Here is a 132771-nt window from a genome sequence, read left to right on the forward strand (position 1 = left end):
GAAATAATCTACCTGAAAATAATAAACCCATCAACCGGAATCTAATACCTTCTGAAACTCAAAAGAAACGATATTTCATTAGTCACGTTACCAGTTAAGACCAACAGTAAGCTGTTGCTTTATACCACCAACACAGTAAGTGTTTATGCAGGCGTCATATATAGGTATCGGTGATTTATAATTGTGATTCAACCGTTGGTGGGTTATACTGCCTCAATATACTTCATGACTGGATAACCCACGCTTCCTGATCGAAAGCTGACGCAAAGTTTCCAAGACATTCAGCACTTTTCATAGTTGATAAATTTATTATCTCAAGTTTAAGTATCAACGTATATATGCAGAGGTGGGCAGTCGGTACTTTGAAAGCGCCGTCGGTAACTGTGCCGGTACTTGGCAACCAATGTACCGACGGTTCCGGTCTTCGGTACTAATTTAAAAAATGGGTTCGGTACTTTTGTGTGAAAAAAATGCTGCTGCAAATGCAATGCTTGCCGCTATTATGCCTTCGGTCAAGGTTACTCCAGGTCAAAATATATGCGTCGTTAATCGCTTGCAATTTTACTTGACATTTCTAGATCAAAAAAGATCAACGGAAGCCAAAAATAGTATTAAGGATTAATTAACATGTATTTTTGAAAATACTTGTTAAAATATTTTGAAATTATCACGTGAAAAGTACTTAGCACCGGGATCGACTGAAATTTTTTGAAAAAAGTAATTTGGTACTTCTTTTCAAAAGTACCGACGGTACCGGTATCGATACTAGCAAGTATCACGGTACTGACCACCTATGAACGTATGTATATTTGTCGAGTACAACGATTGTTTTTCTGATCGCCTTTATCAGGTGTTCGCAACCAGTGGGTCAAGGAGCATTTTGAGATGGGTTAGATTGTTATATGTATTCTCAAACCATACGTCACTATTTCCAAAAATCTTATCTGTTCTTTTATTTCAGATGTTACATTTCGGAATTTTTAATTTTGTTTTAGAGATATTTAGAGTGTATTTTAATGTGTTACTGTTAAACGAATTTCGATCTCATGTTAAGTACTTTCCAGAGTTATCAACAGAATACTACAAACACCATATACATTGAAGTAAAATTTTATTAAGGGTTTTTAGCAGTAGCGACATTTCCAAATTTTTGCGTAAAGCTTATAATGAACACAACTTATACAAGTAATACTGAGAAAATTGAAAGAAAACAAATCAGATGAATTCAGTTTCAAAGTCATTCATAGTCGAAATAAAGATAAGTGCAAACTAAACAAAGACACAATCAAAACCTTTTAAAACGAATAGAGGTATTGTGCAATTTGACGCACATAATATATAGCATATATGATCTTGCAATTATTTGTACAAAACTTAAACATTTGTGACTAAGCAAGTTTACATACTGGTTCCCAGGTGGGCATGACATGCAGGACAAGAATGGCTAGTGATGTAATTGCTATCCATGACAAAAGGAATCCAAAAGCAGAGTTCGCAGCCACACAGACAAAGCAAAATGCAGCATATCCAGGCATCGGCTTTCAGGCTTCTGGCAACCTCGGTAGTTATCAGTCTTTGGCACGACAAACAAGTCAGCGAAGCTGGTGCTTTACCAAAAGTTACTGCGCTGGTTTGGACAATTGTGCGCTGAACAGCAACTGGCGGTGGTTGGTTGATGATAACATTAGTTGGCACACCCGGAGTTGATACTGGTCCAGGCTGGTGGACTAATGCACTAGGCATTGCTTGTGAAAGTTGGTGACCGCTGTTTACCTCGGTATACGGAGGTGGTGCAGTCGGTTGCATGCCATAAGAATACGGTGGCGGAGGAGGTTGGTGTTGTGTGAAGTTTGTATTAGGTTGCATGGTTTCAAGTTTTTCTCAGTAGTATATACGGTAAATCTCAACTCAACAAAATATAGTTCAACTATAGATCTCTATAATAAGACAATAATACACTTAATCAAACATTTGTCGTCCGTTTTCCTGCTAATTGGTAAACGTCAGCCAGCAAAATAGGTTTCTACAATTAACATATTTCACTCGATTGCTTGTAAACTTGCAATAAAATAGCCAATGAATAAAAAAGCAGCCTGCAGTAAATGCCCTAAACTCTGTTAACCAACCTATGCTGACATGCAGCTATAGGCCAACTTATTCGTCGAAATACACTGAATGTTTCGCTTTTTACTTTAATGTTTAAGATTGTGCGGGAATTGATGCCACTACTATTGCGCATTGACTAATGAACGAATTTGTAAAGTTCAAATGAACACCAAAGTTAAACTTTATTACAATATTCTATAATTTTTCACTCCCAGGCCCTATACCCTAATTTTGGCCTAATACGTTGTTTGAAAAGAATGACTATTTAACCGAAATTAGGTCACGCAACCTGTTGTTAAACATAGACGGCTAGGTTTCAATTGAAGTTGGATTAGAAGAGCCTTGTTCGAATGGTTTTGCCACAGTCCGCGTGGTATCTTTTAGTAGCAGTAACTAGTTACCTGCTTATGCTCCAGTTAGTGTTTCCATTGACAATTGCTTTTTGTAAGTTTAAAGCAAATCAATAGAATGTTATTTTACCATTAAAAATAGTCAGTTTTGTCAAAACGTTTGATAGCAATAAATAAACTTTGCTTATTATAAGTTCAAACTGAAGGACTCGGCTCGACCGCTAAGAGGTTTCTGCGTGGATGGGCCCTTTTTCATCAACAACATAAAAATCATAAAATATTTATAGAAAAGAAACGCAAATATCACCCATTACGTACTGCCAAAAACAAAAGTACTAGTTCTTGCTCAAAGAAACCAATCAAGGTAACCTCACAGATACATTATACATGTATATATTAACGAAGTGACGCCTTACACTCAAACTAGAAGCCTTAAACTAAACTAGAAGTCAGTACCAAGAATTTAATCTTGTCAATCCTTGAGCGATGTGCGACTGTGCGTGTCAGCGCAAAAACGCAAGTAATGAAGCATGGGCGCAAAATGCCTAAAAGCTTTCAAACATCGGGGCCTTATAAATGGATGGCAGTTACACACATTTGTTATAAATACAAGTGAAAATAGTGCGCTTACATTACTTTTTGGCAGTACACGAGGAGAGTATTTTGTATAGGCTATCATCCCTATACGCAAATATAGATAGCCCATCGTAATTTTAATCATACACAAAGCGATGACTTCAAAGATTTGTTGTTGCTCTTTAACTCCTGATGTCTTACATAAATATAAATATATACATGTATATAACCTAATATTCCAGTTAAAACAAGTATATACTCCCTCTATAACACAAAAGTAGTGTCGAGAGTTAATCAATACGGTAACAACAGTTTTAAAATCAGCTCTTTGGAAACCCTTAATGAAAAAGCGGAACCGACAAGTTGTTCTGTACAACTAATTCGTTGGTCACGTTATTGCACATGCCAGTGTTGGTATCGGCTAAATACGAATGTATAGACCGAGGCTACTGAATATAAAAACCTTAGAGTGAAGTGATATGTTGCAAAGCATACTCATTATTATCTATTACTGTCTTTTCGACAAACAACATATGCTGTAGTACATAACGGATTGCTGGCTTCAGTGCATAGCAAATTTACACTATATTTTTCAGCACAAGTAATCCGATCTAAATAGAGTAACAACTGTCTCACAATGCAGCTCTATATTCTGTCAGTCAAACTGAAAACGACTTCGACGGACCTCAGTCCACCTTCGAGTGTAAATGCATAATGGTAGGCTAATGGTTATTTCGCCGAACCCCAAATAATCGTGAAGCCTCTACTTGTTAGCAAATCCCTAGCTCTGCGTGGCGGTAGGCTATACTAACTCCGCTCAAGTTTGACAGCAAACTGTGAATTCAAATACATTCAAAATAAATATGTTCAAGTTATATTCAAATATTCAAATTATATTCAAAATAAACTTAAATTCAAACCTAGTATTGGTTATATGCGACGTCGTTTCTTATTCTATTCATTATTCCTACATTAAATTGTTTAGGTCACGTATAATTATACGGTTTATCATTTTATTGCTTTTCGCTGATGATGGTGATGATGTTTGACAAAAAGTTTAAAGCATGGGTTTCAGCAAAGTTCACAAAGTAAAATTTTTATCTTCGGGTCAAATGAAGTAAAGTATGGAAACGCTTTGGTACGACATGAAGCGCTGGATTTGTTTTCCTCGAAATGTTCGTCCAGTTCGCATTATATTTCGTGATGTTGAAATTTTCCTTTAAACTAATGCATGGTTGCAAACCAGCTTCGTGTAGCCCTGTGAATTTCCATGTTTTGGTATACGCATGGAGAGGAAAGCATGAGACAACGTGTATAAATTTCCCTTGATCTTTGTTGAATGGACAAACGTGCTTTCCATTATTTTTGTAACACTTTTATTTAGTTTGTAGGCCGTAAAGCGGATGTGACAAGACTTATTTAGAGTTTACATTAGACCTTCACTTGACAAAATAACTTTTGACTGACACGTTGCACTACTCTGACATCATCTAAAATTGCATACAACCAATTTTATCATGTGCTGTCATGTGCTACAACAGTGCTTTCGGGCTATAAATAATGACTGTGTTATAGTTTACATCAATTTATTTACAATTTCTAAAAAGCAGCAAACCTTCCTTGAAACAAAAAAGCACAAACCTGTGCTACGCGTATTTAAAAGTTGCTTGCAATACTTCAAGAACAGAAGTTATTGTAAAGTTTAGAGATTTCTTGTTTCGTTATAACTTTTTTGAAAAAGTCGGCTTGAAAAATTCTAGAACAGTTGCACTGTCTATAAATAGGCAAACGAGATATTCAAACAGCAATTATTTCAATAAGCACTGTTGCGTTAAGAAAGATTTAATATTTAGAAGATTTGCAGATGCAGTTGTTTTAAATCTGTATTTTTGTTGATTGAGATCATTCCGTTTGTATATATAAGTGCTGTTTTCGACAAACGTTTTCTCAACTTTAATATGACTAACAGTGCCAGATTTTTAAGACGGAGAAGAAAAAAATTGCAACCGCAATTAGACATTCCAATGCAGGATTTAAATATCAATGACAAAGAGAAAGTTATAACGGAAAAAACTATAGATAAAGAATTCGGTTTGAGTCTGACGAAATCTTCAACGGAATCAACCAGACTAGAAGATATAAAAGACAAATCGCTTGAAATCAGGTGTCCTGCCTGTTTCAAAACTGACAAAACGAACGTGGTTCCAGTCATAAAGGACGAAGCTTACGTCTGGGCTTTTGCGCTTGCGATTCATGGTGGCATCTTCTTCTGGATCCCGTTGGTTTTAAAGCGCATGAGAACGTATCAGCATCATTGTGGAAATTGCAAACACCATATCTGGACTTACGACCCAAACCCATGAATTGGTGCAAGGTGTAACAATACATGTTTAAAATGTAGTGTTATGTATAGGCCAACAGAGTTTATTACGTCGGGAAATACCGAAAGTTACCACTTTTCGTGATTATTTTTATTTTACAACGTTGACTGTTTAAAAAAAGTAAATAAGCTGTACTCGTTATTGTATTTATTTTTAAGCCACTTTGCCGTATTTTTCTTTTAAATAATATTAATGTATGCAATTTGAAATCTTCATGCAGTTTGTGTCTAATAGGCCTATATATATTGCATTTGTCACATCGTTTTATTGCGGTATTGCTCGTTTATAACTGTAGACTACCAGAACTATAGCGCAACTTATAGCTTTGAAGTTGATATCCCAGTGTCAGTTTGAATTACTTTCTGTTGCTAATTCCGGGCTTAATAACATTGTTATAAACTAAAAGTTTTCTAAGTCTGCAAAAAAAGCAAGTTATGCTTATATCTTTTGAAGTGTGGTCCTGCATGCGGCCGCAGTGCCATGGGTCGTAAAAAATTCCGCACTCAACCAATTAAAATAGTTTTTACACACTGAAAACAGCGTATATATATTATATTCAGGATAAATTGTATATGTAACTATTATTATTGTATATAACTGTCATAGAGTAATTTAAGTTTATTGATATTTTTAAAAGCGTTATAATTTTGTTTATGTTTTTTGTATAAAGCTCTTTGAAATACAATAATATTTATTTGCCTTTAAAATTTCATTTGCTATACGCATTTGCCATTTTTGATAAACTGTTATTAAGTATATAGGCATGAAAACTCTTGAAACTCTGTCTTTCTTACCTTATCTTTACGTTGTTGTGTAAACTGTTTTTATATGAATTATCCCTTTCAAAAAATGCTTTTTCTTTATTGCGGTGTGAAATAGTTATTCAAATCATCATGTAAATACACGACTGAGATCATGTCAAGAAACTTCCGAGTAAACTAAGTAGGCTATAACTAGGCTGATGGGTCAAAAATGTAACTAATAATTAGTTGTTACTATACTGTCTAGTTACATAGTTGTTATTAGTAAAGACCGCAAGTTTATAGTCAGTGCTTTTTTGCTTCCAGAAGCGAGAGTTTTCGATGTCATAGAGGTGTTAATTATTTATTAAATTAGACATTCACATTTTTATTCATTTAGCCAGCAGCACGTGATACGTGCTGTAATGACGCCAGCTCCAATGTAAACTGAGGCCAGTTCCATTCATTGTTATTTTGATTCGATTGTTCATCCTGTCAAAGTCGCAAAATCAGCAAACTTCAATAAGCCTGAAAAAAGTTATATTCGTCGCACTGGGTAGTAGGGCAAGTAGGTTTTTCGTTATCGAAGCATCTAAAGATATGTCGCCATGCCATAAGCCTCACTTTTATCTTCTCAAAAAGTATAGAAACGTGCCTTTTGGTTTATTTCGTTTGCAAATCACGCCTACTGTATGAGTACATTTTAAAATTTATTAAGCTGACTTGAAAGAATTTTGGCTTGTACTGATTGACAACTATGACATGACGTGCCTACACTTGGTAGCATGCGGTAAAGAATTTCACTTCTGGCTGCAATAAAGTAATGAGGTGGTCCGATAAAGGATTTTCTTGCCGCTTTCACAACCCGCAGAATTTGCAACCGAGTATATAAATTTGCTGAAGGCTTAAACGGAATCGACCGGCGCCAGTATACATAATAATTCATTAAGCAGAAACCAGGCCATCATACAGGCATCGAGAGTTAGATGATGCAGAAGGTGGCGTGGGAAATAAAATTACGAAGTCTAGAAAGGCTCTCTTGTTGCATTCTTGTTTCACGTTTTGTTCACCAAACGGGTCGCACTGATGCCTAAGTTCTTGATATGATCTAACTATTTTAACAGGTAGCAGTGAAACCTATAACCGGTAGCAGTGAGACCTGTAACAGGTAGCAAAGCCCAACAAGTTGGATGCCTGCAAGGATGAAGTATTTCTCCAATGGTAAGGTATGCAGACATCCAGATACCGTACGTAATGAAAAGTAACCGTTTACGACAACATTTAAACTAATATTTTTTCCACTTCTCACCTATTCTATGGTCATGAAATGTGGATAATAACCATAGGTGGGCAGTACCGTACCATAGGTGGGCAGTACCGAATTACTTACCGCGGCACTTTTTCAGTCACGTTACTAGCTTGCCTCATAAGCAAAACAACTAAAGCTGAACTAAGCTGTTGTACCATGGTGGGCATTACATCACCTTTGCATGGATTCCAGATTAGGGTCTTAAATTTTGATATAATCTTAATTTAATGTCAACATGACAAGGGATGAATCAACCGACCACCGTCACACTCGCTTGTACATGTTGTACAAAAAAACATGTTTATACACCGATTAACGATCAAAGGATATGAACCATTTTATTTTTTCAGAATTGCGGTTGGGACGAAAAAATCAAGTAAATTGTTACTAGTATGTTTTCAAAATGTAATAGTATGGCCATAAACAAGATACGTATATGTGAAAGCTTACACAAATTCATAAAGCACTATTTACACTGGTTTGTAACATTGCATTACGTGAATCCAAAACTCCAACAACACGAAATGTTGGACGATAACTTCGACAACTAAAAAGATCTCCATTGCTTTAAGCATATTAAAGTGTTTTTAAACCAGATTTGGTTTTGCCTTGGGCACAAAACTCGATTTCAATCCAGATTAATTCTCGCGTTTGCAAATTTATGCTTTAAAAAATATGTAGCATGACGACATTTATAGCGACATGGGAACATCTCGAAATACTACTTTTAAAGTTTAACTTGCGTTATACAAAATTTACACTTCTTTTCAAAAATTTGCAATGGAAGCAAAAATATTCACATCACAAAAGATATAAGTGCTTGTAACGCATTATAAAGTACATAACGTCAACAAACATCACGCCACTATAACTTTAACTTTAATAGTATAAGAAACGTAAAGTGTTTATTTGTAATTTATTGCGACAATAAATACAAATCACTTTACTTAAGGATTTTGCATTAAGTTCCTCAAGAATCTCTGATACGTATAACAGCCATGCTTCGGTATACAATATGATGGTTTGACTTAATGTGACTGTCGCATGAAAATAGAAATAGACAAAATATAAAATTGATTACAGGAAGACGAACACATTGCCACTTTTCTTGTAATACCCATTGCAACCGGTAAAGTATTTTAATTAAACTTCGATCAACAAATTTCCCAGACCCATTGACAACAATGAATTGAAAATAACATTTCTTTAAGCGTTGTATATACCGAGAGTGGCGTTGCATGCTGGGCATCGGTGTGTGGTTTCGTAACTACTATCCATGACGCAAGGGATCCAGAAGCATAAAATACCCCCGATCAAACAGAGAAGAGTTGCAAGAAGAATCGCTGATGATTTCAGGTTTGACTCGGTTTTTGTTTGTACTGTTTGGTGGCAATAGCCGCACATTACTTGCATTGAATGTGGCCCAAACATCACAGGGTGCTGGACATAAATTTGTTGCTGGACGGCCACCGGTTGCTGGACGGTCACCGGTTGCTGGGCGTTTGCTTGAGGTGGTAAACCTTGTTGAGGAGGAAGCCCTTGATGAGGCACCGGCATCATCCCTGGTCCAGCTGGTGGAAGTCCACTCTTCTCAGGAGGTGGTTGAGTTATTCCCTGAACTTGAGCATAAGATGGTGGTGTGCCGGTATCCATGCTTAGCAAGTATAATGTGGTAATATAATGAAGTTATACACTAAAGAATCAAAGCTTAAATCTATATGTGAAAAATACAAGGGGACTTACACATTAGATTTACCAACATAATCCAGCACACCATATCCCATCGGGTCCCTATCTTAATCCTGAAATTGAAATAATCTAAACTTTGCAATAAGATTCCTAACGATAACACAGCCCAACAAAAAAAATTTTTTTTTGAGGTGCCAGCGATGTTTCAACGGATTTAGGGTAATTTGAGGTCGCTGATTCCGAATTTGGCATTGGTTTTGCTGAATTGGTTCTAGTTTTCGAGATATGGTTATTTTCTTTATTTCAGCATTTTTCACTATTTCTGGCATTAGTGACAGTGTTTTAGCTATCACGTCATCGTTTGTGTTTAGGTTGAAACCTCATAATAGACTCAATTGTGATTCTCATTAAATAGACCTGCCTTATTTGTCGATATACTGATAAAAATGCGTTAATTTCTCATGATTTCTTGAAATATTTAATGCACTGAAGGAAAGAATCGCTGACCTTGATCAAGTTTGCTTCTTTCGAGTTGCAGGTGTATAAAACGTTACTCTTCTTAAAACTAGTTAGTAAGGCGACCGGTTGAGCACTGCAAAAGCATTCCCTTACCTGCGTTTACATCAGTACCAGATTTGCAAGAAACAGATATTGAGGAAAAGCATGAAATGAAACATTTACGAAGAAAGCTCTTTCACTCCCGAACAGTTCACACAAAAGGAGCTTAATGATCTTATCAGAGACTTTAACTTATCAAAAGAAGCATCTGAGGTTTTAGCTTCCAGACTGAAGGAAAAGAATTGTCTAAAGGCGGATGCATAGATAACAGCTTACCGGACTGGAGAAGAGGAACTCTTTCCCTTCTTCAGTCAAGATGCAGACCTTGAATATTGAAATGATATAACTGGACTTCTCCTCAAAATGAAAGTCCTAGACTACGAACAAGAAGACTGGCGATTGTTTATAGACAGCTCTAGCAGAAGTTTAAAATGCATTCTGTTGCATAATGGCAACTGCTATTCATCTCTGCCAATTGCTCATTCAACAAAACTGAAAGAAGAGTATGAAAATGTGAAATTAGTTTTACGGAAGATCTGCTATGCCGAGCACCAGTGGTCAATTTGTGTTGACTTAAAGATGGTGAACTTTTTGCTTGGACAGCAAAGTGGATACACTAAGTATCCCTGCTTTATGTGCTTGTGGGACAGCAGGGCAAAGACCCAGCACAGGGTAAAAAAGGCATGGCTCACAAGAGAAAATCTAGAACTAGGCAAAGCAAATGTGATTAAAGAACCTTTGTTTCAAAGAAAGAAGATCATTTTACCACCTCTCTATGTCAGGCTGGGGCTCATGAAACAATTTGTAAAGGCTTTATATAAAGATGGTGATTGTTTTAAATATTTTTGTAGATGTTTTCCAAAACTGACAACCAAAAATTTGAAAGCAGGCATTTTTGATGGGCCTCAAATTCGCAAATTAATCAATGACTCAAATTTGGAACGCATGAACAATGTGGAATTCCAAGCTTGGTCTTGTTTTGTGTCTTTGGTGAAGAACTTTTTTGGAAACCACAAGGCAGAAAACTATGCAGAGCTGGTAGAAAATATGCTCGAGACCTACCAACAGGTAGGGGCAAATATGAGCATTTAAGTGCACTATCTCCACAGCCATTTGGAAAAATTTCCTGACAAATTGGGTGATTTTTCTGAAGAACAAGGGGAGAGATTTCATCAGGACATAAAGGTGATGGAAGAATGATACCAGGGCAGATGGGAGAAAAACTTGATGGCAGACTAATGTTGGTGTTTTCAGCACGATTGTACTGACGTCCGCCATAAAAGAAAGTCATACAAAAAGCGATTCACCATCAATTATATATAAAAACAGACTTATTACACACTGATTGATTTAGCATTGTGATATTTATGCATTTGACTATATCACTGACTATTGTCCAAGTGTATTACAGTTGGCTGAGACCTGAAACCTAGTATTGCGTTATGTGTGACATGAGTGGAATTTCCGAAAGTGAAAAATCTAAATATCTCAAAAACTAGAGCCAATTGAGAAAAATGATTGTCATTTTCGAAATCAGCGACCCCAAATTAGTATTTAATCAGTAAATAAAAAATATAGTTGCAATATATAGTTAAATTTAATAAAGTACAGTAATAGTTAAATGTGAAATGTGGTATTTACCGATACAACTTCACTAATAACCTCTCAACTAATAAAAGTGAACTTACGAAACTAGTTGTTGAAACCTGAAAGTTCCAGACTCTAAATTGCACCGAATTGAACTGTTACGTATGTAGTAAACCTATACTCTCGTCACTTGCTGGTATTGATTCCGATCATCTATTGCAGTGTTCTTTAACTTCTCCCTCAGATGCACTCTTCGAAAATTTTTGAAGAACCATGCATGTAGTACTCTCTCGCGTAGGCTCCGTACCCGTTTAATTTGCATCTTATGTATAAGTAAGCAAAAGCTCCAAATTCTAAATTTAAGTTTATAAGAAGATTATTTGTTACGAAGATCAAAACATATCAATCGGTCAGGAAGGGACAAAAAAGTACAGACATAACCTATACTAAAAAAGTACAAACAAACATATTTGGAAGAGTTTTCTGCACAGCACCAACTCTCTGAAACAACCACTATCAACATGAAGAGTTGGAGAATGAAAGATGAAGACAAAATAGAAACTACCAAAACACCTTTTGTGCTGCGACACGTTGAAAAAGCCTTGCAGTGTTACAAATCTCACAACTTTAAACAAGCGAGTAAGACAACATGTTGCCGAAAGAAAATGCACCAGTCAGAAAAAAAACTCTTGTGGAGCCTTCAGGCTGGTCAGAACGCAGTGTTAACTTTAGCAATTTTTTTGAAAAACTGCAAACCTTTCTGCTAAAAAAACATAATCCTCTGAAATGTAAATTTGCACGGTCTTCAAACTGCTATGCTTGGCGTACTGGGAAATTCGCTTTTCTCTGCTGTCGTGATGTATATAGTTTTCGAGGCTTAGAACTATCAAGCCATACGTCAGGATTTTCCCTGACATGTCAGGGAATTTCGTGTTCAAATCTGCGTCAGGGAGAAATTCTAAAATGAGCTTAAAAGTCCGGAATTTTTTTAAATTGTCTTTTAGTCCAAGTCCAACTTTTTCTAGATTGCCACCTTTTTCCAACTTTTTCTAGGTCGCAAACATTCTCAGCTGGTCAAAACTTGTCTGCTTCAAATCTGTCTGCAACTCGTTTATGACGTAAGTTGTTTACTACCTTTTAAGATGAACAGCATTATGGTTTGGCTTATTCTAGTCGTTGAAGTCGTTTATGGAATGTTGCATCAGTGACGTAGAATTTACTGCACTGCCAGCACATAAGAAAAGGTGCAGGTATTTTCAAAAGTCAAAAAACGTTGAATGTCACTCAGAATTACCAAGGGTTGCCCAGGTTTTCTTTACTGTGGCGCCATACAATGCAAATGTTGAGCGGGTGTTTTCACTGATATAGAGTCAGTGGACAAAAGAAAGAAATAAGATGACCATGGAAACAATGAAAGGAATTTTAACACTTCAGTACAACTTCAAAAGCATGTCTTGTGGGGACTTTTATGTGTTTTTTAAGTCCAACAAGAGCTTGTTGGAAAAAATCAGATCTTCGGAAAAGAACGATTGGTATGAGGGAGAGCAGAGTATTGTTCATAACCTGCTATACGTTCATTACCTTGAGCGTATTTTGTAAAAATTCTGTGCTAATTTTCGTTTTCATAAATGTTACTGTTTAAAAGAAAACTTGCATTCGTGTATTGCAGTGCAACATTTCTTTGCTGTTTTTGTATTGTTTCGTGTTTATCACAAAAAAGCAATGGCGGAAATGTACTTTAGTAATATTCTAAAGTTAGTCAATGCAACTGAGGTAAATTTGTCAGGGATTACGCATTATTAAATATAGTAACCCTATTCTACAGTAGAACATGTAAAAAGCTAGAAAATGTGTGGTAAAAGGCACAGAATGGCAAAGAAAACATGGAAACAATACCTCGGACACGGTTCAACATTTTACTTCCTTTTATTCCTAAAAATTTTTTAAAACTTTGTTTGCATACATACTTATTATACAATATTTAATCTTGTAGGTTTAAGAACGTTCATTCGATTAATTCATTTTATGCTTCAAAAGTTGTTTATACTAATCATAACAACTAAGCTTAAAATTAAAGTTGACAAGGCTATACATTACTCTTTGCAACATTGTACGTTCCAATGTGGCACTTGCAATTCGGGCAATAATGCCGGTATTCCTTAAAGCTGTCTATTACGAAAGGTATGAAACAAGAAATAATTCCACAAAAGAAACACAGAAGAAAAGACAGAAGGTAAACTTCATCTTTGAAAACAGGAAGAACTTTGGTACTCACAAGCTGTAAACACTTGCGATATCTTGCTTGGCATGGCTTCGAGGTTAAGTAGCCAGGTGCTTGACAAAGCCTAATTTCCTGACTGATTGAGGTATGGGATAAATGGGACGATCTGCTGGACAATCCATGGACAGAAAGACTCGATTCACTTGAAGAAAACTTTGTAGTTTCAATATCAGTTTGGATCAATCACAGTTTGATCGCCAACCATTGGCAACGAGTGACCCAACACCGTTTCATTTCCATGTGCCTCGTTCAGTACGTTGTAGGTCGTTGCTGATTTACGCCTCGAAAGCTTGGAACCCATTAGAATTGAGCCGGAATTTGTAGCTTTAAGTTAAGTTTGTACACATAAATAAAACCCATCCGATCAACATTTACAAAGCATAGATTATTCTTAAACTCATTTCCTTTAAGTTATCGATTACCTTTTGGAGTTAACAGTTCTTTAAAACACAGAGGAAATGATGTTTCGTCCGTTCTTTTACCAACAACCACCTCCCCACAGTTTCTATAAGCTATTCACAAACAACAGCATTTATATGCATCCATGATTTGTTATTACCATGAGCGGAGGCCAAACCGAAGTTAAAATTTACCCTTGGTACTCTTAACAATTATAATATAATGCTAGTTTAGTAAACATGTCCTGTGTCATCGTTACCTAGAAGCAATGATGAAAACAAGTCTTTATGGTCGTGAGAAAAGTCAAGTCAAGTGTCACTAACAGCGAAAGTCTAAATCAGGTAGAGTCATTTTAATTATATTCCCAAGTCAAGTCGAGTCAGTAAGGCTTATCAAGTCAAGTCTGGAATACACTAGTTAACGTGTATCCCAATTATTTTATTATATTGCAATTGACTCTTCAGAACAATTAGAAGGTTGCGAATTCTATCGAGATATTTCTTAGACTTCTGTCGAATATATTATAATATTAAATACCGAGAACCCGATTAATTTCACTTTTAATACTCTTCATTATTACTTCAAACAAACTCAAAAAAATACAACAATATTACTGTTCATAAAAAGGATTTTAAGAAACTATTAGCAATCAAAGCGCATCACTCTACAGTTCACGATCACTTAAGGAAGTTGTTAACAGAGCTATTACAATATATCTCTTCTCATTCATCAAACTTTCAAAACTCTAAACTGGATACTGAAAAACTCAATACTGAAATCATAGCATGCCACGGTAAACATATACACAGAAGGAGATAATAAAAGAAACAGAATTCCATCTCGGGGCGCAATGCGCTTATTAAAACAGGAAATGATTTCGACATTTGGGCTCGAGGATTTATAATTTAAGTTTCGATTCTAATGAAAATTAACTGGTGAAGGGAATGACTTCAGCCAACATTGTCTATATTTGGAACGCCAGTGCGGTTATTAATCTTGCAGAAGACGTACCGGGCGAATAAGCTGTTGATCACGCGAGGGCTATTTCGCATTTGGCGAGTTCATAATGCAATGCAGATCACGTTTTCTGACAATTAATAGAGTTATCTCAGTACAATGAGTTTCAAAGTGTAAGATACATAACACGTTTGCAGAACAGATTGTCAAATAACTATTCTTTGATTAATTATCTCGTGAACTGAGAAGAACGTATGGTAATGTATGACGTTTTGCAAAAATAGCGCGGTAAATAGCAGATACATATTTATAACATAACAACTTGAAAACAATGGAAACGGCGTCTTCCAAGTTCAAGTCTAAGTCTTACACACATGCCAAGTCACTACTTACGAGTTATTTTTCACTTTAGGTCGAAAATAAACGGCTTTCTAAATACCCGCAACATAAATACTGTATAGGAATCTAATATTTTTGAAGCTGAATCTAATATTTTTTTTAAATCTGAATTTATCCTTTTCTGACGGTTTTCCACATACAATAGAAGGTAGCCTGTTGCATAGTGATTTTTGGATCAATTCTTTCACAAATATAAAAACCGATTCTATCAAATTTTGAAATAATTTGTTTTGTGACTCAAGCCATCAAGCCAACTGAAGTTTCCACGTTAACAGGAGTCAAGTCAAGTCTATTAAGCAAGAAAACCCAAATAAATTACAAAAACTTGACCCAAGTCTTGTCATCTCTACCTAAAAGTGAAATAATCTACCTGAAAATAATAAACCCATCAACCGGAATCTAATACCTTCTGAAACTCAAAAGAAACGATATTTCATTAGTCACGTTACCAGTTAAGACCAACAGTAAGCTGTTGCTTTATACCACCAACACAATAAGTGTTTATGCAAGCGTAATTTTTAAGTATCGATGATTTTTAATTGTGATTCAACCGTTGGTGGGTTATGCTGCCTCAACATACTACACGACTGGATAACCCACGCTTCTTGATGGAAAGCTAACGCAAAGTATTCAAAACATTCAGCACTTTTCATAGTTGATAAAATTATTATCTCAAGTTTAAGTATCAACGTATGCAGAGGTGAACAGTCGGTACTTTGAAAGCGCCGACGGTAACGGTACCGGTACTTGGATACCAAAGTACCGACGGTTCCGGTTTTCGGTACTTTGCCGGTACTCGATACCGGTACTTTTTGTGTAAAAAATGCTGTTGCAAATGCAATGTTTGCCGCTATTATGCCCCCAGTAAAGGTTACTCCAGGTCAAAACATATGCGACGTTAATCACTTGCAATTTTACTTGACATTTCTAGATTAAAAACGATCAACGGATGCCAAAAATAGTTATAGTAAATAGTATAAATTTGCGGAAGTTTTAAACGAAATAAAATTACGAAGTCTAGCAAGGATTTCTTGTTGCTTCTTGTTTCAATTTTTGTTCACCAAACGGGTCGCACTGATGCCTAAGCTCTTGATATGATCTAACAGTTAGCAGTGAGACCGCAACAACTGACTATTTTGAGCAAGTGTTTTTCTTGTTTATTTTTAGAGATAAAAGGTTTAAAATGAAGCGGGTTGAATGGCTCCGTTGTTCGGCGAACGAGATCATATCGCGGCAAAGCCCAACAAGTTGTATGCATACAAGGATGAAGTGTTTGTCCAATGGTAAGGTATGCAGACATCCAGATACCGTACGTAAGGAAAAGTAACCGTTAACGACAACTAATATTTTTGCAACTTCTCACCTATTCTACGTATGGTCATGGAATTTGGATAATAACCATAGGTGGGCAGTACCGAATTGCTTACCGCGGTACTTTTTCAGTCACGTTACTAGCTTGCCTCATAAGCAAAACAACTAAAGCTGAACTAAGCTAAACTAAGCTGTTGTACCATGGTGGGCAATACATCACCTTTGCATGGATTCCAGGTTAGGGTCTTAAATTTTCATATGATCTTAAGCTAATGTCAATATGACAAGGGATGAATCAACCGACCACCGTCACACTCGCTTGTACATGTTGTACAAAAAAACATGTTTATATACCGATTAACGATCAAAGGATATGAACCATTTTATTTTTTCAGAAGTGCGGTTGGGACGAAAAAATCAAGTAAATTGTTACTAGTATGTTTTCAAAATGTAATAGTATGGTCATAAACAAGACACGCATATGTGAAAGCTTACAGAAAATCATAAAGCACTATTTACATTGGTTTGTAACATTGCATTACGTGAATCCAAAACTTTAACAACACGAAATGACGATAACTTCGAGAAACAAAAAGATCTCCATTGCTTTAAGCATATTAAAGTGTTTTTAAACCAGATTTGGTTTTGCCTTGGTCACAAAACTCGATTTCAATCCAAATTAAGTCTCGCGTTTGCAAATTCATGCTTTAAAAAATATGTAGCATGACGATCTTTATAGCGACATGGGAACCTCTCGAAAAACTACTTTTAAAGTTTAACTTGCGTTATACAAAATTTGCACTTCTTTTCAAAAATTTGCAATGGAAGCAAAAGTAGTCACATCACAAAAGATATAAGTGCTTGTAACGCATTATACAGTACATAACGTCAACAAACATCACGCCACTATAACATTTTTACTTTAATAGTATAAGAAACGTAAAGTGTTTATTTGTAATTTATTGCGACAGTAAATATGAATTACTTTACTTAAGAATTTTGCATTAAGTATCTCAAGAATCTCTGATAAGTATATCAGCCATGCTTCGGTATACAATATAATGGTTTGACTTAATGCAACGGCCACATGAAAATAGAAATAGACAAAATATAAAACTGATTATAGGAAGACGAACACATTGCCACTTTTCTTGTAATACCCATTGCAACCGGTGAAATATTTTAATTAAACTTCGATCAACAAATTTCCCAGACCCATTGACAACAATGAATTGAAAATAACATTTCTTTAAGCGTTGTATACACCGAGAGTGGCGTTGCATGCTGGGCATCGGTGTGTGGTTTCGTAACTACTATCCATGACGCAAGGGATCCAGAAGCATAGAATACCCCCGACCAAGCAGAGAAGAGTTGCAAAAAGAATCGCTGATGATTTCAGGTTTGACTCGGTTGTTGTTTGTACTGTTTGGTGGCAATAGCCGCACATTACCTGCATTGAATGTGGCCCAAACATCACAGGGTGCTGGACAAAAATTTGTTGCTGGACGGCCATCTGTTGCTGGGCGTATGCTTGAGGTGGGAAACCTTGCTGAGGTGGAGGAGGCGCTTGATGAGGCACCGGCATCATCCCTGGCCCAGCTGGTGGAAGTCCACTCTTCTCAGGAGGTGGTTGAGTTGTTCCCTGAACTTGAACATAAGATGGCGGTGGGCCGGTATCCATGCTTAGCAATTATAATGTGGTAATATAATGAAGTTATACGCTAAAGAATCAAAGCTTAAATCTATATGTGAAAAATACAAGGGGACTTACACATTAGATTTACCAACATAATCCAGCACACCATATCCCATCGGGTCCCTAACTTAATCCTTAAGTTGAAATAATCTAAACTTTTCAATAAGATTCCTAACGATAACCTTTGCTAATTTCAATGGTTTTACTTAATATTATTGCCGAAACTTTCAAAGTTACCCAAAAATATTGGAATTACAAGTAGGGTTTTTCGTTATCGAAGCATCTAAACATATGTCGCCATGCCATAAGCCTCACTTTTTTCTTCTCAAAAATGTGGAAACGTGCTTTTTGGTTTATTTCGTTTGCAAATCACGCCTACTGTATGAGTACATTTTAAAATTTATTAAGCTGACTTGAAAGAATTTTGGCTTGTACTGATTGATAACTATGACGTGACGTGCCTACACTTGGTAGCATGTGGTAAAGAAATTCACTTCTGGGTGCAATAAAGTAATGGGGTGGTCCGATAAAGGATTTTCTCACCGCTTTCACAACCCGCAGAATTTGCAACCGAGTATATAAATTTGCGGAAGGCTTAAACAGAATCGACCGGTGCCAGTATACATAATAACCGATTAAGCAGAAACCAGGCCATCATACAGGCATCGAGAGTTAGATGATGCAGAAGGTGGCGTCCGAAGTAAAATTACGAAATCTAGAAAGGCTCTCTTGTTGCTTCTTGTTTCACTTTTTGTTCACCAAACGGTTCGCACTGATGCCTAAGTTCTTGATGAGATCTAACAGTTAGCAGTGAGACTGCAACAACTGACTATTTTGAGCAAGTGTTTTTTTGTTTGTTTTTAGAGACAAAAGACTTAAAACGGAGCGGGTTGAATGGCTCCATTGTTCGGCGAACGAGATCATATCGCGGCAAAGCCCAACAAGTTGTATGCATACAAGGATGAAGTGTTTGTCCAATGGTAAGGTATGCAGACATCCAGATACCGTACGTAAGGAAAAGTAACCGTTAAGGACAACTAATATTTTTGCAACTTCTCACCTATTCTACGTATGGTCATGAAATGTGGATAATAAACATAGGTGGGCAGTACCGAATTACTTACCGCGGTACTTTTTCAGTCACGTTACTAGCTTGCCTCATAAGCAAAACAACTAAAGCTGAACTAAGCTAAACTTAGCTGTTGTACCATGGTGGGCAATACATCACCTTTGCATGGATTCCAGGTTAGGGTCTTAAATTTTCATATGATCTTAAGCTAATGTCAATATGACAAGGGATGAATCAACCGACCACCGTCACACTCGCTTGTACATGTTGTACAAAAAAACATGTTTATACACCGATTAACGATCAAAGGATATGAACCATTTTATTTTTTCAGAAGTGCGGTTGGGACGAAAAAATCAAGTAAATTGTTACTAGTATGTTTTCAAAATGTAATAGTATGGCCATAAACAAGACACGCATATGTGAAAGCTTACAGAAAATCATAAAACACTATTTACATTGGTTTGTAACATTGCATTACGTGAATCCAAAACTTTAACAACACGAAATGACGATAACTTCGAGAAACAAAAAGATCTCCATTGCTTTAAGCATATTAAAGTGTTTTTAAACCAGATTTAGTTTTGCCTTGGGCAGAAAACTCGATTTCAATCCAGATTAATTCTCGCGTTTTGCAAATTCACGCTTTAAAAAATATGTAGCATGACGATAATTATAACGACATGGGAACATCTCGAAATACTACTTTTAAAGTTTAACTTGCGTTATACAAAATTCGCACTTCTTTTCAAAAATTTGCAATGGAAGCAAAAATATTCACATCACAAAAGATATAAGTGCTTGTAACGCATTATACAGTACATAACGTCAACAAACATCACGCCACTATAAGTTTAACTTTAATAGTATAAGAAACGTAAAGTGTTTATTTGAATTTTTTTGCGACAATAAATACAAATCACTTTACTTAAGGATTTTGCATTAAGTTCCTCAAGAATCTCTGATAAGTATAACAGGCATGCTTCGGTATACAATATAATGGTTTGACTTAATGCAACGGCCGCATGAATATAGAAATAGACAAAATATAAAACTGATTACAGATTACAGGAAGACGAACACATTGCCACTTTTCTTGTAATACCCATTGCAACCGGTGAAATATTTTAATTAAACTTCGATCAACAAATTTCCCAGACCCTTTGACAACAATGAATTGAAAATAACATTTCTTTAAGCGTTGTATATACCGAGAGTGGCCTTGCATGCTGGGCATCGGTGTGTGGTTTCGTAACTACTATCCATGACGCAAGGGATCCAACAGCATAGAATACCCCCGACCAAGCAGAGAAGAGTTGCAAGAAGAATCGCTGATGATTTCAGGTTTGACTCGGTTGTTGTTTGTACTGTTTGGTGGCAATAACCGCACATTACCTGCATTGAATGTGGCCCAAACATCACAGGCTGCTGGACATAAATTTGTTGCTGGACAGCCACCGGTTGCTGGACGGCCACCGGTTGCTGGACGGCTACCGGTTGCTGAGCGTATGCTTGAGGTGGTAAACCTTGTTGAGGAGGAAGCCCTTGATGAGGCACCGGCATCATCCCTGGCCCAGCTGGTGGAAGTCCACTCTTCTCAGGAGGTGGTTGAGTTGTTCCCTGAACTTGAGCATAAGATGGTGGTGGGCCGGTATCCATGCTTAGCAATTATAATGTGGTAAAATAATGAAGTTATACGCTAAAGAATCAAAGCTTAAATCTATATGTCTAAAATACAAGAGGACTTAAATATTAGATTTACAAACGTAACCCACCACACCACACACACCATATCCCATCAGATCCCTATATTAATCTTTAAGTTGAAATAATCTAAACTTTTCAATAAGATTCCTAACGATAACCTTTGCTAATTTCAATAGTTTTATTTAATATTATTGCCCAAACTCTCCAAGTTATCTAAAAATATTGCAATTAATTACAAATTTTAATTTATGCATATCTATCTTCTGTGTAGTGAGATAACTTGTACGTATTTTACCCGTTTCCATTTTAACAATGTAGGATAGGTATTACCTCATGAACATAGCTACGTCGTAGATACTCTTCTCAGCATGTAAAATAACAAAGCGCGAAATAAATTGATGTTTTTAAAAAGCTTTTTTTTAGATTGTTCAGAACTCCTTTTATTTTTTTCTTAAATCTTTACACCTAAGATTAGAACCAAATTCTTCATAGTGAGAGGCAACCGCCAATAAAAAATAAAAAAAATAAAAATTATAGTTGTAATAGGTAAATTTAATAAAGTACAGTATGATAGTTAAATAAAAAGCTGTTATAGTAGCCCTAAGTATCCCGTGAAAAGGATTTTTCGATGATAGATAGTGATAAAGCAGTTGTTGCCAGAAATGTATCAAAAATCTGCTGCTTATGATAACAAAGTTGACGGCGAGTATGACGTCACGAAGCAAAAACCAACATGCTTGATGGTTGCCTTTTAGATGAGGTATATGGTAGTGAGATGAAGAACAACTTCGCAAAAAAGCAAGTAAATTCAGTTGATAACTTCGTTTTTATTTGTTGCAACTTATTTTTGGCAAAAATTGCCTAACTACAAAAATTTATTGAGTTTTTTTTATATATCGTTACAGAAAGCCTTTCTTTAATATACGGTCAACTTGTTTCTGCGCTTTCCCATTCATTTTAATGAAATAAATGTTGGATCAGTATAAGAGTTTGTTATGTAATGGGGCGATTTTTATATTTAACCTGGTAACAGTTTTATGCACACTTATCACTCGGTAATGAATACACTGTGACAAAAAAACATGGTGAAAAATTATTTTTCTAAAGTTTGCCGTTAACAGAACTTTTTCTGAAAGAAACTAAAGTTTGTGTATAGGCAAGCTTTGCGGCGAACTGTTAGGGAACCACTGCCTTATCTAATGCTCACCAATACCAGCAGGGTTGCCATACCGTCCTTATTTCTAGGATTTGTCCTTATTTTAAAGGTCCGTGTCTTAGAAAATATGTTTGTCCTTTTTTTCGAAGAAATGTCCTTATTTTCACATGCGTCCTTATTTTCATCTTATTTTTAGGGCAGAGGTTCGTATTTTGGGCATTTTGACACCTTTATTATACCATTTTGTACCAAAGAGATACCAAAATTAAGAACATGCAGATAGTGTCTTTTTTAAGAACATTGGTTGCTTTCTCCTATTGTGCACTGTTTAAGTTGGTATTCGTCTTTCGTTTCCTAGTTGTCCTTATTTTTGAGTTGAGACCGATGGCAACCCTGAATACCAGAAACAGGTACTGAAATATTATGACGTCATAGATTTTCCCAATCAAGTTAGTATACTTGTACAGAAATCAGAGTAGAGCGAAGTCAATTGTTGCCTTGGCTGCGCCTATTGCTTATAGATTCGCAGATCGTTTCTGCAAACTACATTTTCGCTATTTAATTTCAACCAAAAAATAATATATATAACTAACATATTTGACCAAAGAATACTCAGCTGCATTTTCATTTTTAATTCTTTTTATGGTAATTACAACTGATGCCAAACCTGTTTAAATACAACCAGCTGTTGTTCTCTTTGTATACCTAGCTTAGTTTAACCTGATCATAATTCTAAAAAGGTGGTTAGTATCAAAAGATTTATATTTCTGGATTAAATTTCAATCTATTACGTCTAGTTCATAAATACATATTATAAGAATAACCTATATGCGTTTTTCCTTATAGACTTAGTAGTTAGTACTACACGCCACAACAGTTTTCTGTGCGTGAGCCTGCTATATAATTTTCTTTCAGAGTACGCTTACAACGGCTTCTTGAAATTCTCAAAAAAGTTTTAGAAAATACCTTAAGGCGTTTTATGTAACGTTCTCTCAACGTACTTCAAGTGGCCTTCAGCATATCGATGTTAACAGCTATAGACCTATACCAAAGAATGACAGAATAGTTCATCAAAACCTATAATTTGATTAATTAAAAAGTTAGCGTATTTACTTCGACCTTCGTAATCAAGTACAACTGAGACCGAGTATTCTGCATTTGCAGAGAAAAACACTACACTTCCATGCAATTAATAGCAGAGAAACAAAAGCTTTCGCACAATCGCACTTAATATAATCGTTGTTGCATGATTGGGAACTGTAGCTTTCGTACATGATATCACAGAATCACATGATGATATCACAGAATCACATCATGATATCACAGTATCACATGATGATATCACAGTATCACAGTACGGATATTGCACATGATACGCCAAGTTGATAAACTTTCATGAGAAAATCATATAAATTTAGTGTATCCGACTGAGCAAAATTTACACGTAAAACAGTTGTTCTATTTTCAAACATAAAATACAGGTACAGTATTAAACCATTTTTCTACATGACACTTTATAGCTACCACGATATTACATCTATGGGCATATTATGTATTTTTCTTTTTTGATTTTTCAGAGGCAAGTATTTTTCATGCAGTAGGCATCTAACAGGGAAATTTTGTACGTGAAGTTGACTCAGCCGCAAAATAATCTACTTTCGCTACCATAAGTATGATGTCTCACTTCCGCATTCTTTAGTTCAACGCATCGACGTAGAACTGTTGTTCTGTTTTCGTGTATATGACCTGAAGTTGTATTCAGTACCGCATTTTTTCTTAACCTGTTTTTGTGCCGTTGAAAATGAACGTCGATGTGTGAAATATAGCTACAAGTAAGTCTCATTAAACCTTCGACAGTTTTTAACATTAAAACTTTTATAACGTTTAACGTTTCAGCTGTTTCTTGTGCATTAACACCTAATTAATTGTCATATGTTGATGAGCTGCATTATAAAAGCACGAAAAAACAATCGCCACAAAACAACTCAGTGGCTTTATTTGAATTACAATACTTGCAGTGAACTCATGTCAGAAATATTGATAGTACCCAAATACCAAAAATCGCTTCAAAAGACAATGCATAGTCCTGCTGCAGCGCAAAACTACATTTCAGCAATTTTCATACTAACTTTCTATTGTGCTGATGCTGGGCGCTGGTATGTTTATAGCTCACTTAACTTGCGCGCTTCAAAAACTTCCGAGTGAATTTGCCAAGTAGAATGTATTGCATGCATGGTTTCCTATTGTTTGTCCGAAGTATTGTTGTTAGCACGTTCTACTGCTCATGGAAAAACCAGCAACACACACGGTTTTATACTAAAAGCGTACAGGTGAAACGGACGCCAAACACACATACCAGCTTGTCGGAATGGGTTTTGAAGGTTTTGAAGGTTTTGAAGGTTTGTGCAACATTGGTATCTTCAAAGCCATTGAAACTATATATCTTGCTTGTGTTGGTAGCTTAAGACAGTTTTCTGGACTGTAACTTCCTCACGCAATAGCTATAAGTTTATTTCTGTCGCAGACTCCCAGTATTTGTTTTACGTTTTTGGCAGCCGCGATTCCATAAAACTGCGGTCAATTCAGAATTGGAAAACATGGACGATTGTACCTTGCAACAATATTTGCATATTTACAGTATCATTTTGCATTCAACTTAACAGGTTTCAGGGAAACGTTTTAGTACCAAAGCGTACAAACCTATGTATTTACCTATACATTCTATAAGCCTTCAGGTCTACAACAACAAAATTTTCGGAGCTAAGTTTGTTTACGTCTGCCCTTTCCGACTGGTGGACCGCGAAGCATGCCAAAATGTTCCGATCCAAAAAGCGAATATCGTAGAGCTATTGTGAATCTAGGGTTCTAGGGATTATTGTAAACGCATTTAAAAAAAATATTGTACTAAACTGAATTTGTTTGTATTTCGTGGTCAAAAAAACATTGCCGTAAGATTTAGTCATCGAACAAAAAAAAATGGTCAGTAAAAGTGGGCCGTGAGTTAAAAGTAGTTGGGAACCACTGGTTCACACGTATGGTTAATTAATCTGATTAACCAATTTTTATGACCATTTTCATATGTGGTGTCGAATTTTCGCTTACAAAATTATGTTTATTATATGACCAAACGTTATGTCAGTTATGACTAGGGCGATTATTTTTTGACCTAAAAAACGAAAGTTTTTGACCTAAAAATTGAAAATTTTGACAAATTTTGACATTAAAGAACTTTTTTTTGACAAATTTTGAGATATGAAGAGCTCAAGTAGTTAAATTATGCATTGTTGTACAAAAAGTTAAAATTTATTGTAGTAAATAAGGGCAAAAATGTGAACACAGACCTAGCCTATTCTGAAAAAGGAAATGAGCTAATTACAAATCACTGCCAAAAAAACTGCAACTAAGACACAACAAAAACTGTTCAATACATTTGTCTAAATTAAAGATACATGAAATTATTGAACTATATAAAGCAAAACCGAAGCAAGAGCTGATTCACAATAAGTAGACAATGGGCCATTTACAACAGTATAAAGTAGGCTAGAAGGTGTACAATGTAAAATGACAAGTTCACATACAGTGCAACCTCTAAGACACCACGAAAATGCACTTTGTAAACAATTTTGACTTGGTAAAAAATTTTGACTTTGTAAACAATTTTGACATTTTTTGACCTAACACTGTAAATTTGACAAATTTTTGACTTTTTTTGACAAGTCAAAAAATAATCGCCCTAGTTATGACCATAAACGTCAGTTATGACCATTTTGTAATTCTGTTCGATATTTATTTGTTTCCTCCATCCCTGAATCTGTACATCTCGCGCAGATCTTGTGTGTGTGTGCGTGCGCGTGTTTGTCTGCGGAACTTGTTAACCTTCATAGTCTATAAACGACAATTTCGACAAGATTGTAAAGTATATCCATAAAAGTGGAACTTCCATGATGAAATAGAATAGCTAGTGCTATATGATAGGCACATCAGAGTATACCATAACACCAGCAATTTCAGATTTTTGCTTTTCACCTTGATAAACCTACGTCATACTTCCTTGATAACACCCTATTTGGCAAAAAAAAAAAACAGTTCGACATTAGCCGGACATGTCCACTGTCTATACTCTATAGTCTATAGTCTGTGGACATTTCATCAAACTTAGGATGATACTTTAGTTTCATTGCTTCAGACGGCTTAGGCAGCTGCCATTATTTCACAAAGAAAAAATGTATGTCAGAAGCAATTTTTCATACGGTTTCAAAAACCTCTAGAGTCTAGACCTATCTTCTTATTGTGCAATTCTCAAATCAAATTTACTCTACAAACATTCCTCTACTCAACTGTTTATACTGTGTATCTCTTTCTTTCTACACTATAACCGTCAGTTTTTGACAAAAGTCTCCGTTAGCTACTTCCGTTATTATTTCTTCATTATTTATTTATTGCATATATTACGTTAAAGGTCTTTGAATTATCAAATTATTTGTAAATATTTACATATTTTACTTCATTATTCTATGGCGCAGATACATTACTGTATTTCAAGATTAATATACCAATAAAAATGGCGAGCAGCACATTATAGCAGTTATATAGGTTAGTTACATTCTAACGAATAACACCTATCAAGTAGCAGACATGGATTTTACTGGAACTTGGAATAAAAATGAATTCTTAAATCTATTTTCTTAGTCATGTGGTAAAACTAACTTTGCTTGATTTTTTGAAAGAAAATGCCGGCGTACATAAGCTCGTCTATATACGAAACAAAACATAGTTAAGTTAGAGACGAAGTACTTCAAGTACCAAGTAATTGCAAATAACACAACTAATGCAAAATATGCCTCATAGCTCATTCATCCCCATGAACTGACCATTCATTGGCTTCATCATTGACTTGCTAAAACAATTGACTACAGTTTCAGACTAAAATGATCTCTCTTCAGAATACAGTATAGCAGTACATGTAACGATTGCAAACGCAGTACAAATGTTACGTTGTTTTATGCTTGGTTTGACGTGCCTTTCTATTTTCTGCCTTCGGCCAGAAGCACTGATAAATGTGATTACGCCTTGCCCGTTGTCGAACGAGTGTCATTCTACCGATGCCTGTACTGCTGTGTAGACGTGCCTAGTTTTTACTGTTTTGAAATACAATCCTATAGTTAACTGCAGGTATTTTCGAACCAGCACTAGAAAAAGGCCGGTAACATTTGGCTAGCACGGCAGGACCTGCAGTTTCAAAACGTGTATAAAGAAGGTGATCTGGACCGAGTTTTATCCGCGATGAATTTTGTTTGCCCTCCTCTGAAGTTTGAACTTGGAGAAAGTTTTAGCTCGGTCTTATCCACGTTTGCAAGTTTCTGCGACAGTGTGGACGCAACAACAGCTGCTCGAAAACATGCTTTTATGCTGAGTTTACCGGAAGAGGTTAAGTTGGAAATGAAATGCAACGGTGCAGAGTTAGGCACCGTGAACTATGAAGAACAGAAGTCCAAAGCTGAGGAAGTTGCTTGTTGCTCACTTCGATGTAACAAGGTCAAACAACAGCTTATACAAAGAATCCAAGCATTAAGTGAAACGAATCGAAGTTACGTCAACGCTCTTGTCAATTTGGGAGCAATTACATACCCGAAACCGGAAGATGAAGGCACGAAGAATGACGTCTTGTATAACGATTTGATAGCTGAAAGCAGAAAGGCTGGTCACGTGCAACATGGAGGTACAGTGTCCAAAGTTTCTAGATGCTGTCAAAAAGCTATTAATGATGGAACCTGCGCATGTTCAACAACACACGTTTTTCGGGACTATATGCTTAAGACTTCTTCACATTACCCAATTACACGAGCTATAGTTCAGTATAGATTTATATCTCAAACTCTATTCTTAGGTTTAAAGTTGGACAATGGAATACAACGTTGACAACTTAAAGTTGTTTTAAAATTTTTCCTGTATGAAGTGGTTGAACACTGTAAATTGTTTTGTGCAGGCGTTACTGTAGGCTATATTTCATCATATGTTTTTGGATGTGATCATAGGCATAGTCAGGGGAGGGGGAAAAAAGGGACCATGCCCCAAATGTTTGTGTCTATAGGCTTTTACATCAAGTGGCTGTGCCTTAAAACAAACACTTTGTAGTTCCCTTGAACTCATGAAAATATTTGACCCACCCAAATATTTTTCTGGCTACGCCACTGATGGTTGTAATTCGTGTTTAAGTACTTTTTAACTTTTTTAAACCAGTCAGCGATACAAATATTTACATGATTACATCATATTTACACGTACTATCTCGATAAACAATGACATTTAATCGCTATAAACTAAACATAGTTCATTACCAAATCTCAATAACTAATACACAACCAAGCCTATGCATATAAAATAATACATTTCATTGCTTTTTCACAACTAATACACAAATCATTTAACGCATATAAATAAGGGAATAGAGGTTCTTTTAGAATATTAAACAGTAGTTAACATAATTATTCATCCAATATGTCTCTAAAATCTGACATACATTCTGGAAACAAACAAATCACAACTGGGCACGAATGGATTGGTTGCAAACTTGCAACGCATTCGAATGACCTCACAATACCACGATCGCGCAATAATCTCCCCTTTTGACCTGTCCAAAATACTTGTTTCAACCAGACAGGTTTGGACTTGCCTTGCATACATTTTGACGAGTTTTCCAGATACTTGGTATTGACATATTCGTAAACATAGGCAATTCGTAATTAACTCAAACAAATCACAACTGGATGCCAGCTTTCATTTATTCTTCTCTCACAACTGGATGCGAATGGGTTGGTTGCAATACATTCGAATGCTTTATTTCTAAAGTCCGGCTTATTTCAACCCAAGCTGTAATTCATAACCAGGTCATGTTAGCGTGTGCAAATACGAATATCGCGGTCTTACTCTAGGCTTTTTTCCATATGATTCCAATTGGCTATTCATACGGTTAATCATTCTGTATGCTTTACGCTGAAACGTAACTGATACATTCTTTCATTTCGTTTCTTGTATATCGAGTATCTACAAAACCCAAGATGTTTTTTCTCTTTTCTTACACCCTTCCTCTAGAAACCTACAACATGTTTACCGCGCGTTGGCGCTAAGGAACGAAAACTATGACGTCACTTGTACATTTTCAATTTTCTTGTACATCTACCTCGCGCGTGGTGGCGCTATGGAACGACCTGAACCTTAACGACCTAATTACCCGCGAGTGACCTAATTACTCGCGTAATGACCTAATTACCCGCGGGTATGGGATTCCTAGGGTGTCAAGACTATACTACTTGTGGTTTCAAAATATGGTGTATCCTGCGATCCGGAGAAAATCTCTGCGGTTTCCAATTGGCCTGCGCCCTCGTCGATAAAGGATGTAAGGCAGTTTTTGGCACTTGCATCATACTATCGCAAGTTTGTCAGAGATTTTTCCAAAATTGCAGCCCCACTGTACGATTTGACGAAGTCTCAAAAACAGTTTGGCTGGAATGGTAAATGTTTACACTCATTCAACTTGTTGAAAGATGCATTTGTAACAAGCCCAGTATTGAGATACCCGGACTTTACGCAGCAGTTCATCCTCGATACAGATGCTTCAAATTCTTCGCTTGGCTGTGTTTTGTCACAGATTGTAGATGGTAATGAGCACCCAGTTTCATACGCAAATAGGTCTCTATAAACGAAAGCAGAAAAAAATTATTCCACCACGAGGAAGGAACTCCTGGCAATTGTTTTTGGGGTGCAGAAATTTCGTTGTTATCTTTGCACACCTTTTCTTCTTCGCACGGACCACGCTTCGTTACGGTGGCTGTGAACAGCAAAAGAGATATACGGTCAATGTGCGCGCTGGTTTGAAATATTGGCTGATTTTGATTTTAAATTAATACATCGCTCTGGATTAAAGCACTCCAATGCAGATAACGCACTTAGTAGAAGGCCACAGAGCAGCAAAAGAAGTGATTCTAATAGCGTCGAATTTGAATCTTGACAAGTATCCGTTTGAAGTTGAAGAAAACTTTAAAACCGGTAAGACGTCGACGGAAAGTGTTTTAAGTATTGATCTTCGTCAGGGTTTTGGTTGGATTCCTGATCAAATTTCACAAGCTCAAAAGTCCGACGAACATCTTTTCGTAGTACTAGGTTGGATTAGAGCCGGCATAAGACCCCCTTTTAAGAAAATTAAAAAATTGAGCAGTGAGGTTCGACATTACTGGTCTTTGTTTGGAGAGTTTTTTTAGTACACCAGTGCTTGTAGGGGAAGGTGGTGTAAAGCGGAGCAACGGGGTAAAGTGGCACACCCCTCTTATTTTCTTAATAAAGTTTTTTAACCGCGCGGATACCACTAAGTTTAGTGAAGCATGACATAACGTGGTTGCACACGCCATTATTCGAGGTTACGTGGAAAAGAAGGCAAGAAAAGGCACGGAATTCGTTTTTTGTACTCTCTGATCTATTGAAAGGTATGTCTTGTAACTTAGATTTTATTTTACATGCATAAGGTAGAAGTTTGGTTGAATGGTAGAAAGGAGTTTTACTGTATCACGTACGCATTACATCGGTTCATTTCGCTTACTGACTAGCCAAAATTTGGCCAACAGTCAAAATAATAGTAACCAAGGGGTGGGGGTAAAGTGTACCAGTGGTTGCTCCATCGGATGTTACTGATATTCCTATTGATCCTGTTCCAACCAACACCGAATCTTACTCCGTTAATGTTAGTTCAACTAGCATTGACTTGTGTGATGGCAGAAATATTGGCTTAGATGCGGCTGGTCTTCTCGAGATGCCTGAATCGTTACCTGCACAGCCAATAGATGTAGCCCAACCGTCCTCTCCTGAAGATGCAAATTCCAGTTTCACAATTATAAGTCCTGTTGAAGTGCTTCCTATGCCGAAAGCAGCTCACACTCGCCAAAAGAGGAAGTCTAAGAGAGGTGCAACTGCTATTTTAACCGGTTCACCATACAAGAAGCAGTTGGCTGCAACGATTCGTAACCAATCCGCGGTATCTGGCAACAGCAGTAAAACAAGTTCATCGAAAAAGCGTTCTATGAAGAAAGCTAAGGTTTCCAGGTCATCAATGCAGCAGAAGGACACAGTCGATGAAAGTGATAACAACGTAGATGCAGAATGCTTTTACTGCAACGAATTGTATTCCAAATCATCCGAGAATGATGGGTGGATCCAGTGCTCCAAATGCATGCGATGGGCGCATGAAGCCTGCTCTGGGTGTAATGAAGAAGATGACAACTTTATTTGTGAATTATGTTTTTAAAAATTGATGGTGAACTGCGATTACTTTCATAACTACTTCGCTTATGATGACAATTTGTAAATAAATTGATTGTGATGTGGAACAAATTGCCTTGTTTACTCAAAACTTACGGTGGTCCACTTTACCCCACACATGTGGGGTAAAGTGGACTGCTATTGGAGGTGCTTTTAAATGAAAAAAATTTTATGTAAGAAAGCAAGCAATCAATAAAAGGGCACTTCAAAAATTAGCGAAATACCTTAGAGTTAACTCTCAAAACAAACAAGTCAAATGTTTTGGTGAAATCAGTGAATTGTAACGATTAAGCCTTAGGTGGTCCGCTTTATCCCACCCTCCCCTACACATTGGAAGAAAAACGCCTTCAGTTACTGGTTACTAAAGAAATGCGTCTGAGAGTCCTGAAAGAGTTACATGACGCATCACATGGAGGAGGACACATGGGTGTTGATAGAACAGCTGAAAGAGTTTGAAGACGATTTTACTGGACCCGCTGGAAAACGGATGTCCGTGAATATTGTGAGCGTTGCACACTCTGTGATTTACGTAAAGCTCCTTCTAGAACACCAAAGCGCCCTTGGTACCTTCCGATGAGTTGGAGCCGATGTAAAGAATAGAGATTGACGTCCTGGGAGGACTTCCTGTGACACATTCAGGAAACCGTTACATACTGGTAGCCACTGATATGTACACTAAATATATGCAGGCTTGATCAATGGCATCACAGACAGCCCAAGAAACAGCATTTGTTCTCTATCAAAACTGGATGACGATTCATGGTGTTCCGGAGCGTATTCACAGTGACCGAGGAAGAAACTTTCAGAGCCAGTTGTTTAAAGAACTTATTGATCTTCTCGGCTGCAAGAAATCAAGAACCACAGCATACCACTCTTCTGGAAACGGAGCGATTGAAAGGGCCAACAGAACAATCCTTTCCATCATGCAGAATTATCTCCAGCGCGATCCACTATCCTGGGATAAATCCCTCTCCTCAATTTGTGCGACCTATAACGCCAGTCGACACGAAGAGACAGGTGTTTCTCCACATTTTCTGCTGACAGGACGAGAATTGAGGTTACCAGCAGATTTGATGACTGGACAGCCTTCAAGTCATCTATCATCGTCGGCAATGTTCGATTTGCAAGATCGTTTACGGCTTGTCCACAAAGTCGTGAAAACAAGACTCGACCAACGTCGGAAATCCATGAAAACACGTTACGACAAGTCGGTATCGAGACAAGCGGAGTTTCAAGTAGGAGACAAGATCATGCTGCGAAACACTGTCATATCAAAAAATAAAAAGCGAAAGTTTCACCTCCTTTATACAGGCCCCTACGAAGTTGTTGAGACTTTTCCGCCCGTAAATTATCTCATTCGCAATCATGAACGGACGTTAAGAGTACATTTTAACAGGATAAAGTATGCAAAGAATACCATCTTACAGGGATGTCTTCCTATAGTCAAGCTAGTCGCCGAGAAGATGTCCCCCAGCAATTGGACATGCCCTTGACTGGAGCTTACTTTTTTAATAACCGATCAAGTGCAAATCGCCACGAGAGTACCAATTTTATAACGTTAGTAACTCCCGAAATAACGTTTGACTTCGCCGAAGTCCACGTCGCCCTATTCGTTACCCAGACGTCGAAACGTATAAATTTTTTATTTGTGTGATGCTTAATTTTATATTGTTGACTACTTTCCTATGATTTGCGTTTTATATACCACAGTTTCACATATACCAAGTATGATGGTATTTTATTTCGGATCCGCATAAATACCGTCTATTTTGGCTATAAATCTCACGTTTTTATACGTTTTGTAGTGTTATTGGCATGATGCTTGATTTGTAACCCACCTTTATTGTGTTTGTACTATTGCGTTGGTATAGTCATCATATATTTGAATTTCTTTAATAACAATTTATTTTAAATTTTGCTGTGGTTTGAAATGTAATGTTTGTGCTTACATTATCTGCATAGAAATGCTGTACCTTGATTTTCGTTTGTTTTATTGGTGTGATAATCATAATTTCTGTCACTAGTGCACCATTTTGCTGTGTTTAAAGAATCGTTTTTGAAAACCTTTTTTTTGTGGCCCACTATAGCATACGTAGTCGAAAAAGTTTCCTTCAAAATTCACAAATTCATCTGGGTAACAAAAGTAATGGCGGTTATATTGCAGTTTGTCGTTGTATTTACCATATTCTTAGCTTATAGCTAGTGCTGCTAATTGATGTTCAAGCAATGTCGAAGCGAAATTTACTGGAGGTAGAGGAGTGTTACGTTGTTTTATGCTTGGTTTGACGTGCCTTTCTATTTTCTGCCTTCGGCCAGAAGCACTGATAAATGTGATTACGCCTTGCCCGTTGTCGAACGAGTGTCATTCTATACCGATGCCTGTACTGCTGTGTAGACGTGCCTAGCTTTCAACGTTTTGAAATACAATCTTATAGTTAACTGCAGGTCTCTTCGAACCAGCACTAGAAAAAGGCCGGTAGTACATACGTGACAAAATTTGGCAAATTGTTGTAAGATATGTTTTATTCACGTCTCGTGTTTTATCTTTTAATTGCTTTGCCGTGTAAGTTTTATCTATATGCCTGCTTGCACCTCGCCATTATATAAGCGTTGTGTCATTTGCATACGAGTGGTTTCATTTTTAATTAGTTTGTGTTCGTGTTCTGCTGTGAAAAGAATAAAAGCATGAGAATTCTTCCTTGAAAGTTTAATTGCATGGTGTCGGGGCTTCCCGTTATTGTGGCATAAAACCTGACTTGAGTTGGGGAAAGTTTGTCCTATTACATATACTATAAAAAAGGGAGGAAACAATACCAACACATTACGTTAAAAATTGTTAAAATTATGCAATGGAATTAGCTGTAACGCAATACGTGGCCATAAAATGCAGGTAGAATGTAAGTTAGAAGAATATGATTATGTAATAGGATATAGACTTTTAAAAAGGCAGACTGGCAATTTTCAAAGCTATGTTTGTTAAAAGACGCATTGGACTGTATGAGCCGATCAAAACAAAACAGACAAACCACAGTTTTTGCAAATCCTATAATGTCGATGATGCTGAAGTAGTCTTAAAATGACAAATTATAATTATGCATTTTCTACAAATCACACGAAAGTCGTTTGTTACTGATCAAAACTGGAAAAAGAATATGACATCAAACTGTAAATTTTACAAAAAGTAAAATTTTTCACTCCACCGATAGAATAGAATAGAGAGTGTGTTGGGTATCAATACAGCGTTAGGGTAACGGTTTTATCAACATCTTACTGTACACTCGGAATTAGTATCACAATAGCATAGTAAGTGTCCAATAGAGTCAAAGCAAAAATAACACTACGACAGGGGTGACCAACCAGTCAAAGACTAAGAGCCTCACTTCTTAATGTGTTAACCGCAAAGAGCCACATCATACACATTAGCACACATGAATATCACCCCGTCTCTTCCTCACTCACATACACACCTTTGTTCAACTACGTTTGTTGTAAATGTTACACACCAACATGAAAATGACAGAAATTTACAAGTCATTTATACTGTCATTTATACTTTACAAGCTAAAAAACACAAATACAATATGAACGAAAGAGCCGCATAATACCGGGCAAAGAGCCGCATGCGGCTCGCGAGCCTCGGTCTGGCCAGGCCTGCACTACGACATATGTCGGAAACCGGCGGCTCTTTTATCTCTGTGCTCTGGCTCCCGTGAATCAGAGCCGACGAGCTCATTTAGGAAAACCTAATGTGAATAAATAATGTTGTTTTCCAGTCTAGTTGACGGTTGACTGCTGTTAAAATGGGAAATACAAGTCAGTTCTACTTTCTTTATTGATGTAACAAAAGAAACGTACTAAAGTTTTTACGTGTAACTGTAAAGTAATATAACAATTGCGGTTTAACGATTTGTGACGTACGGTGCATAGTTTGTGCATTGAAGCCCGCCATCGTCATTCAAACAAATAATATCAAGAATAATAACAAAGCAGATAACAATTTTTGAGCCACATTTACATTCTACAACCCTCGTAACAAGCAAAACACATATTGTTAGGTTAATATTTCTCCTGCTATAAAAAATTTAATTTCGTTTCTCAATTCTGGATTCAGCGCTTGTCGTAAAACTTCTATTACATTATGTTTGGACGAAAGCTTGTTTGATCAGCGTTCACGTCACATTAAACTTTACGAGTAAGTTGGAACTATAATTACAAACTTTGTCATATCCTGAGTCATGAATACAGTAAAATATTTTTGTAAAAAATGGTGTTGTTAACCTCATCTCCTAAATAAGTGGAAATAGTCAACAAGCTATGGGGTGTTATTTGTACAACACACTATATACACCCGTATTTCTCAACCAAGAAGTGCGCGGCGACAGTAAAAAACTTGACGTTGGCACGCGATCAGAAAAGGGTTGAGAACCACTAACATGGACAAAAATATTTATACCAGCAAATAGGAACTAATTACAGATTACTACGAACTAATTTCAGATTACTCCATTCCATCGCTTAGGCAACTGTTCGTAAACCAAATAAGGAACTATAGTCAGACCGAAATACATACATTGTGGTTAGACAAAACTAAAACGCAATTATAGTGCCAACGCAGGAAAGATACCATGCAGTTAAACTACAGAAAAATATTCGTGCAACATCGGTTGCCTGGCGAAGGTGTGATAAACACCTAATAATGTTGGAAGAGGTATTTAATAAGCCCAGCAATGAACGATAAAAATACTTTTACAGCTTCTTATGTACATAACACGTGACGCTATAGCTGCTATAGCACAATTCGTCGTAAAAAAACACCCGCATACCTAACAATATTATACAAAAAAATAATGAATCTTTTCAGATTATACAGGCTATACAGACACCATTTTTATGCCAATCATTCACGTTATTCTTCCAAGAGATTTCTTGCTTTAGTATCAGTTCATTAAAAGTCCTTTTGGAAAAGCAACATATAAAGGCCAATCAGTTCGTCACGCAGGTGCAGAAGAAGATTTTGCGCTTAAAGCTTAAGGTTAACAGCACCACTGAGTTCTAGTCAAAGTTGCCCGTGATTTGCATTGGTTTGCAGATGAATAGTAACAGTTTTTATTAATGTGGTGCAAGTAGTATAACAGACGGGTGGTGCCTGGCTCTCATCCGTATAGGTGTTTACACGTATGAAAAGTTTGTCCCATAAGACGCCAGTAAATTCCAGTATCGCTACTGTATCTCCATTAAACGCTGTTGTTGTAGGTTAAGATATTTTACAAAATAAATTTCTTGATTAGAAGCGTTAAAACTTGTTAGCAATATGGACCAGAAAGCCTCATCACCACCGGGCTATGAAGACAGTCAATTTTCTTCAGCTGTGCAAACGAACGTTGCGCCTTCGAATCTCCAGCCAACCGGATTTCAAGTTTCAGTCCAGCAGCCAGCTGTTGTTTATCAGCAGCAGGTCGTCGTTCAATCACCGATTTTGGGCAAAGATCCAGCACAATTGATATGTGCTTCGTGTCGCCAATCTGTTGTCACCAGAACGGAAACAAGTATTAAAGGGTCTGCTTGCGCTCTGTCATGTCTCTTGTGTTTTCTCGGAGGATTACTTTGTTTCTGGATTCCTTTAATTCTGGATAGCAGTTACGAAACCGTTCATATTTGCCCTGTGTGTAAAAATAGGTTGGGAATATATAATGCTTAATGCCAGCCTTTCTTGACAAATAACATTTTTATGTAAGAATGTGTACTATAATATTTTTGTCAATGCAAACCCTAAATGTAAATATCAAATCAATTGCAACATCTGTTGTTGATGGTATATTGGAAATGTTCAACGACTATAAATATGAGCAATAAAACGAAGAGAAACTAGTATCTCACGCCTGACCAGTTTCTATGTGTTTGATTATCGCTTATTTCGATGAGGAAAATGAGAAGGTTTTTAACACAACGCGATTTTTTCTAAAAAAAAGGATATCAATGTGTTTTAGCTGGTTATTGTGCGTTTTGTAGAATGGCTTCTTATAGCTTGGTTAATAGAAACTATGTGTTTTTTTTTTGCTTAACCCCTTCAAGGTAACCTGAGGTATCTCATAAGTCATGCCCCACCATTTCTATGCCTCACCCCATAATTTTTTGTTTCAATTGATTTATATATGAATTTAAGGCCAAGCGATCTCTTTTTCTCTTTCCTGACTTGTAAAGTTCCGTCTGGGGATGGTGGTGTCATCCCCGTAAAAATCTTTCAGGTGGCTTTATAGAGTCATTGGGGTATCTCGTACTCCAGTTTACCTACGGCGTTAGGTTCGAAAGTATGACCATTTGAATACATGAATATATTTCTTTTCTGCGTTTTCCTTACAAAATGTCTTAGCCCTGGTCTATTGTGATTGACCTATGAAATCGACATTTTAGTTACCAGTTGTTCGAGAGGAAACGTAAAAGTTTTTACATTTTTGATTATTGCAAAGCTTTTGTTCAAGAATGTGTTAAATATATATTTTTCAATCAAAAATCACTTTCTCTAAAACCAAGCCAGGTGCTATGCCGCAGTAACGGTGAAACGCGACATCTGCTAAGCTTTCAGGCTAAGATTCTTCATGCTTTTATTCTTTGGTAGCAGAACTCAAGCGCACACTAGTTGAAAATGAACCTCCTTGTATACAAATGACACAACACTTACATAACGGCGAGGTGCAGACAGGTCTATAGACAAAAGCAATTAAAAGATGAAATGTGCAACGCGTAAGTCGGTGAAGTCTTAACAATAAAAAGTTATATATCAAACAGTGTTGGTGTTGAATAAAACATACCTTACAATACTTTGCTAAATTTTGTCACAATTATGCCTACAGTACATATTTTTAAACGCAAAAAGTCTTCAACTAAGAAATACCAACACCTTATAAAATTACTTGAGCTATCAAGAAAAAGTGCTACTTGGACAGCGTAGTTGAAGAAAGTTAAGAAGCAGTTTGCTGAATAACGTCATTTAAAGCCGCAGCAAACCGTATACAACTAAGTTTGTTGAACCTGAACCCAGAACGGAATAATGGGTGCATCCTATAAAAACCCAAACCGCTAAAATAAAGTTTTGTAAAACCTGAACCGAAACTTAACTGATTATCAAATATGCTTTTATTGCAAATATATCCGATCTCGAAAGTGGCACGATTTAAAACGTTCTATTACTTAGTGGGAAAACCGACACTGATATTAGTTAGCTTATCACTTTCTTTAATAACTTTCTCCCTGTGTAACGCTCGCTGAGAAAAAATGGGATGCCATAAACTAACGGTTTTACCAAATCAAAGGCTTTAATATAAGCAATAAGAAACATAAATAATAGAATTTAGCGGAAAACGCAGGGCCATGAGAAGAAAGTTTAGCCAGGATGTTATACTCTGTGGTCCTGGGGGTACAGCCGCCATAAGACCGAGCAGCAAGATTACTGATCTCTTGAGAATGGCAAATAAAATAACATATAGCTTTCGTGAAAAGTTTAGTAACGTTTTTGTGAAGTGACATTTAAATACCTCATGATTTCAATAGGGCAATGATGATGATATATGGTGATGGTTGTGATGGTGGTAACTTAGAAGTTTTTGTAATGTACCCAGGGACCGAAAAATTATCTTGATGGCTTAAAATAATCTTTAACGACGTAAGGGCAGTTGGCACATATTTTGCAAACGAAGAAAACAAACAGGAATATATTGTATAACCTATTTGTAATCGTCAAAAAAATTAAAAAGAAAAAATGAAAGAAATTGTAATTACTATACTCTGCATTCTGCATATTTGGATTGATTCTGATGGGTGTCCGGTATTAACTATGAACCTAATGCTTACAAAAAGTTGTTAAACTTATATTGCACGCTTCTATAGCTTTGAAGCGCAAAGTTTGACCTCATATTTTATTTGTAAAATAATTATACTGTGGTGTTAGGTTATTTATTTCAGTCCTATAAAGTTGCCCATTTGTGTTTATTTTCGGCAGATATTATGCACATCATATTCGAAAAAGAATAAAAAGGGAACAAAATAACAGGATTGGCTAAAAACTTTTTGAAACCTTAGGTAAAATGTAAAGCATTGTTTATGATAAAATAAGTAATAAATTCGGAGAAACCGTCAACATGTATTAGAAACTGTATGATCAGGCTTAAGATAACCACTGTTCTCGTTTTATTGCCTAAATTTGTAGTCGATGAACATTTTCAATATACCATCAATAACAGAAGGTTTATAGCCAACAATTTGAAATTTGCATTTAGGGTTTTTAATTTACAATAACGTTACAATACCGAATGATCATCCTCATAACGTATACTCTATTTGACAAGAAAGGCTGGCACTAAGCATTATAAATTCCCAACGTGTTTTTACACACTGGGCAGATATGAACGGTTTCGTAACTGCTATCCAGAACAAAAGGAATCCAGAAACAAAGTAATCCTCCGACAAAACACAAGAGACATGACAGTGCGCAAGCAGACCCTTTAAGACTTGCATCCGTTATGGTAACGATGGACTGGTGACACGAAGAACATACCACTTGCGCCGGATCTTTGCCCAAAATCGGTGACTGCTGAACAACTACCTGCTGCTGATAAATAGCAGCTGGTTGATGGGTTGAAACAACAATAGGCTACTGGGATGCTTGGGCCCCGGCTGGCTGGGCATGCGAAAGTGCAACGTTGATTGGAACACTTAAAGAAACTCGGTTGCCTTCATAAGCCGGCAGGGATGGGGTTTCCTCCTCAACATTGTTCAACAACTTATATTCCATTGAAAATTTTACCTTGTAAAATATCTTGATTTTTGTCTGTACAACAAGATCGCATATAACTTAGTTAAATCAATTTATAAAATATTGTAAGGTATATTCACATTATATCTTACACCTTTAACGGCTAAAGGCGTGGCTAGTCAGCTGTTCTGGCTGCTCGCATCATGTACGAAAATTATTACTACCTATATACATTTACCTGCAAACCAATGTAAATCACTGGCAAGCTCAATGACGTTATAAAGCTATATAACTTTAAATTTCTAAAGCAAAAATTTTTTCTACGTTCATAACAGAATGATTTGCGTTTTTAATGTGCTGAGCTTTGCCACATGGATTTCCAGTAAAGTGTTACTATTAAAGGCGTTAATGCGCTACGAATAATAAACGAAAAAATTTTTACGAGTAAAACGATTTTACAGATTAGAGCGGAGTCACAAATTGTCAGGAAATGTAAGTGGTGAATAACGTCTGCGATACAAAGGCAAGCGATCTGCATATGTTCTGTAATACCTTAGCAATCCGTGGAAACAATAACATAAATTTAAGAAATAGTATGTAACTACTGTGGCTGTGGTATGACTATTGGAAAAAACATATATTAGGCGTAATGAAATGTAACAATTGTATGCAGACTGTTTTACAGTGCATATGGGTGCTATAGAACAAGGTGCTCAACGATACATGTTCGTTTTACTGCCAATTGATAGTATATTTTTTCATATATACTCAGCCTTTAAAACATCGTTGCAAATTGAAATAGTGCAACATATCAAACAATGCGACATGTCACAAATGTCATCAATTTCAGAAAATTAAATTTGATTTTATAATGTTGAACCAGTGTCGACACGACGGTATACGGAAGTGACGACATTATGTGGCTTGAAGGATTTCCACCCGGTTTCGATTTGTGACATCAAACGTTTAAAAAGGTTATTTGATGACGTAATTATAATTCGGGCAAAAAAGAGTTAATAAAGCGTACAATATATTAGCCAAAGAACTTACACTACTTTTTTCTTACACAAACAGGAAACAGTATCTTCCATTGAAGTAAAACGTGATATGTGTAGTTCGTATTGAAAACCGAGTATAGGCTACACTTATGCAAGAGTAGTAATATAGATATAAAATGGCAATTTATGATATTTAAAATTTTTGAAACATTGTATTGCAGTTTAAACCAGATAATAAATACTGGCCACATTGTAAACGATGCTGTATACAGTACAAATTATATGCTCTCATCATTGCAATAAATGCCGATAAATTTTGGTAACTATCTTACTTTTATATTCAGTTGAAATAAACGCGTTTTATATATCGTAAAATTCTCCCTTACTTCGGCGTCGACTGCACGTGCTGAACCTGTTTTACAAATTCGTTGGAGGAGACAAACGACAAATACAGTTAAAGCGCGCCTTTATACACTCAACCTTGCACAACTTCGAAACGATGCCTTGCCTTCGAATGGCTTAAGCTTACCTGTACTATATATACACTGTAAAAAATAACCTTAAAATTGCATACATTTTTATTTTATTTTACATAAAAACATATGTAGATGTTTGTGACAGATAATTATGTGTTTTTTTACTAACACACTTCAGAATTTACAAAACATTTTCTGTTTTTTGATTTTTTTTTATGTATAACCATAAAACATATATTTGTTTGCAATTTTATGGTAAACTTATGTAACAGTACACTAAGAATAAAAATTAGAATTGATAAAAAAAATACAGTATTTCAATAGAGTAAAGCAAATACAAATGTGGGCTCTATTTCTGTCATTAGGGCTGTAATACTAGGCTTATTGTTATTTATAAGATCGAAAACAAAACGATAATGAAAAAAATTTCTACCAAAACTACAACCACTTTTTGCAAATCCTTGACGTTCTTTTAAAAATTTCTTTAAGGTTAATTTGTATATTAACTTATTTATTCTATTTTTGTCCTGGAATGAAATATAACAAAAAGATATGTAATTCATATTTTGTATGTAACCCATAGACCTAAACGTACCATGAAATGCTTCCACAGGTTTATAGTCTTGGTTAAACTCTATAAAATTGTATAAACAACCATTTTTTGAATTAAATTAACGTTTAAAGTTAATTTTTGTTTCCCTTTTTCCAAATTATGATATTTCCAATTCTTCAGAAAAAAATGTTTAGATTTTTATGTTCTTTCTCTGAAAACTGCTGCTGCACGTGGCATGCGTCTATGAGTTCTGCTTTGGGTTTGGTCAGGTTTGATGCAAACTGCATTGTATCTAATAACAGAACTAGGCTAGGCTATATGAGGTTGTATACTTGTACCCAACTTAGGAATATACGAAGTTGTAAAACCATTAGGAGAACTTTGTTGCTCTAAATCTTGTAATTTGACTGACTATTTTCCACTGAATGCTTACAAGGTCAATAGATAAAGGTTTCTCATTTTAAAGCATGCGGTTATTTGAACATTTCACATCTGCTTCAGCACTACCAATTAGTGAATTATACACAACAGGTGTATATTTAAGGAGGCTTCAAACACCAAAAAATACCATGTAATATTTGTTTATTTTATTATACAGTGAATTTATTAAAAGACTAGTTACTAGAAAAATCCTGCATGGGACTCTCTGAAATTTTGCATGTCAATTTAGTATGCTTTGGACTACCATTTCGTAAAATGCAATCAAAAAACATGAATAAAACTTGTTTAACATAGGCGAAAAATCTAGAATTTTTGGCCTAAAATCGGCTACCTAATTTGTCCTACTTTCATGCCATTTTTTAGCCTAATTCTGCACGCAATCTGGGACATTGAAGCACGCCAACTGCTAGGCCAGACGTAAGAGTCTAACAAAATCAGAGAAATCTTTAATTTTAAGTGTTTGCTGCCTCCTTAGTGGTTTTGTTGTATATTGGAATTTTGGCATAGCCTACCATTTATTGTTTTATTTGCGAAACAAAACTCACTGTCATTAAGTTACTTTGAAAAGTTGACTAATATAAATGATTGATTGATGATAATATTTGTTTTCATTTTACGTTACGACTATTTTCATGATTAGTGTATGTACATTTTAGGTTATATGAGATATGATTAGGTTTTTTAAATTGTTTTACTGTAATATGGAATCACCTGCGGAAGACCTTAGTGGCAGTGAAAATGACAGATTCATTAGTGAAGCATTGCCAAATATTCATTTTATACATAAAAGCAAGTTACTGTCCACCGTTGCAAGTCTTGGTGTGGAAAGTTTAGCTGATCTTTCTTTTCTAAAAGAGGAAAACTTAAGCATACTTCAGCCAATCAAACGGCGCAAGCTATTGATCTACATTCATAGTAATGCGCATCTACGGAAAGTAATCAATGAAAATAAGCTTGACATTTACAAATTGAAAGAAGAGTGGCCTATACTTTTCGGAAAAGTTGGGATGATGGTACATTACAAGAGGCTTACCCAAGTTTCCTTAGATCAGTTTCAAATTATTTTTCAAAATCAACTGCAGCGATTGTTGCAGTTTATGCACTTTTGCACAACAGCTAAAAATGCAGATTTGAATAGAATTATCTTTGATGTCAATTTGGCAAAAGAAAAGGTTGATGCAGATACAGATGTAGATATAATTGGTGTAGTAATTATGCTCTGTAAGTACTTCCATGAAGATCCAAATAAATTTTGTTAAATGTGAGCACTACTGATGTCAATACAGATGTCTTATTTATGAAAATAATTTGAAAGTTATGGTATACTGATATGTTGATTCATCATCCAGTAGAAACATTTGATTGTATAAGACTCATAGTACACTAAAAATATTTTTCTTTGAAGGAAGATGAAGATGTGCCGTTGAACCCTTGCATTGTGGCACATGGTAATTAATTTGACTATTTTTGTGTGCTATCAGTTGTAGTGCATTACTGTACTGTACTTTGCCTTTTGTTAGGGCCAGATGTGTTAACCTCAAAAAGGTTTTACATTTTCGTGGACAAGAAGTGTGCTTTTGACTACATCAATTCTGCCCTTGAAGCTGTCACCTTACCATCTGCATGCTACTACGTGTTTAATGTAAGGTATCCTGAAGAACTAAGCGCAACTCTGGAATTACTGCAAAGGTTAGTTCACGAGTATCTGTACCTTGTCACCATTGTTATTGTAAGCAGTAGCGGATATTTGTTTGTTGTTTCTACTGTTTATTTAAAAAAATAGAATGCATTTTTGCTTGTTGACATCAAAGTATTTTTTGCTTTCAGAAATTTTGCTAATATTGACCCACTACATGGGAGAAAAACTAAGCATCATGGCCAAAAAGCACGGAAAAAAGGAATTAATGGCAAACTGATATCTTTCTACAACGCAATAAATAACTTCGAAGTACTTGTGTAACAATAGTTGTGACCAGACATTTCTGTCAAGTATTTCTGTTTTACCTGACCATTTTTCTTCGAGGACAATGTTGTTATTTGCATGTGATTTATACAGTTATAAAATTGATTAGTCTGATGTAAAGTAGTTTGAGCACATTTTGTTTCATCGAAATGTACATAACTATGTGTTTAAATGTGGTGCTGATGACTGCAACCCAAACTTCAGGAAGTATACTTCACTTGTGTCTTACTATAAAAGAAAGCATAAGACAAAACCATATCAAAGAACTTTTACTGAATCTGACATTTCTTGTGATTTGTATAAACGTGCACAGCCTGATTGTACTCTGAAATTTTTGAGTAACCAACTGTACAATATTGTAAAACATGTCAAGTGTCATATTTTCAATGGTGAACTATAATTAACTGTCCGTATCACCACTGTCGTGCAAAGTAAAATAAATAAAAGTAATTGTAAATAAAAGGCGGGTGATTGCTAGATTTACTTTTAATAAAGTAATGATTTTTGCATTAATACAGCTAATTATATGTAGAAAACATGTGTATAGGATTTGTAATAAACATACTATCATTAATATTTTAAGTCTTATGCGTTAATTTACATAACGCGTTGTTTTCGGAAAAAACAAATTGCTTTGTGTAAAAGCACTTTACATCTTTTGAATGTAAAGATACATAATTTTGTATGGCGACACTGCTGCCATACATTTAGATGTAAACAAGAAAAAAAATTTTTTACAGTGTATATGATGTTATAGTAGGCTACTGTTGCATTGAAATTTTTCACTGTCGAAATATGTTAAGGATTAACAGAAGAAAAGTGTAGCCTTCATGCCACAATGTCTCTTCCGCAGTGGCTATGTCGTGAAGAAACGTCTGTATGACCTTATCCATAAGTAAGCTAGGTGATCCCTGATTTAATTTTTTATTCTCCTTGGCATCCTGCTTGAGGTGCATAAACACTAACGATATTCCACACCTGCTGGGAAACCTTCATCTGAATCCAAATTTACCTGTATGTTTTCTATTTTACTTCCAAGATATTTTCTTTCAGTTCAAGGTCAAGCGCAACTCCAACTTCGTTTTCTTTCGCGTCAATTCTGTGGTAAAGTTTTATATCCGTCAACCAGCTTACGAACCTTTTCTCCTTTCCACCTTGTTTCTTGTACACAAAGCACGCTAATGTTTGTTCTCTTAAATATATCCACAACTTTCATACCTCTTCCAGTCGCCTACATTTAAAATAGCCATTGTGAGGAAATCTTCCTTTTTCTGACTCACTAATTTTGATGCCTTTCCTTTCAGTTTGGAAATATATCTTGAGACAGCACTAAGAACAGGGTCCACCTTTATGCGAAGAACGTCCTAGCTTCATTCGTATATTCATTTTTCTATATCTTTTTTGGTTTGGTTTTTGGCACAGGTTTTTACGGCCGGATGCTCTTGCTACAGCCAACTTTACTCTTTTACCCCGGCTTAGTACCGGCATTTTTCGTTTTCCATTCCGCATGAGCACTTAACCCTATCCAAACCGGGCTCGCGACTTTACTATTTTAACTAGGTGTGGCCGACCCCGCACACACATTTTCAATCGTTAATTACTCGAAAAGTATACGTCGTAAACTGATCGGATTTTTACAGGTTTGTAGCAAAATCATCTGGCTTCCTGTATACATCATAATTGTAATACTAAAGAAAGTGCATTTAGTGTAAATTAAGTATTTCTACAAGTGATACATTTCTAGAAATTTTTCTATGTTACGCCGCCTTCCCACTGTGCTTAATTGCCTGGAAAATCAGCTGACTGCGAGAAGAGAACACATCCATACCAAAAGAAAAAAGTCTGTTTGGCGGCGGGAACTCCATAAATATCATATTAAAGTCGCTAAATGTTTTTTGTTTTAGATTGTTTTCTGTAAACTGACTTAAATTAATCTTAAAATGCGGAAAGTGTTGAAATTTTTTGATTAGAATGTTTGATGTGAAAGACTGTCTTTGTAACTTAAACAACCCCTTATTGAAGTTATTGTAAAATGTAGGTTATCTTGCATATTAAAACATTGTTGTCATAACAACAGTGAATATGTAAATCAATTTATTTACAGACACTATGACTAACAATTTTTTAACTATACTTTAGAAAAATTAAAGCATAAAAATACTAGCATAAAATAGCTTTGCCTGATGGATTACGAAAAATTGTATGTCGAGCAAAATTAATGACATTAATTTGACATGAGCCTGTGTTAGCTAGGTGCTTCTATGTTTGTTATCCAAAAATATAAAGTTACAAAGATAGCTCGTCGCTAGATGAAGCATTCCGACATTAAGCCGCGTCTTATAATCCTATTCGGAAGACTGTGTACATCGTATAGATGTGAGTGAAAAAAGTCAATTACAAGAGCGTTTCAAGACTATGCCTGAAACGTTAGGTATATACAAATTCTTTTTTTTTATTATCAAATCGGCCGTCATTGTTCACTTCTCGAGCGCTGATTACTGAGCTAGACGTTGTGCTAGTTTCGATTGAGACACATATTTTTATTTATATTTTGGCATTTTGCTTTTACGGTATTTAGCACAACGCTTATATGTATGTACATTGTACAACGTATAAAATTTGAGAATCCGTCCGAAGTCGTCCTCGGATTATTATTACGTCCTCCAGGCATAAACTTTCGCTGTATCTGTTGCAAATGCTGCCCGGAGTGATGACGTCATTGCGGTCATTTTCAGCGTGGTACAAGCTGTCGTTGGGGAGGGTGGTGTTGGTGGTAATGAGGATCAAAGCAACATCCCCTAAGATGATCAAGGTGGTTAATGAACGAACACACTTGACACAGAAGTTATCGTCGCGTAAAACTGCACAATCAAGTGCAGTTGTACGCATACGCGCCCAACACACACATAGGCGATGTAACAGAGAAGAAGCAGATTCATAAAAACGTTTTTCACAGAGAATCTGTCAAGCTTGATGCAAAAACGTCCCTGCAATTGTATGAAATCAGATTGATAAACTCCTCTGTTAAGCTGGCAAATGAGCTACTCGATGTTTACCTTTTGGTTGTTTGCAGGTAAATCTCCATAAAATAGTAGATAATTCCCGTGTGATTATTATAATACTTCGATTACGACTACATAGTGTCACTTTTACAAAGTAGTGCAAACAAACAAGCTAACAAACCCATAATGGTATATAGATATTTAGGCGATAATTATAGACCATATATGCTTTAATTCGCTAGTGCCATCCCACTACCACACCCCTAAATACCCGCGTGAAATTTTCTGCTGCTGGTTACTTATTCAAAAAGTGAAATTGGTTAGTCTTTAAAAAAATGTTTGCAACAACGTCACATTTTCCAGGCCAATTTTATTTTTCCATGCTTTCAAATTTTTCAATCCTTTAAATACATCTGTAGGCTACATTAAATATAGGCCTATTGCCGAATTAGTCCTTCTCAGTTAAGAAAACAACGGAACTGTACTTCACTGCAAAGTTGTGATTATAACTTATTTGTGCAATTTTTCACTTGTCGCATTAAAAACCAATGCAACAAACAACTGACTGCGTAAGCAACAAAAAATGTTTTTTACTTTGAACTGACCCAATACAAGAATTCCTTAGCTTTCTGAAATGACGCCTTCACAGTTTCGTGTAAAAGACTTTTCAACAAAATATGAGTGTATGCAGCATATGCTTCTCCAAACCTTGACAGACGAATAAAAAAAGTGATTACAGTCGTCCAAAATGTTATGTTCTTATTAGCTATGGCTGTTTTTCGTAAAACCCACAGAAAAGCTTGCTTCTAAGTGTTTTGTTTTGTTGCAACGTTTAGGGTATTTTAACCGTTGTCTACAGGCCTACATTATTCGTATATTGATTTATTGTATACGAGTGTTTGAAACTGTGTAGGCTATCTTGCGAGAGTAGCGTGTACAATAGAAATGAACACTTTGTGCTGCAACGTTGTGCAATTATTTGTGTGAATACACATATCATGTACGTGCAGTTTTAGCGTTTTTTGACAACTGTATACTTTTTACAAGCTTTGTTAGAGTAGACTACTGATGTATTGTTGGTTTTGGAATATTTTAGAATGGACCTACTTTAGCAGTTTCTTTTGCTGTGATAACAGATGAGCAGCGAACAATAAATCAACTTGAAATTTCTTGTTCCTCTTGGATAAACTTACCAGCATGTATATGGAATTGAAGATTTACCAAAATGTCAAGTTTCTGAGTAGTACAAGAGGTTGGAGGGAAGAAAGAGTGTGAAAGATGACTCCAGGAGCGAGAGGTCTCTTCAACAAAACATTGAGCATGTGTGGCAGAAGGTGCGCAGGAGCAGAAGTTGCCGCCTGGCTGTTAGAATGATTTGGACATGAACAGTGCGACATTTTGGACGAACGTTACCGAAAAGTTACGGCAAAAAAATATCTGTGCAAAAATGGTTCAAAGTGATGTCAATCGCGTGGTCAACACAGGGTTCTTATTCTTACCACGGCAGAGGCAAATCATCAACCAGAATATTTACAAAGATATTTTATGGTGTTTAATGCGGTCAGTGAGTAAGAAAAGGCAAGAATTATGGGAAAAGGAGTCATGGATACTACATCACGACAACGCTCCAGCGCACAATGCAATGCATTGAACGTCAGGGAACTTCTTGCCAAAATAACATTGCAATCATGGAACAGATAATGAATTACCTTATAGTGAAACAACAGTAGTGAAAAGGATGGTTTGTTGGCTTTTTTTATTAGGTGCGACGAGGCACCTTGTTCTACTTGAACGAACCTCGTGTAATGAAAGTACTGTCTTTATTTAAACATTTGTCGCTTGACTCCGTCCGATTACCAGGGGTGCGTGCTTGTGCAGGTCACCCTAAAGCTCACAGGTGCATTTTCCATTTTAGAACTTTATTACAGCATTCAAGACAAAGTATGAAACTAGAATGGATAGAAAAGCGACTAAACAAACGTAGATGCAATAAAGCAGTACTTTTTTCTCCTTAAATGCGGAGGTGAGAGCGTCAACTTGCGACGAGGAGATTTCCTTCAGCTCCTAAAACCATTGTGGAACTTCACGTTTTTTATTTTCAAACATTCTTGCATAACAAAAGTGACGTCACAATTTAGTTTCCATTCCAAGGTTTGAGTGTTTTATGTTTAAATCGACTCAAGGTTCAAAACGTGTGCAGCGCAGAATAGTTAGCTAAAATCATCAAAGTCAGGTGTTAGATGCCAATTAGGGGTTTACCCAAATCAATGACCAAGATGAAAGAGTTATCAAGATCAATGGAATGCCTATGCATCAAGCTTCAGTCTGAAGCAGGTGTCACTGTGGCCTGGTACAGTAACGTTTAGCGTTTTTAGTAGTTACTACGCTAAACCTTTATGGTCCAAATCCGTTTGGCAACAATCCGTTTATCGCAAAGAGATTTATTTGGAACTAGTTATTACCTGGCATGGGTCCATATGAATCTTAGTTTCAATTTTCAAATATTTATGTAGACTATTTCGTCACAGAAATTTAAAAATCGAGTCACCTTCAATCATTTATATTTGCAAAGAGTTTCATCGGAAAGTTCGATTTTGATGGTAATGTAGGTACAAAAAGAGACAGTTTAGGTCTGAGGAATTAGTTTTACATTAATTTAGGATTTGTAAAAAATTGTCAAGTAGAAAATTGGCATTTCTGAAATTTACCGGGTTACTGCCGTCTTCAAAATTCAGTAATTATCTGCTGTTTATTGTAGCATTCTTGTTAACCAGCTTGTCATCTACCCAATTAGCATTTGTTGATTTTAGTATCCATCCGGTAGTCGTTTACCAATTTTGTATTTTCTTACTTCTGTGACCGATGGCAAAATGACTGACAGCAGATATATTTGGAGATGCTACTTCTAGTCTTATATGAATTATTATACCTGTTTTAGCCCTATTTCTTTAGAGTCAAGGATCATATAGGCTAATTTAAGTATTTTGTGATATATATTGGTGTACAATGTCTCAACTTATTTCTTAGCATGTTAACCAAATTAGTATATGAATCGAGTTGACTTGTTCAGACAAGTACATCAACTCCCTCTAGTTTTTTCAAATTTTGGGAACGAGAGAAAGCACTTGATGAAGCGAGTTAAACTCGTTTAAAGATGCTCTGTAAAAAGAGCTAATGATTTCTGTGTATAAATGAACCTTTACATGTGCATAAGCTATTGGTAACCAAAGATTGTTAAATCCACAAATGTATGCTAAAACACAGGTAGAAGACAAGAAGACCCATGAAGTTTTACAATTGAAAGGAAGACTTTCAATTCAACCCAAAAAGTACTAGTCAGATTGCATAAGGGGAACAGATGCCTGATATCACATGAAATACATGCTTGAGCTTTTGCAGACTTGGACTCTAAAGTAACTCTCTGACCTCCAGCAAGCATGAGAACATCATTTTATGATAAATACTTTATAAGGTTGCAGGTTGTAAGCACTTATTAAGTTTTTTGTTGTGGGGTGGATTTTTGTTAACCAAATCTGAAAGTTATTGCACATAGCTTTTTGCCAATTTGATAGTGGAGCCAACTTAAAGCACTGGGCTCTCAATAATGTGAAACATGTCGTGGTACTATTCGCACCCCAAAAAAGTGAGCCGCATCTGCACATTTAAAGTTCTTATTTCCTGTTAAATTTTACAGAATAAGAGATGGAAAGGACATTTGGCATGCAAGGTTATACATGAACCACAGGCTTAAATGTGACACAAAGCACAGTACCGTATATATCATTGATAATGCTCATTTATGACAATGCTTTTGACCATGCTAACCGTTTACATAGGGTGAATGGTTTATTCTAATGTAATCAAAAATGTTTGTGTGATAATTATTTTTGTTAGAATTTTGCATTATACTTTGTAATCAGTTACAGGAGAGATATGACCAGTAAATGCTCTACTATTGAGGCTGAAGGTTTTTGTGACAGTCTGACTCAAATCATAAATAAAGATGACATGGCAGAAATTATAAAGGTAAACATTTCAAAAATTAAGCAGAAGTCTGAGATATGCATAATTTCTCACCGAGTTATATTGAAAGGATGGCACCTCCTTTTTTTCAATTACTTGCAACAAAGTCTACAATATGCTGATTTGTAATTTTTAAGCAATTTGTGTGTGCAAACTAAAATTTTAGAAAAATGAGTCAACTTTGATATTTGAAGTTTACTGTTTATTTTGCACAGGGACAAAAATCAATGTTAAAGCACTTAGAGAAGACAAACCAAATGTTGCTTAACTGCAATAATATTGCCGAACAGCAGCAAGCCATTGTGTTTTCAAAATTTCAGCGACATACTGCTTTATTGAAAGACGTGAAGAAAGACTTGCAATCTGTGCACACAAGAATAAAGTACATCCGCATAAAATAAATTAATCCATGTGGATGAACTTTTTGCAAATATATTTTCAAGCATAAGCTGATATTTTTGTCATGTGAGGTCATTATTACTCTAAATTCTTGTATTTATTAATTAACAAAAAATATCTGTTTGAAGGAGGCTGAAGCTGGCATTGCAGACCAACAATCATGAGTGGTTGGTAATAGGAGAAAACAACGGAAGTAATCCCGGTGAAAACGTTGGACCAAGTACTAACGCACCATCTATAAATTAACCAAACTCATGTACTGATATAGAGATGAATGTGGAATAAGTTACTCAATGACTTCAACATTAAACTTGCAAGTTTGCAATCTCATGCTAAGAAGAACTATTAAATATTATTGTGCATGGAATGAAATCTTGAATGTCTGGGCCACGCTGTAAAAACTACAAAGCTATGAGAGTGATGCATGAGAACAATTTTGGATTTTATAGTGGTTTTTAATCTTCATGTTGTGTTACTTTGTTGTTGTTCAAAACGACCCTGTGCAATACCGCCATTATCTAATGTTTTTGTTTTCTATGTTTATGAATGCAGCTTGGGAAGTTACAACTTTAAAAATCAATTAACTCCGTATAGGTTAAGGCTCTGTATTTAGAAGTGGGCTGGGAGCCAAATCGTAATGGAAGATATGCATGACTGCGCACATCACGATGGTGGCGGTGTTGATGGAGTTTTTCAGAGTCTCAATGAAATGGACTTCAGCAGAGGACCCTGGACATCTGCTTCAAATGGAGATTATCCCTATATACAAAAATATCTTGATGAAGGCGGTGAACCAAATATCCGGGATTCAGCAGGATATACACCACTGGTTAGATTACGTACACATCACTGAAGCATTGTAATTAGAATTATACACTACATCCTTAAAAACTCGCTTCACAGACGAACAGGATTAAGCTTAATATTTGAAATTAAATTTGTGTGGGGAAAAATATCTTGTAAAGACATGTACCTAATACCTTAACAAGTTATACTCAGTAAAACCAAATATAGAAACTTTAAACCAGTTATTTATAACAGCATTCGAACTTGCTTCTAAGATAATTATTGTATGTTGACTTAATGATGTAAATGCTATATATGCACACGGGTGTATATCATCTGAGTGACATAATTATGACATAAATTATTCATTCGAGTGACATAATTAACCCTAACCCTAACCCATTACTGTAGTTTGAACAGTACTTACCAATGTGTCACTCAAATGAACTGTCACTCAGTTGATCAACTACCATGCACACAATACTAATAAAGTAACTGGCTTACTACACGTTGATCAGCATTATTCTGCAAGGAATGGCCATGAATACATTACAAAAGCTCTGATCACAAGTGGAGCCTTGGTCAATGTGCAGACAAGGGCTGGTAGAGCAACTCCACTGCACAGAGCATGTCAAAACAACTGTCCAGCAATAGTAAAGATACTACTTCGTCACAATGCAGATCCTTGCATTCAGGATGCAGATGGGAAAACTCCATTGCATAAAGTAATTGCTGATTAGAATGATTTTTTAATGTAAGTATTGTGAGGGCTTGTTAACTTAAAGGATCCCCTGTCTTCAATTTGAGCTATCCAAACTTGCTTAAATTGGTAAAAAATATCTATGAAAACGAGGCAGAGCACTGACGTTCTACTAATGCCATTTCACTAGATATATTCTAAAACAAAAGTAGTGGAGTGTTGAACATTTTGTTATGACGTGATAAACGATTTTTTTGGAATGATTTGGAAGTTAATAAACATTGTTCATATCCCTTGGCTGATAAAAATACACTGACCAAAATTTTGTATCAGATATTTAAGTTAAAAGGCTTTCACTGTACATGTGATTGATGTGAACTAAAAAGTATAATTTTGCCATATACTGATTTGTTCAGGCGGTTGAAAGCAGAAGCGCAAAGATTTGCAAAATGCTTATTGAAAACAATCCAAAGTGTGAAGAAATTCCAGATAATAAAGCAAAAATGCCTAAAAACTACATCAGCTTGTCAGAAGTGGACAGTGAAATATGTAAAATTCTAAAATGGAGGAAATCGTGACAATGTATCTATCTGTTAAACTTTATTGGTAGTGCAGTGTTAATATGGTTGCGACCATGCAGAACTGAGTACAATAAAAACTTTTGCAATAAAGCAGCAATCATTCACGGTAAAGTAAAATACATATAAAAGGGGATAACCATTAACCTGTATACATAGTAAAGTAAAATAGGTGCAATTCAAAGTAAATTTATGACAGATCACATAGCATTTGCACAAATTGTTTCTTGGGTGCCTTACCTTAGAGTTTTACCAAACTAATGATTATAAACATCACTGTTTGTAAATCTTTAAATAGTATATTATTAGCACATCCAAAAACTAACCACAATGCCATAGCGTTGACAAAGTACAAAAATACTGATGTAATTTGATTATGAACTATACATAAATTATTTGGCATTACATTTGCAATTAAATAACTTAAAAACGGGTGAAACTTATTTTATTGTGTGAATAAATGAATAGTGACGTTAACACACTAACACAAAATGGTTGTAACGATTGTGGTCGGTGATAAAGCATGTACCTTACTGAAACAATGTTGAGATGCCAAAAATATCAGCAAAACACTACGCGATAATCCAGAAATATAACACAACTGCATTATTTTGAGTATATATTAATAACATAAAACTTCTGCTTGCACAACCAGGTTGTGCTTCATTTAGCTGAAATTATGTCATGTGGTTGAATGTACGAGATACAGTAAGATTTTACAAAGCAAATTGCTATAAATTTACTCCACAAATTTCTTCTTCTACAACGTTAAATCACAATGATATCATTTGGTATTAGCAAGGTATAGTCAAAAAAGCATATTCGGCTTTGCAGCCGTGTTCGTGTATTTTGTTTAATGACGGTACATTTGTATACAGTAACATTGCAGTAAATGCATTAATAACCTTGTGTTGTATTATAGTTTTTGGATAAAATGATAATATAGATGAAGTTGGTAAGAAATTTTTTTATTCCGAAAAAAGATCACAAAACCTAATTGTCTAATTTTTATAGCAAGGTTTTCTTGAAAAATCTAGCCTGCTTCGCCCCAGTTCTACTTTTTTACACTTTCTAATTACTTAAATGTCTTAGAAACCACTAACTACAGTGATAAAACTCAAGTCTTTGCCTGGTATTACTTTATAAAAAGTATATTTCTTTGAAGCTGTAATGGATATGGCAAGACAAGAGCTTCAATGCTTATCAAGTCAAGAAGTATTTAACTTTTGCCTTTACTGCTTTCTTTCAGACCCTGCCGCCTTCTTTAGCCGTTTCTTTAACTCCATGGGAAACTTTTCATAACATTTTCTGCACACTGGTTTCATGTCAAATTCCACAAACTTGTTCCTGTTGAAATAAAAACAGCCATTAACAAAAACATCCAAGACACCATGGCATGTATGGTCAGCGTACCACCTACCACATGCATACTATATTTACATTTACTTACAGAAAGGTTTACATATAATACTTACTTCAAAGTAAGTTTGGTGTTGCAGCAAGTGCACTGAAAGTGATTTACACACCAAGATTTGTTCAGTGCTGATACAACTGCAAAATTGTAAATATTGTGCATGAGAACTGATCAAAAAGAAATGCTACAACTAAATCTTTGTGTGCTTCTCAGAAGTAACATATACTCGGCATATATATGTAGCTCTAAAATTACCATCTCCATCTATAACTTCATTGCAGTGATAGCAGACATCACCAAACAGTTGGTTATAGTGAGTTTCGCAATAGGCTAATCCATTTTTCTCGTAATGCTTTTGACCAAGGAAAGGTTTTTCACACTGGGCACAGACAAAATGTTCCACATGCCTGGCAGAAATTTAAAGATTTAACAAAATGAAGTATGAGTTCTTGATAACTTGTGTCAGAAGTATTACTGTACAATGCTCCACAGTTAACTATATTGTGAATCTGTAATGAATAATATCAAAAAACTATGTGGAGAAACTCACCTTACCGTAAATGACAAGTAAAATGACAAAAGCTTACCAATGCTTTCCCAATGCACTGACCACCCTCTCCTCAATCGGTCTCCTGCATGCGCCACATATTGGGATGCCTTGCTTGTCATGGCAGGGAAGGCAAAATAATTCTCCTCTCAGCTCTCTTGCATCCGCTGTTAATTCCTTGCTACAAAATAGAATGAAACAAGAATTGAAAATTGGGCATGTTCTGTATATCTTTGTTCAAAATTCTTGTCATTAAAGCATACCGACACCCAACACTACATAACACTTTTAATAATTTATAAGAAATGGACACTAGAGCAGCTTCAAAGATATTATCATTTCAGTTCAATAATGAATTTTATTTAATATGAATGTACTCACCCACAGTTATCACAATTGAAATGAAATGGATGGTAAGGGTCACCTTTAAATCGCAGTGGTTCTTCCTCTATGATTGTACTAATAAAATACGAAATGCTATCAGTAAACGCTTAAACGTGTTTTTACTTTCATCTAATGAACAAAGATGCTTTTAATAAACAGCAAACAAAATGTAAAAGTATTCTCATACTGGCATTTATTGCAGACGTATTTGCCGAGGCCAAGAGCTTTCTCTCTGTTATGACAGGGGCGACACAAACTACGACCAGCGTTTTTGACAAAACCAACGTCAGCCAGTGGCGTATTGCATATTTGGCAGGTGAAACAGTCTGGATGCCAATTATTGTTCATTGCCTTAATCACCCGCCCAATTATAAACTCCTCTGCGAAAGATAAAGAAATTGCTCACCAATTTAGGAAAAAAATATTATTTGCATAGCATTTCAATTTTTCTTGTATGTACCAGTACCACTACTAACCACCATCCAGCTATAAATGCAATTGCAGACATACCACATTTCCCACAGCAAGGAGCAAAGAGCATGTGGAAATCATGTTCACAGTACTTGACTCCTTCAAACTAACCACAAGAAACAAAACAACAGAACAATGTTAATCACGCTAACATTAGGGTGAGATATACGATAATTTTACATACATAAATGAATGAACTGAATTAAAGTATGGGTACCTATTTAGCATTTAAAATGGAAAGCTTGAAAGATGCATGCTATGTTGCATCATATATATTGAATAATATTCTTATTGTATAATATTCTTTCATAACTGCATTGTGCAATATGAATCAGAAGATTCGAACAAGCAGCCAACAAATACACACATGCCTCATAAAAGAGCCCTTCGGGAAACTTTTGGAAGCATTGCACACACACAAAACATTCTTCGTGGTATATTTCACCATTAGAATTGACCATTTGTTCATCGGAATTGAATCCACCCCGGCAACGAACGCAGACCGCCTGAGCAAGTTGACTCGTCATGCTGACACTGCAAAATAATAAACTCCTGTAAAGTCTAAAATACACTTTGTTGCAATTGTACAATCTATGATCCAGCGTTATTTTGCGCACGCTATTAATCAAGGTCATTAGGCTAAGTGGGTATTTGGTCAATTCAACCTAAGACGAGTAAACCCAAGACAACTCCACCAACGTATGAATATATCCAGGACAACTCGACCCACAGACTATTCAACTCACAGATATTGGTTGAGTTGACCTGGGCTTAGTTGTCCTGGGTAGAATCAACCTGGGACCGGCTAGGCGTACCAGTTTAACTAACTACATCTGTCTAAACCAGCGGTTCCCAAACTGTTCTAAAAATTTTGCCTGGCGGACCCTTGGCAATTATTTTGATATTTCGTAGCCCTATAAAAATCAAAGAATGGTATAGGAAAATTGCAAAAACCACACAAATGAAAGAAAAAGCAAAAATTATCAAATACGATAAGCGTTTAATGGGATGGGTACACTTGTTTTGCTACAAATAACTCATCAATGTTTGGTTTAGTTTTGGATAGCGCAACTCTCATGTCGTGTACTATATCCTCCCTCTGACACTGCTTTAAAGCTTTAAAGACTAATTCTCATTGCGGACCCTCTGAAACTTCTTTACGGACCCCAGTTTGGGAACCGCTGGTCTAAACAGATAAACATTCCTTCGCAGCGTTTAAATTATTTTAAATATAACAACTCAGAAAAAGATAGGAAAGTTTTCAGGCAGATGATGGCACTTACACACGGCAAGCGGTATTTGAAAATATTTGTGGAAGTAAGACAAACCTTTCTCCGTTAATCACAGCAGGCTTATCTAATTCCTTTCTGCGTCGAAACAGATTTGAATCGCTGAGCTCGAAACCACGCCAATGGGCGTTTCTGGACATGTTAATATCGACCGGTCTGATAAGATTACGCTTAATCGATCACTTAAATGTAGGCAAATGTTACGAATTCTTGTAAGCCTGTAAGTAACAACCTAAGCTAAAAGTACACTGCCTTTTCATCTTCTACTTATTATCAAGTGTTGACTGACAATTAGGGTTAAAAAAGGATGAAAAATGACCTACAACAGTAGAATAACAAGTGAAAGCCCAGCTTTGTCTGGGCACACCAACAGAACAAACTTGGCAACATTCAAGCGCTGAAGCAAGGCCTTTTAAAATCTGTAGACCTTGAAACGTGAAAACTTGGCATCAAACATCAACAACAGCGGGAAAAAGCTGAAACGCACCACTGAGCTGCTTGCGGCGGCGTTTGCCATATTTCAAACAATTCCTTGGAAAGTGTCTAATGCACGCGCGGAAAGACGACCTTCGCCATACAATTTATAAATAACCCACGTTGGTAGCTATATGTCTTCATATTTGTTAACTACAATGTCATGTATCGTTAATGCCATTTGTAAATAGAATTTCGTTTACTTCACTTTCGTAACGATAGTCGCAGGTAAACACGGTATTGTAGATTTCATGCTCACAAATATCGATACATTTGTGTCTTCGACACGAAGTGCCATTGTTGCCGAGTATTCGATCAGTTTTATAGTCAATACACGTCTGCAGTTGTCCTGACACGAGCTTACCAAGAAAAAATCAATCGAAAAAATTAAAAAGCCAGACGTACAAAAATTAAACAGACCTTTCACCATCTGCTAACATTAATAACCTGAAATAAACACGACCGCCTTACTTTCGTTGGGTTTTCGCCTTACTTCACTATGACTTTCAAAAGCGTAAGCAGCCGTGACTGGAAGCAGGCTGAAAAGACATTTGTTCCGGCACACTTTTTCTTCACAAAAGTGGAAGTAGTGAAAAGCTGGCTGACCTGTTGTGTGGTAATAAATAGCCCTGTGGCATGAAGAAAAGCAATCTGCGTGGCATTTTGACATGCCAAAGTAGCGTATGTTGACATAACGTAGCGCATTCATAGAAACGAAGGTAAACTCGAAATTCCACCGCCTTTCTGCCTAACGAAAATGTAGAAGCCTATACATGTTTAACAAAATTACGGTTACACCACCATATCATTCCTAGAAAAATCCAGCCAACAACCAAAAATTATGTAAGACCGCAAGCTAAAAATAGTATTTTATACTCTTTGATCGGTTTTCCAGCTAACATGATGTCTTTTTGCAAAATTTAGTAGCGCTAAGATTAACCAACAAACTACTAATAGCAAATTTATATACGTCAACTATATCACCTATTCTAATCAAAGTAGTTCTAATGTAAACCAACGAACAACTGCTAGAAAGGAGTAATATCAAATGTCCTTGACTTTTCTGTAGCACACCCTGACAACAAAAGGTCACAATTCCGAGTGTAAGTACCTGACAGGTTTACTGAATACCACTAACAGCGACATGGCTATTCTATTAGTGAGTAAAATCCTGTGTTGCCCCGCACAGGTATCACATTGCCAAGGGCTGAGAAAAGCATAACAGGAACAGCAGTATTTTTTTTTATAAAATTTAATCTAACACTCCCATTAACAATTATAACTTTCTACAACAAGAATGTTTTTCTCCGATTACGCTCCAGCGTTAAACTTTCCTAAACTATTATTTTAGAAAACAGCTTGTCGCCAGAGCAATATTTGCCAAATGAGTAACAAATAAGTTCGAACGTATTTCAGTGACAGTGCTCAACAGAGTAATGGACCACTACGATCACACAAGACAAACAGCATTGAATGAAATTAAAATATAAAATACTTTTCTGCGCACGAGACTGGATTTATTTGCAGTGTATACAAACGTTGTAAATCACGTGACCATGCCGCCCTCTCGTAAAATTTCGTGGCACAAGATATAACCGCTTTAGTCTCCTAATTCCTACAAAGCTATTCTTTCTTAAATTTTACAGTAGAATGATTTTCCTTTAAACAAACTCTTCCGTTTCCATTAGCGACACAGGAATATAAATGTCTGAAAATCTGAGACTATGCATTACATCGAAAGAGTGTCAATGGAAGTACTTCATCAAAACTACAATGCAAGTAAATGCAGCGAAAGATGTATTCGGAATTTAGATACGGAACCAACACACAAAGTTAGCACGATATCGTTGAAATGGGCAAACACCAGCTTAAAACCGGCGATTTTGCTGGTTTCAGTAATCACAAAGTCGTTGTTGAAAAGACCTACGCGTACATATTTTTCATGCCGGAAACCGTCAAATTGTATCTTACCTTGGTGTGACAGGTTGAAAAGAGTTGATGGGGCGAATACCCCCGTTATTAGTTTTGACAGAATCTTCGGATTTTTCTTCCATTTGTTTTGCATGTTCCTGTTCGTATTCAAAATTTTCTGCGGGGTAAACAGCACTGGGTTCTTTCGCTTTTCGTATCGGCAATACTACTGGCTCGCTAGTGTAACTTGCACCATTTGCTATTACTGCAGCCATAACCTTATTTGGTATCGGACTTAGGAAAAACAAATCTGCAGATGTTGTGGAATTTCCAGCAAAGCTTTATATAGAATGGTGAGGGTTAAGCCATGTTCTTTTTAAAAACTGTACAGTATGCAGGCTTTATTACAAAGAAACGTGATCGGAGCTACATAAATCTTCACTAGTGTACGCTAGTGTATATTTCCGCTCAAATTTCTCAAACACAACGTACGGCGACAGTTGTTGGGCTATTCTCTGCTTCATTTCTTAATCAGTGAAAAATAATAATATCTGACCTTGTAGCACTACCTGACAGACAGCAAGATAGTAGTAGTTCATTACAACTGTTGTTTTCTGAGTTGCTTTTACAAGTGTTAACCCAAATATCGATGCGGTTGACTAGTTGGAAAGAACGGCACAACTACCTGAAGCTCAGCTGACTTTCCGCTTAAATCGTAGCTTTAACCTACAGGTTTAAGACGCTGTGAAATTTCATTGCTACAAAGCCTTTTTTGTTGCTAAATATCGGTATGCCCATCTACGGAGAAGTGAACTTGATATTTTTCTTCTGCGGTGTCCCCTGAGGCATCTCTTAAGCTCTGAAACGCCAAAAAGGCCCAAAAACATAACACGGCTTCGCCCATGCATGCCAAGCTTCGTCGTCACGTTTCAGAGCCGGACAAGTCGAAAAAAGTGAAACGGTTAAGCTTATATGGCTTATGACGTACGAACAAGTAACGAACCACGCACAGAAAGCCTGGTTAATAGCTTTGAAGTGGCCCACACCATTTCCACCAAGCATCATAAGCGTGATCATACAAGCTATCCAATATCACTGTCAAAATACAAAAATCAAACAAACATACAAGAATTTAGGTTACATAAAACAAAATAACGCCAATACTATGTCTGTCTATGTCATAAAAATCTTTTCACGGCGCGTACCTTTTCGAAACCGCATGAATCGGCCTGACTAAATAAGGTGAACGATTCGATGGCGCTGAAGCGACTCGTGAACTTTTCGAACAAGTACAACAACATTTTGAAACGACGCAATTTATCGCCAGCTCTAGTTTATGCATCGAACGTGGAAAGTATGGCAGAGATTAAAATTGCATTCGCATAGAAGAACTAAGTAATAAAAATATGCAGGCAAATGTCAATATGAGATCCTTAATATGACTTGATGTTTGCTGAAATATTTTTCGTTACAAAATAGCAATGTGTGCAGCGTTTACTTCTATTCGTCGGACGTGTTTTAATGGTAAGTGGTGTAGTTCTAAGTGCGACTGTTCTGAACACTGTTATTACTAATACTTATGAGGAGAGTGAGGATAGGTATTTTACCACGCTATCATGTAATCAGTGCTCTAGAGAAAATAGGAGATAAGACTGAAAGAGGAAATGACAAGATGTGCATGTCAATACAAGGCTTGAACAGTATAGCCAACCTTGGTCGTACACACTTGAATATATAAGCGGAGGTGGAAATGGAAGACCATTCAAGCGTTGTACGTATGGTCTGCTCTATATGGGTCAACCTTGATTACAAATTTATAAATAACTAGCAGACTATTACCATAATTTTTCATGTGGCTGGTGAGAATCTTCAAAGTTTAAAGATAACAGCACCAATATTGTTATGTCAAACAATTAAAATATTTATCTTTAGAATGGAATAAATATCAATTTTTACATCTAGCCTAGAAGATCACACAAATGTACTCAGTGGCCAATTGAGTAATGCACACACATACTATTTGTCATCTCAATGAATTAATATCGCTCTTCCTGTAATGGTTTCTATTCATGACGAAACAGCATTAGTTTGTGATAAACCTGTGCTTTGTATCTGAATGTACAAATTCAACATATTGTACCTGTACCGGTTTCTATTAAATGATTTACATATATCTTAGGTGTTTTTAAAAATGCAGTGAGATATTGGTGTTCATAATATTACAGTGTTTCAGATTTATATGAAACAGACAACAAACATATTGGTAATCTATGTTTTACACATCTTATATATATGTTATAGTACTACACCAACGCTGCATAATTAAGAATATACCATGGTAAAACTGTTTACTGACCACACTGTCTCCTTAAAGTTTTCTGATGGGCAATATTTTATCATGGAGTAAAATTTTATTTTACAGCTTTGCAGCCTTCCAGATGGTGAACCAAAGTGGTAGCCTAACAATTACTAAAACTGAACAAAGGGTAGTAATTTGTGTCTTTATGCCTTGTCCAACGCCATTAGCTGCATGGCACTAAACGAGGTTTCAATTTAGATTACTTGTAAAAGTAGCACTTCAACTACTACACCATGCATGAAGCCAACAATATATAGCAATGTGTCAAATCAACAATGTTGCCATTATGTACATAACAGTGGTGCAACTTCCCTGCAGCAATATGCATCTCACCAGTGTTGTTTGTGGACAAACATTAATAGTATGTATACCTGAAACAAATGCAGCTTTATCTTCAGATCACCACGCTCTGTTTTTGCAAATAGTCGACTTCAGAAAAATTCTTAACTTTGAGGTGGAAAAGAACGGATAAGCCTCTCAACAAATGTGGAGTTATTGTACAAAGCAGAATCAGTTATTTCTTATATCCTACTTATATTTCAAAACTACAAATGCTGAAGTTAGCAGAATATACATATAAACTGTTAATTACTTATAATAATGTAAATTAGCTACCAACTTCTGCTAGTCCCGTTAGTGCTCATATGGCAGTATGGGTGTGTCATGTTATGAGCAGATCAACAAGTAAAACTACCCATAGTTAATAAACTTACTTAAACATTAGCAGTGTAATTATTTCACTAGCTGGCTTATTGTTACTTCTTTGGAATTTTCTGATTTTAGTACCTGGCAGCTGGTTACCTGAACTGCACTTTTCTACCACGAAAACTGATGACCAGTGAAACAGACCTGTGTACTTACACCAGTACGTTTAAATTGTAATTTATTTATTGTAATCTTTAAATTTTAATAGCACCTTCAATTTGTGGTACTTCGTTTTGTATACAAACTCTGTGCAAAAATTGTGTAATCCCAGCACAAAATTAAAACTAATTTGCAGTTTGGAATAACTCATCAATACATCCCTAAATTAACATGTAACAAATAAGCTGATAGTGTAAAAAGCTTTGTGGAAACAAAAGAACGCATATAATGTGTCAGTAAGTTATGGTACCAGCACCGTATTGTGCTGTTATTGCATTTAGACATTACTATATACCATTTACCATTACTTTATATATATATGTGTGTGACGTATTAAATGTAATTCACTGACAAATACAAGAAAATACTAATTTATTTAGAGTTAGGTGGTGTGTTGCAAATTTCATCATAATGCAATACAAACCGGAAAGTTTGAAAAGTGCAGCTGATTAGTGATTTATCAGCTGCTCAATGTAATCCTATCTACTCAAATTACACAAAAATTGTGCCATCTGCTACCGCACACACATTTTAGAAAACAGCCAAACAGTATTTATGAGTCTAATCAGGAAAAGTGAGCCTCGCATTCAACATTTTCTTTAAAAAAATCCCCATTAGATAGTTGCAGACACTTAATTTGCACATTTTGTAGTCTAGAACCTGGTAATAGGTCTGTAGAAGCTGCCATAATCTATATACACATGTGAAATGTAACACATAAACATGAGTTGTGGTAGGCTATACACTCTAGTGAAAAGTGTGGCATCTGCACACTCGAGATTCATAAACATGCACCCGGATTTTTTATTGGCAAGGGTGGCAAGATTTTTTTGGTCACTTATACTTACTGACTTAACGATCAGTGGAAATTGTTGATCCAAATTGTGTTTTTTTAAATTACAAGGGTTCAGGTATGGGACTGCTAAGATTTCTCTCAGATCAGTGAGTAACGTATGAATCCCATTACATGATAAAGAAAAAAAAACTATGAAAATAAACTGCGGGTCTCCTTAAGTTTTCCACTACCATATCAGAATAGTATAGGAATTATTATGTAATAATATTTTTTTACTACCTCGTAAATGTTTCCCATTCATGCCTTCAAGTTGAAGATAAAAAGTAAGAGGCCCAATACGTATTGCTTAGTTGATCTTATCTTACCACCCAGACAGTAACTCAGAAAGGGTCTAATATTGCGTAGACCTATAGCCTATAGTAATGTATATTCAACGCATTACAATAACCTATACCACTACTAATTCGATCAGCTAACCTTGCGCAAAACACGCATAGTTACAGTAGCTCTAAATGTCACATCTATTAAACCTAATTTAACTAAGAAATCAAATCAACTCCCGCATTTCTTAATTTTATCATTAGAAGTAATCAGTTAGGCTTGGGGAAACCGGGCCAAACATACACACCGCCCACATTTGGTGAGCCAAAATTGATGTGCTTTGTAGCTTAGACAGCAATCAATACCAACTACCGGTAACACACCTCGCAAGCGTAAAAGATTATACAGTATCACAAAGCATTTGCAATTGTGTATCTATGACTATATAATTCTGGCGTTTCCTTAATACATGAACATTAACTAGCTCATAAAACGAAAAACCTAAACCTTGAAAACTAAGTAAAAAAATGCAAAAACAACGCCTTTAAAAACAAGATTCTGTAAAGTTTTACATATAAGGACACTAGTTCTCTTGTGTTAATCGGAACTTGAAGTTTATGTTAATAATTAATTGCATCTTATCAATATGCTTGTATGTAAAAAATTTCTAAATACGATAAAGCTTTGCGTTGGTAGGCTAAAGATCTTTGTATATCTGTACTGTATTACCAGTATCTGTTGCTGTTAGAAGATACGCTGTGGTTAAGTAAAAACATAAGATGTCTATTACTATAATGCTTACTCCATGGCAACTTCAATGCTCTGGTGAGTCTCCCAAAAACAAAATCGATTGCAAGAACGATGCAAGACCGCATCTTAACGCGGAATCATAGAGTTTTGTTGGCGCAGTTCAATTTTTTTATGTTAATCGCATTCTAATTTTAGAAGTTTTTCATTATATTTGTACACAAATAGGCCTACTACTATTACTAGTTTGCTTTCAATGCGCCAGATAAACGCGCTAACGAATGTAATGGCAAAATTTGCGCCGCGCTAACGTAATATCTGCGCCAGAAAATTGCGTATCATACAAACTTTCCACTTGAGCTACTGATTTACTGGGTTGGATTACCGCTGATATCCGTGGAAAGCTTGCAAACAGCACGCGGTATTTTAATATGCGACAAACTTTGTTTTATGCTTACAGTGCAAAAAATTTCTTCCCCTAAAATGCAAACTTTTTAGTCTAGGCTAGTATGAGTTTGAATCAGTTACATGTTTTTGTTCAACTAAGGGCTCCCAACCTGACCACACAAACGAGATCACGATCCCTAGAATACTGTTTTTGGTGAGGTTTTATTTTTACAATCCACGTGCAGAATAAACACTCCTGAGCATGTCCTAGACGTTTCCTGAATGTTATTTTTGGTGTAAATATTTACAAACTTGTGCGTTTTCTGCTTTTGCTTTAGTTTAGTTTTAGCATAACATTTAACACATTCTGGATTTGGTTCCGTATTGTTGAGCATTCCACACATTCCATTGTTGAGCACCACTGCAATTTGCATCATACACGTCTTAGTTGCTTTTTCCCGATTACTGATTCGTTGTAAGCATATTTTTGTTTCACCACTCTACAACGAAGTTATCATCCCACTTTTCACTCCCCACAGTCAATGGTGAAAAATAAATGATATGATTGAATACATTTATTTTATTTTTGAACTCATTACAGCTATATCTAATTTCAAGAAGGAACAATTATTCAAATAATCTTTAACTAAGTTATAACTTGTTTGCTTCGTACCGATCAAATCTGCATTAAAGTTTGTGCATGGGCCAGTTTTTAAGACGGTTGCTCTTTTTAACACACAGTTTTTAATTGTTTGTGAACATTTGCAAAACATACTAAAAACAAGCTTGATGTGACCGAGTATAAAGGAGACCCGCTATAGGTATGGCTGGCATTACAGTGCATTTAATGTAGCTTCCGGTGCGGTAGTGAAAGTATATGATTATATCGATTTGTGGATATCCTAAACCTCAAGTCTAACCGCCCATTTCTAACAAAAAGCTGTACCTCTTACTTTTTTCGAAGTAGTTATTTTCTATTCTAATGAACATGATGTATTTTATTAAATTTACGAACAAAGCTTATATTTAGATAGAAAGTAAAATCCATTGATGGTAGGCCAATGTTTGACTGTTACGTAATAGTAGTTTGACATGACAGAATATTCGAGTGACTCGGATGATGTGAATGTCACAATTCAAGAAGATATAAATGCAGAGGTTGCAAGCACTGGCGATGATGAAACCTCAGGTCATAGCATCCACAAAAGTCAGAGTTTCCCATCATCTGTGTCACATGAAACAGCGAATGAAGAGGATGAAAAAAGGTTTCCATTCTCTTGAAATCTTGGTTGCTTAATTTATGGCTACATTACTTTTGTTATAACTTTATGTAATTGTTTACTATAATTCTTTATCTCATAATCACAACTTAGCTATGAATATAGTTGTTATTATGTTTTCAGACAATATTGAATTAATTTATTGAAAGCATGGAATAGAGAGAATATATCTGAATGTGTTTTATATACACTACTCTTGATATTTGGCACTTGCGTTATGATCTTTTAACTCAAGTGTACATGAATGGTTCACAAACACATTGTATATCAGTTATAATTTATCATTGAATTTTATTCAATTCAGTTGAACTTATAAATGAAAAAAAACATTTAAAGTGTATTTCTATGGTTTTTCTGATCTTCAACGGGTTTGTTGCAATGTCATTTAGGTTACTTCTCAGCATGTAATTTTTTTGTGCAGATTAAAGCCACGTGTTCCATCAGCACTCACTGTTGACAATGTGAAGAAGTATGAAATGGAGACAAATCCAATTGATGTTGTTGAATTAATGGCAAAATCTTCACCAGATGGTAATCGTGTTAGCAACTGTGGTGTGAGAACCTGCTGCACTCTTAGAAATAATTTTAATTTTATTCTTTTAATTGTTCTATATGGTTGATTTACTATCAAGTTACATTATTGTGAAGAAATGATGCAATGTGTGTGAGATATTTATTTTTGGTAAATTTATTATTGGTAGTTGGTTGTCTTAATCAGTCGTAAAATGATGTTATTTCTTCAGATAAAGAGATTGAGCATAATGAGGCTGATGATGAAGCAAACGAATTTGATTACCTTCCTTTGTAAGACAGTGAAGACTTTTATTGAGAGTTAAATTACAGTCAATTTCCATACCTTTCATGTATCAACAAAATTTAACTGAATAACTTGATTATCACCTGTTTCAAAAATATATTCTAACTTTTAGATGAATTTAGAAGTGTACTAATGGTGCAAAAATGTTATAGTGTAAGACAACTAACTATGGTAACCTTAATAAATCTAATTTATGGTCCAACCAAAGGGAAGAAGATAGTCCCGCAACAAAAACTATTACGAGAGGCTTTAAGTTCACTGGGGAGGAATATGTTGCCATCTCAATTGATGTGCAAACTGATGAGAGCTATTTGTGGAAGGAAGCCATGGCTAATGCAGGTTATTTATCCAAAATGTTGCTATTAAATGAAAGTGTGTGGTCTTTATGTATTCATAATTCAAATTAGATTTTTCAGACGAACAACCTCTAGAAATTTTCCCAAGCCGACCGGCACTTGCACTAGCGGCAGCTTATGTTCAACCAGTCAAAACTACACTACATAGTAGAAAACATCACATCACATCAGACTTGTCAATATCAGAAGTGTTAGATACAACAGAGGAGGAAAAAATGCTTTCTAGGCAATTCCACAGTTCAGGAATGAGGTAAACATAGATTTTTTATCCATGGCGGAGGTTAGATGACTTTTTATTTATAACTTCAAAACTGTTCATTGTTTTAGCATAGATTAAACGGGGTTAGTTCAGAGGTGCACAGCAACAGCTGTAACTGTAACCCTGGCACCCAGTTGTAATGACACTGTCATTTTATATGGTTGTGCACTTCTGCACTAGACCCAATTAACCAGTAAATTTTCTTCTCAAAAGAGAAGATCCCTTGCCAGCAATTGTGCCAACTCTTCCCAGTCCAGTACCACCTTTGGTTTCAGAATCTGTTAATGATGAAGATAACCCAGTGACTGAGGTAACTGTATGGGACTGCATGAAAGAACGAACTATATCGTACTGACTAAATCCATCTTAACAAAATTTTGTAAACTGTTACTTGAAAAGTGTGCATGCTACTGAGCTGTATAGATTTTACTGCTAAGTAGTACAAATATTAAGACTGACAAACAATATGCGAGCTATAACATAAAACAGTAGAAGTAGCCCATTGAATTACTTTTTCCGACGTTAGTACAGTATAATTAATATTACTAGATAGCAGTTAAGTTCCAAATGAACTTTAATGCAGCTTGCTTTATTAAATTTGAAACCCCTGTGGTCCCCTTACCAAAGAAAAACATAACATTAACACAGAAAAAAACAATAAAAGATGAACAAACAATGTTTCAATACGAAAATGGCTGCAAATTTAATTTAATATATACATAGTTGTCACTTAATGATATACACATTGTGACATAAAACAATGGTGAAAATTGTTTAACATATTTGAGAAATATGAACATGTCATATTCCTTGTTGGATTAACCTAAACCTTGCTACCAATTTGGATTTTTTACTGAAAAATGTAAATTTTTCAGAAAAGTTTTGCGGGGTGCTGCAATTGCCCCAAGATGTCACGGTGCATTATTGGCATTTTAGTACACGGTATTTTCATCACTTACTATTATCGTAGGCATTTCGTTGGGACTTATTTTTTTTACCTTGTGTGTTTAAATAGGAAAAGTTAAGTTACAAGCTACCACTGTACATACACGTTTTAAAATATCTAAAACATCTGATTATGTCTTATGGTTATTAACTTACAAATTCCTACGCCTCGGATTTGAAATGAATTGCATTGCAAATAAAATTTTTCCAGATTAATGTAACAGAATCAGAAGTTGATCAATCTCAACTGGATGGTTTGGGATCAGGCACCTCTCATGGTATTCCAACTGTTGGGCCTCCTTATGTCCTACAATATAAAGCTGAATCGAAGGAACCTGTAATTGACTATAGGAGTATACAGGTTGGTTTTTTGCAACTTTGAAAAAGGAAAAACCCAGACTCATCACAAGTGTTCTAAATAGGCTGTCATGCCTGAAGACTTAAACTGGAGTGACCTAAGCTCGGAAGAACAGGAATACTATGGAGGCCTCATTAATGAAATGAGACAGCAAAGAAAACTTCAGATAGAAAAAGAAATGGCTTCATCAAAAATGATTGATATTGAACCACATGAATCTTTCGGCACACAGCAGGTTGCAAATTAAACAAAATTAGTTTTATCACACATTGCAGAACAGCAATTACGTCTGCTTTTCATGCTTTAACAGCCTTAGTAATAATTTCACTGGTATATTATGATATGGATATATTGGAACTAGGAACTCTGTTCTAATAAAATTATTTCATGTTTGATTAATTTGCTATTGAAAACGCAGGACAGAAAATTAGCAAAAGAAAGAGCAGCAGAAAAAATACGTGCTCGTGAAGCAGAAAAACAAAAGCAAACGGTTTCAACCAACCAAACAAACTTCTATGCATGTACGAACTGTGCACCCTGTTTAAAATTTGTACTGAAATTTTGTGTTATAAATGTGCCAAATTACTAAGGTTTCATCCAAAATCTTAAACTCAAAATGTATTTCAGAGTAAATCTTTAGTTGCCAACTACATAAAAACTTTGCTTCAGCCGGTCCTAAATCAAGTTGCAATGAGAATCTGGCTCTTCATGTAGTACTTTTGTTTTTTCAAAGTTGCTCGTCAATTAAAAACCGTCAACTACGCCCTGTCGTCTGAGAAGTGTATGGAAGAAGGTTGGACAATCCGACCTGTAACCCCACCAAGTCCAGTAGAACCAGCCAAAGAGTTTTTTGTCCAAGACAGTGGGGCTGACATTGTCAGTGGAAAGGTAGAACAAACTTAAGAGATAAGGTTTAACAGAAACGAGAAAATTTCTAACACCCTGTAGTACATGTAGCTGTTTTTGCTTAACATTGTACCTTTAATTTCATTTGAAATATTCAAAATTCAGAGATATCATCAAACGTTTGTTGAGAAATATTATGACAACGGTCAAATCTTTTTGGCTGTCTTTGCTGACGGTACTGGCACAGTTTGGTATCCATCAGGAAACATGGCGATTTCCATTGTTGCCAGTACAAAACCCGGAAGACTTATTTTCCTCATACATGAAGTAAGTTTCCAGCTCAACTGAATTATTAAACTTTTTCTCTTCTTCTATATTGCTTATTTCTGACAGGACAAATCACCTGATGAAACGCCTAAAATACAAGCAATGTTTGAACCTGATGGCAACTGCACTTGCTATTATGCATCTGGTGCAATTAGAACCAACCTTACACCATTTGGAGGAGAATATTTCAAGTAAATTTAATCACAATGTAATTAGTGTTCAAGCCCGTAGCTAACCTGCTTATTCCAGAAGAGCAAAACAAAACCTAGGAGGGGCTTACACGCAGAGCTTCGAAATTCTTTTTTATCTGGCCAAAAATTTTGATAAGTTGTTGGCAGTGGTAAATTTTGATCATATTTGTATTATGACATCAAAGTATTTGGTGCAAAATAATAGACTTCCGATAACAAAAGTATGGGTACCATACTACAATAAATGGATAACAAAATCTAATGACCCATTAAGGAAACTTTGCCTTCTGCAGGCCACAATAGTATAGTTACATGACATCAGATTGATCATCACTGAACTAAATTAAAAATAATTTGTAAATTTCCACCGCTGTTGTTTGATGTTATGGACTTAAATGTTTCAGAGTGGGGCTCAGCTTCATGCTGGCTACAGACCTGATACCATTGTGATCCTATACAATAATTAACGTTTAACTTTTATTACCAATCTAAGTTAGCTTGTTGGTGAAGCATGACTTGGCAGACATCATTGACTGCAATGGTTTGTTAATTTGGTGAACACATTCATGTATTTGTATTAAGAGGTATTTTTGTAACCACTGATAGTTATATTTTAGCCAAGAGGGTGAAAGAATCAAGAAATGGAAGTGGAAGGACACAGAAACTCATGTCCATGCACCACCATTCCAGCCCATTACCTTTGGACTCAGTAAGCAAGTTGGAGTACGCATTATGGCTCAAGAGTGCATTTATGTGACATTTTCAGCTGGTAGAAGAAGCGTCAGATTCAATGCGGGAACACGGCTGCGGGTAGGATATATCATGTTTTAATAAGTTGTTTGTTCAGGGCGTTGGATTGTTAATTGAAACACATTACCACAAGACAACCCTCAAAACCTTCTACAAAATTGTTGTAATTTGTACCTAATGATAAAATAACTTTGCCAAGGATCTCATGAACAAGTTTACATCGACTATGTTCCAACCTAGTTACCCTGAACACTGTATGGTTTGCATACCTCTATCCTCATTTGACTATAAGAGAATAACCACAAACCCCAGGCTCCAATGCAATTTAAAAAAACTATAAATTTATTGGGGACCACATTACTGACTTCTCACTGATTTAATTTGACATATCTTTAAAAAAGTTACGACTTTTTTTCCTACAGCTTAAGCATGCTTTACCCAAGATTAATCCCACAGATATCCACTCCGCCATCTTACGAGAAAAAGTTGCCCATTTACAGTGAGTTTTACATGTCAAATATGCACTTACAGTAAAAAAGACGTTGCTCAAAAAAGATAAAAATCATTCTCGAAAACGTTTCATGTCTGCAGGTCAGTAATAGAGCGAATTCATTACGCCTTCAAGTTTCCTAAGTCTCCTCGTCGGGACCAAATCAAATTGCCAAATTATTTGAGCAATAAACTGGACCGTACTGGTCGCCAGCGGGTGTCCCTCGAGTCACGTCTACCACCTTTACTTGTAAACAGCAAGCAGAAGACCATGCAACCACCAGTTTTACACAGTTCTAAAACCTCTATCAAGGTAAGCTGCTTACCACAGTGAAGTTTTATATCTGCTTAATAAAGCAGAAGAGATAAATATTATTCTTCACACATAATTCTAAACGTTAATATGTAGCATTTTAATGGGCATAAGTTAAAAATTGTATGTTATTGTTTGATTAGTTTAGTGATGCTTATTGCTTTTCCACTACTTTAGAAGGTTCAACAATTACAACGCAAGAGAAAAGATACACTAAGACCTGTGAAAGAACCACTTGCCAATGAATTGACAGTATCAGTGACTGTGAACTAATTAACTGTAACTACCTACTATTATGACCTATCATGTCAATTTACCTGTACTTAACGTTTTCTCTCTTAAAAATAACCAATTGCATCCAAGCCTAGTGACTGCCTTTGTGACAATTTAAGTCAATGCCTTTTTTACTGTTTTCGGAAAATGAAACGATACTTAATGAACATCATTGTGAAATATTTTACTGCGTGTATATTTAAATAGACTTAATTCTGTATTTTTCACACAATAAAAAACAAAATAAAAAGGACATAATATGAATAGCACCACATGTGTCTTGTGAAATAATAATAATAATTATACCACAAAGAAAAGCTGAATAGAAGCAAAAATAGCAACATTCGATATCCTAAATATACCGTGCAAACTTATATTAGTCAGTCATTTTATCATAAACTTTATGGTATTATGAAACATTTTTCCAACCCCTATTTATTAACTGTTATGTTCATCTTCCCCAAAACTCCAACAAAACTATTTATTATTCAATATTTTCGTTTGATGAGAGGTTGAACAAATGTGTGAACTTATGTGTAGTTAGATATCCTGTCATAAAATTCAAGTAAATAGGGAACAAGTTTTCACTAATACACCGAGTACTGACTACAGATCACGTGGAAATATTTTCACTTTACTACCACTGTTTAATATTTTCACAACTCCTCTCACAAAAACGCTGTTGAAACATTTATCACAATTTATGTCGCCAGTAGAAAAGAAATCTTTTCACTTTCATCACTATCTAATCAACAACAGGATCTTAAAACAAAGATGAAAAAGTAGTATTGCACATCAACAGCTCCGATTTTCACAATCTTTGTCTCCAAAAAGTCTTGATCTCTACAGTTTTGTTGCTGTGCTCATTAAAAGACCAACCTGCAGATACAAAATGTTACGAATGTTAAAACAAAATGTATTGAGGCTGCTGCTGCGTAACTTCAAAAGGCAAAAACATACGATGCAGAGAAACTGTGATAAATTAACTTTATTTTGAAGGCGCAAGTTTAGTGCGCTGTAATTAACATTCAATTTTCACTCAGCACAAGAATAAATATCTTGAAAAAATCTGAAATATCGTGTCATTGACGATCATCAAGTTATCGTTTGTGTACACCCATTACCATGTCTTTTTTATAATTACTGCAATCTACAGTTTTGGTGAAAATGCTTCCATTTTAATCTCCACTTAACTTTCTTCTCATATCATAGTTATTTCATTCATTATGAAGCAGCTCTCAGGAAGACCACATGTAATTGGAAACATGGCAGCTTTCATATAAATAAAACGAACCTGTCCTCACTGGCGATTGCATTTATTGCGACCAAATCATACATGAAAAAATAACTTATACATCTTTAAAATAACACAACCAATTTTATCAAGAACTCATAAATACTGTCAGATGGCAAATATAGTGAACCAAGAAAAAATTGCAAGATTTTTTTATTGAGATAGTTTTCGTTTTCGCCCAGATGGGGGGAGGGTAAAGTGACAATTGGAAGTTGAGGAATTTGGTAAAGAATTACGAGTTACAGGTTTAGACTTGATTGCAATGTTTACTTGTCTCAGCTTCAACCTTGAAACTGATGATAGCTTTCTTGTGCCCGATTCAATAGAGGACCTTTTCGTTGAACACTGCGAGTAAGCAGACACATTAGATATCAACGAACTTCTAGGCACTGAGTTCCAGCCATGTAATGGAACGGACAGAAAATTGGAATTTGTGGCCGGTGTGCCTGGCGTTATATCTGATGAAGGCATCGGCTGACTGTGATTGGTAACAATGCGAATTTTGTTCTTTCGGCAAATGCCGCACATGTGCTTTTTCAATTCTCTGTTTGTGTATGTGTACACAATGGGATTAATAGCGGAGTTACTGATTCCCAGTAGAAGCAAGTAGGTTCCTGCTACGTTTTGAAGTTGGCAATGGATTTGGCAAAGTACCTGAAAAAAAAACAGAATAATGATATGAAGATAGAGATCATTAGGACCAGCGCACACAAAAAACTAAAAGGATAGGTTATTAAAAGGAGACGCTATAGTATCATTGTATCATCAAAATCATTGCGGTAATTATCACTAAACTAGCAGTTTTCTACTCACCTGCACAAATGACACAATAAGAAAAGGGCTCCACATTATGAAATAAAAACCTATCAAAAGTGTTACGGTGCGAAGGGCTTTTACACTTTTTCTGGAACCTTTCTTCATGTTATTGTAGCCTCTCAAACGACTGGCCAACTGGTAAAGTAACATAGGCAATTAATAAAGAGACCGAAGTTATTTGATAATAATGCATAAGAATGTATTCTGAAGCATTTTGTACGAAATATATCATGTAAACGTCATAAACATTTTAAATACCTGAGATGTAAATGAAGAAACAGCCATGGTACTACTGTATGATGTTGTTCTGCGCAGTATTGCTGGCATGCTCTTGGTGGAGTAGTCATTGATTTCAGCAAAACCACTCTCCCGTGTATTAGTAGATGATGATTCCATTACTGAAGACGGTACAACACCAGGCAAATTGATAGCATCAGCAAAAACTTCATCCTGGTGGCCACTGTTTTGTTGCGAAGACAATGTAGAAACAATTTCACTTTTTGGCAGTGAAGTTTTATCCAAAGTAGAGTCACTTTCATAGGATGATGGCCCAAAACTAACCGTGCGAACACGGTTTTCCATTTGGACTTCAGTTTGACTGTCCTTTCTGTTACAGTCTGGTGGCATGGTTGACCGCCTAACGGCAGGAGTTACAGGACATGATTGCGTACACATTGCGATGGGTCTTCCATGGTCAAAGACGCTTGTTTGTGAAAAACGTATTTTGCATTTCTTTACCTCAGCAAGTTGTTGGCTGTGACGTCGTGAAACTGTACAAACAATTATTTTTAATCTGGGCAACCTAAATGTAACTAACATTGTATAAAGCAACATTAAAAAAATCTTACATGCATAATTTTAAAACCTACCTTTAAAAATTTTGTAATAAAGGTACACTACTAGCACCAGTTGCGGAACAAAAAGGCCAAAAAGCACAACAATGACATATGAGGTATCAACGAGATAAAGAAAAGAACAACTACTTCCATCATCAACCCCTCCCCATCCCATTAGGGGAGCAAAACCAAGCATAAATGCCACTACCCAGATTGTAAGGACCATCAGTGCACCCTAAATACAGAACATAAAACAACATTTTATTAATTGTAGCCAAACACAGAAGGCTTGCTAAGATATGTTATGATGCAATGCTACAATTTATGATACACTGACATACGAAATATGACAATTATTAATACCATATTTTGGCTTACTTTCCAAACAGTAATAAATAGGTCATATTTTAAGGGATGGATGATGGACATATAACGATCAATCCCAATGGAGGTCATAGTAAATACGGAGGCTGTACATGGCGTGATAGTAAGGCAAATGCGCAAAAGACAAGTTGATTTAGAATCACTCAAATCACCAATTTCTGACATAGCAATGTTGATAATACACACTATTCCAACCTATAAAAACGAATTATACTTTAAACTAGATAAACTAGCACTGTCATAATTTTAAGCAAACTTTGAAATCTAACTTTTCAAAACCTCACAATCAAAATTTATACTTACAAATAAATCTGCCAGGGCCAGGTTGAAAAGAAAAACGTAGCCCGTTTTCAACTTTAAGGATGACTGTTGTCCATAATTCCGCACAAAAATGGAAATAATACTGACTGTGACCAAGACATTGGCAATTACAATAACTGCAGATATCAAGAGTAACAGAAACGAACTGATGCGGGTGTGAATGTACCAGGGATCTTGCAGGCTATTGTATGGACAATCTGTTGTACTGACATAAGCCATTTCACGAAATCTCATTAACTTCTCACTTGATGGTGTGGCAGGAAGAGCAATAACAGTAACTTTCTGCTCTTGGGAAAAAATTGATAATTCTGGCGCTTCTAAGTGCTCCTTCTCAACATAGAACTTGCTTTTTTCAATTATCTGAAGCACCGTTTCTTGAAAGTGGTGCGATGAAAGCAATTTGTTTCTAAGCATAAATTGCTCAAATGCTTCTTTTACGACCGATACTGATAGCGACTCTGTGCCAGGAACTAAACTTCTTTTCATTAAACTACTAGTGGTTTGAGTTGCTATAGTTACACTGCAACAGCTACAGCCGCCTTCACTGGATGCTGAAAGTGAGTTTAAATAATTTCCCATCCTAATCAAACTTGCCAACCAGTAGCAAACAACATTCAACTCAATATCAAACTCATAATTCTTTCCGAAGGTGATTTCAGTCAGGAAAACAAATATTTTTCCAAGATAAAAGTAACCTTTATGAGATAAAAATAGTATTTATTTTCATTAAGCAATTTGATAGCTTTAAGGTTACTTCAATAAAACTTGCTTAAAAACAAGGCACACCACCTTCTGTAAGTCAGCCACCAAAATTCACCTTAGATGTACTTTCACTCATATTCATTACAGTTAAGTAACAGTAGTAATAAAAATAACCATTTTAATATTTTAGGTTAATAAAATAAAGTAATTCTTGGCAACTGTACTAGGATAAACATGCTCTGTGTCAGTTGATTTTCTTCTTTCTAGCCTATTTTCAAAGAGTCACCCATTGTAAACATCTCATGTTTTCATAAAAACTTAACCGGTCACAACATCAGCAGGTTGTCACTGAATTAATGAGAGCCGATTTATTTTATGGGTGCTTTAGTTTACAGGTAAAATATTATTTTTTTATTGTATTTCTACGTAATGAGCAAACATGTCTGAGGAGATACACATGATGATAAGATGGCCTGTACATACAGAAATCCTTCACCATATGCCAGCCACTTGAGGCTGTGTATACCAAACACTACTGAAGGGATTATGGCATCGCAAACAGAACTACGTTTAATCAAATATACCTGGACCCCAGCACTGTTGCCAGGCAGCATAATTATGAGTTTCACGACCCCAAAATATGATTTTGAAAGTCCACATAAAACTATTCTAGGTAAAACTATTCTCCTTTGCAAAATGGTCATACCATAACATTCACAAAATTTACATTCTAACATAACTTAAAAGATTACGTCATTTAAGTCAAGAGTTTAAGTCATTTTCTTACCTGGTCTGAACTTGGCGCTGCAACAATTGCTTGATCTTCTTCTGTATAATTATCAAGTAAGAGCATATGTAATTGCTGAAAGATGTTTTGGACATTCACCTGCAAATACAGAATGAATATTAAAAACTTAAGTCACAACTGGCATACTTTCCATTGCATAAAGCATCAAGCATTCATATTAAAGTAGTACCTATTCAGCTAGAGTATCCCAATAAAAATTTGGCAACAGTTCGCAAAAACAAATTGTAATTGGACTGAACCATTTATATATAAATATAAACATTAACATAGGGAATGATCAGGAATTTTTGGAAATGTAATAGGAGTTGTAAGAAAATGTCCAAGTCATCCAACAGGAAGCATTTGTCTTTCTAATGACATAATATTGATTTTCCCAATTTCAATTTTGAAAAGCAAACATCAAACACTCGCCACCAGCTGACAACAATTGCAATACAATGTGATAGGTAGCCATATATAAATAAAACATGATAATTTAATACCACGGTAGTTGTGGTTACATCTGAAAAAATATAATCGTGTCTTGTTGACTCTGGAAACACGGGTGACATAAAGTGTCATAAATCATACCAATTTCACAGCAGTAAGGTCAATCATACAAGGGAATAAATAAGTTTAAAATTTTAGAGATTCAAAATACCTGCACAAAACTAGTCAAATTTTCCTGCAATAAACTTTTAACAGGTACCCAGAATAAACAGTTGAACCAAAACATTTGATAACATATTTAATAGCAGATATTTCAATTCATATTTTATCCACTAAATATCTGTTGTCGTTGGACTCCTGTTCATTCGGTCCAACTCCCAACATTTTTTTATGTAAGCCATGTAGCCAGCACATCCTTGAACTTTGAATATACAAAACTACTTCTGTGAATTTAGCTGGCTATTAAACTTTATTGTGTATTGTCAAAATAAAATGAGCGTGTGTTTCTCTATAGTTAAAATATTTCCAAAAGTCTCTCCCAAAAGTACCTTCAATAGTACCACACAAGATGAAAAGCTAGCTGTACAGAAAAAACTCAAATAGGTTCACAATGAAATAGTAAGAAACAGAATACATTATTTGATTGAATGTTGTAATATTTTAGATGGATTTCAGCATAAGCTACAGTCTATATAATAACAGAATTTTCCTTACTTTGATTGGCTTGAAAAGAATATTTTCAGTTTCTTTGTTGGCTAAGTAAAGTGCCATACTTTCAGTCACCTTTTTTATATAAAGTTTCAAGTCTCTGTAAACTTGACTCACTATACCGTGTAGTATTTCTGAAAAAGTGAATGCACTTGTCAAACTTTTGTTTAATAAAATTTCCTAACATTTTTGTATGATTTTACATTAATTTACTTTTAAATGCAAAAATGAACATGGCAATAACACTGTGAAAAATAGTAATCTAAGATTAAAAAAATTTTTGTCAGAAACTTTGGATTAATTTTTTTCCTGCTAACCCAAAGACCAAAGATAAGATTCAGCACAATTCATTAAAAATTAACTTCAGCAAATTCGTACCAGGAGTGCCAAATTGCTGTTGTCGAAGAAATGGAGCTTTCCCACCATCGTCTTTGCTCATATTTATAAACCGTGCTGCCTATTAATCAACAACAGGTTTTATAACCAATGTATCATAAACAAACCCTGTTGGTTGTAGATATTGTTCAATAAATATAGTTAAGTATACCTTGGTCAGAAATTCATTGAGTGGCCCAACTAAACATGCAGTTTGATGCTGGATGAATTCTTCACAAACAAGTTTCAACTGCCTGGTAGTATCAATACAGCAGGAGATAGGAAAAACATGACAAAAATTGATGAGTGTTAGTATCCAGCAATAAAAAACTTTTCTAAGTGTATCCACCTGTCGACATCTTTTTTGCTGTCAATATAAAATTCTTTTACTTCTGGTGCTCCTTCATAAATCAATTGTATTAACGAGTTATTTGAATTGACTCTCAGTAGGTTTGGTATTGAGCGTGGTTCCAAGACAAAGCGAAAAGCAGCATCTGCAAGAGATAGTGAAGAGCATTACTCACTTTACAAACTATATTGTGAGATGTGATCTACAAGATTAAATGGTGACAAAAAATTTTTTGTCTAGTGTGAGCTAACTTTTTTGATAAATCTTCAATCAGTCTGGAAAAACAATTAATCATACTTATGACAGAAGCTGGGTTATGTGTTCACATATGTGACAAATCTATAAAGAGATAAAATTAATTGTTTTATGGGGCGATGATTCAAACGACGTTTGCTTGCCTATTAGCTGTTCAACGGTTTCTAAACTGCAAAAGTTGGCTGAAATTTTTACAAATGTCATATTCTTATGGAGTTGTGGTTACTGTAATATGATTTATTGATACATTTTGCCCATAAAATAAGTCTGAAAAATTTAAATCTAGTGGCTAGAATTGGGCATAGTATTAAAATTAACCATGTGATAGAAAATCATGTGATCACAATCTTTTACAGCAGTTACTTAAAGCTGGGCGTCACAGAGAGTTTGTGTTATTCAACTGGAATGCAGATTACAAAATAAGTAATTAACAAATTTGACATAGTTTATTGCCAACCTTAACTTCCTTTTCAGTTTTTAGTTATACATTTGGGTAAACAGCTTTACCTTCATGCTGCTTTGCTTAAACATGGCGTTTGTTGCAACAAAACCTTGCAAATGTGCTGCTCTGGCTGTTAGGTTATAGTTTTCTTCAATGGTCCATAATTTGCACGTTAGCTAAACACATCATTGCAATGCTTTTGCCTAACTTAAATCTTGTCACAGTACTTGTGTGCAGTGTAATTGTACAATCAGTGAAGACAATATTTTCCAGTTCAATATGAACCAACACTACTGCATTCTGCTGTGAAACACACTCATTGCATGGATCATTACACCAACTGTTATTAGTATCATTGCATACCAAAAATTTATCAATTATGTCCAGCTCCACAAAGGACTATAAAAATAAAGGAAAAATATCATACACAAAAAATTTAAATTAATATAACTGTTTTTTCAAAAATATTTACCAAAAGCTGAAAACATAGTATGTATGCATAATTTGTAAAACGGTATCACTTAAGCTTTCGGCATATTTGTTGAGAACAATTACAATGTTATCCTGTGCATGTACTTCTATGAATTTCTATAAATGTGAAGGATACTAAGTTAGATGTGGTGAATTATATTCTTTGGCATTGTCTATGCTCTACATGACATATTGCACATGGGCCTCCATATTACACCAAAAAGTATTTGAGATGTTTGGTATATGACAACCTCTTCTTGCATTTTGAGCATAAAACAACTTGATATATAGACAACATACACGCAAATGTTGTTGCTAACAGAACTTTCAAAAAAGACACGAAACTACACTGACCTTTGGTTCTGCTAAAATCTAGTTGTGTCTCCCTTATTGCAAAATCAGTGTGGAAAGGGGCAATTTGTTCCCTCAATATAAGCAAATGTTTTATCAAAAACAACTGACCATCAATTACCTGATAGGAAAAAAACTAAGATTAAAATTAAGAATGAAATGACACAAGTAGAAAAACAACAGAATTCAAAAAACACACAGCCTTAAATTGTAAGTACTTTAACACCATCTAGTGGCAATGTACTTTTCAGCAGTTATGTTCAAAGAGCAAATTTTTTGCAAAAGCATAATGTAATTTCATTGCAAATAAGTATATTTCAAGTCATTATACCTTCTTTTCTGTAGAGTTGGGCTTGACTGTAACCGCTTTTATGGCTAAACTTGCAGAAACCAGTGACTGAACACAAGCTTCCAATGCTTCCTGGGACAAACCTTGAAATATTGTTTTCTGAACGAAGAAGAGACACAACTTTATTTCATTAAAATTTCCTTGCTAGTACAACGGATATATGCAAATGATATATATGAGACATATGAAATGAAACATTAAAGCATAATTGATCAAACACTACCAGAGCTGGGTAACCTAGCCGCTCTTTTAAAAAGAGCATCATTCACAGACTCGCTTGTCAATGAAAATAGTGTCGCTCGTGCTTTCGGTTTTCTATAAAAACATAACGTGCTCGCTTTGTCGTTCGCGCACATTCACATGTTGCAAATTTGCAGTGTAAAATGTGTGTCTAACTGTAGTCTAATAGTTGCTTATCATTGTTTGTTGTAAGTGGTAATTTCATGGAATACAACATTGAACAGTTCTGTTATGGTCAGACCTGCCATAAATGATTAATAAACGGGTAGAGTATTAAGAACCTTCTAGAAATGTAAATGCCAAAGTTCATTAATTTAATATTCTTCATTTCAAAGCATATATCAGATAGTTATAAAAAATAACGACAACATGAAGGAAGTTATGACACTATGATAACAACTTGGCTCATCTGTGTGAGTCTCTCTATCACAGAACATTGTTATCAGCTTAAAAATCAAAGTTTTTATAACGAACTGCCATCACATGGTTCAGATGAGTTGTATGAAATTAGTTTCAAAGCAGTCATTTTTTATGTACTGCATAAAATTTATCTTTAAAACATTTGAACACGTCTCAAACATTGTTTTTATCCAATAATTTGCATCCATTTTGTTCATTCATAGCTTTGCTTGTACAAAAAAAGAGCGGTGAGCGGATAACTCTTAAAAAAGAGCGCGCACATGGTTTTGCTCCTAATTAAAAAGAACGCCGCTTTCTAGATCGCTCCTAAAAAATAAGCGCAGTCGTGCCCAGTTCTGAACACTACATAGTCCATGGAAAAATGAACAGTGGATGGTACTCCCACATGTGATTTTGACTTTTGTACACTAGATCCTTAAGGGACTTACATCAATGCATCTATAGAGCTTTGACAGACAGACAAGCACTCTTCGCACGGTTGGAAACCACATTCCATGCATGTCAGCAGGCGATGTCCGGAACTTTTGCTGAGATTTCATGGAAGAGTTTGTCGAGATTGTGGAATCTGAAAACAGATTCATGACCTTATTACTGGAACATTTTAATTAACCTTACAACAATCAAAAAATCACAATTGGATTTGTTAGCACAATATTTTTAAAACACCAGAAGACAAACTCATGACCACGTAACATGTTTACTTTGATTCTATACGAATAAGATAGCAAGGTTATGGACTGTCAGATCTGATTACTGAACAGGCTTGGGGTATTCCAATACTATATTCAAATTCAAATATGAATGAATACAGTTTGACAAGTATTCATATTCGAATACATTCACAAAGTATTTTTAACTTTTCTTATTAACATCCACCTTTTCTTTTCACCACACTGATTAATTAACAACAGAACGAAATATTGAACAAAGCCTGAAAAAATGCAGACCTTAATCTTATCTATTCTATTACATCACAAAGGCTATTACTGCATATAGAGTCACACTGACAATCCAGGGAGGAGGAGAGGAAACACAACAACTGCGGGCTCTGAGTCAGGAGCCCAGGACATCACTTGCATGAGTTGCATCCAGTAAATTATACTTTTGTTCATTTCCATAGCAACAGTACAGCAAGTAGCAAGTGTCAACAATCGATTTATTGCATTTGCAAAGGTAATGGATCCGTAATATTCGAGCACAATGTATTAGAAGTGATTATTTCACATTAGGTTGGTCAAACAACCTGCTGTTTAAGTTGGGCGTTTAGATTAGGAGAATGGACACGTAAAAAGTTGATTTTAGTTACTTAGGGTTTAATTGAAGGTGGATTTAGGTTAGGTCTATGTTACTATGTTATTAATATGGAACTGTATAAAAGTAGATTGGAACGTACAACTTTTTTGGTAAAATAGTGACGGCCCAAGGTATTTAACTGTACCTTGTTATTTCTGAAAAGGTCTAGAAAAGTTATTACTAATACAAGCATCAGTTATAGGCTATGCAAGTCTACTGTAGTTTATCAAGTTTGTATTGTCATAGAGCAGACGTGGGCAAACTGCGGCTCGCGAGCCGCATGCGGCTCTCCAGCATGTTTTTTGTGGCTCTTCTAGTCGAATCGTAAAATTCCAAAAAATGTAAAGGCTATCAAGCGTACCGTTTATGAAAGTTTCTGTGTAGTTTTTCTTTATTTAGGCCAGGATTTCGTTTATGATGTAACACTAGACATCGATTCCGACATTGTTTTCAGGTATAGATTCTATACTCTATGGCAAAGGTTGTCAAAATGCACCTCACCAACATGTTTTTATGGGTCTTTTAGTTAAAAAGTAATATCCCAAAATGACTACTAATAGTATAATAACCAAATTGACAATCATTACTGATTTTGCGGCTCGCTGGTGTTTATATTTTTCCGCTAGTGACTCTTTCATTGAACAAATTTGCCCACCCCTGTCATAGAGCATCACTGTGAAATTCTAACATTGATTTACACCCAGTGTATTCATGAATACAGTTGAAGTATTCATATTCGTATACGAATGCATTTTAAATCAATGTATTCGTATTTGAAAAAAATGGAAGTATTTGTATTCGAATACTTTCTTGCTGTATTCACCCCAAGCCTGTTACTGAACCGATTATAGTGCATAATGAAAGTCAACAAACAAACGCACTATGCTGGCTCGGATGTCGACCAGTCTAAAAAGGTCCGTGTTTCTGCTGCTAGGAGCCCAGTAGATCCAAAAAATAAACAAGGCCCCTTCGCCCCTCCACCCCTCCCTCAATACAGTCACCCAGCAATCATCCTCGGTGATTTCAACAGCCATCACAACGAATGGGGATACAAATCAAACGATCAAGCAGGAAAAGAAATCAATAAATGGACAAATGACAACGATTATCACCTCTTGTTTAACCCCAAGGAACGAGGAACTTTCTTCTCACGAAGATGGCAACAAGAATACAACCCAGACCTCACTTTCCTTTCCAAAAACAATAACCTAATACCATTACCAGCAGCAAGGGAGGTTTTGGATGACTTTCCCCATAGCCAGCACAGACCAATGCTGGTAACAATTGGCATCAACATCCCAACAGTTCAATCCATCCCAAAACCACGATGAAATTTTCGAAAGGCAAACTGGGAGAAATATACCTCTGACATCGAAAGCATCTGCCAACGAATTCCACCAATACCGGATAACTTCGACCGATTCAACAAATTAATTCTTACAAGCGCAAAAAGACATATCCCAAGAGGCTATCGTACAAAATATATTCCTTGTTGGACTGCCGAAAGTGAGAAACTCCTGGAAGAATACGAACGCACACACAGTACAGACGTCGCAGATAAACTCCTCCATTCCCTCCAAGACACCAGAAGATCACGATGGATTGAAACTGTTGAAAGTCTTGACTTCAAACATTCGAGCAAAAAAGCTTGGCAACTCCTAAAGAAGCTTGATTCGACTAAGGCAACTAAACCCCAAAGTGCAGCACCAATAAATGCTGATGAAATAGCAAAACACATCAAACACTGCGGGAGCCACATCCCCAACCATCACTTTGAAACAAGCATCAGGAAAACGTACCAGCACCTCTTCAACGAAAGCCCAGATGATGACGAACAACTAACATCCGCCATAACTCCGGAAGAAATAAAAGCAGCACTGAACAACACAAAGGCAAACAAAGCAGCTGGAACAGACGGTATCTACCCGGAAATGATGAAAAATCTTGGATCAAAGGCCATCACCTGGCTAGCTCAAGCTTTCACCAACATAATTCAAACAAGCAAACTGCCTTACAACTGGAAGCTAGCGAAAATAATTGCTATCCTGAAACCCGGAAAAGAAAGTGAAAATCCTGCCAACTACAGACCAATATCCTTGCTAAATTGCTCTTTTAAGCTTCTGGAACGTATCATACTATCGCGCATCACACCCATAGTTGAACCATATCTACCACCAGAACAGGCTGGCTTCAGAAAACATCGAAACACCACAGAACAGGTACTTGCCTTGACTTCATACATTGAAGCTGGCTATGAACAAAAAACGAAAACTGGAGCAGTATTCATTGACCTCTCAGCAGCATATGACACTGTCTGGCACAATGGACTCATGCTCAAACTAGCCAGGATAATCAAATGCAAAAAGACTCAAGATTTGCTTACTTTCAAACATGACAGGAACCAGGCGCTTCTATACATATCTTGGAGGGCAGACGAGTAAAACCAGAAAACTTAAAAACGGAGTTCCCCAGGGTTCTGTACTGGCCCCAACCCTGTTGAACATATACTTGAGTGACTTGCCAACTACAAGCGCTAAACAATTCGGATATGCTGATGACTGGGCAATAGCAACCCATTCAACAAAACTCAAAAGCTTAGAAAATACGCTATCCAAAGATGTCAGCACACTCCATAGTTTCTTCGATAAATGGTACCTGAAAATGAATACCTCCAAAACCGTTACTTCCGTATTCCACCTGGACAACCAACGGGCAAACCAGACACTGAAAATACGCATTGGAAGCAAGCTGCTACCAGCAGAGCGTAACCCAAAATATCTTGGAGTAACACTAGACAGAACATTGACTTACAGCAAACACACTGAAAATGTAGCGCAGAAATTGAAAACCAGGAACTCGATTCTGAAGAAACTTACTGGAACAACTTGGGGTGCCCACCAAACCACACTTAGAACATCAGCTTTGGCACTCTGCTATAGTGTAGCAGAATACTGTGCGCCAGTATGGGAACGCAGCAAACACACAGACAAAATTGACATTCAACTCAATAATACAATGAGAATTCTCTCAGGCTCCTTAAAATCAACACCCAAGATCTGGCTTCCAACCATGGCAGCTATAGCTCCACCACACCTCCGAAGACAGGAAACCACACAACGGATTCACGATCAAATTGACGACCTGCCCGGCGACATCCCACTCAGTCAAGTCACTCAAAATGCACCCACCACAAAACGATTAAAAAGCCGCAAACCTTTCCATAACTCATACAACAGTAACTTCGATGTGCACTCAGCCTGGAAAACCTACTGTCAAAAACACAAGCCTGTTGGTGCAGATTTGATAACCGACCCTACGAAAGCACTACCCGGTTTCTCAACAGCCACACGAAAAATGTGGTCCACGGCAAACAGAATACGATCAAGACAGGCAAGAACAGCTTCAAACTTATATCGATAGGGCTTAATCGACTCCCCAACATGCCCAGCATGTAACGAAGCCCCCCAAGATACCGACCACCTCGTGATAAAATGCCCCAATACTAAGTTGACTGGAGGCTACAGCACCGTCCATCAATGCGGCCAAAACCTCAAAAACTGGATTGACAATATGATGGTGAACGTGTGAAGACCATACGACGATGATAAGTGCATAATGTAGCAACGCAGTAATTCAAAATCGCCTAAGCTGTGTGTCATGAAAAAGTTTCTTGACATCCTGAAATTACATTTTTACCTTCAAGGCCGCCGAACATGTTTGCTGGTTCCTGTGTCGATGATTCGTCATCTAATTTGATTTCTGTGAAGGTCTCATCTGGCCCCTGCTTAGATTGTTTCAACCCGTGTGCTATTTCCTACAAGTGGTAAATAAAAAAATCTCATTGACCAAATAATAATGCAGTTACTCAATTCTTTGTGATATAGAAGCTACCTCCATCATTTTTAGTTTTTCAGGATAAGCTATATCTCCTGGAGACGGCTTGTAACCGCGAATGTCATCTCGAATGTATATATTTGCTCGATAGACAAGTCGCTCTTGAACATCTTCTAACATCTCAAGAGCAACCGAATGAAACGCTTGTAACTGCTCAGCTAAATTAATGACATGTGGGTGAAGAGCACAGAACAGGTTGGATTTTTATTGATCAGGAACTACATGGTATTTGATTAGGTTTTCTTGCTACTTACGATTATTCTGCACATGATCATCAATCATTTCCATCTTCAAGATGGAACAAAGTTCAGCAAGGGTTTCTAAATGGTAAACATGGATGATAAGTGGGCGAAGTAGATCATAGAGATTCCCACAGAGATGGAGCAGCATTTCACTAGAAAATATAATGCAAGGATAATTTTGCATCTTACTGTAATACCTATATATTATTTACGTCTCTATAAACCTACTCTAAATTCTTGACAGTTTTAAGACTAACTTGCAAGCTTTCACAATTGGGAAAGTAACTTAATTCTGTGCCTGATAACCAAAAGTGCCCAAGAACAAGCACAGTATAATTTAATATATTGGAACACAATGCAATACTAACTGAAGCTTCACAGAATGCATAGAAAAAAAATGACTATAGAGCTGATGTTCATCCTCACAAACATGTACCATGAATGCACATCCACTTCGCACCAAAGCACAATGATCCTGTCAAATGAAGACAAACAAACAATGATAAAAATTAATATTCAAATTTGTGCTTCACTACATCAACAGGAAATCCACCCTGAAACTTAGCGAGCACTTGCATGAGGTAGAAAAGGCATTATAGTAAGCATGCTGCATGGCATTTAAAAATCCAATATAACAATCTTATTTTCTAGTAAGTGCAAAAAGTGATTTTCCCAATCTCCTAAATAGTACTGACCGTTTTGTTGATATTAACCAAATCTGCCATGGCTGAGGTCACAGATGGTGAAAGGAGCAACTCTCTTTGAGCAAAGTAGCAGGTGTGAATGTCTGTTAGCAACTGCTTATACCTATGAAAATCATCACAATACAAAATTATATTTATCTCATCACCTGATTGCGTATAAATAAAATAAAAAGAAAAATTTGAAATGAAAACAGTTTCTGCATACTCTTCATTCTTCTCTGCTCTTTGCTCAATTTGTTCCATCAGCCCTTTTATTTTGGGGGCATTCGTGCGAAATTTCCCATAATAAAGTGTAAAGGCATCGTCACTTGGAGCAGAACTTTCAAGTTTCTCGTTTTTCAGACTGTCACTCTTAAACAATCAAAATGCATTAAATCCACATATATTAAAATAGTTAATACTAATGAAAGAATGGGGAGTACCTGCATTATATGCAGTTAAATAACATTGAATAATAATAATAATATTTGTAATAATAGCACTGAAATTAACTAAATAATAATAATACACAAAACCTAAAACGAGAAGCTATACCTTGCGATTAAGAATAGTCTGGGTAGTAGTTTCTAATGACTTGACTACGTATGATTTAATCATGCCCAGAGCTGTTAATAGGCAGCCTTTGTATTTGACCATGTAAGATGCTGCATCTTTGTATGTTGCCTGCGCATTTGTTTCACAACTTTATGCCACAAGTAGCATGTTAAAATCACATCAACTTTAGTTGAAATGCTTTTACACTTCGACATAATACACAAAATTCATAAACTTTAGAAACTACTTCGCTTACATGAGCCTTCATAAATTCAATGCATTCATCAATTCTTGTAAGCATGGACTGGAACGAATCACCTGTTACTTGAAGGTTCAGAGAGGACAGTTTCTGTTAAAACATCTTCATATCAAACTCAATAAAAAACAACTAAAAATCTTGCAGGATGCAACTCAATTTCAATAATTGATCTGATATTGCTGTAACTACAGAAGAAATTTTGTAAGCAGATTGGCCTACCGCATTTATTCGATCATATTCCAGGAAATACTCAAGATTCTCCTGAATTGCATCAGCTGTGTTGATCAATGCAGTCTGGTCAGCAAGCAAGTGCTCACACGCATCATGCAATGCATTTGTTTTAGTTGACACAAAAACATACTAAACATAAAATCGTTGATTGAAAGACAAATCTGGGCAAAGCTTAACAAACTGAAAAAGCTAAATGTTTATCTGATTAACAACATGATTTTATTTTTGTCACATTGATACCTCTTCATCAAGTTTATCCAGAGAATCCAATGCCCTATTTACATCAGCCGTAATGTGATGACAATAGTCACAATAACCTCTTAGAGTTTCAACTTGTTTCATGAATTCCTCGATTTCCATTTTCCCCATTTGCTCTTCAATTTTGGAAAACCAAGAATAAAACTAGAATAGCAATCAGCAGATAAATGCAAGGTGGAATTTACATTTGGTTTCCACAATGGTGGAAATCAAAATTGTTTTATACTGTTAACCATTTCTTCTTTACAATATTCTTTTTCAAGACTAAGATTTAACTTATTGATATAGCAAGCTCATATTCACCATATCTTAAACTGAGTGTTAAGCAAATTAAGTTGCAAACAATACAGTATTAATAACTGATTTGAGATGCAGAGAATCATAAAATGAAAAAACACTGTAAAGCAAAGCTATACAGGTTAGGATAAAAAATTAAATTTCAAATTTGGCAATGATACAATGACAAGAATAGTCTATAACAGAAAAGTAACATAGGTATACACATGTTGTAATTAACAGCATAAATAGGATCCATCTCTATTTCCATTTGGTATATCAAATAAAGAAGGATATGATTTTTGTAACCGTGTCCTGCTTAAGGCAAGCAAGCCTGAAAATACCATACGTTGTTATAGTTAGACATTAAAACAAAACTCATTAGAGCATTAACTGCAGCAGATTAGCCACGGTGCACACTGAAGACAATTGGTAGTACATCTAAGGTTTTCACTTTCATTGTAATTTAGAAAAAGACCAGTTTATGAACAGAAAGAAGGTCTTATATAACAACGGCTACACAGTATATACCCCATACAAGCAGTACAATTGTAAGTATAAATATTGACTTAATTTGAACACCTTGGGATTGAATCATTTTGGTCATAAAAATCAGATGAGGCGGTTATAAACAGACATGTATTAACACGATAGCGGCTAACTATTAATCTTATTATCAAATCTAGTACTTCTCAGCATTTTATGCTTGCTGATTGTTAAAATCTGTAGAAATGCTTTGAAGACCGATTGCATAAATATGTAGGCATTGTGTAGATCAACATATAACAACTTACATAATGATTGCAGTTACATTCGTATTGCCTGCACTATCGAATTGTACTGGGCATATAGCTGATGAGCATACACAAAATGTAATTTTAAATCCCATGGAATTAGTTTGTCATAATGCCACAAACCCGTAGAAAGCTTCTATACAGATTACCTTTTAGTACAATTGATACATGAACAATATGCGCGTTGTGCATGCAAAAAAAATTAATTTTATGAAAAGGATTAAAAATATTGCATTAAAATTTAAATTTTTATGTAATAGAAATCATAACTGAGGGCTAAAAAGTTTGCAACAGCTTTGATGGCGGACCACGAAAAAGTTAACATGGATGGACTAGTATCAGACCACTGGCGGACAGGTGGTCGAGAAACACTAGTTTAATCCAGAAGCAATGTGGTTAATTTTAAGCAGAACAAACTTAAAACGTCACGAAGTTATTTGTCACAAACTCAATCAACAATCCGACTGTTACATGGCACACAAGAATCCATGCAGAAACAAAATTATGAGGATTAAACAAAAATGTCCAAATGTACTGCTTGGCATGAAAAGATGGAAAAATGGTTTTGATATCCAAAGTCTGGTTATATGGATTCATATGATCAAACTGATATCTTAGTGTGGAATATCTTAGTTCAGGACCAAACCAAAACAGTGACAAAAAGGGTCTGGTAATAAATTTTGTGGTTAAAGGTCACTTTAAGCACATTTTAATGTCTCTATGTCTTACTTGCTGTGCATTATCTATTTTCTCTCTTCCCATGCCTAAACTTGCAAATCCTTGAGCCAAAATATCTTCATCGGAACCAGGAATAACAACCCCTTTCATGGAAACTTTTTGCAAGGTGTTGATGGGTTCTTCTAAAGGTACCTGAAAACAATAATTTCAATTTAAGCAGCCATTTTACAAAAGAAATCATCATTAGAAATAGTATGAAAACATTTTCCCACCTCAATCGGCATGGGTCGATTAGTAGCTACAGAGGCGAGTTCCAAGAAACTATCCTTTTGAAGCTCATTTAATGGAGCAAGGCAGCTATCTTCATTGCCATCCCATTTGCTAAGTTTGTCCATGCAAGATAGTTCCGGGGAACTAAGGAGATTAGATTCCATTTTTGGGTATACTTTTACCAAATCAACTCTAAAAAATATTGAGCATGATTCCAGTGATGTACGTAAAATTATTGTTTTTAAAGGTTTTGAAAACACGAGTTTAATTTTCTGAATAATGTTATGCGACAGCAATTAAAACATGGACAATGCCATCAGCCTACCAACAGTAAACAAATTACCATGCAATATAAAAATGATTGCATGTCTGTGATAATCCAACCATGGAGCTTAATACAAACATAAAACCAGTCCAAAAGCTGGCAGGAAGTAAAGGTCTGTAATCTACACACTTTAAGACCAAGAAAGCATAACTGTTGCAGATGAGCAACAATGCTGTATTATTTAAAGTAATCTCAAAACAACGGTCAATTTTCAGTTGGTATCTATTTTTAAACACAGTTAACAAATCATTATATTGCTATCTGTATCATCAGCACAGGCTTTTAGTGACACAAAAAAAAATTGTGACAAGAAATAACTATGCACATGTAACGGACTTTATAAACATGCATCTTAATTACAGTTTTCCTCCAATTTCAGTGTGAATGTTTAGGGTAAGAGATCTATGCATTTTTATTCTTAGCGTTTGAGCTGACTTCATTATAGCAAAGGGTTAAAACACAGTTTAAGTTATTGGCCATGGTAATAACTTCCATAATGATCATTGTGTCCAGCATATCTTCCATAATAAGCACGACCAGATGAGTATTCACCATGGCCGTAACCTCCTCCATAACCTCCACCATCATTGTAACCACCATAACCTCCACCGTGTCCATAGCCGTCATGCACATATCCACCAGGTCCAGGACCATATCCGCCACCTCTTCCCATATCACCGTAACTAACATCTCCTGGCCAGTAATTACTGTTATTGTTTCTACCTCCACGGAATTCCGTGAAAGCTCTATTATTGTCTTGGTTACTTGCAACCTTGACCGCCAGCGGACGACCTTGGAATACTTCCTCATTCATTTTCTCAACGGCTTCTTTGGCAGCCTCTTCTGTACCAAACATAATGAAAGCATAACCTTTGGAGCGGCCAGTATTACGATCCATGATCACTGCAACATCTTTAACAGCTTTGCAGCATTTAAAGAAGTCTTGAAGCTCCAGCTGAGTGGCTTTGAAATTAAGGTTGCCAACGAAAACTTTACAATCTCCCATGATTTTCAGCACAGACTCATTACACAATCATATAAAAAATAGAGCCTATCATATGCTTAAAGCCTGATGAAATTCCTTTAAAATTAGAAAAACAGTTAAGGTGAAAACTACAAAAATAATATTGGATCTTGCTGAGTAGCAGATATATCGGTTTGATACAAAAGCATATGCCAGGTACACCAAGTTTCAAATTATTTGTTTGCTAATGCCAAAATGAACACTTATTTGACAATTGAGAGCTAAATGCATACACCAAGTAACACAACTGGTATCCATTTTCTGATAAGTACGATATATAGGCCTAGCGAAGACTTTTTTACATTACAACATGTATGGTTTGATAATATATAAATATATATTTGGTAATCCTCTTCCATTTGATTGGCTATTTGTAGTGAATACAGTCGAATCCGGTTAATCATAATCGCATAATCCGTTTTATTGCATGAAGTGCGCAAATCCCAAACCATAGTCTATCATTTGTAAAGATAATACTTCGGTTTATCGCATAGTGGTTTATTGCATAATCAGCTTAATTCAATAAAAATGAAGGTGATTTATTTGATTATTCAAAAGTTTTTAAAAGATAAAATTGAAAACAACATGCACTGGAAGCGCACACGCAATGCGTAAGCTTTGCGACTTGTACTGCGCTTTATTACAAAACAATCAAACAGACAATGCTGAATTTAAGCATTAACACCTGGCGGTCAATATGCAGACATTAACATTCGCACTGTTCTAGTAATATGTGAACAAGTTTTACGAAACAAACAAGTTTTAAAAGACGACATCAACAAAAAAATCTCTGCTGACGCAATCGCTGCAGCTACACCAAAAAATAAAGACTTTCTGCAACACTTGATACAATTCGCCGACGACTACAGTTTGAAGGGGCGGACATGGCTACATCTGTTCGCTTAGAAACACAAATGCAAGAAAGCATGCAAAACAAATTTAAACAAACAACAATCGTGCAGTATTTTTCTTGATTAAACAATAAATGTTAGAGTGTTTTGCGTGTTTGAATGAATGGATGATCGCAATACACAATAAACGTTAGTGTTTTGCATGTTGACGTTTTTACACGTGACCAGCTTCGCACGTCAAGTAAGACCATAAGTGGACTTTGCACTTTCGCATAATTCGTTTAGTCCCATAAAATAGCTTGGCAAATTGACTGTGCAATTAACCGGATTCGATTGTATAAGTGAATTATGTTTCCAGCTAGAAATACCATGCTCTTAATTACTCTTTTCGTAATGATTCTTTCCTCTCTGTCAGGTTGATAAAATTCTATTTTATATCTATTTGAAGCAAACTACCTTTCAAAATGCACTTTTTTGAAATTTAAAGTTTATGTTACTTAACACTAGACTTTTTCCGAGTTTCAGCCAGAATTGTTTTGAGAGGCAAGACTTGTATGCCAGACTAGACTTGAGTAGTATATGAACATCTTTGCACATTAAAGAAAAATATTTTCTGATTTTTAATTTACAGTAATTTGAATTTTATTTTTATTAATTTAGTTATAACTGGCCTGATCTTTTCATCCTCACCACACTTTTCACGAAAAATAAAATGATAGTATGATTGAAGACTGTGCTAGGTGCACCCGAATGACTCCTTTTTTTAGAGATCACTTATTTTCTGCCGAAAAAAGGTCTACATGCTTTGTGTTTTTAGGCTAGTGTTGAATGCACCTAGGGCACCCTGATTTTAACAATCTTGCACCCCTAAGATCTCGTTGAAAAGTGCCATGCATTCCAGCCTGATGACCCTGCAGTTTAGGTGTATTAGGCCATGTAGGTTAGGCTGCAAACAAAATGAATTTTGCTTCTGGTGCAGACCTGGCCAACCGCGGCTCTTTGCCCGGTATTAAGCGGCTCTTTCGTTCATATTGTATTTGTGTTTTTTAGGGTGTACAGTATTACTCGCATGAATATGCTTAAGTCAACTTTGGCTAAGATTTCCTAATTTAACTGTTTCGTTCCAATCGCTGTAGGGAAGTGTGTGCTCGTTTATGTGTGAAACTGTTTATGCCGTCAGAATGGCATTTTTAAATGTAGGTGTGTATGAGAGTGAGGAAAAGATAAGGTGATATTTATGGATACCAATTTTTATGATGTGGCTCTTTGCGGTTAACATTGGCCACTGCTGGTCTAGTGTGAGCAACCAAATGATGTCACAATTTAAGTATGGCTGGGGCCTAGTACTCAATTTACCCTGTTGGTGTGCACAATACCCAGAATTTTTATCACCTTTACGCATAATTATGTAGTAGGCCCATAACAATGACGTACCAGTAAAAGGCTGAAAGCTGTAAAGCCGAGCATATAGGCCTAGTGTTGTAGTGAGTTTCACATTATCTAAAGTTCTAAACCCATTATCCCTGTTATCTAAACTCACCTGTTACCGGTACAGGCACCGCCTTATCTAACCTACACCCCTTGTCGCTTCTTCATTCACAAAAAAACGCTGTTACTTAGGCTACTTGTATACTACAGTACATTACCTTAACATACTGCTTGATGAGCATGAGTGCTTACTCCTTACGACGGGAAGTGTTTCTACTTTCCAGTGTTTCGTCATGTTGGAGAGAGGGATGCCAGGTTTTGAAACATGTTTAACTCTGTGTCACTAGGTTCATCAACAGCTGAATATTCATTAAAGAAATTGTCGACAATTTTCACGTTCTGCAGTTTCAGAAAAACATTCAAAAATGACATTTGAACATTTATAACCTTAAATAAAAAAAAATTTATGCTTATTTACGTGACAAATTTACATGACAAATGCACTTCTTTTCCTATACCGTGGGGCACAGGTTAAATACTTTAATTTTAAGCTAGGTTCAATTATTGTTAGTTCGGAGGTTAAATCGGTGATTAGCGGATAGCTTAGGTAGATATATAAAAATAAAGAAACATATGGATATAGACATGGCATACCAAACTTTTTTCGGAAAATAGACGTGAGTCGTATATACGCCAACACATCGATACATGATGTGTAACCAGCCACGGCCTATACGGGCTGAAAGCCTGAATAGTAGCATCAACTGGGGGTCGATAGATGAGGAACAATAGCCGGTATTAAGCCTGAAAATAAATTATCACACCATCCAATTAATCATATAGGCTGACTAACTCCCCCTCATTTACTCAAGTTAATATTCAATAACATGATCTTTAGATTTTGGCTTGAAATTTTCTCCTGCTGACTCAATTTCTGTTTGATTTGAGCCACAAAAAATTTCAAATTAACGGTTAAGTTTGTCATTTTGTAGGTGAATGATCGAAATTAGTTAATTAACTACCTTTTACTTTGTTTATACAAAAATTGTTTATATGTTAGTAATTGAAGCAACGATATGTGATGGCAAATAAATCTGTTTTTAAAATCACGTCAAATTGTGAAAGTCTTCTTGCAAAAATATTAGTTGTGTGTAAACGTTTCAGGCTACTTCATTTTCGTTACCTATAAATTTAGCAGCTTTATGTAAAAATATCGTCAAAAATGTACAAATCAGTTTCTATAAAAGTTCATAAAGCATTCCGTAATTCCTCACTTTCTATAAGTCAATATAAGAGGATTCATTTAATGAGAGGTCTCCTATTGAAAATACACCGCTTAATAAATAAAACAAACTTCAGTTTGAAATCTTTTTTGTAATTCTCAATATCAAAAATTAAATCAATCTAATGCAAATGTTGTTTCTTGCAAAATAATGGAAAATTACAAATCAACTATTTGGGAGTTTAGCGCGTTTACGCGTCACACATAGAGCATATCTTTTAGTATACTTTGGTAGTACTGTATCTATGCTTCACAAAGCTTGTAATATATTTTGATATGACTATCTAAATTCTAAACTACAAAAAAATTAGTCGCAACCATGCGTGACGAATTCTAGATCAAAAAGAAACAAACACTCGTCAACCTTGTTATATGTCAGGAGAACCCGCCTGTGATGGTGGGGAATAGTTCCTTAATTTTGAACCGTCATAACGTTGGCTTATGGAGTTCTAGCTTACAGCTCAATCAAGCTCTATTAACGGCGGGAATCAGAATCAGGATCAGTGCCCAGCAGTAACCAAATTTGCCGTTGTGCAAGTTTCGATTGATACACTCATTTTTTACTTGTTTTAACTGCTTGTATTATTTTTTCAAAGTTTCGTATCCTACTGTTCACAAGCAATAGTGGAAAGTGTGGCACTTGCAGCAGGAAATACATTAACGTGCAAGCTGAATATTTTACTCATCACGTCGATATATAATAAATAAATAAAGAAAAATGGTTATTTAAACGCCAATTTATATAATATATAAAGAATTGAAGCTTTAGTGCCTGTCTTCACGCCAAAATTTGCGTCTTTGCAAGCACGATTTTTTCGTCAAAAACTGCCATACTTTCCAGTCAGGTTCACCAAGCAAGCGTGGTTAATGCAATGGCTTGCCCAAAGCCAAAGAGCATTACAACAAACTTGTGTGTCTTCTGATGCTTGCAACCCTAGTGGAAAAGTGAGTCTCTGTTGTAGAAAGTTGGCTGTTTTTCTCTAGATTTTATATTATTGGTACTATGTTGGTGTGACACCAACTTAGACATTTTATTTATCAGGCCCACGCAAAGCAAATTTTCTAGTAGCGGGTTGCTGGACTGCAGAGTATAACCATTTTCAGCAAGATCTTGGGTGCGCCAAACAACCAAAATGACAAGGGCTGTGCATAAAAATGTTCAAACTCAATGGAATTGCGCACATAGGTACACAATTATACAGTAATGTACATAAATTGATTTATTTAATCTTTAAATCAATTGAATTGAGTGCGCAGAAGTCCTGTCCAAGTGATTAAGTACAAAATAACAAACCTTAAGTGCAGCACTGAAGCTCATGAAAAGCGATATTGAGTGTGCCTACGCCAAACTCTGCCATCTGGGTGGCTTGCAACACATTTTTCAACGTGCAAAATTTTTTCATCTTCAGATTTACTGTAAACAAACAAGGAATAGTTTGTTGTTTAAACACCAGTTTATTTTACTTTTTGCCATTGACCATGGGGAGCAAACAGATTGATGCTAACCTTATTATAACAAAACATAATACGAATTATGTTCACAAACTACAGAATAAATAAAGAATTTTGGCTTTAGTGCATATCGTCACGCCAAATTTTGTGCCTTTGCAGTTATCGGTAAGGAATTCAGTGTAAGAGGAACCAGTATTTATGCAATAGTTAATTGGTAAAAAGGCTAATATATGATATCCTGTAATTTGTAAGTTAGTAGTGTTAGAAATATTCTGTAGTTTTTAACTGCTTCTGGTAAATCCTTACTGAAAGTTAACCAAGTGAACGGCTTTTTTCTTTTCAAAAACATTTGCCATTAACAGATAATAAACTTCTGGAAGTGATTGCAAACTAGCTGAAAATTGGTGTTCTTGAAAAACAGCATTCTTCACTTTTCTCTTCTCAAAATTTAGGGTTGTTTCAAATATATGTAGGAATTATGAAGTCATCAGCACCACTGAGTTATAGGTTAGAAATGGTTTGCATTTTCACAGATTAATACAGACTTAACGTAGATTTGTCAATCTAGTTTCCTTGTACAGTCATCTCCCGGTTAAGTACGCAGCTTGATCCTGAGTAGTTTGTGCGAACTTATGTGGTAGGTGCGTACTTAGCAGTTATGCAGCCACTTAGTGAAGGTATGCGTGCGGCCTTGCACCCTTAATGCTTATCCAACGCGTGTGTGAATGCGTGTACCCAATACACAAGTTTTGCATTTATTACGTCATTCACGATGCGTTGCCCTTGTTCATTCATTCGTAAAAAGTTTTCTGTTGTGTGGTTTTGTATGCAATTATTTTCTGCTAGTGTACGGTACAGCACAAGTAATTTGTTGGGTACAATTTTCTCGTTCGCATGATGTCAGGTAAAGGTAATCGTTTAAGTGAATCCCAAAGATTGGAAGTCATCGCCAAGTTGTGTGTGCCGTCAGCTCCGAGTAAAAGAAGTCTCGCAAGAGAGTATGGCGTGAGTGAAGCTGCTATCCGAAAGATTTTGAAAAACCGGGAAGTTATTCGAAAGCGTTCTGCTTTGATGTCTGAGGGGACAAAGACAAAAACGTTTCGAGCATCCCTTGGTTTTCTGAGCTGGAAGATATTCTATATCTTTGGATTGATAGCATGCGCCGTGCAAGTCTTCCCGTTCCCCCCTCACTGGTCTTTGCAAAATCAAAACAAATCGCTCAACAATTATCGATATCAGAAGATGATTTTCAAGCGTCGTGGCAGTGGCTTACCCGATTCAGAGCACGTCGAGGATTGCAGAAAGTTCTTCTTCATGGTGAAGGAAGCTGAAGTGGACAATTTTGCGCTGTTTTAAGTCTATGGATATTTCGATTGACAAATACGAGCTAGAAGGATTTATGCATGTTGATGACGAGAATAATGAAGAATATTCACAGTCGATTTTGGGTGACGTAAATGAGGTGTTGGAAACAATGCAGACTGAAAATGATGACACTGACGATGAGGCTGGCCCAAGCAACGATTATGCACCTGTCGAAAACAGCATCGTTTTTCATGGCTTTGAACAACTTAACAATAAAGTGCTTGAAGTTGAGGATCAGTTGCTGTGTCCTGCCTTACAAGATCAAGCAGGAGGTGCTTATGATAATAATCTCAAAAGCACTTTTGAATGCTTTCAGCGAAAACTGAGACAGGTGACGTTGGAAGCCAAACAAAAAGGAATGCAAAATATGCATCAGATGACTTTGCACGACATGTTTAAGCAGTGAACTATTGTTAAGTTGACGTTTAACTTTTCCTGACATCCAGTTAATGTGCTTGCTGTTTAAAATAAATAAATTTTTGAAAACGTTGAACCCAGAATTTGTGAAGAATTTTTGCGTACTTATCTGGGATGCGAACTTAAACGGGTGCGTACTTAACCGGGAGATGACTGTAATTGCACCAAGTGGTACAGCCATATGTATATAACTTAAAAATCATTTTGATAAAAAATATTGTTGGCTTCAATACTTATTTGCTAAAAGTGAGGAATTACAATTTATCTCATTTTTTATCTACATTCAGGCATTGCAGTTTATAATAATGCACATACAATATCTGACAAGGTTTAGCATAAATTAAATGTTCAATAGGCATAGTTACTTAACTGGAAAGGTTAGAACTAAATAAACTCTTAAACTGTCCAGTTTTCTATAAAATATTATTGAAAATATTGTAATTCCTGAACTCCTTTTGTGTAAATTAATATCATTATCGCATTTCACACCTCTTAATCTGTACTGTACATGTAGCCAGTTGTAGTCAAAGTAACCACATAAGTTACTTAAATAGTTGTTACTCCCGAAAAAATCTAGAAGTATTGCTGTTTAAAACTACTCAAGTAAGAAGTAGTTATCAATCTAAATCAGCGTGGTCTAACTTCTTTTCATCGCGGGCCAAAATCAAAAATTTTTTTTATCTTGCGGGCCAATGTTTTTAAATCAGAACTGAAGAAATGTGAAATTGGAACTGAAGAACAATGTGACATTGATATTAGAACTGAAATTAGAACTGAAAAAAGTTCTCTTTTTTAATTAAAACCGAAATTAGAATAGTTCAAAATTTTTAGCTATTAATGCTGATCAATGTGACATCTGCGGTCGAGGTTCTTCCTCGACAATAGCGACTATCAAAGCTGACTATCAGTTCGCGGGCCAAAAAATCGGTGCTCGCGGGCCAAAGTTGGCCCGCGGGCCTGCAGTTGGACCACGCTGATCTAAATTATGAGGCTGTAAAGGCACAAATTACCAAGAGCTTTCTAAAAGTGATACAACTGCAGGGATATGCATACTGTTAAGAAACTAAATGGATTCAGGCATACTTTTGTCCTTCGTCAGAGCATTGTTACATGAAATTCAAGTTGTAGACTGTATATATACGTTTTATGCAGATGTGATAGCAAATGAAAATTACTGCAAATTATCTTCGAACTAAAACACTGACTACTTTCTACTTCAGCATTTGGTAACCTTCTCAAGTATGTTACTTTGGCCTAAAACATGCTTTAAGTGGAAGTATCAATGAACAAAACTACTTTGTTGCTGACCACCACTGCTTGTAGCTTTTATAAATTGGCCTTGTACACTCATTTTGTTCCGGAAAAGGCCAACATTAAATAAGTTGAAAAACTTTGACATTTGTGCAGTAAGTAAGACCTTTGGATGGCTGCAATTAGCCAAACTGCAAGTATGTCAAGTGCTGTCCTATATTGTGCATGTGATATTTTTTGTGTGCACTACGAATGTACTAGTATGGCCAGTTAGCCTATGTACGTAAGTGCAGTGTTGTGGCCACTAGTCTGTTTTTTTTCAAAAATTTATGTATATATAAGTATTACATTTATTACCATCCTGTATTGTATTGCAGCCTAATATCTTGGTAAGTTTTTAATGAATATCAATAATGTCAAAAGTTCCATCAAGTCAAAATAATGTTTCAACCCTATACAAGACAGTCATTGAAGATGTAATAAACAATATAAGGGAAACATTTTTGGAAGATGGCGTAGATGAACAAGTATTGCAGGAATTGAAAAATACTTGGGAAAGTAAAGTTATCCAATCAAAAGCCATTGAACGAAGACAAGAGCCACAGAGGCATCTGACACAACAGATGTATTTAAATGCTCAAGTTTTTCCAGCTATGCCTGGTGCCATACCTACAAAGACTGTTCAAATGACTACTGGTGGGCAACAGGCTGCATTAGCGTTACCCAGTAACTTAATTTATCAACAAAAACTTCCTACGGCTATTACTGGCCAGTCACAAATTTACAATTCATATCAACCTTCACATCAAATTGTGCAACAATCAACTGTGCAGAAAAAAACTGTCACCACTACTGCTCAAGGTAAAGAGCAAGTCAGCTCCTCAGGAAGTCAACAGCCAGCCGTAATCATCCAGGTTGATGGTGCTAGCGATGCCTTAAACTCAGTGCCTGGTTGCTCGAGTGCTGTGTCTACGTTAAACCAGAAACCATCGCTTGAGCACATCATGCGTAGCACAGCATCAAAACTTAAAATGATGCCACAAGTTGATGGTGGTGCTGGTTCGTCATCTGAAGATGATGATTCAGATGACGACGACGACGATGATGAAGAAGAAGACGAAGATGAAGAAGGAAGAAAATCGTCCGAAGCTGTCGATTTTGAACCTCTGTGCAGTGATGATGATGATGAAGAGGAAGATCCAGTTGAATTATTTGATACTGACAATGTCATTGTATGCCAGTATGACAAGATTCATCGTGCAAAGGCACGATGGAAATTTCATCTTAAGGTTGGCATAATGAATTTGAATGGACATGACTATGTTTTCCAAAAAGCCACCGGTGAAGCTGATTGGTAATCGTTTGCTTGCTGTGAACCCCATCAGTTGGATCTGGTAATACAGCCTTACTGGGATGGGAGAACAGGCTTACCTTAATAGGAAAATGCACCACAAACATGACAATGAGAGCGGGAAACAAAAATTTTTAAATCTCGCAATCTGCCAAATGTAAGAAGCTGTAGATATGCAAGTTTTATTATAAGTTTAAATTTACAAATGCTTGCCTCTAACTACAGTGGCATGATGGACTGCCATATAATGAATGTTTTTTAAAATATATAAGGAAAATGATTTGCGTAGATTCAATCTCACTTTACCAAGTGTTGGTGTTAACTCAAAATTAACACACTGACTGCATTCATCGTTTGTTCAGGCTCTCTTTAGAAATTTGGCAATGTGTGTTTTGTCATGTTGTTGTATTAATGTTAAATTATATCAGAGTTAGGCTACAGTACCTCCCCGCAATTAAAATTTTATTGTGGAAGCTGTTTGATCATGCATCATTTCATCTGCAGTTTGCATATTTTTATTAGTCAGGTTTTTGCTTATTGTAATCAATTCTGTTTTTTTTATGTGGTGCAACATAAGGCCAAGTTAACTGCCCAGTCTACGCAACATAGCGGTTTCATGTACTTTGCAGTAAAAAAGTATTAGAAGTCTTGTGTGGGCTTGGAAATTTTCTGTTGTTTCATTAATCCTTAATTGTGTAGGCAAAAAACCACTATTCTATCCTTATTTGTTGCAAGGCTTGTTTGATGAATTAAGCCACATCTTGTGTTGTAACTTTGTGTGTCTTCCATCATGGTTTCATGCTAAGTATATATAAAACATCACGGTGTTTAATACACGTACAGGTAGAGTGGTACAAAATAGTTCTAATAATGAATGCTGAAGCTGAAGGACAGAATACCATGGCTGAGTCTTCTTTGCCGAAAGATGCCAACACAATCATTGCTATCCTTAAAGACATGGGAGTGACTGATTATGAACCAAGAGTCATTCACCAAATGCTTGAATTTGCTTACAGTATGTTATGTTTTTCTTCTTTATGAGTCCTTATGAGTTTACTCTTTATGAGTCAATATCAGCTGCTTATAACAGTCATTTTGAGGGTACTATTTGACCACTGCTGTAATGCTAAAATCTGTTAATATTTATTTATTTCAATCGAATAACAGCTTTTATGTAGTCGCATTAATGTGAAAATTGTTACCACATCTAAGAGAAATTAACTAACACCCATTGATTTCCTTAATGAAGATGCTTAGCCTGGAAGTGTGACTGACCAGTGCACTTGTGAATTTGCAGCAACTCAAACCATAATTATGACTGTTTCATGCTTGGAGATTTTGTCTCTTTCATTCAATCTTTTAAGATTTACTAGAAAGTAATTAATCGTTAAATGTTTTTCATGGGATTGCAACAATTGCAGGATATATCACTGATGTATTAGAAGATGCAAAAACTTATGCTAGTCATGCTGGGAGGACTAATATCAGTATTGAAGACACAAAACTTGCAGTACAAATGCAGTTGGATCACCATTTCACTGGACCACCTCCTCGTGATGTAAGTATAGGTTGTAATCTGAAATGCTCACACATTAAAATAAATTTTGAAAGTTGGACTTAGCGGATTATGACTCACAGAACGAAGAAAAGTGCCAATAGATAGAAACTTATTTAGCAGGAGCCAATAAATTTTTTTGTTTTTTCACATTTTTCTGGTGAGAAGCACCCTCACTATTGCTCAATATTACTGCGGTTACAAGCCATGATGAGTATTTTTTTGTGACTTGTTTTGAGACTTATTATTATACCTATTTTTTGCTATAGCTTAGTTTACGCGATGAAGCAAGCTTATGCTTGCAAAAGCTTGTGTCAAGGAAGTAGAAATAAGGTTAACCCTTGAGTGCTATCGCATGTTCTGCTTTATAAGCCTGGTAATGATCTTAAGTTCTGCAACCTTATAACCAAAAGCCAATCTATCATTTTAAGTTAACCTGTGATTTTTAAACTACAAGCTGTTTGGCCAGACTTTAGTTAAATACGGGCTTTGTAACATTTGTTTGTTCAATCGTTTCTTTGCACAGCTTTCTTAAGTATTTTTCAGGTAATAGAATAGTTGGAGAAACCTGTTATATTTTATCCATGGATAAATCTAAGTATAAAAAACTTTCATGTTCTCCACTGGTAATAATTTTCTGAAGCATATTTAGTTTCTGGTTGATGCTGCGAGACAAAAGAACACGGCTGCTCTTCCACCACTGAAGAATTTTGCTGGTGCACGTTTACCTCCAGATAGATATTGCTTGTCGTCAGTGAACTATCGTTTAAGAACAACTGTAGACGAAAAAGTATGTCATAATTGATGAATATAGTTTGCAGCCTGAATTGTATAACATAGCTAAAACCACTGGGTGTAATATTCACAACATTTTAGCTAAATGTGCTTGATTAATGGAAAGTTAATGTATATCATTTTAACATCTGAAAATGTCATATTTCATGAAGTTGTAACCGTCATAATCTGTTAAAGTGGTTTTACATTTTTAGCCTAATAGAAAACCAACAATGTCCAACAGCAGGTCAGGTCCATTAATAAAAAATGAAAACCGTACTTCTCAGAAGCATCAGTTTGTTAATCCACAGGTATGTCCAACGTTAATCCCTCTTGATTTCACCTCTCAATTGGCTTTGGTGAAGTACCGGTATTTCGGTGTTCATGATCACATCTGCAGTTAATTAAAATAAGCCAATTTATGTTATTTTTAGATAATCATGCCAAACACTGGTGGGGCAATCAAAAGAAAGTGGCTTGACGAAGAAGATTATGACACTTAATGCAAGATCATTATGCATTGTTTCTTGCACTCTATGAAGATATTTAAGATTTGGCTTGCTTCAACTTCATATGTGAAGATTGATTTAGGCTACTATAAACTGTGAAACCAACTGCAAAAGATGACACAGTGCATTGCAGTTTGGGTATCTTAAGTGAAGCCAACAGCAGACATAATTGCAACTTGCGTAAAAAACTTCATTGCTTGAGTTAACAATGATTCGATAGAGGAATCCATCAATTTTCCTACTTAAAGTCATGCATGAATCATGATAATCAAACGATAGGTTATGCTATTCAACTACTGTAGTTAAGGGCTTATTCGTGAATTTGTTGTACTTTGAAACCGGCTACCTAATCTTTAATCCAAGACGACACTTTTAATACAGTAGGAAAATTCTTGGTTTCAGCACCCACCTGATATCAGTGTGTGATGATTTGTTTTCATTTTAGAGTTTGCTGATGTCAAGTCCAAGCTTTTTGACAACAAAGAAAATAACTGTTTGTTGGGACTGGGAAAATTTAGCTGCAAAACTGTACACTCTTCTACTATACGTTTTATGAGAGGCATAAGCTCAGTTCTTTCCTTGAAGTGGTTGCTTGTTGAAATGCTGTATTGTTTTTTGCATTATATAGCTTAAGTCTCATAAATCATAACATGATTCAGCATGCAGGCATGTCCTTTGGCTGCTCAAAGCGAAGTGGATGAAGTTGAATTGAACATTGAAGGAAATCAAGATTTGCTTGGCTTACTTACTTATAGAACATTTCTTTGCCTCCTAATTATTTTGCTATTAACAGAATATGTAACCTTTCTGCAATGCAGAGTCTTGATATTTTGGGCTTGGTAAAAAAAGCTGTGTAATTGTTTCAGATATTGCAGTCTATATGATTGGTTGGGCAAATGACTAACAATTTCTGTGCATTATGACAACATAAAACCTTTATGCTAAATCATACTAAGAATTAATTCTTGCTATATTATTTTTACTGTATAGGACTAAATATGCAACAGTTACAAGCATGTAGATATGTTTCTCTTCTTGAAACTGTAATCCTTGATTCTTAAAAATCTTTCCAATCTCTCAAAAGTAAACAGGACCAGTTAAAAAAACACATCTATTGTCAGCATACAGAGCAATAGCATTGTAGGCAGTAGTATGGTAAAATCACGTAGAAACATATTATACAGGGCCAACTGATGCGAAATGTGACAATAATTTGTCCCCAAGGAATTGTTAACTACATACTTCTAAACAAGAATATCAACCTTTCCCTCGGCATAACCATGTACTTCATTCACCAGTAATTTCAAACACAAAACACGGCGTAAATAAAACATTTTGACTAAGATAAAAATTACACCAGGCACTTTATTCACAAATTCTGAGGTACACCGCCCTACTGAGAAGATAAAAACGCAAGAGCAGCAGCAACTGCTATTCTTAAGCATTGAAATATACAAAACAGAGTTGGATAATCACAAAATGTGGTCATGTGTCAGATCATGGTGATTAAGGTTAGTTGAAATACGCGATATTACAAAAACCTAGACTGTGTTTGCAATACTACATCAATAGCCTTGTGGAATGAAGCAACATAATGTATTCAGACATACCAAGCATTGTACCATCAACCATTTATCGGGATCTGCGATAAGGGTGGCCACTATACTATTTGAAATTAAAATGCAATACATTACATTATTTGACTTGCATTTGCAACTCATGTAAATGTTTGAGATAAGAAATCAGCTACACCCCTAGGTTGTGGTCAATGCCTATTCTGTCCTGCATACATCTCCCTGAGTAATATGTAATGCTCATAAGACAAAAACTTAGTTTCTTTTCAATTAAGCAACACAGAAGTATAAACTTGAAATAATATATTTGAAAAGCCAAATGGTTAGAATTAAAAGAGTTTATCGTAATTCTAACGGCGATCTCAGCAAATTGAAATATGGACTAGTCCAACATAGTGGTGTTGCAAAGGTAACCAAACTTTGATACTTGCATTTCCTTTTACCCGTGAGGCGCATGCTTTGTTAAAAACATTACCATTACACTACTCAATGACTAAGCATCACTACACCACACAAGTGGAATGTATAACTACAATTTACGTCATACACCAGTTATAGAAGCTTGAGACGCCAAACTTTTAAGGAGACCCGTCTTTAACAGGATTTTTATTACTATTGCAACACCATTACCTGGGAAGTTAAACACACTCATTGATGAATTAACAGTTCAATTGAAATATGACGGCGAAAATGACTTTTACTTTCCTACGAAATTAACACAGAATGAAACCCAATAAAAACAGCCATTTAATTAGTTAAAATAGTATCAAAATTTACATAACGCCATAGATTAAACATCTTCACTAACCTAAACAACATATTAACAAGGAAAATCGCTGTTTTACAACATGGTGTAAACCAAGCTCGTTCTGTCGATCAAGTCACATTACATGACTGCTTACTGACTGATCGTCTGTATATCTGCCCAACCTTAGACCTTTTGGTACCCAAGGCACTGCAGGAACAAATCAGGTATCAAAGGCATCCATGGGGGTCGATCCACGTGACTCGCTGTCAGCACAACTACTTAGAGGTGTCAGTGATAACATCTGTAAACCGGATGAAGAAGACCTTGATGAGGAAGTAAATCCCACGGTGATTCCACTTGAGTTGCTGCTCATCTGGCCCACTTCGGTGACCATGGCCACTTCCTGGTCATCAGCATCTGGTTTATGACCAGTAGTAAAACACGGCTCAAGAGCGAGGTGAGGTTCTATTTTCACTGCAGTGCTGTCAAAGCTGCTCAAGCTGCAAAGAACGAACACATTCTTAATACAATTATTGTTACAAATGGTAAAGAGCATGATAAGAGTGAGTCTGCACTTCTATTGAACAATACGAATAAATTGAAGCTGTACAATCCACACAATTTATATGTTGTTTAAGAGAATGAAATTTCATTCCAGTAAATGCAGACCAGCGTTAAATATTACCATATCAAACTATTTTTGAGGTTTGTTGGTGCAATGTGACATACCTTAACTAAGACTAACTTAACTTTTAAAAGCTTTTTCCAGCAATTACTTGCTTAGCTGCATGTTGTTTATACAATGAGAATGTGCCAAACTGAACATGAATACAAACGTTATGCACTAATATCAACTGGTTATTGATATTCTCAAGAATAAGAATCTGGCAATATACTGATTTTTCATTAAGTAAAAAAACAATGGCAAAACGTTCAAGTTTAGGGTTGTTTGGTTGTATGTTAAAAAAATGGATTGTTTGCCGGGATTTTTCCGAACCTTGTATGAGCAAAAAGTGAGAATATTATTATTCACCAAAGAGATGACAAGTTTAAGCATGGTTCGCGACATGGGCAAATCTAGCAGATTCATATATCAAAATCTACATGCGCATTCTCATGAATGTTTTTCAATTTGGCACATACCTAGTCAATAGACCAGAAACATTATAGTCAAAAAGAAATATTCTAAGTATCCGTAATACCTATGTTGCATTTGCTAGAGGCAAGCACAGGTATGTTTGCAAAATTATACTAATTTTTGACCAACTTTGTTTGTGGAACAATTCTCGGAGCATCTTGCAAAGTATATTTCATAGCTTGGGCAGTTTCACCGTCACTTCGGTCTTTGGAATATCCTGCCATTTCTAAAATATATGAAGGCAGCATTTTGTCAAACAATCAGTCAGTTAGCTTTCATTTCAATTTACCTTTGCAATGTGAGTAGATACTACTTACTTTACTACTTACTCTACTTACAGCATTACATTGGTAAGCAGAAATGCTATCATAATATCTTTTTAATGTTTGTCCATAATTAATTAAAATATGTACGTTCAAGATAGGGTTTCAACACAGGCGGCACAAGTGTTTGCGCTGTTTTCAGGTTTTCGCGGGAACAAGTTCCAGCCTCCAAACCATACGCCATTCCCATTCTTTTCAAAACTTCAATGTCATCGTGGATTTCAAATGTATTGTCAAAGTTGAACATATATTCGTACCTGTTAAACACAAAGACATCATTAATTTTAGATTCTCCTGGGCATCACTCCTTGGTAAACCAAATTTTGTGTGGTGAAAAAAAATTCTTTACCAGGCCAAAAGAACAACAAATTTTCAAATGACACACAAGGTTAAATTATAGTTAAACGTAGATGCTTGCCGAGATACACAAACTGGTCAAGGAACATTGTAAAATTGTTGGAAAGTCCCAAGATGTTCAACTTTACATTGCAAACAGTTAAGATCAGAAATGATAGCTTAAATATTGACACATTAAAATAAAATATAAGATATAATGGCAGAAAGGAACTGTGATTTGAGACCATAACATAACAGGCAATACAACTAAATTTCCCAATGGAGTCAAACCTAAACTTCAAATTTATGTACAGCACTGTAGCATTGCCTTTTAGTGCAATGAACACAACAATCAACTTTTCTAGCCAATTCACTAGAACACATACAACATGAATGAAAGTTACTTGTCATTTGATATGCTGCAATCAATAACAGTTTTTTTGCTTGTGTTGACAATGATAAACGGTAGTTGTATTGCTGAATTTTCTGGTGGTGGACCTTGAGTTTGTTGAAGGCGTTTGTTTCTTTGAACAAGATTTTTGAACGCAATTTGCTAGAAAAACAGAGTGGTTTTTTTAGAAATATACAAAGCAGGAAAGTAATAACCAGTCAGGAAACTTGTGTAAGGAGGACACAGGCCCGCCATACCAAACCACAAAAGAGAGAGCTTATACAATATTACAGAGTAGCACTCAAGCATACAAATATGTTTCAATAGCAGGCTTCATAGCAGCTATTGGTAAAGTATGGTTCAAAAAGATATTCATAGGCATAATACCTGTAAAATTAACTCTTGTAACTGAAGGGTTTTCTGCTGTATCCTTTGTTCTCTCTTTTTCTTTTCATTCTATTTGCAAAAAAATATTTGGAAGATTTTGACTTGAAATACTTGCGCTGCTTACAAATTTATTTCTTAAGCACAAGCACTACTCCATGCTGTTCCCACAAGCTTAGCCCACTTGAGAAAAAGGGCATCTTAAAAGCAGTTGGGGATGTCGTTGGTCAAGAATGCAGATCAGAATTTGTTTACTTCAGTAAGAAGGCAGACGGTAAACTGTCTGAGAACTTACTGTGGACACGGTAACACATCTCACCTTACCACTAACAAACCAACTACTCAGCTGCAAGCATGCTTTTACGAGCCTAACCAACTAAACCTTGGTTGATAATATGGTAAATTAGTTAGAACTAGAAGTTAGCTCAAAAAAAATTCCACCATTACAAAAAATGCATTACTGTTTTTATGTACAGTACTTTTTGTATGATGTAAATTAAGCCATATTTCGTAATATTACACTGTACCATTCAAAGTATCTTCCTACATTAAAAGTTTAATTTTAGTGCGGCAGAAAACTCTTGTTTAAGCAACAGTGAGCAAACAAACCAATTGAAAGCTCTAGTCAAAAATGAGTCAAGACTCTAGCATGCTCAGGGCTTTACCTGTAGTGCTTGGACCTCTTGTGCTGAATTGGTTGGTAAACCAACCCAGTGAATGTCCTTTTTATCTTTGTAAATAATTTCCATGGCCATAAGCACATTCAGGGCATCATATACCCTCCGCCTTATGTTTTTCTGATCATAATGCTGAAATGAAAAAATAGTTTTAAAACAATGTTGACAAATGACTCTGAAAACCTTATATTACTAAAATTTAACAGAACATCACAAATAGTTCTTTGCACTCATTTTGTATAAACATGAATCTATTAATGTTATGAAGTATAAAATCAAATGAAAATTAGTCTGAAAAACGCGAAACATGAACCCCAGTTCAACAGAGGTAACCAGTAACTTCTTATCTATGACATCATATGTTAGGCATTCTCAAAAGACTCTGTCAAAGGAAGCGCTATTTTCAATGGTTCGTTTAAAAATATAGGTCTTGTTTAGTTGATAAACCCACCCAATTCAATGTTGAAGTCAGAATGGCAAGCGATAAGTCAATGGAGAATCGGAGTATTAAAAGCAAAGAAGTTGCTGTTTAGCTCTACATTGTTAAACAAGTAAATCATTGGTGTGAAGAAAGTGCTTTTCAAAGTTCCATACTGTAAGTGTTAAAATCTCTGCATTTTAAATCGAACGTCAAGCACTAGGCCGTCAAGCACTGTGGAAGCGGGCGTTACAATGGAGAAAATGCTACCCTTGCAACGTCAGTGATATGAAATAATAAATCGTTGAAAATTTTGTTACTTTAATAAATTCTGCAAGACATTTCCTGCGCTATTCATCAGTGCAGTATTGACGAACAAGCGATTTTGTCTGGATATCCTCGGACGTTGGAAAGGGTAAGCCAGCCGGCCACACACGCGCATATTTAAGAGAAACAAGACTTTAATGAAAATAGAAAAGCACGTAAAGTGGGGGTAATAAGCCGCTTTAAAAGATAAAGCACCCAATTGAGAAGGCCAGCAGTCGAGCACAAAGAGATATGAAACAATGGACGGTGACTAGCGGCGTTCCAAAGACGTAGAGTCTGCCACTCCACCGAGTACCGCACTTCATTCACAGGCGATCACGATTAAATGCACAGCGCTTCTATTATTCCGAATGGTATGGGCGGGAAATGGATCCGGTCTCTGGCTATGTGTCGCGATAGAGGCTAGGCCCAAGGCAAATACACAGACCGAATTTAAAGCGCTTCTAGTCGAAGCCGTAATTTAACACTCAGCAAAGATAAAACAAATATTCGCGACCTGACATGGGCCCGAAATCCAATTCATCAAAAAAAGAATGCCTTCAACGAATACAATTGCACGGGGAAACTGGAATTTCTATGTAACCAAGAGATAGACCAATGCAAAAAAGAGCAGAACAATTGTCTGTACAGCATATGGTTGCTCGTCTAACCCGCATTTAAACGCGCCTGCTGTAACAAAATTTTTGGCAGCGTGCAAGCAATTTTATAAGCGTTTCCTAAAAGGCATCCGGCCTCGTGTTGTTAAAGGGGAAAAGCGTATAAGCGCGTTGATGAAGGCGTTTGCTGAGTGCTGAAAAAATTTATGAATGACAAATACGACGCGTCGGCGGTCAAAGCACGTGCCGCACTGTCAAAGAGTTCCATAACCCAATATGCTGTCGTTTCGCTCAGGTCCTTTCCTCGAAGCAATATTTTATGTAATTAAGGCAAAGAAATGCATACGACCTACTTCCTTCGAAATATTCAAAGCACTGCGCAAGATCAGCTTGATCTTTCGAGACGATTGCATAAGCAAGTTATTTAAATAATGAAGCGCTTGCACGTCAGATTGACATTGTTTGAGCAAGAGACCGTACTTGAAACATGTTAATTTAACCGATGCGAGCAGGTGACAGACGAGCCTGATATTGCCTGGGGACCAAAAGTATATCATACGTCATCTTTGCCAGTATTTAATCTGTCTACTTTCTTCAATGTTATCTGTTTCACAGAGTCAGTAAATCGTGCGTGCTTTCTGGGCATTGATTATAATAATACCCATTGTCGCCACGTGATATTGGAATTTGGCTCATGAGCGTGTGATGTAAATCTGACTTTTCGGCTGGTAGGACGTTTTAATAACCAGATCACCGACCCATCAAACATAGGGCACCAAATAACATTCCTGATGAATTTAGCTGTTAGTTCAACAAACTGACGATATTTAATAACACAGCCCAAAATAACAAAATGTCAGATCACACGAGTCATTGACCAACATGAAGTTTTCCCTTCACCCGGAGTAGTGATATCTTTTTTACAACAGGTCAACAGGGTCCCTGATACGTATTTGACAGTTTAATCGCTTAAACGTAAATGCAGAATTTCGCTTGGTACGCTGTGCCGGCAGGAACTGTTACTACAGAAAAACTATGCCGCAATTTTATCCATTTTGAAATATGTGCGATAAATATAGAATAAACTGCCAATGTAGGTAGAATGGTAAACTTTGTCAAATTTCCTTAGTGCGTTCAAACAAGGTAGCGGTGGTCGCAAAACACGGTATGTGGTTACGATCACGCAAAGTTTATAACAGAAAACTTAACATTGCAATGTGTGTTCGATGGTTTTCAAAGCAGAACGCGCCCGCAGTGCAAACTTGGTTTAAGGTTTAGTTACTATATAAAGACAACTCGGAATTCCTACGATGGTAACTACGCAGTTCGAACAAAAGTTACCGGCGTGATTGGCAACAGTTGGAGGCCAATATTTCCTTCGTCATGCGCAACCTAATTGCTAGTATGCTCGCGTTCCAAAGAATGGGGTCATTCACGAAATTAGCAGGTAACTCGTTCGCGTACGTAAAGCACTCTTGGAATAACGGCACCATAACTAGTCGATGGTGAAAAATCTCTTTAACATCACGATAAATAGATCGGTCACGTGTAAAATACGATCAAAGACCTGTGTTACCAAAGGGCACTTAGCGCCGATATGGGCACGATATTGTGTTTATGATCGGCGGGGAAGTTAAGCTAATTTGTAATCTAAGATTCATCTATTCAACTTCAGTTCCACAAATCAAAGCTCATCGTGCGTGACGTAATATAGTCACACGTGGTCCCACGTCGTTGGGGCGCATAAAATTGAGATGGAATGAATTTACGCTACAGAGATTCATTCCCTTAAAACGCATACCGTAAAACCAGAATACAGCGTGGGCTCCTGTGAGCAGCGGACAACTTAAGTTTACTTGACAAAAAATGCCACAAAAGGTTAAGCTCGCCACGCGTTTTGGTGGTTTGATGTTTCTGTTTCATTGAAGCAAGATGAGCTCAGTCTATCACGAACTTCTGGGCGCTGGCAAAGTATGCTTTGCAAAACTCACTTAAAACAACCTGCTAAGTTCCTTATACGTCTGTAACATATATAAATACGCCTGGGAAATTACATAACCACAAAAGGCTAGAGTAACTTCAATCGGTATCACATACCGTAGGCCGTAGACCGGGTATATAAAACATATTACACTGAATTATAATGGTATCAAATAGCAAACGAATAGAAATAAATGCCAGACCTGATCAGAGAGGTTAAGCCTCTGTGCGTCGCTGTATTCAGCTACCAGTTCATCGGCCACCTCATTATACGTTGTTGTGACCTTTTGCTTGACTTTCTCACAAACCAGCATCGCAAAGTGCCTTAAGCCCTTGCTCCCCTTCTCACTGGAATTCGGAGTTCGACGACGTTTGCTGGAGAAAACATTATACATCTGTAACTATAGCGATTGGCATGAAAGATACGGGTTACAATGAAACGGCGCACATTCTTGCACAATGAATTTATCTGATACAGTTCTTATGGTAACATACCTCTCTGAAGTTTGATATGAAGGGTCCATGAATATTGAAGGTCTTTTGTTGCGCAGGGGGCTAAAAGCGTCAGTATTTGTAATAAACTTTCCTACAACTATAAAAGGGTAATGATGTGCCATTCGGTAAAACGTTTTTACCTCTGACTCCAGGTTTGAGAAATAGTAGTTAAATGATCCGGTTGTTGCGTGAATGAGGTATTTGGTTGTATGACTGTTGTTATCCGACTTGAAGCAATATTAGAAGTTTCAGGCGAGCCAACAAAAACGGAACTGTGCGGTGACGCGGCAACAGATATCATTTTGGTAGGAGTTGATGATACCTAAGAAATATTGTCGACAGATCACAAAAAGGCAAAACTTGCATACACTCACCACAAATCAATATCCAGAATACCAATAGTGTATTAGCAAATAACGATTTGAGTAGAAATTCTGTTATAAACAAAATAAGCGAAAGCATGGAAAAAGTGAAGTCAAAGTAAACTTTTAGTTTGATATATCAACTCAAAGACGTTCAATCGTCGATGGAAACATGGAAAGTAAAAGTATACTGCAAAATTACTCTTAAGTTGAACATTAATGATGCCTCACAAGTCTTTCCTTTCATGCCAACCAAATTGCCAATAAGTTAGGGCTTTTAATATTTTACAGAGAGTAAACCATAACTAAACGGTGAGGAATGTGTGGTAATCTCCAACATCATACACCGTTTATGCTTACGGTGCCGGAGATAGATAGTTCAATGAGCTTAAATGCTCTGTTTGTTAGAAAACAGGATGGTACTTTGATGTGGGAGAATTTTAATTGCATGAAGTTGGTAAATGTACTTTTCTAGAATTTTAAGCTTTATTGCTTACTGCTACTATGAGTGATTTCTACAGTGCAAAATGCTATGATTAATTATCTCATGAATAACTCTAAACTCTGTCAGCTGAATAGGTTATGAAAATCAACGAAAAGATAATATAATGCAAAACGTTTTAAACAATCCAACTTCTTCTATGTCGCCCACATAAAAGACATTGCTTGTGACTTTGCTACAAAAGATTATGGAAGGAGACTCTCTTACATTGGTAGATTGTCCTGTTGTTAAATTGGATGTTGTTGCATCATGTACGAGGCTTGATTTGGGAATAGTTATTGTATCGCCAACTTTTAACTTGGTCCCTGGATTTGTCAACAACCTTGCTGTTCCACTGGGAATGTTTATAACAGAACCACCTTGTACAAAATAGGCACATCAACAAGATTAAGAGGTGGCAGAAAACACCAACTAATCCACAGCCAAAAAAGATAAATACGTTACAAAAAGCCATAAAATCAAGTTGTTTGTACAAAGTTATCGTTTTATGTAACAAAGCATGAAGTTCCTACCCTTGATAGGGCTTGCCAATGGGGCTCGTATAAAGACATTCCTATTTCCCTGTATACATAAATATGTACAATTCAACATCAAAGATAAAATTAAAATAAAATAGTGGTTTAAAAACAAAGTAAACACCAATTTAAAGGGAGTAATAGAGATGAGAAACACAAACCTACCCCATCTGGTTTAATGATTCTGACAATTTGTGGCTGTTGCAGGTTTCCATCACCCGCAGGAATAGCCTGCACAACTCGTACAGGCATGTGTTGAATTGCTTTGCTGTCTGCCGTTAGATTTCCAGCAGTCCCAATCGTTTGGATTAAGCCATTTATGGTGGTAGCGGCTGAAGAAATGCTTGAAACATGAGCATTGTTCTGTAACCCAGAACTGGAAACCGATGTTGCCTTTATGTTTGCCTGGACAGCCATAAGCAAAAGTTGCCTATACTACCCCAATGTGCATAATGGTATTCCTTTTCTATATTGAATTACTTGATTAACTATACTAAATTTCTCTGTAATATCAAAGAATTTAGGTTAAAATATTTACTATATATCTGTACATTAAAAATGCACAGTTACACTCAATGTTGTCCATATTGACATGTAAACATGAAATAAGCAATATGGAATTGAAGCATTTTTATCATTCACGTTTTAACTTTTTCCAAGCCATGAACAAGCAAAGCACTGCAAGATTGATTTACTTGCAAAATATGTTTGAAGTAAAAGATGATGTTTTCCTCAGTATCATTGAAGCAATTGGTTATAATAGCCAATCACTGAAAATATTGACATAAAAGCAGTGTTTTATTAAAAGCAAGGACATCATGGTATAACAGTCTCAGCATTTTTACTCATTACAACATGAGAACTAAATCAGTCTAGTTTTCATGTTGTAACACTGCATTCTTCTCAACCATGATAGATCCTGTGCACCAGTCACACAAAGCAGACGTAAAACCTGTTTTTATATCTGAGGAATTTTTCACACATTATGTATCCAGCAACATATTTCTACCTTTACCAAGTATAAACAGGTAAGCTTAACAAGTTACATTGCGCCAGTAAAATTAACAGGCTTAAGTTTAAGTTAATGTTTAACGGGCTATTTTAAAATGAAGCCCAGTTTAATGCACAGGCTGGTATAAATTACTACTATGTAAGTATCAATGGAATAACAGATATGGAATATAAATATATGAGTAAAGAATATTCAAGATGAAAGGAAAAACACTTTTGTCTGAAGTTTTTGAAATTAAGGCCAACATGCACATAAACCAATTATTATTCAGTACCAATAAAATATCAATATAGCATATAAGTACTGTTTTTGGATTAGTCAACAAAACTAAGCAAGTTTGTAAAGTAGTGTCTGAAAACCAACTACGATGAATAATCTAACAGGCCTGTAAAAATTGTTGACTTATAAATTTGACATCACGGATGGCAGAGCTGTTTGAAAATGGTTGCGGTGTCATGACCACAGTCAGCAAGATCATAAATCCAAATAAATGGTGGACTTTTTCAGAACCTATTCCTAGGTTATACTTATAGTCATAAAATCTCTATGAAGGAACATTAAACACTACTTGTTCATAGTATCTTGTAGTGCACCTTCAAAGATTAATCATCATGGTTTTTCTTTTGTCACAGTCAACAACTTCTGTCAAAAAAGTTTCTAGTTGATCAGGCCATACGTAATCCGGTAATTCAGTTTTATACTTTAGCCTGCTACATGTAAGAGGACACACATACATGTGTACTCGACTAACAAAGACACACAACCACTAGCTTTTAAAATAGAATGCAATTTCTATACAGAGTACGGCTTTCCATTGTTGCTGTGAGTTGTCTATCAAACAGATAGTTTAAAAATTAAAATACAGTACCAGAGTCGTAATAACTGAGTAACTTTTTACAAATACTTGACTAGACTCAATTCCCATTCTATGAAACTGCAAAGATAACTTAACTTGAGTCAGTTCTCATTGAGTAGGTTTCAGCAGTAAGGTAAAACAAATTTTTCTCTTTTGCTCCAATCACACCAAAACATAATTAAAATGAATTTTTTTATTTACAATTGCGATCGCGTCACTTGCTCCAAAAAGACTTGACTTCTGGCTCAAGTTTGATGACTTGGTTACGACACTGTGCAGTACTGACAAAAGCAAGAAGTTTGGTGAGAAAATAATTTTGCGAAAGGTTTCAACAGGCATAAGTTACATTTTTTGCTGCAATACTTATAAGATTGTGTTGATAGTATGGACCAAAATGTGTCCAAATAAAGCATTGCAAAGCGCAGTTGATATTGTAGATAGACATTGTTGTATATATAAACTATGTTTGGCAAAACAGTAGAAATTGCAACAAAGAGCTTTACATCCATTGCAGTTTTATAGGTACATTGTATTTTACAAAATATTTTCCGTCAACTTGGCTCTGACCTTTTTTTAAAGGGCGCATCAACGTGAAATCACATAGCGGTTTTCCCTAGCATCCTACATATATAGGACACCTTGTATTTCTAAAAGTTCAAAATCAAATTTGAATAAGCTTTCCAGGATAAAATATAATATTTGACAGTGCCTTAAAGATACAGCAAAAACATTTCAAATTTCGACAAACTTTTGGCATAAATGCGTTGACACAGTATGTCAAGCATTCCAATCTTGAGTCTTAATGATACTAACAAATAAATTCTAGTGTATTGGACTTGAGCATATGTGCTAATTTTTCAAAAATTGATAAGAAAACTGAAAGCTGATATCACTGAAAAATTACTACTTACTATAACAACTATGAAAATTAGATTTAAAATTGTTTTAGCAGTGTTGCTGTTCTGGCTTCGCTGTGGTGTGATACAGTTAGCGACACTGGAACATACGGTACAGAAAGCCTTTGCAATATATACTCTCTATACTCAATAAAAATATCACAAAGAGATAAAATTTCAGTTTGATAAAAAGATTGAAGCCACAAAAATTATGATGAAGAAATATATAAGTTGCGACTTAAAATGGAATAGATACAGTATGTACATAATACATATATATACATGCTTTTTATAGTGTACCAAAATCAAGTGTCAATTAGCACTGAAATTGAAGCATGGAGATGAGACAGGTCTGTAAATGACCCATTTCATTTAAAACATTCATTTCACCTATGTCATCTGTTGAACAGGGTGGACGCAATGCTATGAAATGTTGCAAAAACTTTAAAAAGAACTTCCAAGTCAACATCAGCAAAGTTTTCTTCGCCTCTGATTGACTGACAAATCAAAGAAAAAACAAAAACATGTGGCAGCAAAAAGCATAACATATTATATATGAACATTGAACAATATTCTTTACCTAAAATTTCGCAAGTTACTGACTTGGTCGACGTTTCACAGTTAAAGGTTACCAACAAATAAAATGTAAATTTATACTTGCGGCTTGTAAAACCTGCACGCCCAATTCTTTGCACATGCCCAAAATTCTAAATTCCCATAGCCCCAGGTCGAATTGGGCATAAAATTTTAGTACCAGTAGCCAGCATCAATTGCAAGTTTTCTATGAACAGATAAACATTTAAGAGCTTCAAATTAGTTCAAACAATGAAAAAGGTTACTAAAAAAGTAACGACTATGGTGGGAAATGCGGTGCACTTGTGACTGTTTTCGGTTTAGTAACAGAGCTAGTTATTCCTAGCAAGTCAATACAACCATTGTATTCATGCACACTATAAGCCTTCATGACTCGGTCATTTTCCCCCGTGCATTAGCACATTACAATTATGTGACAAAATAATGTGTCCATAAATGCACATTGTGATTCTTACAGGAGCTATTTTACGTCATCAACAATCGTAGACAGTTAGACAAAATAACTGTAGTGCAAACATAGCATATAAAAACTTGCAATGAAATTACACTGGCAAAATATTTCGCCCATAATTAGCAGATACAGTGATGAGTTACGCAAATAGACGAGTTAAACATGTGAAGACAATTTAGCCAAAACTTGATAAGTGCAGAAAAAATTAGTATCTCATCCAAAACCAAGTGACATGCGACAGTTTAAGCAATCTGGCAGCCTGGTGCGGTGGTACTCATGCATCAGGCTGCTGTGTTTGTAGTGAGTTGTATATTCCATGTGAACATTGTAACAGTTTAGTACCATTTGTTCTATCAAATAGTTGGGAGTTTGCTCAGAAACAGATCAGTTCTGAATTTGTCACAGAAAGGGCAGGCGTTCGCATGACTATTTCGCACACAAAACTTCACTGGCTCATGCACATGCCAGTTTATTATGAGCACCAGAATGTTTTTTGATAGGGTATTAAGCGTTATAGAAATGTTTAGTATTATTATCCCTAAATGAAGCAAAGTTTTTACTACTGAAGGTTAGCTAAATAATCAATAGCACACCAATTACAAATAATGATTTAATACAGTGGTGCTCAACCGTGGTTATGGGGACCCTTGGGGTTCCGTGACGTATTTTTCAGGGGTCTGAAGTAGCGTTTTTCCTCTGCATTCCACAGCTGATATTTACGCAGAGAAATCTGAATTCCACGCTCCTACAATGCATTGTAAATGCCAAGCAAGCACAAAACACAATTTTCTTGCATGTGTCAGGGTGATCAATAAATTTGCAACATACGTCTAGCGATAAACACTGAAAAAATTGCTAACAGGTTTTCATAATTCTTTTATTAGATTATTCGGTTAGTGTGATTATTGATTTGACCTGACATTGTGGTAGAATGTTAGATTGTTATCTTTGCTTTGACAAAGCCTGACAAACAACTTGACAACTAATTTTGCTTACATTTAGAAACAGCAGGGGTCCGCAAATGCGTTGGTGGCACCAAAAAGGGTCCGCCAAGAAGAAAAGTAGAGAACCACTGACTTACAAGGTTGTGCTTGTTGGCACGCTAAATTTCAACTTCATATCTAAAAAATTTAGCATTTCAGTTGCAAAAATTGCCAAGGGTCTGTACTTCTATACTTTCCATTCTTCATTGGGTATATCATAACCAAGAAAGCTCATAGAGAAAAGTTTTGCAGAAATCGTGCATCTAAATATATAAGTTTTGGATAGACATTGTGAGCGAGACACCTTATTTTTAAGCAATTTATTAAAGGCAAACAGTGTAAATTTTCATTTTAATAACCAATCTTGTTTTTTTTTATAAATGTATATCATATTGCAATCTTTAACAAAAAGGTGTATAACATCAGAGTGATGATTATTGACCTGATTAAAAAAATTTATTTTCAGCCATTTTCTTTAAAGGAATGAGGAAAAAATCCCTTTACTTTTTTGCACTCCATATAGCTATACAAAGGCCTGAAGGAAGAGTTGTGTCAAAAATATGGTCAGGTAGCCGGGATACAGGAAAAAATACTATACTGCTGATTCAAACCTAAATAAAACATGCTATATTCAATGTGCAGCAAAAAATTTTATACTACTAGATATGGTATAAAAACTGCGTCGTTACGCCAATAATCTTACAAGTATATAATTAGAACTTTTTTTGCAGAGTACCTCAGGTTTTTTCAAATGGATCCACTTTACAAATCTGCCAGTGCACGAAAAAAAAAGTTTCCAATTTCACACTGATTTGTGTTTATTTGTGCAAAAATAAGCCTGTATTATCAGTTTATTAACAACAATCATCATCGAAAATGTCAGATAGGGTTATTTTAACTGTTTCATTGATGCAGTGGTTTAAGACAGAGGTAAATATGCATGAAAAATATTTTATTGCAGTATTTACCATTTAAATCAGCATTCAAATATTTTTTCCAATTGAAACATTTTCCACACACATCAAGCAATATCTAGTTTACGGTGACAATACACTTTACCATACTAGAGAAGCTTCCGTACACTGGCTCTGCCACAGTATTCAAACACAAGCAGAAAAAAAGTGGTTAAAAAAACTTAGAATAGATTTGGGTCAACATTCAAAGAAACATCTAGAGAAATTAAGGGAAAGGGTGCAAAAACGAACTCTTACTTGTTTCTTGATCATGAGCAATTACAGTTTTTGCACCAGACATCGAAAATTCAGTATTGGCTTACAATCAGGTTTTTTACAAGGTAAGGGTGAGTTTGATGAAATGGGACTAAAAAGTTCCTAACATAGAGACAAGAAATTTGGTTAGAAGAAAAATTAAGCTTACTACTTTTTGAAAACTCTGTAAAAGTAAGCCAAAATTAGTATTGATTAGCAATTTTTTGCAAAATTATGACACTGGCTAGCAGACCCTAGGAAGGTTATGAGATGTTTCATTGTGGAAAGTGTGACACACAAATAAATCTCACCAATGTGCATGCCAAGCTTTTACACGTTCACATCGATTTATGATAAACAAACTCAGGCAAAGGTGATTGCTTAAAAGCCTATTTAAAATAAACAACCAAAAAATTAAGGCTTCAAAATTTGTGTCTTCGCATGCACAACTTCATAACTGCACTTAACCAATATGCAACCATGGCAATTGCAAATTACGTTTCTCTTGTAATTTTCTCTGATACTGGAAACTTTACTTTCAGTATGCCGGATAAATGCACCAATAAAGGTTATGCCAAAATGTGCTAAAATGCAAGCTTTCCATACAGGGGCATAGCAAGTCTTTGGCGAACTGGTTATGTAGACCAAATTCATTTCCGGTTTACACTTTGCTCGGAATGCACCCTGGTATATACGGTTACCAGTATAGTCTAGTTTCCAGTCAGAGTGATGTGGAAGTACAAAAGCAAACGACGTACCTTAAAAAAATTTTTAGTGATGTTCATTTAAAATATAAGCTACAAGAAACCAAGTTTCTTTGTCAATGCATTTGACGCTAATTTACCTTTTCAGGGAGGTCGCCTGTCCCCTCGTTTGGTTAAGTTAAAAAAAACGTAAAATCCATTTAGCAGCCGGGTCTGTATACCATAGTGGAAAGTGTGGCACTTGCACATATTTGAGATTCATCAACATGCAGGCTGAATATTTTACTCATCACGCCGATTTATAATAAATCAACATACAATTACGAGGTATAGTGCAGAAGTGCACAACCACAGGAGGGTCTAGTATACAAGTTCACAGCCAGATGGTGTCACAATTTTAGTAGCTGGGGTCTAATACAAACAAAAACATCCTGTGGTTGTACACATGTATACTAGACCATCACAGAAGACATTTGTATATTAGGCTCCAGCTACTGAAGTTGTGATGTTATTTGGTTGTGCACTGCTGCACTAGACCCGAATTCTCGTCGAAAACTGCCGCGCTTTTCAGTCGGGTCTGTGTATAAGCTAGATCCGGCCTCAACCTAGAACAAGCAGCGACCATTCACTGCGTAATCACAGTTTGCAAACTGTTCATCAAGGAAAGTCTTGGATGAAATGCGCAACCATGATTTGTACAATGTATACAGTGCACAGAACAGGCTAACACATCTGCCTACCGGCATCAGATGTCGAGCGTCGAGCACATCACAATGCAAAAACTTTTCGCCTCAGCGAATTCCTTCTTTTCGTTTATTGTTGTATTACATGAAGCGTGAAATTTATATTTCTATGTGTATTACTAATCTATCATTATCTTTATCCTCTGAAGAGTGGTAATTTTTTTTTAATTTGACTTTACTCAAGTGCCTTTACAGGAAAGTACATAAAAGACTTGACTCAAGTCAATATTTGAAATAACTTGACTTAGCTCCAATCGTTTTTTTATTACGTTTCAGTGGTTTCAACATCAAAGTGATGGGCAAGTCCAGATCAATTTGGTCTTATATGGAAGAACACTACTCACTGAATATTCTGGTAAAATAGTTTTGAAAAATATTTCTGGGTTCGGTAATTATAAGCAAAAGAAAATCGCTAAATTGGCGTTAATTTTGACGTAGATCAAGGCTCTTATGATGTCATACGTAATCATAGACAATACTCGCAAATTCATAAATTCGGCTCTACCTACTGTATACCCTGTATAACTTGCATGTATTTATTACAGCTGTATAGTTTTGCTCTAACTGCCAATTGCTTGATAGGTAACTATAGCTTATTGCCAAACTACGGCAACCAGTACGGAAGGCTACCGGTTTGACTAGTAGCCTATGCTGTCCAAAGGATACCGTAACTGCACCAACGCAAATGATTGGGCTGCCGGACATTTTATGTTTAAAGCAATCGTAATTTATTGAATTACAATGCTTCACATTGCAAACTTCTTCACATGGCGCCTAATTAGACATAGGTTAAACTCCTATGACCTACACTTCTGACTTCAGTTGACCACCAGGCAAGGAAAGCAGCAGCAGCAGCAGCAGCATGTTGTCAAGCAACTTGTCTAATGTCTGACATAACAAAAGCCTTAATCACGTCACAAGGAAGGCCAAAAATTGAGACTTTTTGCGATTTTCTTTTGCCAATGACTACCTAATCATTGTTTTTCAAAACAATTTTACCAAAATATTCAGTTAATAGTTTTCTTTCATATAACATCAGCTTGTTTTTGGCCTTGCTCCTCACTTTAGGCTAAGGAAAAACAAGATTCTTTGGTCAGAAGTCCGAACACATTAACATGTAACTTAAAATGAATTTATTTGTTTACTGAGTACCAAGGAGTACGGTATAGTTAAATGAAGCAAATTTTGTAATAATCCTAAATGTTGGTGCTTTTGCTTTTCGTTTGTCTTAGTTTTAGATATCAATTCGACTCGAGTTTTATTTACCATATGACTCGACTTGACTCGAGTCACTTCTATCAAAACACTCGACTTAAATTGAGTCAAAAAAGGTGAATGACTTGACTGGCGACTCGAGTTTGATGACTTGGCAACAACTCTGGTCCACGGACTGAGGAATGTCTTTGAACGACTAAACCCGCTCATCGCTCGAGCACTGGATACCGAGCTAGCCTTTGTGCAGAGCTTGGCAGTCGGTAGGCTACTTTGAAAATACCATTGACAAAAAATGTTCCGACGGTTCCAGTATTCGATGTTTCAAATACGTAGTTCGGTACTTTGTCGGTACTCGGTACCGGTATTTTGTATAAAAGTGCAATGCTTGCCGCTCTGATGCTCTTGGTAAAGGCGACTCCTGGTTAAAACATATGTGAACTAACTCCTGGCGGCTTTATTAGATATTTGTAGATTAAAAAAACAACAAACGCTATAATTGGCATTAAGGTTTAATTAACATGAACTTTTGAAAAGCATACCTGTCAAAACCTTGAAATAATTACTTTAAAAGTACCGGGACCGATTAAGATTTCTTGAAAAATGTATAATTCGGTAGGCTACATGGATTCGCTATTTTTTCGAAAAGTACCGACGGTATCGTTACGCGCTACAGTACTATAGTACCGCGGAAGTGCCCACCCAGTGGCGTAGCAGCCACCTGGCGCTTCTGGCTCTGCGCCAGGGGCGGCAGTCTGCAAGGGGGCGGCAAAATGAGGCTGCACAGTGCACACAGCACGAGAATTTAAAAAAAAATGGAGCGGTAAACAAGCTATTTTGTTACAATGTGGTCCCGCTGCAAGGCTGCCACTCGTAGGGATTTTACCCTACGGTAGGGTTTTTTGGCCCCTTGTAGGGTGTAGGGTGACCCTACGGGTTTTTCACCTTTATTCATAGATTTCCTTTTGTTTAAAGTAAAATAAAAATAAATTCAAATAGTAATTTTACTGAATAATGACAAAAACATAGTCTAAGCCAGGGGTGGCCAAACTGCGGCTCTTTAATGAATTAGCATTGTTGAATTAGACATGCATTTTCCCGGTCTAGACGAGTTGTTTGATCAGATTATGAAACAATGCGTTCTATCTCATGTAGTAACAATGGACACTTTAGTTAAGTAAATTGTCAGATTGAAGCTGTACGTCAGGGCTGACCTAGTTTTAAGTCTTGGTTATGGTTATACTAATAATTGTAAATTGCAAAAAGAGTTGGAGAAGCCCAGCAGGTGAGACAGCAGATGAGCAGAATCAGCAGATTGAAGTTATTGAACAGACAGGATTACAGGAATCAAGTGATCTTGTTTTGATCAAGTCAAGTGATCTTGAATACGATACTTTTATCATTAAATTACAATAATTCTGGTTGTTGACAAGTTGACAACGGTAATGCCCAAAGAGGTGAGATCCAAAAATTCTAGGTTTCGATCGCAAAGCTACAGAAAAGAATGGGAAAAGGAAAACTGGGCACAAAGATGGTTAAAAGTTTCGTCTCAGGAAGCATCAAAAGCATTTTGTCAATTTTGTGACAAGAACATTCTTGCTGGGAAATCAGAACTAATGAGGCATGCAAAAACTGCTCAACATTGTCAAAATGCTGCACAAGTTCTTGGAAGCACATCGATGGAGCAATATGTCACAAGTAGTCGAGGCTGCATCAAAGCTGAATTAAATACTGTGGCCTTAATTGCAAGACGCAATATTTCTTTCAATTTCATGTCATACATGGTACCAACCCTGAAGCATATTGCTAGTGATTCCAAAGCAATAAAAGATATGACCTCTGGTCGGACAAAAACAACATATCTACTAACAAAATGTCTAGCTGTTGATGCTCATGAAAGGTTAATTCAAGAGCTACAAGAAGCTAAAGGCTTTTCAATTCTCTGTGATAAAGCATCAGATATATCAATGAATAAAATCTTTTGTATAAACGTCCGCTACTTATACAATGGATCACCAAAAACACAGTTATACCAACTCATTAGGCTAAAAAGGGAAACACAATTAGTGGAAACACAAACGTCAGTAAATGTTGAACTACTTTAGTTCTGGTGCTTTTGAACTGAAACTAAAGTAGTTATAAAGTGCCATAAAACTGCCAAAATTTCTTTTTTTTTTGTTCAAACTGCATAGGGAGATGTAGGGTTTTTTTAGGTGTGCTGGTAGGGTTAATTTCTTTTTTTGAGTGGCAACACTGTCCCGCTGACCAAGAAAACTGTGGAAGGTGAACCAGTTCTGGGCATTTAAACGTTTAATTGTAAACTTTTAAGTTGTTATTGATTGTAAACGTTTAAATGACAGGTTGTGATTAAATTTATACAAGTGTTAATTTAGACTCGAAAATGAAACGTGTCAAAGAGAGTGGAGCTTTTTTTAAAAAGAAGAGAAAGCAAGAGAAGCAGAATTAAAAAAGCACAAGGGAGCTATGCTAAAATTTGTAACCTCTTCTAGTTCAAATGTTTCTTTAACATTACCAGAGAACGATTCAAATGAAAACCCAGACAATAACGCTGAGCACCAGAGAGATACTGAAAATATCAGCTTATCAGCAGAAACGCAAGAAACAGGGTCTATCAAAAGTAATACCAATGAAATCAATTATGCATTGCCAGTTATAGATGAAGACGAAGGTGAAAATAACGACGAAGCAGTTGCAGTAGTCAACAATTTGCCCAATGATGTGGCCTCTTGGCCTAAAGCTATAGATCACCATTTGTATGGATGAAGAGCGAAAAAAGTGGAAAGCAATTTTAGAAAGCGTTGTTGATGTCATATTATTTCTAAGTAAGCAAAACCTTCTTTTTCGAGGACATCGTGAAGCTTTTGAATCCAACAACCAAGGAAATTTTTTAGAGACCGTGAAGCTTCTGGAAAAATATAGTCCCGTAATCATCAAATACCTTTCTGATATTCGTATTTCTACGAAGATGACAACTACTTATCTTTCTCCCACTATTCAGAATGAGCTTATTTTGCTTCTCAGTAAACAAGTCAAAAACATCGTTCTTGAAGAGGTGCGCGAAGCTAAATATTTTGCGACTATGTGCGACAGTACTCCGGACGTATCACATACTGATCAACTCTTATAGTCAGATATGTAACAATCAAAAACAGTATTGCCAAACTGAAGGAATTCTTTTTGAATTTCTTTCCGTTGAGCGGAAAAACGGCAGCTGAAATTTCTCAATCTATTCTAGATGAACTTGAACTAAACAACTATGATGTGATGATGTGTAGGGGAAAAGGCTACGACAACGCATCTACTATGTCGGGAATTCATACTGGAGTTCAGCAAAAAATCAAAAACATAAATCCAAAAGCACTACTCGTACCGTGTGGAAATCACACACTGAATCTTGCAGGTGTTCATGCCGTCGGATCGTCGCATATAAGCGACAGATTTTCGCTGTTTTACAAAGTATATTATTTTTGCTGCCTCTACTCATAGATGGGATGTCCTTCTAAAGGTTTGGTGACACTTAATCACGCGACACTTAATCACGCGACGCTTAATCACTAGGACATTTAATCACGCGACACTTAATCACGCGACACATAATCACTAGGACACTTAATCACGCGACACATAATCACTAGGACATTTAATCACGCGACACTTAATCACGCGACACATAATCACTAGGACATTTAATCACGCGACATTTAATCACACATTTACAATGTTTATTTACATTTACAATTTACATTGTAACAAGTACATGCATATTTACATGCAACTAACATTGTATTTTACGGTGTAACGTTTTGATGGTAGGCTACTTTGGTCAAGAGCTTCGGTGACAATAGAATAATGTTAGATATTACATAGGTTATACGTAGCAATGCAAAATGACGTGTTATTTCCTGATTGGCTAATGTGTTTGTATAAAAACTAAGGTTTGGTTAAAATCTCCCCTTCTTGTCACTACACATAATATCAGTTTTACCTTCTGGACTGTTCATTACTGAATTGGAGTTATAGTTTTGTTTAAATGTGAAAAGATGATGAAAATGTTTCTATTGTGATACAACTTACTTCGGACAATATAACAATTAGACTTTATGAAGCTGGTGTTGATTTAAAGAAACATTATAGAGAAAGCCGGCGAAACGGAGTCAAAGACAATTGTCGGGGAGTTCTAAAAGAAAGACTAACAGCCTTTGGCTTTAGGCCAACCTTAAAAGCAATCCACATCGCCATCCCCACAGAGAGATGCACACGAGCTTGAATTACTGAATTTTCCTCACGCTTTTCCGACATCCAAGTGATTATGTGTCGCGTGATTAAATGTCCTAGTGATTATGTGTCGCGTGATTAAGTGTCCTAGTGATTATGTGTCGTGTGATTAAATGTCCTAGTGATTATGTGTCGGTGATTATGTGTCGGTGCACCCCTTCTAAAGCATGCGCCAATCGCGCTGAAGCGAGCTAGTGATTGATACGCGATGGAGCGCACATCACGCTGCTGTAAAGGCCCTTCACGCAGGTTTTGATGAGTTTATGGATGCTCTAAGAGTCTAGACTCTAGAGGAACTATGTAATCCAAACGAAAATCTTAATACACGAGGTGACGCTCATAGTATTCTAGAAGCGATTCAGAATTTTTCTTTCTTTTTCTTCTTATGTTTTTGGAAAGTAATCCTGCGAGAATCTCATCATACTCAAACTTATTTGCAGCAAAGAGGATTGCTGTTAGCGCAATGCTCTAACAAGATGAAAGCGTTTGTCAACTTTTTAGTGGAAGAACGAGATAATCTGGTTAAAGGTTCTGTGGATGCAGCGATCAAAAAATGCACAGAGCTAGAGATTCCAGTTGAAGATCGGAGAGTTCGCAGAAAAAAGAGAATGCCTGGCGAACACGCAGAAGATGCTGGCCTTAGTGTTGTTGGAGAAGTAAGACGATGCATGTTTCAAGCATTGGACAGATTTAAACTTGAAGCTGAAACTAGGTTTACCGGCATACACCACTTGAATGATATGTTTGGATTTTTGAACCCTCACGCACTACTGCAAAGCGAAAGTCACAATGGATTCACCAACGCTTTTAGAAGCACTTATGACGACGAGGTGGACTTTTTGGAGTTAGCTGTGGAAATTGACAGATTTAAGAGGCTGGTGCGAAGCAGTGAAACCACGTTTGATCGTAATGCAACAGCGTTTGATGTTTTACAGTGGTTAGCTAAATCACACCTACTTGATTCGACACCATATTTATGCTTGTGTCTGAAACTTTATCTTACCATTGGTGTTTCAACTGCGAGTTGTGAGAGGAGTTTCTCAAAGCTCAAAATGATAAAGTCCTATTTACGTTCTACCATGAATGATGATCGGCTATCAGCTCTATCGATTCTTTCTATAGAAAGACATTATACGTTCAAAAACTTGATTTTGAAGATATTATCGCTGATTTTGCTTCGGCGAAAGATCGAAAAGTACAATTTTGAGGCGGCTATTGATTTTTTATTTGCCTAATACATTTGTTGTCCATTTTTTGTCTTTTATTTTAGGCCTTAACGCTGAGACAGTGAGGCTTCTTTCTCAAGCAATATAGAACTTCTGAGACGCGGCACATTATCTGTAATTATTTTTATTGAAAAGATTGCGTGAACATGAAACTATACTTCAAAATTTGCTGCAGTCTACATAGGGCGGCATTTTGATCGAAAGCCAGGGGCGGCAGCATATGCTCCTACGCCACTGTGCCCACCTCCGCCTTTTTGCAAGTTCCGATTGTCACAAATGTTTTTTTGATTTTTGTATATCGTTTTGCCCGAATTTAAACTGTTCATCAGGTGTATCTAAGTTATAAACTTAGGGAAAACTAAAACATTTTGAAAAGTGGAAAATGTCTGAAAACCTTTAGGTCAAAAACAATGAGTAGCCTACATTACAAAATTTAAAGTGTTGGAAACTTGCATTATTTTGGAATGAAATTAACAAACAATCGAACATTTAAGCCCCACTTATTCAAAGTTTCCTACACATTTTCTATTTGCTTGTAAATTTTTATGAGCTCTTACTCCAAATTTTTCGGCTATTGCTAACCAAAAATGGGCTAATAAACCTGAGAAAGCGTTGTTAAATACTAATTAATGCCTTGCCCAAGACACCAAGAGCATTACATGATTGCGTCTGGTATGGAGCTTGGTCGGCCATTAACTATTGCTGGTCAGTGGTCAGTAGCTAAATAACCACTATAGACTGAACTAAACTATCGAGTTGCAAAATCTGTAGAGCAAATTTTCTGCTGTAATTTGCAAAGAAACATCCTTCTTTCCAGCTCTGTTTTCGATAAATTTGAAGATCTTAAGATTGAAACTAAGTCTAAGCCAACTTGGTTCGCATGGTGGAAAAAGATTTTTTGAAGTATAGTCTGCAAGTTACAGTAAAATTAGGCTTACCATACGTCCCGTTTTAGCCGGGACAGTCCCGCTTTTAAAGGCTTTGTCCCGGCGTCCCGGTCAGTCAACTAAAAGTCCCGCTTTGGTATTTACTGAGCCAGCATTGCCCTACACTACACGGATATTAGCATGATGTGATTGGTCTGTTTAGCCAACTTGCTGAAAAGCAATACTCCATGCGTGTTCTTGTTTCGTTGTGTTAAATGTGAAATAATTGTTACGTCATTGTAGCGGGTAATTGGTCCAGTAGTGAGTTGATTGTTAATAGTAGGCTATTCGCTTGTTCAGTAATACTAGGCTAGGAGGAGGAGATGATATTTTTGCAGTTAGGTTATTGAAAGAACTTATTTCGTACGATACCGTTACTTGTTTGCATTTTCTTCTGCAAAAACCATTTGAATGTGAAAGCCCTTATCACCTGCAAAATTAAAACTGACTTTTCCTGCTGTGATTTTTATGAGAAAATAAAGTCGAATATAGACTTCTGGGAGAAAGTAGGCTACAGAAAAGTCTACAGAAAAGTATGATTGGACGATTATGTAAATTTACAAATGCTTGAACATTGTTTTGTTTCCTAGTAAAATCCATTATTTTAGCTTTTCTTGGTGTCTTACTACTTCAGTTGTCCCTGACGATAGGAATCCAAAATAGTCTCATACTTCTAGTAAAATATGAACCACATTTGTCTGATAGGGCTCGTTGTTCTGAAGCGTCCCGCTTTTCAATCACAAAAATATGGTAAGCCTAAGTAAAATGATACTCTCTTCCTTTGGGAATAGCTGAATTACCCAATTGTTTTCCATAGGAAAAATTCCTAGCATCTGCACTCATCATTGAAATTAGCCTACTGTGTTTGATAAGAAACAATAATAAGGCGTATAAATAAATAATTACAATTTTCAA

General features: G+C 36.0%; 13 protein-coding genes and 2 long non-coding RNA genes across 20 annotated transcripts; 7 read left to right on the plus strand and 8 right to left on the minus strand.

Moving 5' to 3' along the window:
* Positions 1-7781: 7781 nt before the first annotated feature.
* On the minus strand, positions 7782-11785 carry LOC143450640 (uncharacterized). Its single transcript, XM_076951271.1, has 2 exons — positions 9206-11785; positions 7782-9116 (listed from the first exon to the last, which is right to left on the minus strand). The coding sequence occupies exons 1-2, from the start codon at positions 9244-9246 to the stop codon at positions 8669-8671; spliced, it is 489 nt and encodes a 162-aa protein (XP_076807386.1). The 5' UTR covers positions 9247-11785; the 3' UTR covers positions 7782-8668.
* A 7919-nt stretch (positions 11786-19704) lies between these two features.
* LOC143449302 (uncharacterized) lies at positions 19705-23069 on the minus strand. Its single transcript, XM_076949445.1, has one exon. It carries the CDS (start codon positions 21065-21067, stop codon positions 20603-20605), a length of 465 nt encoding a protein of 154 aa, XP_076805560.1. The 5' UTR covers positions 21068-23069; the 3' UTR covers positions 19705-20602.
* Positions 23070-30382: 7313 nt separating this feature from the next.
* LOC143449978 (uncharacterized) lies at positions 30383-31675 on the plus strand. Its single transcript, XM_076950342.1, has 2 exons — positions 30383-30751; positions 31055-31675. Exon 2 carries the CDS (start codon positions 31075-31077, stop codon positions 31564-31566), a length of 492 nt encoding a protein of 163 aa, XP_076806457.1. The 5' UTR covers positions 30383-30751; positions 31055-31074; the 3' UTR covers positions 31567-31675.
* Positions 31676-44148: 12473 nt separating this feature from the next.
* On the plus strand, positions 44149-45216 carry LOC143449707 (uncharacterized). The gene is made up of 3 exons (XR_013114607.1): positions 44149-44245; positions 44318-44486; positions 44625-45216. It is a non-coding gene; the product is annotated as an uncharacterized LOC143449707 (long non-coding RNA).
* A 4828-nt stretch (positions 45217-50044) lies between these two features.
* LOC143448279 (kxDL motif-containing protein CG10681-like) lies at positions 50045-52699 on the plus strand. 3 transcript variants are annotated; one of them, XM_076947934.1, is made up of 4 exons: positions 50045-51489; positions 51683-51788; positions 52001-52167; positions 52313-52699. In XM_076947934.1, exons 2-4 carry the CDS (start codon positions 51696-51698, stop codon positions 52428-52430), a joined length of 378 nt encoding a protein of 125 aa, XP_076804049.1. In that variant the 5' UTR covers positions 50045-51489; positions 51683-51695; the 3' UTR covers positions 52431-52699. The 3 variants fall into 3 exon arrangements, with proteins under 3 accessions (XP_076804049.1, XP_076804050.1, XP_076804048.1); XM_076947935.1 differs by having other exon boundaries at positions 50045-51405; XM_076947933.1 differs by having other exon boundaries at positions 50056-51788.
* A 120-nt stretch (positions 52700-52819) lies between these two features.
* On the plus strand, positions 52820-54351 carry LOC143448278 (rabankyrin-5-like). The gene is made up of 3 exons (XM_076947932.1): positions 52820-53013; positions 53489-53695; positions 54087-54351. The coding sequence occupies exons 1-3, from the start codon at positions 52822-52824 to the stop codon at positions 54246-54248; spliced, it is 561 nt and encodes a 186-aa protein (XP_076804047.1). The 5' UTR covers positions 52820-52821; the 3' UTR covers positions 54249-54351.
* Positions 54256-63890, minus strand: LOC143448277 (LIM and senescent cell antigen-like-containing domain protein 1). 3 transcript variants are annotated; one of them, XM_076947930.1, is made up of 9 exons: positions 63469-63890; positions 57436-57598; positions 57104-57170; positions 56781-56973; positions 56591-56668; positions 56250-56390; positions 55918-56069; positions 55724-55799; positions 54256-55595 (listed from the first exon to the last, which is right to left on the minus strand). In XM_076947930.1, the coding sequence occupies exons 2-9, from the start codon at positions 57589-57591 to the stop codon at positions 55481-55483; spliced, it is 978 nt and encodes a 325-aa protein (XP_076804045.1). In that variant the 5' UTR covers positions 57592-57598; positions 63469-63890; the 3' UTR covers positions 54256-55480. The 3 variants fall into 3 exon arrangements, with proteins under 3 accessions (XP_076804045.1, XP_076804043.1, XP_076804044.1); XM_076947928.1 differs by lacking the exon at positions 63469-63890 and adding an exon at positions 60799-61510; XM_076947929.1 differs by lacking the exon at positions 63469-63890 and adding an exon at positions 58393-59293.
* Positions 63891-67236: 3346 nt separating this feature from the next.
* LOC143448292 (glutamate-rich protein 6-like) lies at positions 67237-73685 on the plus strand. Of its 2 annotated transcripts, none has more exons than XM_076947964.1 (16): positions 67237-67477; positions 67914-68023; positions 68236-68296; positions 68518-68648; positions 68717-68915; positions 69138-69234; positions 70081-70230; positions 70292-70462; positions 70646-70748; positions 70961-71115; positions 71239-71400; positions 71467-71591; positions 72209-72401; positions 72764-72840; positions 72933-73143; positions 73321-73685. In XM_076947964.1, exons 1-16 carry the CDS (start codon positions 67305-67307, stop codon positions 73414-73416), a joined length of 2214 nt encoding a protein of 737 aa, XP_076804079.1. In that variant the 5' UTR covers positions 67237-67304; the 3' UTR covers positions 73417-73685. The 2 variants fall into 2 exon arrangements, with proteins under 2 accessions (XP_076804079.1, XP_076804080.1); XM_076947965.1 differs by having other exon boundaries at positions 68726-68915.
* LOC143448290 (conserved oligomeric Golgi complex subunit 3-like) lies at positions 73580-92563 on the minus strand. The gene is made up of 22 exons (XM_076947963.1): positions 92402-92563; positions 92181-92321; positions 90364-90525; positions 90112-90252; positions 89890-89982; positions 89634-89762; positions 89305-89450; positions 89091-89202; positions 88764-88870; positions 88408-88547; positions 88151-88311; positions 87956-88073; positions 83395-83531; positions 82289-82405; positions 81961-82078; positions 80439-80583; positions 80262-80343; positions 80093-80171; positions 79721-79848; positions 78557-78655; positions 74172-74295; positions 73580-74112 (listed from the first exon to the last, which is right to left on the minus strand). The coding sequence occupies exons 1-21, from the start codon at positions 92561-92563 to the stop codon at positions 74260-74262; spliced, it is 2553 nt and encodes an 850-aa protein (XP_076804078.1). The 3' UTR covers positions 73580-74112; positions 74172-74259.
* On the minus strand, positions 74716-78548 carry LOC143448293 (octopamine receptor-like). Its single transcript, XM_076947966.1, has 6 exons — positions 77050-78548; positions 76741-76941; positions 76396-76597; positions 75785-76296; positions 75524-75661; positions 74716-75364 (listed from the first exon to the last, which is right to left on the minus strand). Exons 1-6 carry the CDS (start codon positions 77644-77646, stop codon positions 74864-74866), a joined length of 2151 nt encoding a protein of 716 aa, XP_076804081.1. The 5' UTR covers positions 77647-78548; the 3' UTR covers positions 74716-74863.
* Positions 92564-92590: 27 nt separating the features above from the next.
* LOC143448295 (RNA-binding protein 3-like) lies at positions 92591-93804 on the minus strand. Its single transcript, XM_076947967.1, has one exon. The coding sequence runs from the start codon at positions 93728-93730 to the stop codon at positions 93194-93196; it is 537 nt and encodes a 178-aa protein (XP_076804082.1). The 5' UTR covers positions 93731-93804; the 3' UTR covers positions 92591-93193.
* An 8347-nt stretch (positions 93805-102151) lies between these two features.
* LOC143450870 (transcription initiation factor IIA subunit 1-like) lies at positions 102152-103988 on the plus strand. Its single transcript, XM_076951615.1, has one exon. It carries the CDS (start codon positions 102208-102210, stop codon positions 103150-103152), a length of 945 nt encoding a protein of 314 aa, XP_076807730.1. The 5' UTR covers positions 102152-102207; the 3' UTR covers positions 103153-103988.
* On the plus strand, positions 103944-106479 carry LOC143450871 (uncharacterized). Its single transcript, XM_076951616.1, has 5 exons — positions 103944-104160; positions 104567-104703; positions 105353-105490; positions 105690-105785; positions 105909-106479. The coding sequence occupies exons 1-5, from the start codon at positions 103944-103946 to the stop codon at positions 105975-105977; spliced, it is 657 nt and encodes a 218-aa protein (XP_076807731.1). The 3' UTR covers positions 105978-106479.
* LOC143450872 (uncharacterized) lies at positions 105335-106525 on the minus strand. Its single transcript, XR_013114786.1, has 3 exons — positions 106393-106525; positions 105755-105868; positions 105335-105476 (listed from the first exon to the last, which is right to left on the minus strand). It is a non-coding gene; the product is annotated as an uncharacterized LOC143450872 (long non-coding RNA).
* Positions 106526-107080: 555 nt separating this feature from the next.
* Positions 107081-117271, minus strand: LOC143450869 (uncharacterized). Its single transcript, XM_076951614.1, has 12 exons — positions 116915-117271; positions 116747-116795; positions 116442-116593; positions 115511-115692; positions 115371-115430; positions 115079-115250; positions 111543-111686; positions 110881-110949; positions 110507-110655; positions 109857-110023; positions 109573-109669; positions 107081-108805 (listed from the first exon to the last, which is right to left on the minus strand). Exons 1-12 carry the CDS (start codon positions 117164-117166, stop codon positions 108526-108528), a joined length of 1773 nt encoding a protein of 590 aa, XP_076807729.1. The 5' UTR covers positions 117167-117271; the 3' UTR covers positions 107081-108525.
* Between the last annotated feature and the right edge of the window lie 15500 nt (positions 117272-132771).

This window comes from Clavelina lepadiformis, chromosome 3, assembly GCF_947623445.1.
Source record: "Clavelina lepadiformis chromosome 3, kaClaLepa1.1, whole genome shotgun sequence".
Classification (NCBI taxonomy): domain Eukaryota; kingdom Metazoa; phylum Chordata; class Ascidiacea; order Aplousobranchia; family Clavelinidae; genus Clavelina; species Clavelina lepadiformis.

What these genes read in the sequence shown, in the direction of transcription:
- LOC143450640 (XM_076951271.1), bottom strand. Translation starts at nt 9,246, where the DNA reads ATGGGATATGGTGTGCTGGATTATGTTGGTAAATCTAATGT. An exon ending in TATGTTGGTAAATCTAATGT is followed by an intron (nt 9,117 to 9,205) that starts GTAAGTCCCCTT and finishes ATACTTGCTAAG; the next exon opens with CATGGATACCGGCACACCAC.
- LOC143449302 (XM_076949445.1), bottom strand. Translation starts at nt 21,067, where the DNA reads ATGGATACCGGCCCACCACCATCTTATGCTCAAGTTCAGGGAACAACT.
- LOC143449978 (XM_076950342.1), top strand. Translation starts at nt 31,075, where the DNA reads ATGCCTGAATCGTTACCTGCACAGCCAATAGATGTAGCCCAACCGTCC.
- LOC143448279 (XM_076947934.1), top strand. Translation starts at nt 51,696, where the DNA reads ATGACCAGTAAATGCTCTACTATTGAGGCTGAAGGTTTTTGTGACAGT. An exon ending in ACATGGCAGAAATTATAAAG is followed by an intron (nt 51,789 to 52,000) that starts GTAAACATTTCA and finishes TATTTTGCACAG; the next exon opens with GGACAAAAATCAATGTTAAA. An exon ending in TCTGTGCACACAAGAATAAA is followed by an intron (nt 52,168 to 52,312) that starts GTACATCCGCAT and finishes ATCTGTTTGAAG; the next exon opens with GAGGCTGAAGCTGGCATTGC.
- LOC143448278 (XM_076947932.1), top strand. Translation starts at nt 52,822, where the DNA reads ATGGAAGATATGCATGACTGCGCACATCACGATGGTGGCGGTGTTGAT. An exon ending in CAGCAGGATATACACCACTG is followed by an intron (nt 53,014 to 53,488) that starts GTTAGATTACGT and finishes CACGTTGATCAG; the next exon opens with CATTATTCTGCAAGGAATGG. An exon ending in GGAAAACTCCATTGCATAAA is followed by an intron (nt 53,696 to 54,086) that starts GTAATTGCTGAT and finishes TGATTTGTTCAG; the next exon opens with GCGGTTGAAAGCAGAAGCGC.
- LOC143448277 (XM_076947928.1), bottom strand. Translation starts at nt 61,013, where the DNA reads ATGGCTGCAGTAATAGCAAATGGTGCAAGTTACACTAGCGAGCCAGTA. An exon ending in TTCAATTGTGATAACTGTGG is followed by an intron (nt 56,391 to 56,590) that starts GTGAGTACATTC and finishes TCTATTTTGTAG; the next exon opens with CAAGGAATTAACAGCGGATG. An exon ending in AGTGCATTGGGAAAGCATTG is followed by an intron (nt 56,070 to 56,249) that starts GTAAGCTTTTGT and finishes AATTTCTGCCAG; the next exon opens with GCATGTGGAACATTTTGTCT.
- LOC143448292 (XM_076947964.1), top strand. Translation starts at nt 67,305, where the DNA reads ATGACAGAATATTCGAGTGACTCGGATGATGTGAATGTCACAATTCAA. An exon ending in AATCTTTCGGCACACAGCAG is followed by an intron (nt 70,463 to 70,645) that starts GTTGCAAATTAA and finishes TTGAAAACGCAG; the next exon opens with GACAGAAAATTAGCAAAAGA. An exon ending in ATGCGGGAACACGGCTGCGG is followed by an intron (nt 72,402 to 72,763) that starts GTAGGATATATC and finishes TTTTTCCTACAG; the next exon opens with CTTAAGCATGCTTTACCCAA.
- LOC143448293 (XM_076947966.1), bottom strand. Translation starts at nt 77,646, where the DNA reads ATGGGAAATTATTTAAACTCACTTTCAGCATCCAGTGAAGGCGGCTGT. An exon ending in TGGCCCTGGCAGATTTATTT is followed by an intron (nt 76,942 to 77,049) that starts GTAAGTATAAAT and finishes TCGTTTTTATAG; the next exon opens with GTTGGAATAGTGTGTATTAT. An exon ending in TATTTATTACTGTTTGGAAA is followed by an intron (nt 76,598 to 76,740) that starts GTAAGCCAAAAT and finishes TTCTGTATTTAG; the next exon opens with GGTGCACTGATGGTCCTTAC.
- LOC143448290 (XM_076947963.1), bottom strand. Translation starts at nt 92,563, where the DNA reads ATGGAATCTAATCTCCTTAGTTCCCCGGAACTATCTTGCATGGACAAA. An exon ending in AAATAGATAATGCACAGCAA is followed by an intron (nt 90,526 to 92,180) that starts GTAAGACATAGA and finishes TTGCTATTCTAG; the next exon opens with TTTTATTCTTGGTTTTCCAA. An exon ending in ATGCATTCTGTGAAGCTTCA is followed by an intron (nt 88,548 to 88,763) that starts GTTAGTATTGCA and finishes TATATTTTCTAG; the next exon opens with TGAAATGCTGCTCCATCTCT.
- LOC143448295 (XM_076947967.1), bottom strand. Translation starts at nt 93,730, where the DNA reads ATGGGAGATTGTAAAGTTTTCGTTGGCAACCTTAATTTCAAAGCCACT.
- LOC143450870 (XM_076951615.1), top strand. Translation starts at nt 102,208, where the DNA reads ATGTCAAAAGTTCCATCAAGTCAAAATAATGTTTCAACCCTATACAAG.
- LOC143450871 (XM_076951616.1), top strand. Translation starts at nt 103,944, where the DNA reads ATGCTAAGTATATATAAAACATCACGGTGTTTAATACACGTACAGGTA. An exon ending in GAACAACTGTAGACGAAAAA is followed by an intron (nt 105,491 to 105,689) that starts GTATGTCATAAT and finishes TTACATTTTTAG; the next exon opens with CCTAATAGAAAACCAACAAT. An exon ending in ATCAGTTTGTTAATCCACAG is followed by an intron (nt 105,786 to 105,908) that starts GTATGTCCAACG and finishes TGTTATTTTTAG; the next exon opens with ATAATCATGCCAAACACTGG.
- LOC143450869 (XM_076951614.1), bottom strand. Translation starts at nt 117,166, where the DNA reads ATGGCTGTCCAGGCAAACATAAAGGCAACATCGGTTTCCAGTTCTGGG. An exon ending in ATTGGCAAGCCCTATCAAGG is followed by an intron (nt 116,594 to 116,746) that starts GTAGGAACTTCA and finishes ATTTTGTACAAG; the next exon opens with GTGGTTCTGTTATAAACATT. An exon ending in GGCTTAACCTCTCTGATCAG is followed by an intron (nt 111,687 to 115,078) that starts GTCTGGCATTTA and finishes TTTTCATTTCAG; the next exon opens with CATTATGATCAGAAAAACAT.